The sequence below is a fragment of the Coturnix japonica genome, chromosome 1 (assembly GCF_054131305.1).
Source record: "Coturnix japonica strain WE chromosome 1, WE-NBRP24, whole genome shotgun sequence".
NCBI lineage: Eukaryota > Metazoa > Chordata > Aves > Galliformes > Phasianidae > Coturnix > Coturnix japonica.
In genome coordinates, this window is record NC_140663.1 from 6,649,800 (window position 1) to 6,793,978 (window position 144,179).

Genomic DNA, 144,179 nt, shown 5'->3' on the forward strand with positions numbered 1-144,179 from the left:
AAATCAGAGAAACTCAAATGATAGTGTGAAAGGGCAGAAGTAATAATTAAAAGAAATAATGAATATGATGTTTCTCCCAAGATTTTTTTTTGTTAGTCCAGTGTGCAAAGCCTTTGCCAGACTGTGTTATTTTCCTTTTTGTTTTGATTTGTTCTAAAACTGGATTACTTGATGTATCGGGCAGTATCCGATAACCTGCATCCATCAGAAAGCAGTGAAAACCTTTCAAAAAAGACATCTAAGTAAAATATAAGGAAGTCCAGAACATTCAGTGGGGATGAATGTTCATTGTGGGTTGTTTTGATTCCTGTATGTGTTAAAAACCCACAAGCAAATGGCTTTCAAACCGCCTTTGTTAGAATTCAAAACATGTTCTAACACAGACATTGGGTCATTTTCTCAGTAGTGCTATCAGAATGAATGAAACCTCTGGGACAGTGAGATCCTCACCTGCTATAAATTGATGCCAATTTAGATTCTAGGGATGCAGTTGGTCTGACACAATGCCTGTCATTTCAGTGTAAACTTAGTGATCTGCGCAAGCTTGTTTAGGGATATTTATCTTGCTTAGGGATGTTTATCTCAGTCTCAAGTAGCAGTCCAAGTTAAGTCAGGGGACTCTCCACCAAGTACAAAGGGAGTAGAGCTTGACTATCTCATAAGTAGCTCTATATTGCAGATAGTGAATGTCAGGTGATGTAGATCTGATCCTGCTTGTTGCTCTCCATACAGATTGAGAAGTAATTCTTTCTGGTTTGGGCATTTTTAAGATATCATAAAGATAATGCTGATGCAATGACATTAATATTATGATCAGATACTCTGACCTTTTGGCATACCATAAACAGTTTCTTAGCACACAAAAGAGCTTCCAAGAGTCACATGAACATCACTGCCCAATCTGAGATGCTTTAAGGGGTCTTCATTGAGAAAACAAGACTCCCAGTTTGTCAAACCACGACCCCTGTGTATTGAGGTAGGAACCAAGCCTGAAGCACTTGACACTGAGGAGCTTGTGGAGAAACTGACTCTGTGGGCTGTGCAATGTCTGTTTTGGGCAGTTCACAGAGATTTTGATACTGACCAACTCTGAGATGCAGAGTCTGTGTAGCCAGCTGAGGGACTGTGGACATCAAAAGATCTTCACTGGTCAACACATGGATCTACAAAAAAAAAAACAAAAAACCAACAATATTCATCTATCTATGAGTAGGAATTTTAAGAACTTATGTCTTTCATTTTTTGCATTCAAAATAACAGCTGCTTTCTTTGGCAGTTCAGCCCTAAAAAGCGTGTAAAAACATCTTGAGATTGGGCTAGAGAGAACGTGTACATCCAACAGCATGTATCTCTAGTATCTGCCTTTCAAGCCCCAGTGGTGTTGCCTTTGAAGTCAATGAGAATTTTGCTATTGACCTCAGCAGGAATGAGATCAACAGGAACAAGCCCTTAGGTAAATATGCCCAGGCACATTAATCAAAGGTGTATTTGTTTCCTTTATGTCTTATTGGACTGGGAAAATGGAGGATTTCAGATTGTTCCAACAGACTGAGAGGTGGCTCTCAGAGAGCGGTTATAAAATCAGGTATTTTGCAATGGTCTGAGTGGCCGCTATGTGTGTATTGAATTGTTTGCTTTGAATGCAAAGGTCACCCCAGAGACAGGTGTAAATGTCTCCTGGATTGCTCCTTTGTTACTATTTTAGCCTCTGCGTCTCTGTGATGCTCCAATTACCTCCTATAGCACTGGTGATACGGAACCAGCTTTGTTTTGGCTGGAGGTATAAAACAGTCTAGGCTAATTTTCTGACACATCTTCTTCTACCTCTTTGCCAACATAATTTAAAATGTCTTTGATTTTTATATGCTACCAGTCTACAGTGTACGCGACAGATTTAAATCATGCCAAATGGGTGAACCAGTGATCAAAGTTTCGTTGCTAATGTCTCATTGAGATGCAATTAGGCATTTTCATGTTTGGAAATTATCCTGCATTTTATTAACAAGAGAAGCACTTAAGATGCTTTAATAATGTGCTTATAGTTTTTCAAGGAGAGGGGACATTATACGTGGCCGTGACAAAGCATTCATCATAATCACCTGTTTTGTGATGTGGATTTTGTAACACAGACACACTCCCATACACATGTGTGTGTATACATGCACACTATTCATGCAGGCTTTTTACCCTGGTGTAAAGGTTAGAGGAAAACGCAAGGAGATAATGACCTGGAAGGAGGAAGAAACAAAAATGAAACCATGCTGAAAAACTTTTATCTTTTTATTATTGGTGCCTTTACATTAATACTGTTGTTTTGTGCTGAGAAAACCAGTCTGTTACATGTAAGGTAACTGTAATATACAACATAGAAATGCAGTCTAAGTTAATTACAACAAGGAACTACAAAAAATATCGTAGGAAAGAAGTCACCTAACATTGCAACTGTGCTTGCAACAAATCACTCCCTTACTTTAGGACTATGCACATTGTGAACCATGGTTATTTACATGTCCCTTATGACCATTAACAACAGAAGAGCTAAAATCAGTCTAAAAAGTTCCAGAACGTCACTATATACTGTACAATCCTCAAAAATAATTTATTACACTATTTCTAAAAAAAGGTACTAGTTTTCTTTTGTTTTCTTTTGTTTTCTGGTGTTTTCCAAAGTGCACAACATGTGCAAAGTTTTGCCTAACAGTCTAAAAACTCAAGAACTGAACTGCAAGTCACAATCACAGAGATGAGGTGGTGGAGTCCAGGACTTCCCTTCCATTGCAGACCGTCGGTACGTACATACTGGCAGATGCTGAAAGAGAAAGAGGGGAAAATGAACTGATGTCACGAGGGACAAAAAGTCACAGCAACACACAGGATTAGAATTTGAATGATCTCAACCATGTCACCCAATTTAACCAAGATGCCCTATGGAAAAGTGAGTGCAGGTGACAACAGCAGTGGAGCTGGTGGAGGTGTGCTCTTACCTCTACAGGTCAATGCAGATCTGAAGCTGCAACCTCCTGGAGGAACCTGTATTCTTTTTGCTGAGTGTTAAGAGGGCTTGGGATGAGTGAGCTTGTCTAAGAAGTGCTTGAATAAAATGCATTTTGGTGAGGATTTTGGACCACTGGGCCTAACATAGTAGCATTTTGCATGTTAGTGTCTGCCAGTGCCGCTAGAGTGGTACAAAGATGCCTTTACAGGGTAAAAATTGAACCTTTGGGTCTTTCATTCATTATTGGCAGGAAATTGTAATGTCTGATCCTACAGGCTCCCAAGGATTTGGAATGGCCATTCCTGAAATAAAACATATATGTTTTTAAATCCAGGAGATAATCTACCTCTGCACATTAGGACTGTGTGTTAATCTAATTGTTAATTAAAAAAAAATAATAATAAAAAATGATGTGCATAGTGGATGGAATGATGAAACATTCAAATAACTGAATTTTAAAGCAAAATTTATCCCAATTTATTTCCTGGTCATAATCCCCTGGATTTCTGGAAGCTCTGGGTCAGGATTCAAATAGGTAGGCCCAAATTCTGTTACCCTTACCTTCATCACCTAATATTTTATTCAACAAGTTTTCATTGCTTCAGTGATGTGACAATTGAACATTAATATCACAGTTTGCTTTTGAACATGTTTGTGTTTTCACTGTAAGAGATATTAATGGTCTGCCAAAGCCTTGTGGTTTTTAATTTAAAAGCAAGCTAGTTTATCCATCTTTGTAAAAATTATCCACTGGGCATCAGCAGTGTGTTTTTCAATACTCCGTGACATCTCTGCTTACAGCACCATAATGCAGCTTTTTGAAAGACACATTAGGTTAATGATAACTGTGACCCAGAGAAATGTGATGCCTTCATCAAAGAAAACACATAGCAAGCAATGACTTGGTAAACCCAATCATCCACTGTAAAAAGCAATTTATGCAGCTGACAAGGGCATGCTCAGTCTTCCAAAACCGGTGCTGGCTGCAGTCCCTGTTGCAAGCTGGTTCTCTAAATACTCTCAGCATCATGTTCAAAATTGATCATTATTTCTTCAGATCAGTTCCTATTTGTATTTTTTATTTTTCTTTCATTGACTGAATAAATATTTCATATGGAAAATACAACTGTTGTAACAAGATAAATTTAGAGGCACTCCTGGACTAACTTGTTACTCCAGGCAGGGCGTAATGCTGGTAAGCAGAAGAATCAAGAGTGAACTCTTACCCTGATTTAGGTAGATGGAGTTTCATCTTTCACAACCTATATGCATGCTGGAATCTGATATTGGTCTATGGTTTAATGAAGATTAACTATCATGTTCTACATTCAGTTTTCAGCTGGATAATATACTGGCATTACATTGAGCTGAAGGTTTTATTATTGTTCTTTGTATTACCACTTACTGCTGGCAAACAGAAAAATCGATACTGCTTAGGAGACTAGTTTTGAATCCTCATTCTTCTGTAGTATGTCTACGGGCAAAAGCATTTTGCTTCTGTGAGCATCACTCGCACACCCAGAACATTTTAGCGTCAGGGGTTCTTTGAAGCCCAGCCCACTGAAGGGTATGAATAACTTGAATACTGCAGGAACTGGATCAGGAGGATGCCACAGTTGGACAAGAGGAATCTGGTGGTAGGTGAGGAGTGAGTGGCTTTGCCTTTGGAGTTCCCAGGCTTCCTCCTCAGCACTTAACTCTTTTGTAGTGCTGGGAGGCAGTTTTCACACTGAGAATCCAGCTCTCAGTTCTCTCAGAACAAAAGCACTGATTTCTTCCTACAAAGCTTAGCAATGTTCAGCACTCGCACTACACAGCTCTGAGTTTCTCTGTGTGTCGTAAAGCAGCAGCCTGAAAGATTGCTGGACCTCCTGGAGACACTTCAGCTCCATTTTGCTATGCACACCTACATAGGCAGGCAGACTCAAACTTTTGTGCGCAACTTTCTCTACTCATGCTCACAGCAAGACAGATGTGAGTTAATGATGTATAAAAGCTGTAGTTTGGAGCTAGAGCTGGGCAACAAAGTACTGAGAGAGGAAATTTACCAGCATGGCTGTAAACATTAACTTCAGTTCTTTTTCTGACCCCAGTAGAGGATACCTGGAGGAGCTCACATCTGTGTGCAGCTCTCTACGTGGACATCACTTGAATGAATGACACTCGGTAAAAATAAGCTAAAAGGGTGTAAAAACTCTGCCCAAGTCACACAGAAGCTTAAATCAGTCCTGAGCAACCCAGGAAGTTTTGTAAGTGCTTGTCTCTTGCCTTATGGGAACATCTCTGCCATGCCCATAAAACACTCATGGAAAATGGGGCAAACATCTCAATAGGTGAAGCAGCGCTCTGCCAAAGGTGAATTTTTAGACCCTAACAAATACATATAGATACAAGAATGTCATCTGCCAAGGTATATGTATATCCTGCCTCTCTTCAGCTTTGATATGCTTTCTTCTATAGTCCAAACTTCAGCTGTTCTGTGATCAAAGCTTGGTACTTTTAAATCACGTTCCCTCACTCAGCAGCATTCACCTCTACTGCATTCTGCAGAGCTTGCAGCAGGACAAGAAGCTGAATTCAGGTAACCACATTTGGAGGTGCAATTAGCAATAAATGGGACCACACTGAGGCTTATGTGACTCACTAGCATCAGGCCCTCCCTCCATGTTATTGTGATACACATTTAGATCTTACAATTAATGATCTCCAAGAGTGTTGTGAGATATTTTTGCTTTCCTCTCAGTGCTTGCCCAGTTTTCGAGGCTGATGAAAACACCATTGAAACCAAAGGAAAAATAAGCTGACAGCCTTGGGACTGGTGAAAGGAGTATTTTCTATTCCATTTATTTATTTTTTTTAATAGATGCAGTATGTTAATTGATATTCTCTCCCAGTCCTGCTGCCACTGAGGGAATGTGCCACATGGTGAACTGTGTGCTGATAGAAGTGAGCTTGTAGCAGGCATGGAGAAGGCCATGAAATGGATTAGAATCAATTTGGATGTCAGTCCTTTCAGAGACTTATGAATAAATAAACAGTTTAGCAAGAAGAAGATGTAAACAGTTTACAAATAATTTGAAGGGTGTGAGTGAAGTTTTTCCATCTCAAAAATATAGCTGCAGTGATAGACAGTGAGTTCTCAGTGTTATTTTCCTAAAATAATCTTCATAAATGGAAACAGTGCTTTTGTTCCATTGTACTACATGGGACTTTTAGTCTTTCTTCTATGTCCTTTCTGTGGTCCAGAAAGTTCCCAGAGATCAGTATATTCACTTTGGTGTAAGCAGGAAAAGTAAATGACTGAGGTCACTTTTCTGAACAATGAAGTAAGTTGCAGGAGGATGTAAGGGTTGATTTCTGTGCTTCCCTTAATGTCTTGAAGATATTCATAAATTTGAAGAGGTAGACTTTTAATCAAAAGGTGTGCACTGAGGATGTATTTCAGTTGCATACAGGCACACACTCAATATGTATATCATCCAGCCATTACAATAAAAAAAAATCCAGTTCTGTATAAAAGTATCCATGAATCAACATGGTTTCTGAGTTAGCTGATTTAATAGTAAGAAGAAATTTTAAAAAAATATGCAAAGACTACCTTCACAAAATTCACAGGGGACAAATTAATCACATGAGACTTATTTTGTCCAAGAGCCAAGTTTCTTAAAGTTGTTCAGAAACCATAGATATTGGAAACACAGCCCCTTTGGGATTGCTCTTCACTTTGGACACTCATCTCTCTTTAACTAAGTGTTCCAAAATAGCAAACAATTTTGGTTTCTGGTGTGTGCTCTGCAGCTCCCTTTTTCTCTTGTATTCCTCGCCTCTCTCTGCCTGTGTTGTGCTTTTCAATTAGCTTCCAGGTTAGATGCTGTTGGCAGAGCTCCGTGAACAAGGTGCTGTGTGCTCCCGTCATTGCTTAGTTAAACTTGACAAACAAAACTCTACAGGTGACCTTTTTATTTTTCCCCTTTTAATTAAAAAAAAATCTCTGAACAGCTCACCCAGAAGATGAGCAGCAGCCACCTAACAAAATCACAGATGTGATTGTGCTTGGGATGAAGAGAATAACAATGCAGAGAAGGCAGAGCAGGTGAGCTGCGCTTGCCACACAGCACCGCATCTTCCCTGCTGTGGCTCTTACAAAGAGTATTGCTCACACTCTGCATACAGAAATGGTTTCTAGCATTCTCTGTGTGTGTTTGCTGTAGAACTGAGCTTTTTCTTTATAATTGGCATTGAGATAGAGCTGCATTCTGGCCCAGGTCTTTCCAGCGTGTCACTTTGACAGGAGTACTCCAGAGCAATCTGTTGCTGTGCTGCTGTCAGAGTGACAGCAAGTGGCGAGTCATCCTTGCTTTGTGCTGAACAGGCTGGAGCCCGCTGCAAGATTTCTGCTGGCTTAAATGAGCTTCAGAGCAGGCTCTGAACTCATTCCCATGGGAGGAGAATGAGTTTTTTTTCTCTAGTCATAAATGAAGCCATGCTTCCATATCAGCTCAGCCTACAAAAGGGTTTTTTGTTGCTGGTAAAAGAAATAAAAAAAAATAAAAAATAAAAAATAAAAGCTTTGCCTTTATTCATCCAAATCCACTGCATCCCCACACCCTTATAACAAGGCAGCAGTTTTGCTACTTACACTGGGAATATGTGGTCCCAGTCCCACTGACACTGAACCTGTTGAGATGGAGTCTGTGAGTGACCACGTTCTTCTGGGGCTGGAAGAGGATGATGTGCACCTTGGGTGCGAAGAGGCAGCCCAGCACCACGAAGCCGCTCAGACTCACGGAGATGCACATAGTGGTGGTCTGCACCTGGAAGAGAGCGGGTGCAAAGTGCTGTGTTTTTGGTATGGAATCTCTGAAATTCAGAATGTCAGAAGCATCATAATATAACAGTAGGAACCACAATCCTGCGCTGCTGATGCAAGTGGGCTTGAACATCTGTCTTATTCCTACCTTCCATGTGGTAATATGACAAATGCGTTATGTTGATGGTACTGTTTCTCTGTGTATCATAGAACCATAAAATCATAGAATGGCTTGGGTCAGAAGGGACTTCAAAGATAATCTATTTTCAGCCCCTCTGCCATGGGCAGGGTTGCTGACTGATCAAGCAAGAAATCGGGCTGCCCAAGATCCCATCCAACCTTGAACACTTCCAGGGATGGGACATCCGCAACATCTGTGGGCAGCCTATTCCAGCATGCCACCACCCTGTGAGTGAAAAATTTCCCTGACATCTAATCTAAATCCTCCCTCCTTTGATTTAAAACCATTCCACCTTGTTCTATCATTGTCTACTCATGCCAAAAGTATTGGAAAGCCATAATGAGGTCTCCCTGAAGCCATCTCTTCTCCAAGCTAAGCAAGCCCAGCTCCCTCAACCTTATCATAGAATCACAAGGTTGGAAAGGACCTACAAGACCATCTAGTCCAACCATCCTTCCATTACTGTAGCTACAGCAAACCACTAAACCATGTTTTGTAGCTCCTCATCCAGACGCCTCTTGAACACTGCCAGGGATGGCAACTCCGCCACCTCCCTGGGCAGGCTATTCCAGCACCTGATCACTCTCTGACCTTTCTTCATAGGAGAGGTGCTCCAGCTCTGATCATCTTCATGGCCCTCCTCTAGATCCCCTCCAAAAGCTCCACACCTTTCCTGAGCTGGGGGCCTCAGATCTGGATGCAGTGTTCCAGACAGAGCCTCATAAGTGCAGAGAAGAGAGGGACAATCCCCTCCCTCTCCCTGCTGGCCACCTCTCTTTTGATGCAGCCCAGGATACTGTTTGCCTTCTTGGTTGCAAAAGCAAACTGCTGGCTAACATTAGGTTTTTCATCTACCAGGATCCCTAAGCCCTTCTCAGCAGGGCTGCTCTCAAGAGGTCATTCTCCCAGTCTGTACACATACCTGGGATTGTCCCGATCCAGAGGCAACCTTGCACTTGGCCTCGTTAAATCTCATTGGGTTTACACTGTCTCACCTTTCAAGTTTGTCAAGGTCCCTCTGGATGGCATCCCATCCTTCTGACATATCAACTGCACTACTCAACTTGATGCTGTCAGCAGATACTTGACTGAACAGCTTTGCACAGGAGTGAGAATGCTCTGTTTCTCTCACCCCCATACACTTGATTCCTATATTGGTCAAGAAGTCCTCTGTAATGCAGCAACTGAGCAAAGCTGGCTACAGTGGAAACCAGGCTGCATGTAGTGTGCTTTACATTACAATTAATGCCTTAAAGCTTCCATTTGAAAACAAGTTTAGCCTCCAGCTTCAACTCTAATCAGAGTACTTTAGCAGTCTCTTGCTGAGGCATAGGTGTGATTTTGAGTAAACACAGCAGCTGGTGACATTTGTCAGATTGACCCTGAAAAGGGCCCTGACTTTGAGATAGAAGGACTGGGAAATGAATTGTGTGGAAGGTACAGGATTTTGGATTCACTGCTTTGGGCAATTTGTTAGTGCAGCTTTGCTGTCAATCTATCTTCCTCTTTGTTCGCTCATATAACTAGGCACCAGTTTACTGGCTCATTTTCCGTTTATATTCTTCAAGGCAGGTTCCTTAATTAAGACGTTGAATTAAACTGCCTTAAACTCTACTGCTTAATTGATATGATCATACATCCATGACTCGTTTTGCCTTAGATGCACTCCTGCAGTCCTTGGAGATCAGCCTTCTTCTGTGGAAATGCTCCTCACATCTCCTTGTCAGAAATACTTATTGCAAAATGAAAACCAGAATAAGAAATGGACTTTGTCACTTTACTTATCCACAGAGTATCAATTGCTTTGTCAACTCTAAGTATAATTAAGGTGATCATGTAACTGATGATCACTCTTTACCAAAGGTGGATGCCTGATTTTGCTATGACTGGTTTAACACCCAGACTTTTTCCATGTTTTCTGCATTTTTGGGGGTGATTGAGTGAAAAAAATAATCATAAAAATCCCTTAAATGTGCTAGATGTTAGAGCTGCTTATTTAGTCATAACAGGTTTCATTTTGTCTTTGATTCTGAAGAACACCTCAGTGAAATCAGTGTGGATCTCTGCGTGAAAATTAATAGCATCAGAGATGTCTGTATTATCCAGAAGCTCTGATTTAAATTTCTGACAGTGAAACTAAGAGATACAGCTACCAAACACAGCAGTTTCTGGGCTCTGCTTCAAGATTCAGACTGTCTGGGAACCAGTTCTCGGATTGCTGGAAGACTCAACGGGAGTCTCAGAGGAACATCAGGTTGCTTTGCTGCTGCTGGGAAAAGGATTGCTGCAGGAGGCTAACCTACATCATCAACCTGATTGCCTTGCAGGGGGAAATAACTGGCACTGTGCATGATGTGAGAGTAGCTGATATTTGACACTGTCACCCATAACTTCCCTGTTGACAAGCTGATGAAGTAAGAATAAGTTAAGTGTATGATAAAGGTGAACTGAGGATTGACTGGACTACTTATCCATATTCATTATAGATAATCTTTCAGTTTTGTGCTTTTCACTACAAGAAAGATACTGAGGTCCTGGAGTGTGACTAGAGAAGGGCAATGAAGCAGAAGTCTTACTGGGAGTGACTGAGGGAACTGGGACTGTTCAATCTGGAGGAGGTTCAGGGGAGACCTTATAGCTCTTTACAGTCACCTGAAGGGTGGTAGTGGTGAAGCGGGAATCAGCCTCCTTTCCTGTGTAACTACTGATAGGATGAGAGGGAATGGCCACAGGTTATGCTAGGGGAGGTTCAGGTTGGATATTAGGAAGAATTTGTTCTCAAAAAGAGTGGTGAAGTACTAAAACAGGCTGCCCACGATGGTGGTGGAGTCACTGTCCCTGAGGGTGTTCAAGAAGAAGGTAGGTGTCACACTGAGTGACATGATTTAGTGGACATGTTGGTGATGGGTTGATTTGGGTTGGACTAGATGATCCTAGTGGTCTTTCCAACCTTAATGATTCCATGACTCTATGCAAAGGCCATAAAGAAAAAGGTCTGGAGGAAATGTCATGTGAGTCTGAAAGAAATGGGGTTGCTCAGGGCAGAGAAAAAAAGGCCAAAATGGATCTTACCAGTGTGTACATGTATCTTGTGGTGGGAGAAAGGAAGAGGCAGCCAGACCCTTCCTGCTAGAACCCAGTGACAGGACACTGGCAGAAAATGGTACACAGGATATTGTTTAACTATATGGAAACCATGAAGATAGTCACCCTGGTACAGATTCCCCAGAGAGACTGTGGAGAATCTATCTTTGGAAATATTAAACACCCCACAAGACACAGTCTTGAGAATCTTCTGCAGTCAGCATTGCCTAAAGCATAGTTGAGTTAGGCAATCCACAGAGGTAACCTTCCAACACTGGGACCTATGGAAAGATGTGGGTAGAAAAATCCTACAGCTGACTTAATGACTGAATTGCCAAATTTCTGCATCATGATTGGTAGGGATGAATACTATTTTGCATACATTTCCAGGAGGTCTCATTTTCCATTTTTCTTTTCCTTTTCCCTTTCCAGGACCTACTCTTATTAGGACCAGAGGGAATGTTTTCAAGCTATCGCAGGGGAGATTCAAGCTGGACATTAGAAAGTATTATTTCTCAGAAAGGGTGGTCAGGCACTGGAATGGACTGCCCAGGGAGGTGGTGGAGTCACCGACACTGGGGGTATTCAAGGAACAACTGGATGTTGTGTTGAGGGACATGGTTTAGTGGGAGCTATCGGTAATAGGTGAACGGTTGGACTGGATGATCTTTTAGGTGTTTTCTAGCCTTGGTGATTCTATGATTCCCTTTCTTTTTACTTTTCTTTTTCTTTTCCTTTCCTTTTCCCTTCATTTTCCTTTTTCCTCTCCTCTCCTCTCCTCTCCTCTCCTCTCCTCTCCTCTCCTCTCCTCTCCTCTCCTCTCCTCTCCTCTCCTCTCCTCTCCTCTCCTCTCCTCTCCTCTCCTCTCCTCTCCTCTCCTCTCCTCTCCTCTCCTCTCCTCTCCTCTCCTCTCCTCTCCTCTCCTCTCCTCTCCTCTCCTCTCCTCTCCTCTCCTCTCCTCTCCTCTCCTCCCCTCTCCAACCCTAGAAATAAGCCCCCTAATAATAAAATCTCAAGCTGATCAGCACTTTTTTTTTTTTTTTCATTGCTACTTTTATGTTTCTTGGATAGGTCATTAGTGATGCCACCAGTGTTGGAATACATGAGGATGGCACAAGTTGATGTCACAGTGACATCATGACACATGTTTGTGTGACACTGCATGGAAACTAAATTTAGGCTTTTCAAAAGAACACCAAAAGTGTAGACATAAATGATAGGATTTTCAAAAACCCGCTAACATGTTATGAAAGTGTCAAAAAAGTGTCAAAATCTTTTTCTGTCCACTGAATAGGACTCAAATTGGCTCATACGGAACTTTTTGTTCAAATTAAATGCTCACAGTTGCTCCTGAAAATCTCCCTCAGGAAATGAGGCTTAAAATGTTACTTGAGCAATCAAGTCATGTCCCTCTGGGCCATTATTGCCTGCGCTGCCCAGTGGTGTGACAGTATGAACCAATATCACCCTCCTTTGTGTATGGCTTCCTGATTACTCTGAGTGTCAGGAATTTTTCCCAAGTGCCTACCTTAAGCTTTTCCTTCATTAGCTTCAAGCCATTACTAGCCATTCTAACTTCTCCTGAGACTGAATAATTCTTTTCTTTTCATTGCCTTGGAATTATTTGTAGTCTGTGATCATGTCTCCTTGGGTTTGCACTTGTCTAGACTAAATATATTTAGCTCTTTCACTGTCACTCTGCATGTCTTACTGTGTCATTTGTGATCTATCCTTGTTTTCTCAAGGTTTTCAGAACCATTCCTTTGCTGAGAAAACTGGTCCAGGGTGGTCACACTAGAAGCATGTTAAATGGTATGATTAGATGTCCAGTTTTCCATGCTATATCTTAGCATACTACTGCTGATAATACCACCCTAAGTTTCATATCTTTTTTTTCTGGGCAGAAAGTTGAACTAATTCAGTACAATTTACTGTAAGGGCCAACTCCAGCAATCTCTTCTCACGTCATAACAACTGTGAGATTTCCAGTTGAGTAGATCAGAGTCTTTTTCTGAGATAATTTTCTTCGGTCCAGAAATACAATTTTATTTAATCTGAATCTTTTCCAAATTGTGTGACAATTAAAACAATTTTATATTTTTAAAATTATTTACTAATGTTGACCAGTATTTTCTGCTCAGTGATGTCCTTCTACAAAATGGAGAGAACAGATTGTTCTATATTAAAGCATAATATCTGTTGGAATGAAAAAAAATAAAACAAAATCAGGAGACTAATTGCTTCAGTTTTTAAGGCCTACCTCCACCAAATAACTCTGCAATTCATGTATGCTCATGATCTACTATTTTTTTTTTTTTGTTAGGTCTATAGCTCCACGTACTGATGTACTAGTGTGAATATACCTCTGTCCTGGGGGAGATCACAGAGCAGACTCTCCTGGAAGCTATGCTAGAGCATGTGGAAGAGACAGAGGTGATACAAGACAAGCAGCATGACTTCAGCAAGGGCTGGTCCCACCTGAACAACCTGGTGGCCTTCTGTGATGGCAAAACTGCATTAATGGAAGAGCCATTAATATAATCTATCTATCTGGACTTCAGTAGAGTTTTTAACACAGTACACCATAATATTTTTATCTCTAACTTGGGATAATATGGGTTTGGTGGGTGGACTGGGTGGATGTGGATGGGTGGATTTATGAATAACTGGCTGCAAGACTGTATCCAGAGAGAAATCATCAATACATAAATGTCTGGATGTAGATCACTGATGACTGGTTTCCCTTTGGGGTCAGTACTAGGACTGATGTTCTTGATCTATGTGCTTTGCCTCTATCACAGTGAGGTTGACAAGTACTAATACATTACACCTCCAGATATACATTCACAGTTCAAACTGAGAACATCTTTCTTAGAAATAAACTAAAATTTGCTAGAATGCTTAGTTGGATATTAATACCGAAACAGTTTGTGAGGTATCCAGGTGGCAAAGTGAGAGAAGCGTTTAAGTGAATGATGACAGGGTTCTTTAACGTGATGCACATGATTTATGGAAACATATATCCAAAGACTTACTCTGTAGTCACTGGATGTCACATAAAATATGGGGAGAAAGGCCAGCCAAATGATGCACGTTGTGTACATTGTGAAACCGATAAACTTGGCCTCGTTGAAGTTCTCTGGGCATTTCCTTGTTTTGAAGGCATACACAGTACATAAGACTACGAGGATTACATCATATGTTAAGGAGATTAACATACTGGAATCTTTAACATTGCATTTCAATATGACAGTCTCTCTCTTCTCAGGAAGAGTGTACCTCCTGGTGCCAGGGGCCTCCAAGATGAGCCACACAGACACCATCACAATCTGTACCAAAATGAGACTCAGGCATATGAAGACCTGAGAGCTGGGGCTGATGAACTTAGGCCTTTGAGCACCGTTCTTTACGCCATCAAATATTCTAGCTATGCAGTTTGTTTTTGTCAGGAGGGCAGAATAGCAGACAGCAAAGGAACTTCCTAGCCCCAAACGACGCAGGGTGCAGATAGCTGGAGAAGGCTTGGCTATGAAGAAGAATGTCATGCTGTAAGAAAGGAAGACGCCAAAGAGCAAAATGTAGCATAGTTCACGGCCAGAGGCTTTAACTAGGGGAGTGTTGTTGTGCTTGATAAACACTGCAATGACCAAAAAAGTACAAATAAAGCCCAGGCATGCAATCGTAACAGGACCTATTGCCCAAGCATCTTCCCACTTGATGTAGTCTTCTGGTAGGTCATAGCAGCCAGTCAGGTCAGCTGTAGGCCATTTTCCTGGCCCACAGTCTGCACAAGTAAATTCATCAGCCAGGTACTCGTATGTTTCACAGGGAATACAAATCCAACAGCAGACATCTCCTGGTTGCATATTCTTCATCTCGTTAGGAGCACAGGGGTCACTGCACTGGGAGACAGGGACCGAGCTCTTCGACCAGTGGATGGAGTCTGCCTCAAGTGACAGGCTTTCTGCCCAGTGACCAACCTTCACATAGGAGTATCTGTCTCCAGTGTATTGGAAATTAAACACGTTGTAACGACCTATCCCATCTCCGTAGGCATCAAACTTGACTGTGCTGTCTGCGGCATTAGGAGGATTGAATGGAGCTGTGAAAAAAACAGAAATAGAGAATATTATCAGAACAGAAGATGACCTTTTTTAACTGTTTGGGAAACACAGCCTCCTGACAGCTTACATAGTCCAACTCAAGTGTCAACAGGTAAGTCAAGATGTCTGTGTCTGTCTGTCAGATATTTTTGCCTTGTTCAGATGAGGAAGAAAAAAAGGGTTAAAATAATTGAACTTTATTTCACTTTACTGAATGAGAGATAGTTGTAAATGTGGAGAGCTGTGTTATCAGTATCCTTATCTTTTTACTCCGGGTACTAACAAATTCTTACATGTTTTCTCACAATGTGCATAATTGTGAATCTTCAGATTATTATTTTCTTGGAAGAAAGAGTTCCACTATTAACTCAGAGTTTTTTTATGAAATTAAACTATTGTGAAATAAGAAAAAAAAACAACTAATCATCAGATTCATACACATCAGTGTTTAGTCCATCAGTCTGGAATGAAGGTGAATACAGGATCTGTTTTTATGATGATGAAGTAAGTCTGAGGTTCTCAACAATTTCCTATCACATCTTCTTAATATCTTCCAGTTTTTTAGGAGTTTAAGAAACCCTCCTATTTTGCTTCAGTTTTCCCATTTTTTTTTTGGTCATTTTTAAAATCTGGTCTGATCTTCCTAGAATGTGCTGCTTTGGTCTTACATCTTGTTTGGGGAATAGATGAAAAAACCACAAGCTGGATCTGTGACCTTCTCTGAGAAATCAATACTGTAACACTTCCAAATGGTAAGCACTAGAGAATTTTTGTTTTTCCTCTACACGAGGTTCATGCAAGGAATGAAGAATTATTAAAAATGTGGGGGGAAACTGCATTTACCATGTGATTTATTGGTCATTTGCTGTTGCATCAAAGGTGAATGTCTTTACAGGTGGAGAGAAAAAGTGTTTTTTTGTTTTGTTTTGTTTTGTTTTGTTTGTTTGTTTGTTTTAACTTTTGAAGAGCAATAAAGATGATTTAATTCCCAGTGTCTTTGGTTACAGAAGTGGTTCCATTGTCATTGCTGGAATAAATCTTTTCCCCTGCATCTGTGCCCATGCTGTGCTTGAGCACCAGCAATATTGTATAAGGATGTAATATCTTCCTCCACTTCAACTTCCAGATACTCTGGATTTGTTGCAGTAGATTTATTTAGCTTCTATAAAGCACAGAGGCCAAAATTCTCTCACCTTTAAAATTTTTTTTTATTTTTTTATTTTTATTTTTTTTTCTTCCTGCAGAGCACATTGCAGCGCTTACTCTAAGGTCGGCAAAAGGGACAGTGATTTTGGCACAGAAGCACTGGTTGGAGGGCTGATGCACAACCTGAAGCTCTGCAGGAACTAGATGTGAAAGTACATTTCTTCCTCAATCTTTTTTTTTTTTTTTACCTTAGGGCAAAGTAAGAAGATAATTTAGTTCTACGTATGGTTTATCCTGGTTTTGAGCCAAGACTCTCTGTTCTTATCCCTGCCCTCAGCTGTGTTTTGCCCCCTCACCTGTATCAATTACAGTGATAGACAGTCTTGGTTTGCAGGATTACAAGTTAAGTCTGTGTAGACAAGGAATAAACATTCACACTTCGCATCTAGTTGTATTACAGTCTCATCCAACAAAACCTCTGAGTGCACAGAAATTAAGGGTAATGTAAGCCTCCCAAATGGCCAGTTCTCCTGGATGTAGAATGCTCTAAATTAAACAAGTAGATAGATTAAAAATATAGGTCAACAAGAAGAATACCAAGCAGCTCGCTTTCACTCCCTCCTCCTCCTCATACGTAGGCACGCAAGCTATCTCAGCCAGAAATAGCATTAAAATGAAATCATAATGTAGCACTTAACAGTTCTTCAATAATGTGTTGTCATCACCAGTGTCTTATTTCATTATTCATAACACTTGCGTAGATTGTAGAAGTTGTTAACACAGAAGCCCAGTTTGAAGAGCCAATTTATTCACTTCAGTGTTATACAGCCAAGTCCTGGGGTGTGATGAGAACTTGTGACATCTACTGGGACCAGTGGTAAACAAGACAACCTGCAAACTAGTTGCAAGGCTTAATCTTCTGTCACGTACAGGACTCCAAGTACATAAATACCCCAGTGGAAATAAGACTCAGAAATATCACAATTTTCCATGAAAAAAATCCTTCTATGTAGCATGAGTAGCAACTTCATAGTTCTAATAGAGTATTTATCATTTATACAAAACAAAGTATTTGCCTTGGACTTTACAGCTAAGTCCAGATGTTGAAGAAGGTAATCTCACATATAGTTAACTCAAAACTCAAGTGTATGTTACCATCCATGAGTCTGTTCCCACACTACAAATATGACAGAAAGGTTTTTGTCAATTTGTTTTAAATCAACCACAGCTTGTAGTTGGAAACATTCATTTTTAGTGGTTGCTGATGGAGGAAAATAAATGGCACCCTTTCAGATGGGGAGGATGAAGTCATTTAGACAAACAACGATGTATTAAATTACACTGTGGTGAGCCAAAGCATACAAATGAGCCCACTGGGTGGCAGCAATTAATATAAATACTGATCACATACAAAATCTTCAATGCATTTTAACACATATCTGTCAATATACTTTAGACTCTGTAGCACCACTCCCAAAAATCATGTTTTCAGAAAAGATGATCTAATGATAATAACTGTAAGATTCTTACAGGCAAGAATGCAGAATCATAAGAAAATAAGGTATTATTTTCTAGAATAAAAAGAATATTTTTTGCCTATTGGCAGATGATTTTCCCAGAGATTAAACGTCAAATCCATGTCAAAAAATTATGAGAATTTTGTCGCAGTTAAATTTCGGTTTTGTGAGTACACATATTCACATTGGGTATTAGGAAGAATTTATTCTCAGGAAGAGTGGTGAGGCATTGGCATAGGCTTCCCAGGGAGGTGGTGGAGTCTCCAGATTTAGTGGGCAATGGTTGGTGGATAGTTGGAGTAGATAATCTAAGAGGACTTTTCCAACCTTAATAATTATTCTCTGATTCTATGATTCTATGATTCTGTGATATCTTTGAAACAGGTATTTCTGGCAGGCCTTTTACAGAGTTATGGCTAAGCTGTTTTGTATTCTTCCCTTAGGAGATGAGAGACAAGACTCTCTGGGTTTACCTGTGCTATGTGAATAGCTATGTGAATGACAATGCATTCATCTCCTTCATCTCCTTCATCTCCTCTGAGCTGTGTCATAGAGTCTTTTCCTCTCCTTGCACTTCGTGAACTGTCCTTATGCAAAACAGTTATCTGAGAGAAATTCCATATAAGAAATTACTGAGGAAAAGAAAGTTACTTAAATATAAACCAGCAATGATTTGCACTCCAGCTTGCAGCAGTTTAGCAAGGAAGACACAAGAGCAGTGCCATCTAAAAGTGGAGGACAAACTTCTCTTTGTTCAAATAACAAAAGAAAGACTGCAGATTTATGACCATTTTTGTACTAGGAATAGATAAAAAGATAGCATAGTTTTCATGTAGTGAGTTATGTAATTTTGTTTCTGTCTTCCTACAGTGGGATCATCTTTTCCAACAATCAAATAAATCACTAGTATAAAGCTATTATGTTTTCGCTTATGTGCAGTTAGAGATAGGAGAATTGTTTTATCATTTGTTGTATCAGTGCTATGCAACTCTTGGTGACATGAAAGCATTCAGAAGGAAATTTCTGAAAGGAGGATTAGTTTAATTACTGAGCAAAAACATTATTTTAAGCAGTTGTACTGGAAATGCTTTTTGAAATCGTTTGAAACCACACATTATAGAATCATGCAGTCACTAAGGTTGGAAAAGACCACTGAGATCATCCAGTCCAATCATCATCATGTACCCACCACACCCACTAACCATGTCCCTCAGTGCAATATCTACACATTTCTTGAACACCTCCAGGGATGGTGAGTCCACCACACCCCTGGGCAGCCTGTTCTACTGCCTCACTACTCTTTCTGAGGAGAAATTCTTCCAAATATGCAACCTGAACCTCCCCTAGCACAACTTGAGGCCATTCTCTCTCATCCTATTACTGTTACCTGGAAGCAGAAGCTAACCCCACCTTGACACAGCCTCCTTTTAGGTAGTTGTAGAGAGTGAAAAGGACTCCCCTGAGCCTCCTCTTCTCCTGACTGAACAATCCCAGTTCCCTCAGCTGCTCTTCATAAAACTTGTGCTCCAGACCCATCACAGCTTTCTTGCTCTTCTCTAAACACACTCCAGGGCCTCCATGTCTCTCATGGAGTAGTGAGGAGCCCCACACTGAGCTGTATGTGTAGCCTCATCACATCAGGATCTTGTAGACAGAGATGAGTAGATGTAGAAAACATAGTGGTTTAAACCCTATTTAGGCAGAAGGAAAACTTCAAAAGACAGGGAGAAAATGAGCATCATCTTACCAGGCTAAGAATCAGACAGTTTTGTTTGACAGCCGTGTCTTTCAGCCTGTTTCACATACAGAGCCTTGTATGTGTTTGGCACAGAGATGAGTGCATAGGTGTTCTCTTATAGAAAACAACATCTGTAACACTTCCTGGAAGCAATGATGACAGGCAGCCCACATCTGAGAACATCATCTTTCATACTCCATGAAACATGCATCTGTGCTGTGCTAGCAGCATGCATTCTTTCAAAACAAGGTACAGATCAGAGGCATTGTTCACTAGCTAGGAGGCAATTCATTAATACCAAGTCTCGATGAATGCTCAGCAGCTAGTGAAGCTGTGGGATTTCATGAGGTAAAGAAAGGAATGTGAAAAGGAATATTGTGTGCCATGTTTCAACAGTGTTGGCCTCAAAGATTTTCAGCCAATAGCCTGTAAGGAGATAATTGGGTTTTAAAAGAAACACAAGAGGGAAGGATGAGAGTTACTGCAAAGTTCAGTAAAATCTCCTTGGTCACACTAGATGGTGCTGCAAAAACTCTGAACTTCTGATTTAAGAAAAACAAGCTATTTGTTTATGGAATGGAAAAATATTGTGTTTTTTCAATGCTCCCCACTCCTTCCTGTTACATATCCTGGGCAATGCCTTACTACATCTCTGTAAGGAAGGGCTGTGTTAATAATATAAGAACAGGATATTGTGTATTTGCCCAACAGACTCATCCACACATATGATGCCTTGTTTTGAAAATTATCACAAAGAACCCTGAGAAATCACGTCTTTTTCTTTTCATTCTGTTTTTTAGTGAGATGCTCCTTGCTGAGGTCCAAGTGACTTATTTCTGCTTGGCTGAACATTCGGACCAAGTTGCGGAGACCTGATCCACCCACTCTTGCTTCTCTCTCAGTATAACACAGATGGTTTCACACCTGATTGGCAGGAAGGACACTGAAATTTGGCAATTTGAAAGTTAGCATAAGGGATGCTTGGAGTGAAGAGTTTCTGGATTGCACCTCTCCACAGTTAATAATTAGTGAATGGACTTCTTAAATTATCATTTTCCACACAGACAAATAATCACTAATAAGCTCTGTGCCATCACTTCTGGATATGTTTGTGTCGTATGTAACACTGATTCTTCTCTTTCAAAAAATATGCACAAACATTTGAATAACTTATCTGTTGGCTCAGTTTTACTTGGAAACATCTTAGACAGGATGGAGAAGTGTACTACATGAAAATGTATAGATGCATGGGCAATGTAAGGACATTTTGTGTGAGAGGGCTGTGGGATTGCATCTTGTTACAACCATCTCTGATTTGTTAGGTATCCAACACATCCATCCTACAAAACAGTGACATTTCTAGGGGTCATCTTAAAGTAAGATAGACCAGCTGAATTGTACCTCTGTGTGGTTTTCTTTTTTCTTTTTTTTTTTTTTTTTTTTTGGCAACCATAATGAGAGTGATTAGCTTAGATACATCTAATAAAATAAACTAAGTGTATAAAAGATTAGAGAATTTTATTCATCATGTCATTCTTCTCAGTTTGCCTGAGTGAAAAATTCCCTAAATACTTACCTGCCTTACAAAACACTTGCTCTGAACATAAAGTCTTACAATTTTAGGTGTGTGCTGTTCCCTTGCTTGTGTAGCTCTTGGACATGTGTGGAGTCATTAAGGTTTGGGGAAAATTAGTTAGATTTTAAGCTACAAACCTTCATCGCGGAGATGTAATTTTTATTAAAAATTCACTATTTCTTTTAGGTAAATGTAGAGAATTAAAAGGGGATTTCTGATTTATCAAAGGCTTTGGATTTAGCAAAGCAAAAACATGTGCCTATTTTCTAACCATTATATTTTACTCTTAAAAATTACAAAAAAGAATCCCGTGCGATTAAGAAAATTCCTTGAAGTTTTTTGGTAAAATTGCACTAGAAAAAAAAAAAACAAACTAACCATTTATGCAAAAGCATTCAAACTGTTTATTCCTTTTTTTTTTTTTTTTCTTTTTTCTTTTTTCTTTTTCTTGTGTCTATTTGGTTGATAATTGAAATGAATGAACTGTGAGATTCCAACATAGCAATGCCTGTCAATTGATACCACTCTTTTAATTTAAGATTACCCACTTTAGGAAACGGCTGGCACAAGACACAAAATGCATACAAGGTAATTTATACCAGCAATCAACTTGCAATTACAAAGGAAATTAAACTGTAACTTTAAACTGCCTAACTCCTCCCGCAGGCCAACTAGTTATTTTGTAGACGTAAGCAAAGATAAGGCAAATCCCATTATGAAGAATTATGGCCATTGTTATGGTGACAATACAAAAGCTTGGGAGCTGGAACTGTAAATTCAGGGCTGGCCTTTGGTATTTTTTGAAATGCCTTGATCTGAAGAATAAATAAGTTTCCTGGTGAGTTATCTGGCACATGTAAGACCGTTAACACTGGTTTCTGAACTTGAGACCTTTTGCCTTTTGGGGTTTTGGATTTCCCTGCTCCTGAACTGAATGAAGGACATTCTTATTTAACCTTGGCAACGGAAACCTGTGCTGTGCCTTAAACATCAATTCATCTCTGAGATAGCTAAAACTAGATTTTTTTTCAGTTTTATTTTTTAAATTCACTTACTTTTATACTAAGAGAGGGACCACATTAAGTCATAGGGGCTTAAATCTATCTCATTTTGTAGGCACCATTTCATGACGTGTTGCATCCCCCAGACTGCATATAGTAGCTGATGGCTAAGGAAATGTTGAATAGATAACAAATTCTTTTGTCATTCTTCCTATTAGCCTAAAGGAAACATGAATAGATTAAGTTTTTTTAAAGATATTAAAGGATGTTGGTTAAAACATCCCCTCCTCTGTGGGGATTTGAGGATTAGAGAGGTGTTTCTAGACAGTGCTCTGAATAATTCAGTGAGATAGTTTGCCCTTAGACATCAGAACCAAATGAACCTTGAAATAGACCCTCTAGCAGTTATTTCCTAATTGGCATGATATGAAGACAGTCCCAGATCAGGTGAGCTAAGACAGATTTAACTACTTGTAATGTTAGCATTTAGTAGTAGAAACACTGTAGATGTGATGGTCTAAGATTAAACAAATTCCAAGCTTGTAGAAAATTACAAGCTTGTACTTTTTATTAGACCAGTCTATAGATGGAAGAAGTGCACAAGCTTTCAGGTATGAGGCCATTTCATTAGGTCATTGGGAAATTTGCTCAATAATTTTGACCTTCACTTTTTTTGAAGGAACAGCTCTGCTTGGTCTTCAGTATATCAGATTTTTATTTCTTTCTGGAAACACAATTTCACTTTGCAAAAAGCTTCATTACTATCCATTTGCAGAGTGATTGCTGAGAGTTGTTTTTTTTTCCTTCTTTAGAGATATGAAGTTCGGAAACAGAAGGCCCTGATGAAGATGTAAGACAAGATACACAAAAGATGTATTATGCCAAAACTTTTTTTTTTTTTTTTTTTTTTTTTTTTTTTCCTGAGCTATGTGGGCAGTGTAATAAAAATATTGACTTTTCCTATGAATCCTATGACTCTATGCTATTATTTTTGTTAAGAAACTGCTGCAAACTCTCAGCAATCACCCTAACAATTACTAATCATGGGGCAATTTGACAAGTGAAATTGTATTTCCAGTAGGAGAAGAAAACTATGAAGTAGTAAATTCTAAGGAGAGCGTCTTTTTTAAATAACCAGAGCTTAAATTTATTGAACGCTTTGTGGAAATAAAGGCATCATAGGATTTTCTGAAGTTTGAATAAAGAAATAATGCTGTAATGAAACTCACATAGCAATCTTTAGCTCAGGCGTATTATGCAACTCAGTTATAGCATTTGGCACATTTCGTATAATGTTGATGGATGACAAAGAAAACTTGGAGTTCAGCTGAAGGCTTAAATGTACAATGCATTTTATGTTATAAGATTCTACAGAGGAACATTTTTCTCTGTGAATACAATTGCATACGATATTTATTTAACTTAAATTTTGCCAGGGTGTCTATCCCAGGCTTGTACATTTCTTACAGAGCTCCTGTACAGTGGGAAGAAATTGGCTAAAGAAGCTGGCAGGGTTGAATTTTGGCTAGTGATGGAGAAGTCATCAAAGTAGTACTTTCAGTTAGTCCCCTGCATATATTAAGTGTGACAACCTTTGTAAAAGGTCGAGTCTGGATTTTTCTATTTTCTCATTTCCATACAATAATATAACAGCTAGAAATGTGTATCTAATAAAATGGCAGGTTAAGTCAATATTCAATAGGGTATATCTCATGAATAACTAAATACTGAGTCAATCAATCTAGATATGAAAGTGGGTTCTCCCAACAACAAATTTCAGTGAGGAGATAGATAGATAGATAGACGAAGGGAAAGAACACCTGTCTTTTTAGGTTTTTCACACATATCACACACCAGCTACAAATGCAGCACATCACCTCTCCCAGCATCATCACTGTTCACTGGAGTGTATTATTCTGCAACATGCAAGCTGCATGTCCTATTAATGCTTGCAAATTCTTCTGCTTTCAGGAGCAAAAGATAAAGCTGGGAGCAAAAAATAATAATTTTGCTCATGTTTTGCTCCAATGAATCAGTTCAGCAACAGCAGCAGCTATTGCTGGACCTCAGGGAAAAATGTGAAAAGAAATGCTGATTTGTTTGCCTGTTTAATGGTTGAAACAGAGATTCATTGATAGGCTCAGACTGATAAAGTATTTCAGAGAGGGTATTTCAGAGAGTATTTCTACAGGGGACACTAGCAACACTGCCTCATATCCTCTTCCAACTTTTCTAAAGTGCCTTTAGGATGATTTAAAAAAGTATTCTTTCTGTTACTGGATCATTTATTAACCTTGATCTATTTATTCATATACATGTACAAATGCTATAGGAGTTTAACATACTTATTTCAGAACTTTTTATTTTTAAAAATCCTGACAGCATCATACCTGTCTTAATTGACACCATCTGGTGGAGGTCTGTCATTGCCCAATGGACCAATCTACTCAACTGACTTCAAGATCTCAGTGCAGAGATCAGATGCTCCATCCTTCAGGGCCATGCACAAACATTACAGAAAAAAACCAACAACTTTTGGAGACTCTATAACTAGAATTTACTTGGTGACATGTTATTTTGTTTTCAAGAGCATTAGGGTCACAGGATGTATAGGTACTTATATCGCTGCTGCTGAGACTGGCAGAGGCCAGCAAGTCCACCTAATACACTTCCGCATGTGATCATATATTTTCTCATGTTTTGTAGTAAATTTGAGACCAACTGTGAAAGCTAAAGAATCACAAAGAAAGTATTCCCAAAGGAAGAGAGTGGGAGAGATCTGTAGCTGAAGCAGAGAAAGATGCTTGAGGCTCCAGATGGTACAAGCATGCACACAAAGAGTCAGCTACTGATCAGTAAATAAATTCAACCTTGGAAACAAGAGAAGATTGAGTCTAAGGCACAATCAAGGGAGAGAAGTACATGTACATAGCATATGCAAAACATCCTGTGTATGGTGAAATGATAAAGGAGATAACAAGTAGTTAAAAGGACTTCAATGGCTTCTGTAAGAAAGGGAACAAAAGAGCAATGGAGAGAAGAAATACTCTCTCCTGGGGCTGTCTGCTGCCCATGGATGCTGTAACTGATCAGTGCTGCTACCAAAACACTATGAAATTCTCCTTCATTTCTGTAGAAAAATGATTACTGTTTTTTGATTTATTGTTCATCACATTCTGCTAATGTGAAATCAACAATCATTCATCAAGTGATATAATTAGGCGTGAAAACAGTGAGTGTTTTTGAGTGTGTGCACGTGTGTGTATTTTCTGATCCAACCTTCCCAAACAAGAGTGTGGTTGGTGATGTGGCACATTGTTGAAGAAACATCAGATGCCTCTGTTACAAATCACAGTCCATCCTGAAAATCCATACACTCTCAGTGATGGCATTACACAGGATTTCTGTGACAGATACTTTCAGTGTGAGGACTTTGTTCAAGGCTGTGTTTCAGCCAGGTTTCTCATTCTGATAGTTTCCATGTTTCCACTCAGAGCTTTTCCTCTTCTGACTAAAATTAATATATTTTCTTAATCAAGTCTCATATATCAGCCACAGAAACGGTAACTATTTGATATGTACAAAGGAGTTTCTGCATTAGCTTATTCTGTTGTCTGCCAAATGGTCAGGAATCTGTGTAACAGAAAATAGGAAAGTGTTCTGTATGAAAGTGAGCAGGAAAAGGATTGCACATCCACATTTAGTGAGCATCTCAGCCTTCGGAAGTACATTTGAATTACTACTGTAGTTAAAACAATACATTTATGTGTGCCATTAGGGTAGAAGAGGTATGACAATTAATCTATTGGCAAGTAGAAAGATGGACTTTTAATGACAAAAGTAAAGCTGTAGGAGATGAAAAGTGAATGCAAGACTGAGGGTCTTGGCACTTTGGAACAGGAGGTATGTGAACCTCTGCTTTCTTTCTATTGTGTATTGGCAGCCATCATTCTCAATACTCAGCTCTGAGTTGTTCTTGGGGGCTAAAGAGAAAGGGAGTTTTGCTGCACAGAACCTATGAGCCAACTTAATGATTTTAGTAATACTTTATGATTCATATACCTTAATTTTAAAGACTTATATTTGGAGAATTCTTGCTCCTGAACCTCTTTATATCCCAGTGGTGGGCAGCTGAATGGCTTCTGACTGCTGCTGTATGGAACAAGAAGTGAGAAAGCAAATCAAAGGATATCTCCTGCGACTGAGCCATGCTCTAGGCAGGGTTTAGTGGACAGTTTTTTTATAAGTTTCTCTGATTCTGATATCTCTGTACATGAATGTGTGTGCTCATCCTGCTGCCTTGGAGAATTTTAACATTCTTTGTATTCATTTTGTATTCATCCTCAGACAAAATATGTTTTCATGGCAGGAAGAAAGGAACACAAGGAAATGACTCACTCAGATAACAGCATTGAAATATCTTTTTACATTATATCCTGTATCGGCTAACAAAATAGCCATAAATATTGCAGTGGTGCCAAAGCAGAAATGTTTTTAGAGGTGTTTAGAAATGTGGATCTAATAGATGAGGAAGGGAAAGTCACCCTTGAACACATCTCTCTGCCAAGTCCATCCAGCTTGCAGTTGATGGGAATTATGTAGAAGGTCAGTTTGTGAAGGGTGCTCTTAAAGAGTTTTTTTTGGTAAAAACATCTGAAAGGTATACTTATGTTCAGATCTGCAAATCCTTGGCTCAGCCATTGTTTCTGCACTGGGAGTTAGAAATAGGCAGCAACAGATTTGAAAGCAATAGAAAACTGAAATGTATTCACATGCTCATCTGGACTGCAGTTTAACAGGGACAAATACAGCAGTTGGCTTGTGGCAGGTTTGCCTGGAAATGTGTTATGCAGTGATATAGGGTTTGGGTGGGCTGAAGGCTGTGTCTTGTTAGTGCAGCTACACTGGTTTGGTATGAGATCCCATTAAGTCATTATTAGCCTGGGAATATCTTTGCAATGTGCTTTATTGGGTAAAGTAAATGTCTTCCAGGAATGAAATGATATGAAGAAGAAAAAATATTTTTCTATGCAAGACGCTTTCAATTTTACCTTTCTAGCATAACTATTAGCTGCCAAGAGAAAGAGAGTTTTGGTAAAAAATAATGTAGCATTCTGTTATTATTGGAACTCACTGTTTGAGTGTATGATTTTTGTTTCTGTTTTTTGTTTTGTTTTGCATTTCCTTTTGAAAAAATCATTTTCTCTGGGACACAGTGAATGTCCCAGACACACCTGAATTGCTTAGAAGAGTGTTAATTTTCCCAGTGTGTCACGCTGTCCTGTTACATCCCTACGCAAAGTACTACCTGTGTCCTTGTCCTCATCCTTCTTAATACTGAGTGCAGCCTGAGCTTCTTACCACGAGTGAGACTAACTGAGAATACTTCTGGAACTGCTGAAGTACTGTTCTATAGAAGTTAACAGAACAGAACATGGTCATTCTTTTGGATTTTCAGAGCTAAATTAGATAATAAAATATAAGAATTAGGAATCCTGAACAAGACTTTGATATGATATCTTGCCCTTCAAGGTCACAAGAAATAGCAGCTTTCCAGTTGCATGCATATTTTTGCACAAGTCAAGCTGTATGAAGAATAAGAATGGAATTCTATGGTATTTCCAGATCTGCTGTAGAGACCTAAGGGACAGGAAAAGTGAGTGTGCTTGGCCGGGGGACAAAAAACTGCCTGCATCCTCCTGCACCTCCAAGCACCTTGACTGTATCCAGGTGCTTGGGATTCACATGACATTTGCCAGTAGAACAAAAGATGAAATAGTAACTATTATAAAGCTAACAGCAGGCATACACAGAAAGTCTGTGATTTAGAGAAATTAGGTTACCGAGCCTTCTGTCTCTCAAATATGTGATCTGAATGAAAATCATCCCTCAGATTTTAAATCATGTGTTGTTCCATAAACATAATGTCTAATCTCATCCTTGTTTACACACCCCCATGACACTGTGTGATATATAGATTAGTGAGAGGTCTAGAGGCTGCTTCATTAATATGAATGAAGCTGAGTAGAAGTCAGATGCAAGGCAGTACAAGTTGCCCAAAGAAGTTATGGATGCCCCATTCCTGGAGGTGAACAAAACAGGTTGAGTGGGGCTCTGGGCAGCCTGATGTGATGGGCAGCAACCAGCCCATATCAGGGGAATTGGGACCAGATGGGCCTTAAGGTCCCTTCCAACCCAAGCCATTATACGATTCTAGTATTCTATGATTTGGTGCCTGTTTATGTTCAGTTTTTCATAGTGAAACTGAAGTGATTGTATAAATAACAGATTAGAAGAAACAGAAATGAAGAACTGGTTGTTATTTTAAGGATATGAAGGCACTTTCACCTAAGTATGCTGTTGCAATGATTTAGATTTTACTGTGGCTTCTGTAGGTTTTCCAGAAATTGCACCAAGCTGGGTGAAGGCCAAATGTAACATCCTTCCAGAGTCTTCCTGGTCTATGGAATGTTATTTCTTCTTTGTGTCTTGCTAATGCTGCATTTCACTTCTTCTTGTTCTTGGAAGCTCAGTGCCCAGAATGGCGGAAATGGGAAGAAGTCCTTTGTGCTTGAATCAGCAGGGAAGTAATAGTCAGCAGAATTGAGCCTCTGCTGTTGGAGCTTATCTGAGCTCATCTCAGAAGGTAAGAATGGTATTCAACCTCTGCTCCTGCACACTCAGGCCAATTAGTGTAATTATTAGTACCAAATAAAAGCATGAAAAGGAAGTGTTTTATGATGATCTCTGACTAGATAGTAGCTCCCATTAATAGGTAGGTCACTGGCTTACCATCATGGCAAGAGAAATTGCAAATAAAAATCTTATTTGGATCAGAGAGCGGATCCCATTATTTGCCACTACAATACCATATAAAAATTATTTATTTATTTATCTATTTATTTATTTATTTTAATTTCAACCTGTTTACATCTCTTGAGCTGTGAGCCCTGATCTTGCAAGTTACCCTGCTTTGAATGGGAATCTGGACTAAAGACCTCCAGAGATCCGTCCTGGCTTGATTTACTGTTCAACTATATGACTCTAAAAATTATGGCTCCATAATATACACTCATAATTACATATGCATGTATCATAGAATCATAGAATTGTAGAATCATAGAATTTCAGAATCATTAAGGCAGAAAAGACCAGTAAGATCATCTAGTCCAAACACTGATTCATAGAACAGCTTAGGTTGGATTCTTAAAGATCATCTAGATTCAACACCCCTGTTTTGGGCAGAGTTACCAGATTAGGCTACCCATCACTACTCATCCCCATCTACTCCATTCATATGTACCAATATAACTCTAATGTAGAGAATAGTATGGGAAAATACTCTATACTCAACTGCTCTTCTGCTCTGAAGCAGCACATCTCAAACGTGCTTTCAGAGACCTCCCTTGGATGCTTTCAAGTTTTTAAATGCTATGACACTTCTGTGATCCCACAAGGTGGGAGAAAAGGCAGTATTTTTTCTTACAAATTGTAGGCAACATTTTCACATATATTTTTAATGAGTATCTTGGGGAATTCACATTATTTTTGCGTTGATTTATTGACCACAAATCTGTCATGTATTATACTTTGAAAACTTTTATGATTCAGAAGGAATTGGATGCTTTTTCCCATGAACAATTCATCTTCAAGTTAAAGTGTTGATTTGGTTTATATTACATATGAGCATCACAGGGAAGTTCAGCAGGACCTTACAGTTGACTGCATGTGGGATGCAAAGAGGATCTGACCTGATGAGCAGGAGCTCCCTGTGGAAAAGGACAGCAGGGCAGTCTGCTGCACAGCCTAGGATATCAGATCTAGCTTTATACTGCATATCTACCGATGGACATTCTGTGCTGTAAAATTATGTCTAGCCTTTGAAATTACTGCATCTGTACTCTGCTGGTGACAGCACTCCTATCATTTGTTCATGCCAGCCTTATAGGACACTGAGCCTTAGAGTGGACCGTTTACAGGAAATATTTATGACTAAATGCCTGAGCAGGGACCTTGCAGTGCCCTTGTTCTCAGAACTGAGGTGACATCAGCCTGTTGCAGAACATAATTTTTTTAAGCTCTTTCCTACATAGGTGGGATGGATACTACCTAAATGGTTTGTGAATGTATTTTCCCACTGCAGCAGTGTGCAAGAGAACATGTGAAGGTAAGTTCACGTTTTAATTTCATACTATTTGAATGCTGACTGAGGCAGAGAAAGAAAAATTAACCACACAAAGAAATGTAGGGCCAGACAGCAATAAAAATGGTGTCATAAAATCCAGGGGGTGAAAAGGGACAAATCAGACCTGAATTTTTCAACCTCTTTTTCATATCAAATGATCAATCTATTCACCCACAGGGAAGAATTTTGCCCAATATGTGCAAGGTCTGATGATGTAGACTTTACGACAGCAGAGCAGCGTGATGAATGTAATACAGGGAGGCACACAGAGTAGTACAATCATTAAGATTGGAAATGATCTCTAAGATCATCTAGTCCAACCACCATCTCATCCCCACCATGCCCACTAACCATGTTCCTTTGTGTCACATCTACACATTTCTTGAATGCCTCCAGGGATGGTAACTCCACCACCTCCCTGGGCCTGTGCCAATGCCTCACCACTCTTTTTGAAAAGAAATCCTTCCTAATATGCAACCTGAACCTCCCCTGGCACAACTTGAGGCCATTGCCTCTCATCCTATTACTAGAAAAAGAAGCTGATGGACTCTCCTTTAGCTGTGGAAGATGAAATAAGTAGGACAAGACACTGAATGCTGTAAATGTGTGTGTACCAAACTTGTACCAATCTGTTGTTATATTTCTTTTTGGTTTCATCCTAGTGGCTTAAAGGAGTTTAAACATTTAGCACTGATTGCTGTACTGACATCTCCATCCATCAGAGAAGGGAGGCTTCTGGGTGTGTGGAACTTTGCCTCCTGCTGGGGCCAATAATCAGATTTACGCCTTCCTTGAGAGTGCCCTCTGAGTTTATTCCTCACTCTCTTCTATGGAGCCCTTTGCTTTAGTTTGACACTTTTTTTGTTGCTGTGGCAATACCAGCTAACAGCCTCTTGAACCATTGTCCCCTTATCAGCAGAATAGCATCACAATTCATAATGTCAAATGCTGCACTTGTGCTCTCAGGAAGGAACAAAGAGCACAAGAAAGTCAAATAGATGAACCAGCATATAACTCCTTGAAAGCCCAAACAAGCACTGAGATCCTGTGGGTATGTTTACTTGTTGGCTGGTCTTTGTATTCTCAGGTCCTGCTGCTAGAACTGGGAATAAGCAGCTTTCCCTTAGAGAAAAGAATCAGGATAACACATTTGTCATATATATCTTATTGTCTTGCAAGAAAAAATATGAGCTCAGTGTAGTTCACAGAAAATAAGGAAGGAAATTTCAACTTGCCTTCATGACATGCTGCATTTCTATTCAGTTATTTCAGTTTAAGGGACAGGGAGAAATAAGTAGCACCCCAGAGGTGTTCATGAAATACATGTCACACAGCATGTTAGTAGCAGAAGTGGCATGGCAGTGCACAAATCCTGACCAGTTCTTTTATCCAGCCACGCTATCAGCTGATGCCTGAGTATTTCCCTACAGATCCCATTACTGCTGTGCCTGGGAGGCTTACCTCAGGCTTTTAGCCAAACAGCAGGTGAGTATCTCAGTTGCTCAGCTCCTTCTGTTGTCAACTGAAAGAGATATAGGGGCAAATCATAACTCATGTGGGCTGAATCACACTTTGTGAGTGCTGATCCCCTCCATTAACTATAATTGGTGAATGACTAGAATTAATTAACATGTGTAATGTAAATGTCCAAAATTGCACAATGTCACACTAATCACATAATTGAACCCTGTCATTTGCCCAAACTGGTGTGTTTGAATATACTGGGAAGATGAGAGAACACATTCTGGCTCATTTGTCAGTTGTTTTCATTGTATGTTGCGAGATGTTTATGCATGCAAAGCTCAGCTGCCTATGCCTTTCAGAACCGAAGGCATCTCTTAAATAACCATTTGTGTGTGAGCAAACATGGTTGTCACTTCTGTTTATTGACTAATTCAGTCACTGAGTATGCATCACTATCTCATTCTAAAGAAGGGATAGGGTCACAGGGGAATGTTTTCAAACCAAAAGTGGACAGATTTGCATTGGATAGAAGGAAAAGATTCTTTATGATAAGGGTGGTGAGGCACTGGAAAAGGGTTCTGAGAAGTGGTTGTTAACCTGTCCCTGGAGACACTCAAGATCAGGCTGGACGGAGCTCTGAGCAACCTGATTTAGCTGTTGTACCCCTGTTCATTTCAGGGGAGTTAGGCAAGATGATCTTTAAAGATCCCTTTCAACTCAAACAATTCTATGATTCTAAGTGAGAAAAATCAGTTTGACTTGACTGTAGGTTAGCTGATGGGCTAGTAGCATTCATGCTGTCCTCACACTAGACTGAGTATGTGTTCTCAGTTTTGGAGCTGGAAATATGAGGACATGGTTGATCAAATGTTTGTTGCATTAGCAACATACACAGAGAATTTCTTCAAGCAGAAAATAGCAAGAATGAATCCTTGGTCCTGTGGAAATCAATGACAAAATTTGTATGTATTAAAATTTCACACATTATTGAAAAGAAGCCATAGGAGACTTGCTGATTCTTTCACTACTTAAAAATCACTCATCTGGTTCCAAAGATTGCAGACAGTAAGAGCATGAATTAACATCATAATGAGAGAACTGATAACAAGGCAATGGGGGACGAGCAAATCATGCTGCAAACTAGCAATAATAATACATATGGAACAAAGCCCTTGGAAATGAACTCTCCATGATTTCTAAGAGTTTAAATTGGAAATCAACTGAAAACAGGGTTCTTGTTTGAGTTGGAAAGACTTCCACATTGACTTTTAAAGCAATTCATTCGATTCTAAAATGCTTTCCATTTTAAAAGTTGCAAAATGACAGGCTTCGAATGATATTTTTATTTTTTCAGCTTGGCAACTTCAATTTCTGATTCTTAAGAAGTATAAAATACATTTAAGTCAACATGATAGTGAAATTTTCTGTCTGTATCTAAATGATTTCTATTCCTGGAGTTTTGGTCAAAGAAATAAGCAGATATCTTGGTTTTACATCTAAATTCTGAGTAGGAAAATGTTTGTGTGCTTAAAAAACTCTTAATGACAGAAAAATTATTGGGAATCAAGCAATGGAGCCAAGAATATTTAACAATGGTCTGAAGAATGTATGTGCTTAAATCCAGAAAAATCAGATAATGTTTCAAAATTATTGATGCAAGTTAGTGAATTGAATGAATGCACTGGGTGAGTACATTGGGGTAGGTTGTTACTGTCCTAAGTAACCTCAAGATAGTCAAATATCTTTGGGGATGAATGTAAGGAAAATATTTTCTACATTCTAAGTGTGATACGGAGAGGAAGGAGTCATGGTGATTATTTCTAATTTTCCACGGCTCTAACAATGAAAAGGCTTTTATGCTGTTTTCTCTGAGACAAAAAATTAATAGATAAACCACATGCAGTTACAGCACTTCATGTGATATATGTACATTGACTACACCTCCGTTTATGAGATGGTATGTGACTGTTCTTACTGATGTAGCAGCCTTTAGGAGAAGACAAAAACACATAACATACACAAACATCATGTAGCTCTGGTCACATGTGATGTTTCATCTGAATTGCATGCAACGCTGAAATGAGAGTTTTGAAACATTTTAAATTCCAGCTGCTCTCTCTGAGAACATTATTATTTCTTATGATTGCACTTATATTACCAGAGCATGTCTAAGCTCTTGCCTTTTCCTGAATCACCTTCTGTGGAATAAGGAAAAATGCAGAAAATGACCAGTTACTACTGCCCTTCCTAGATTTCTGTGGTAAAGAAATCAAGGCATATGGGATTCAGGAAGCCCTGGAGTACTCTGAACAAGTCAGCTAGTAAGATGCTGGGAGGCCATAGCATTTTAGAGTGAGTCTGAATGAAATGCTGTTCCGATCTGCCAGTTTCACATAATTTCTAATGATGTTAATGTTGTACTTTTACTGAGGGTCTCTTGAGATTGAACGTGTTGTATTATGTGTATTTGCCCTTCTATACCTCTTGGAGCTAGTTCTCATAGAAAGCACAGTGTGATGTTCCCTTATTAGCAGCTTGGTCAGCTAGGCGTACATCAGTTTAATAATACATAGAAATGCAAGCTAAAAGAAAATGCTTCAGAGGAAAATTAGGCACATAACAACTAGACGGCAAGATGCTTGTGACCTACTTAGCCTTGCTATGGTACAGTATTAAATGCAAACGTAAACTAAGTCATTTGTGATAGCAAAAACACAGACCTGCCTAGTGCTACACAATCAGTCCTTGTGAAATTTGCTTATATCATTACCAGATCACCCACTCTGTCTATGAGCATTTTGTTCACATTTAATCTAAATTTTTGTACTTGGTCATAAAGTTTAAAGAACTTTAACACAGATTATGATTCTGTCCCACAAATTTAGATTTTTTTTTTACCTATCTGATCTTATGGCAGGAATCATTGTTTTACTATTTCAAGGGCATTCGCCATTGTTTAGGGTCCAAATACTATGTAAATTCTCATAACAGAACAAGGAAAAGAAGGCCAACTCTTGGCATAGTCACAGTAGGCAACTGCCTAGTGTAGCACATGGTGAAATGACCACTGAACCCAGGACATTCCCAACAAAAGCCAAACTGGCTATGACTGAAAGGGAGACTGGTGTCCAGAAGTGTAGAGGATGGATGGTAACATTTCCAAGACACACTGCTACCACCTCCATCTCTTCCTACTGCTGAAAACAACACCAACCTGATTTATATTCTTAGTGTTCTCGTCGTGTGAGTCTGTGATTGTTCTCTCTTCCTGTGACAGGAGTAGCCTTTCTTGGATGTGACCCTAGTTTGAACCTATTAGTGGCTATAGCTTGCTGTTTAGCTTGCTGTTACAATGACAAATGAATATTTCATTAATTTCAGTGATAATCTGTTCACACTGAAATCAAAGTTATTACCTGTAAAGTTTACTTTCAGGAGATAATCTTTGTACAGCTTCTTGCCATCCAGATGTTTCATGGCATCACACAGTTTGGTGGTGTTTGGACACAGAGTCCGCTGCATTTTATGCAAGGCATGGGCCATCGCATACACAGCATTCACAACAAACATGATCTTGGATTCTTGCTCATAATTAGAACTGTTGATGGTGAAGTGTTTGTCACAAGCTTTTTTGTGTGGTTTCCTATTCTGGAGATTACACTGGAATTTTTGCTCCCAGAAGTCCTTGAACCAGGGGTTACGTCTGTTATTGTATGGACTGAGGCTTTGGAAATACCTGTCAAACTCTTTAACTGGATGGGAAGCAAGCTCCAAAGTTATTGCCCCAGAGGCTATATGCTCATTGCCTTTGACAATACTCTCTTGTGCTCCCCATCCATCACTGGCAATCCAGGTGAAGGAAACATTAAAGCGATTGGCAGCTGCAATGAGCTCCCGAGAGTCATCACCTCGCATGAACAGCACCACCACCCTGGCATTGGGTTTCTGCAGCAACTCTCTGATCACGCCATCATAGGACTTTCTGATGTTGGACCGTCCCACTTTCTCAGAGGTGGCAATGCAGATGTTGCGGAGACGAGCTTCCTGCTCAAAAGCTTCAATCCCCGTCTCCCCGTAGTCTCCTTCTGAAGCAACCGTTGACACATAAGTCCAGTTGAAGAACCGTAAGATTTCGGCCATGGCTTTTGCTTGGTAGAAGTCAGGGGGCACTGTCCTTGCAAAATAGTCGTAACGGGATTTGTCACTCAGCTTGGCACTGGTAGAGGCATAGCTTATTTGGGGGATCTGGAAGAGTCTGAGCAAATTTGCCACCTGCAATAAAGGGGAATAAAACATTTTTAAAGGGTGATATTTATAAAAATGAAGAGGATAATCTAGGGGGAAGTAATAAGGAGGGATTTTTAATAAGAGGTGTTTGGACAATCAAAGGCTAAGGATGTTGATAGAGGATACTGGTAATATTCCCTTGTGACTGCAGTATACTGCACATGTGCTAAATATCTGTTCTGTTGTCCAGCTGTCTCTCAAAAATCCTTCTTGGGCTACAACAGATACTCTATTTCTGTCAAGCTGAGTCTGTTTAAACCAACAGAGAATTAAATAAAAAAAAAAAGCCTGATAAACTTCTGTCTCAACTTACACTCCTTACTAAAGGTCTGGAGATTTGCATGTCTTTCCTTTTCAGAGGCGTGATTCCGCTTCTCCAAGAGTCAAGGTAGTTGATAAACAGATGCACTTAAACAGATGCAAATTTCTGATTTATGAAAATATCATGGATGCATATGTACAGACCTTTTCTTTCACAACACTTTCTGACCTCACTTATTTATATACTGAATCACTGCCTCTTCTACTTTTTACTTTTTAAACAGTCTTCTGTGCTGTTCTGACTGTAGTCCTCATGAGATGGCAAATTTATTGTGTGCTAGTTCTCCTCTTGTGCTCCACTATGTAATATTGAAAGTAGCATTTCCAATTTTATTATGCTAGCCCACCATGACAGAGGCAGATGGTGGTGGTATGGAAGTAGAGGTTGAACCTTCTCACCAAAATTGCATTGCATTTTGTTGTGTATGACAAATGATGGCAGAGGGGCAGTCTCACAGAATGGAATCTGACATGGAAGCGTGGATGAAGCAAAGGTGTGTCACAGAATTCCTCCACGTGGAAAAAACTGTACCCACTGACATTCATTGACACTGAATATTTATGGAGTCCAAGCAGTAGATGTGAACACAGTGAGGTGGTGGGTTGTTTGTTTCAGCACTGGTGACAGCGACACAAAAGACAACTCATGTTCTGGAAGGCCATGCATGGCTGTCATACCATGAAATGAAGAGCATCTTGATCAGTTCATCTATGCAAATCAATGGAATATGACCATGCAGCTGTGTACAGAGTTGAATATTGGCTTCAGTGCACTGGGGATGGTGGTGGCAACATTGGAATATCACAAAGTTTGTGCGAGGTGGGTCCCATGAATGCTCACACAGGAACAAGAAGAATATTGTACACAGCTTTGTCGGGACTTAGTGGAACAGTATGGAGCTGAAAGGTACAGTTTCATTACTGATGATGAGGTGTAGTGTCACCACTATGAGCCAGACTAAAGATGGCAGTCCAAAGAATGATCACATGACAGTTCCTCCACAAAGAAAAAGTTAAAGATGCAGCCCTCCATGGCTAAAGTGATCTGCACTGCCTTTTGGAATAGGAAGGGAGTGATCCTTCTGCATTTCTTGGAACCTGAATGAACCATCCACTCTGACCACTACATTGCAAAGCTGACTAAGATGAAGTCTCAACATTCCAGAGTCAGGCCAGAGAAGAAGACAGTCTTTCTATTGCAATACGATAACTCCAGATCCCATACCAGTTTCAAGACCGTGGAGCACGTTGCCAGTCTTGTCTCAAATGTCCTACCACACCCACTGTATAGTCTGGATTTGATGCCTTCTAGTTTCCATCTGTTTGGACCAACGATAGATGGGCTGGATGGGCAACATTTTCCTAGCAACAGTGGGTCACCTTTACTGGTGTAGATTTTTGTGAGTGTGGCATGTGGTCTCTTGTTCATCACAGGAGAAAATGCATTGCTAATGGTGGCAACTAAGTTAAAAAATAATTTTTTTATAGCTGAGAATTTGCTCTACTGGATAGTGTTATTGTGCTCTTTGTAGATGTTGTCATTCCCATGGAAATAAATAGGAGACATTACTTTTGGAACGACCTACATGGAACAAGGCAAATTTTAAAGAATAAGTTATCAGTAGCAAAACAGACAGCTCAGTAAAAATAGCCTAAATAATTTTATTGCTTTTTGCTGTCCCTTATCTCTTGAGATTTTGTAGATGTGGATTATGTTTTAAGATAACATTGCAGCAGTCAATCTCCTGCTGTAGCTTAGACTCCCACTGCAAACTGGTGTTTTCCAGATCAGAATCTGCTGCCTAACTGTATGTGCACAGTGGCTTTCACAGCCCCCTGAGCTGTCTGTAACATGGGACCTAGGGAGACCTTGTCCTTGCTCCTCCTTGGGTAGTAGCAAGAAGCAGGCTCATGTCTGTTGATCTCTATGCCTGGGTTGCTGATCCATGCCATAGTAAAATAGATATCTGAGAAAGGTTTTCTTTAGATTAAACTAATACAAAGTCTTGTTGATACTGCTTGGATGGTTTATTCTCAAGGGAAGCATGGGATAGTGCCCTGTGGTGTTGCCTAAGGGTGTAGGCACATGTGGGAAATGCTGTGGCTGAACAAGTTATTGCCCTTCAGGTAACATCTGACACAGTCTTAACCTTGCTGGACGGTAACATGCAATTCACAGCCTTATACTAGAACAAAAGGATTTAATTTTCATTGTGGACATTTAAAATAGAAGATATGGGGTGGGCTGAGAGACTTGTCTTTTTCACCAGAGTGCAATGGATGATCTGAATATTGTTTAGCCGATGTGAGTCGTAACTTTAGATTATATGCCCATATATTCAGATGTTCATATGTCCTCACTCAAAAGGAGCACTTTGATTTGGTGATAAGAATGTCCTCTGTGCAGCTGTTCAGGAGCATTTATTGCAGAACTGTGTGGTCTGGCATTGCTGTTCTTAGTTTGTTCTAGCAGGAATTATTTTGTTTTAACTAAACCATAATAAGAATATATACACATATCGTTCTGCAATTTCCCCCTCCCCCCCAGTTGGGCAATTCTGTACATAAAGCAATGTTATTCAGCATGTAGTCAAGCCTTCACAGAAAGATAGTCATAAGAAATACAGCATGTCATTTATTTATTTATTTATTTCTATTAGTTTAAGAACCAAAGGTATTTACGTACAGGAAAACAGAACTACTGCCTCATTTCATAAGCAGTCTTGTGCCCTAGAGATCATTTTTTCTTGCAATTATGCTTCCTGTGTTACAGGGATAGGAAGACTTCCCTAATGCAATGCTCTTTGCTGTAAAGCTCTTCAGTGATGTCCAGATGGTAGATTTTTTCATGGAAGAAAATAAACAACCCAAAAAATAGAAAAGAAAGTCTGATTGTTCATAGAAGATGGTGACCCACTGATTTCCAAGAGCTGTGACTGATGATGAAGCTCAAGGAAGCCGTATCTGTTATTAATCCAGATCAAGAAACTCCTCAGGAAATTTTGAAGTTGCAATATTCTGATGTTTTGACTTTAAGGACTTATTTTTCAAAAGTGCTCTGGTTTCAGGCTAGTTCCAGAATGGTCCTGATTTTTAAAGCCATTTCTGTGCTGACCTGAACGTCTGATTCTGAAAACCAGCTCTTGACAAAATGAACAGCAAGATCAAAGTTCAGGCAAAAGATTCAGGAGGAAGCTGATATTCTAAGTCTATGTTATGTTCTACAGTGTTTCAGTATTGTACTGTGCTGTGTTTCAGTGCAGTACAGGGCAGTGTAATATGAACTTGGTTATGTGTACTATAGTACCAAGGCTGCACCACCTGAGGCTGCCTTGGGATGTGCACTATAGCTTGGAACTGCAGTGTAGATATAACTTTTGCTAAGTGAAATAATCTGTTTTGGCAAAGCTCCAGGCAGCAATTTAATCAAGACATAGGGCATGCAATTAGAGACTGAAATCCATATGTCGGCACTTAAATAGTGGTAGTAGCCTGCTTTTTTGTTTTTGTTTGTTGAAAATGATGAGTTTTGCACCTTTGAAAATGAAGCTGGATGCAACTGCTTTGCACTGTTTGCTGTGAACAAAGCATGCCAGTATAGTCAGCTTTCAGAGCGATGGGAAACCTTTATCTGCCATCATGCTGCTGGATTTATTAACATGGAGACTGTCCTGTGCTGAAGTGTCCACCAGTGAAAAACTGATTGCTCACCCTTTTGTCATAAGAATCTGCCCAACATGAGCAGGGCTTGAAGTCCCATGTGTGCCATGTCTCTTAGTAGGATCAGACAGCTATGAAGCCACAACTGTAAGGACCCAACTCTGCCCTTGTTTCATCTCTGTATTGCTACTACTCCGTTCTGTGATCCTGTACACCAAGGAACATACAAAAACTTATGGGAAATGGGAAGTAGAGTTTCTAACAGTGAAAATAGCTTTGTGATAACTACATGCAGGGAGCAGTGAATTAGGTACAGCTCTCAGTCACACGAATCTGTCTTCCCAGTGTGTTTCTGGACAGTCACTAGTCCTGACAATAGACAAGATCAGGCAGTTAAGACCTGTGTGTATCAGATACCCTGGTTTCATTTGTTGAAGGAGATTAACGAACTTCCATCAAACATTTTGTCTATCCCATGTAGGATTTTTTCCCCCCCACTGGTAATAGGATTTATTTAATTTATTTTTTTTTTTAGCTAAAATTTCCCTTTTTCATGGACTGTTGTAATGTGTACATGGTTGGGGAACACAGGAAATGCTCTGGAAAAAGAAAAATCTCTGAAGTGCTAGAACTGAAAATGTTTCTTCACAAGCGTGTATCACATGGTGGTTGGACAGAGGAGGTCACTTGTTAGATCACAGTACTCTGTAGCCACCTAACTCAAAAAATGTGTAACTCCAGATTTGGATATTTTTCAATAGTAAATTAAGAGATTAGGTACTATACTGACAGTTGACTTGAAATGCCTCTGTCAGTCTAGAACATTCTCCATTTAAAACTGTGGGTATTACAGTGGGCTGGAATAGTATAAAAGGCACTAAGAAATTCAGTCTTTACATGGGGTCGTGTTACAACCTACAGAAGAAAATATTTAGATTCATCAGTAGTGCTGGTATCCCTGTCCTTTTAATCATTAAGAGTGAACAGCCAGAAACTGAGCCAGAAATATTCAACTTATTTAGAAGCACCATCCCAACTTATATTGTTTGTAATCTGTTACATTACAGGACAGAAGCAGTAGTTCTCTTCAGATTTCTCTCTTTTTGATACTAAAAGATCTGTTTTCTAGTGTTAGTTTTTGTTGTTTTCTTACAAAATTCCTTCCAAAAAAGAGATAACACAGGAAAAAAACAAACATGAAATGCATTTTTTCTTTTTTTCCAGTTAACAAGAGGCAGGAAAACTTTTCAGTCTAGTTCTTCTGAATATATTGGCAACAAAGATAGAGAATTATAACTAAATATTTGCAGTGGACTCAATAGCTGTCACATCTAGAGAATCAGTGTCTGAACAGTGAAATAATTGCATCTATGGGAAGAACACTAGATATAGGGAACAGTGACAGAATAATGTGTAGGACTTTTACGGACAACCCAGGAATATCTTTCTATATGCTTTTCCTGTGTAATAAAAAATAAGTAAGAAGGACGTGCAGAGAGATGATGTTCTCTGAGAAAAGAATTGCTTGGAAATTATTGTTCTTTCAGGACAATGAGCTTTCATGTATGCACTCTGTGAAGCATTAGCTGTTGAAGTGATGTTAGCTTAGCACTAAGCAGCCAATCTGAGAAGAGACACTTGCAGAAGACCTTGATCTGTGCAAGATGGGTATGATTCTACTTAGAGACCATGTAAACCTGACTATGAGTGACTCATGTCACATTTACAGATGATGACTGCCTTTGAGAAAAGCCTGATAGTTCAAAAAAACACTAAAGCTGGTGGTTCAAAAAGGATAAATGAGATCCCGGAGTTAGAAGTGAATACCATTATTTGAGACTCATCAGCTGCTGAATAAGTCCTACTTAGAAGGGGCAGAATGAGAGTTGATGATGCCAAGATGTCCTTAACACATTCCTATTCAGTTTCTCCTATAGTTACAACCTTCCTCACACTGAACACTGAATGGCTCCTTTCTTACCTGAAAGCTCAGGGTTTACATACACATTTCCACTTGCAGTAGGAAAAAATGCTCACATGGAAGGAAAAGAAACAAAAACAAATGAAAAACCAACCATCAGACCAACCAAGACTACAGAGGAATTAATTAGCTTATGATTTTCTAGGAAGCCAAGGAGAGGAAGGTACCTATGTTTATTTGGGATCTTTAGGAACACAAATCCGATGTTGTCTAGGAACTTTGAAAATCCCAAACTAGTGGATACTCATTTTTTGAATGTGGAACAGAAACACAGAATGGAACAAACAAGAAGAATCTCACTGAGGGACAGAGGAGGGAGAGAAAGAACCAAGATAAAAGAGGGAAGTTGTTTGAAGCAGACACCAAAAAGTTAGAAAGTGCATATATAGCTTAAGTATTAGTGGCAGGTGGCCCATCTCACAGAACTGATCTTTTAGTAAGGATTTAGTAAGCCTTACAAGCACAAAATCACCTCAGACTGTTGCACAGTTCAATGCAAAGCTGTTCTACAAAGCACAAATGACATACATGCAGTGTAGTTCTTCATGTCCCTAGCAGCCTCTAGCACACGTCCTGCCTGTATCCCTACTGAATCCACATGCAGGGAGACAGAACTCCTTACATTATAAGATTTTTTTTTTTCCTGCATGTAGTCTTTCTAATGCATTATTTTCCATGTTGTGGAAATCACATACTGTTCTCTCGGTTCTCTGGATGGAAGATGGTTTATTCCTGAAGAAAGAAAATGGAGGTGGTTTGTTTCATGCTCCAGGACGCCCTGGCAGAACAGTGTGGCTAAAGAGAAATGAATGCCAGGGAGATAGCCAGTAAATGAGTACGTACTCTGAATTTCCCACCAGATGGTCACTCACTTCAGAGAAAGACTTCAGCTGTTTTTATAACAGTAATTTAACTTTAAATCTTCCCTTCTGGTTGTTGCTAGTCTACTTGAGACACAGCAAGAATTCACAGGAAGACAGCTGTGCAATAGTTTGTACTCTGACATTCTTTTTCTAGATGAATCTTTAAATTGGAAATAACCTCCATGACTGTGATTTGGAGATCTTGTTTGTCCGCAGCATAAAGGAAACTTTGCAAAAGGGCTGAAGCCCTCTATAAATATGAAGGCAGTGGATACACAGATACAAAGCCCATCCTACCTAAAGCAATGCCATAAGGATTTTAAGAGAGCTGGCTATAAGGAGTGCATCCTGATCTTCACTTTCAGAAGACAAGGCTGGGTTGCAGAGACAGTATTATGTGTGGCCAAATTCAGCACCTGAGTACTCATATTGCTGCTTACACATTCATATTCCCTACAGAGCTGACCTGAGTATTTTAAACATGGCATATGGATTATCTGTGCAGGTGCTACCCTATGCAAATGAACAATGCTTTTTTCTCATCCTTTTTACAATGTCATTGAACATCCCTAAGGAAAATAACTAAGAAATTTCTGTTGTCAGATAAGGAGAGATGTTGGATAATCGGACTTGATTAAAAAACTATTTTAAAGCAAAATTAAGTCTCCGAACTTTAGAGAATACACCTTCTGATCCCAGAATCAGCTTAGCTTAGAAATTTTTACTGTGAAAAAAGCTTTTTTACAGGAGCCTTTTCACCAACTGAGAAGCCTGGCTTGGGTTTTGAGGGATCAAATGCTGCGCAGATTGGGCCCAGCGCTAATTTAAACACATCATCTAAAAACTAATTATCCAGATCGTCATTAACGATAATAGCCTAGTCTGACCAGAAAATAATTAAGCATTCTGCATTCTCTTGTTTTTCTCTCTGCAAAAAGTGCCTATTGCGCATACCGACTCAGTGGGGAAGGTGTTTGTTGCTGATTTACCAATAAATTCTTTTTTCCTTGGTGGAAGGATAATGAAAGAAACAGAAATCTGACAGCAGGAGCATCATGAAGTGATTTTGCAGACAGCTGTCCAGACAAATCTGGTGAGGGAAGGTGAAAGGAGCTGAAGAGAAGGTTTTGAAATACAATGACAAATTCACGTGAGGAAAAAAGAAAACAAACAAAAAAAATAACAGAAATAATTTCTTGTCTGAATTGCTCAGCATGGTATGTTTTCAGGCTGAGGAGATATGCTGTGGACTCTGTGATGCTCTTGAGCAAATGAGAAATACTTGAGAGGGCTACAATGGAAAGCACTCAGCACCCTGAGGACAGTTTGGAAGCATGGGAGCAGGGGGGGCTCAGTCTCATGCTGCACCTTCTGGATGGAGGGTTCTCACGTTTGGTAGGGGAGAGATGGCAGCTGCTGCTGGAGCTACGGTGTAGAGGTGACAGTCAGAAAATGTGGTAGTCTTCTGGCATGCCACCAAGAGATTTGTTTTTAGTGCTCTGAAGTTCTTACATCTTCAGGTTTGAGTCTGCAGTGCCTGCTCTTTTTGATGGAGTTTTTTTGTTTTTTTGTTTTTTTTTAAGCAGAAGTCATGACTGGCTATCCTAATAAGATGAACAGCATTATTAAATCTTCTCTAGATAGTTTGAATTCTAGAGGAAAGCTAGAAGAAATGGACTAGAGAGAAGCCAACCTAATTATGTCAAGGGGAAGTAATCTACTAAATAGTTCTTTTCTAGCTGGAAACTTTGGCATACTGAGTGATTTGTGGATCTACTTATTTTTCTGAAAAGATGTGCAAGAAAGATATTATGTTTGAATAACTGTTGGCAACTATGCAAAGCTATGTGTAGCGTAGATGTTACTGTTGGATATTGCTTTTGTTTCACCCTTCTTAATAATTTTCAAAAATTGGGTGATGTATAGATATGCATTGCTATTTTTCATACGTACTGAATGAGACAGTCTCTTATCAGGACTTCTGATTTACGTGTGACAGCTGCTCCAAACCCAAGCTTTTGGAATATGAGACATTGGTATATATATAACATATTCAATGTGTATTGCATCCAATCTGCCGCTTCAGATACGGATTTAATCTTACATCAGTGAGCACCAGAGACTGGCTTCAAAGAGACAGACTGACAGATGTTGTGTAAGAAGCCCCAGGACATTTCAGGAGTATGGTGTGACTGCCTCAGGGCTTCTGGGAGGGAAGAAAATGTCTCTTCCATTCCCTTAATGATAAATACTTCTATAGATATGCCTTTTAGAATACTTTGTGTCCTTTTGACACTGTTGAATTTGGGGTAGACTGAGAAATACAGTCAGATGAAAGGTACAGTAAAGCCACTGCCACCTCTCTGCCAGTGGGATCATGCAAGTTTATAATGTTTCTTCCTCAGAATATTCAACCAGCCTTGAGATACTTGCATTCCTGGGAACTGATAAGCCAAGAATTATAATTATACAGAATTTCTTGATTTTTTCCTACTAACTTCTTCTCTTAGTTCAATTTTTAGCATCCACAACAGCCTGCAATTTGCTGTTTCAACATACAATTGACATTGTCTGATTGTGAGAGACAATGAATAATGACGAACTCTTTGTTACTCGAAATTTTGCAGCTACCATTCCTCTTCTTCAGATATCTTTCTTCCAATCCTGGCTCTTGGTACTTGAAGTGATTGTACCTATGTAACTGCTGACATAAATTCCTGCCACCCAAGCTGACCCACAGTGGGATAAAAAAACTCCTACTGAAAAGTGGCTGATCTTTTTCTCTGCAAAAATGATTCCCCTGTGGTGTGGGTAACCACCTTCCTACTTATTCCCTATTGCCTACGGATACATAGACAAGCTATGTACTGGATCAAAAAAAGGGAAAAAAGGTGATATTTGTTGAAACACTCCTTTTGAAATTATGCATACCTATGGAAACAGGATATACTCTCAGACTGATGGGAATGAATGCCTTGAAAACAGAAGCAGCCAATTACTTAATGTAATCTAATTAAAATGAAAACTGAAAGAAACATTGTCCTGGTTATGAAAGAAGTGAATCCATGAGCTTTCTGTCACTGCTGAGATGGTCTGTAGCACAGAAGAATGTTTTTTCTTCTTTGACACTGATATGGTAATTAGGTCTTGTACACAGGCTGTGAAATCACACTGCTCATAGTAGTCCAGTGGTCTACTTCAGTTGTGCCCTTCTGTCATAAGGTTTTTGCCTTTTGAAACTATAGGTGACACTGAGAAAAACAACAGCTGCAGGGCTTAGCCTATATGAATCTGAGCTTAAGCCGTCATTCAAGATGGTTATGAGTGATATGGTCTGGCTTATTTAATTTAATCAAAAATAATCAGCTGTATGTTGATTTGACATAGTCAGTGAAACTAGAAGATGTTTTTACTTGTGACTAGCAATCACTGGCAGGGGTAAGGAACTTTAGAATATCCATGGCTTCACTGCCATAGGAATTCCTGGGCTGGAGCGCAGAGATGCAGAATAAAAGGGGACATATGTATTCTTTGTGTTTATTCAGTGTAACAAAACGCCAGAGAGTTTAAGCTTTATCATAGGTTTCTAAACAACTGAAAGAACAGGAGTAAAAGGAATCAACACTCACTGTGGTTAGTTTCTGGAGACTGAGGGAAAACATGAAAGGGAAGCACAGTTTGAAGGACAAGTGGATCATTTATTCCACTTGCAACCTTATACCATTCCAAGACATTAAATACCCTCCAATACCCTACTAAGAATCTATTTGAGACAAATATTATAAAACCAAAAGCTGAAGGTGCAGTGTGCCAGAAGAAAGGAGCAAGAGGTACTGAGGATATCTGTCTTCTGTTCTGGTCTTCTGAAGTGCTTGCACTGCATTCTGTCAGGTAACATTTCCTGGTAAAATCTATCTTAATATGAACAGTATATGAAAACAAAAGCAAAGAGAATAAATTTGGAAGCCATTCAGAAACTGCTGTCTGTAAGCGATATTTGAGAATTCGTTCATTGAAGTCAGCAGAATAATTTTTACCGGCTTCAGCGTGCTTAATTAGATGCTAAATTCTTGTAATCCTTTGGGTCAGGTGTAATTCTAGTTTCTGGCAATATGTCATGTTCACTTTATTTCAGCCTGGAAGTAAGACAAGGATTTCTTCTTTTATTTTATATCTCTATTGTTTACATAACAAAAAGCACATAAACTTGGCATGATGAGCATATATATATATATATGAGTATATATATATACTCAGAAATATAGGTGGCATAATTTATTATTAATGTGAAAGTAGAGATCTGAACAAAGTTTTATAAAAATCTCATGAAATCCACAGTTCAAAATAAACACTAAGACTTTCGGAAACTTCTGCTACCCTCAGGATACAAAATGACTAGAGGAAGTGAGCAGCTGGCAAAGATTAGAACTAAAGCAAGTGTTTTAAAGAATGAATAAAACTAATACAAAAAAGACTACACACTTGATCCACCCCTAGGATAAACTGATTAATCTAAGTCTTGAATTTTGTCCATCCCATATAAGCAGAATTTGATTCACAGGAATTGCAGACCAATGATTCTCACCTGATGGAGCTACAGTGACTTACCTGTATGGAGACGCTGCTATAGGAACCACCTATAACTCCTGCGATGAGTAATGGTAAATTCTCTTGAATGGCATATGAGCCATCTGGGCACATATATTCTGTTTCATCCACTTTAGTCAAAGATGCCCTGACAAACTCCAAAGACTGTTCTAAGGCATATGTATCCCTGGAACACGTGTCCAAGATGTGAACTCCAAGTTTAATTCCTGGCAGCAAATAATTGTCTCTGTTGATTTCATCGATGGCAAACAACATGGCCTCCAAGCGCTGGATGCCTCGATCCTCATTGATTCTCCCACATTCTTCTATCCCAGTGCCTTTTTCATTGACTGGGAATAAGCCACCTAAGACCAGGTCTCCTTCTATCTTAATTTCTTTCCTTACAAAGCTGTGATCACTTAGGGAAAGGAAAACTCCTTTGGAAAACAAAGCTAGTGCAAGGACTTGGAGTCTGGTGAACATCTTCATTGGTCCTGTTTTCGCAGCTCTAAGAAACATGGGTGGGAGCAAAAGTGCTCTTCATTTCTTCTGAGCCATTACCAAAACTGAAGCGTTGACCCACAAGTCAGTGAAGAGCGAGCCAGTAAGACTTTCCACTGGATTTCTAAAGAAGAGATGAAAATAATTAGAAAAGGCAAAAGGAGAAGTGAGTTGTTACAAAGCTTTATCAACAAAACATTTGAGCGGTGTTCATGGAATACAGATAGTATGGGTAATAAGGAATGTATTTGTCTTGTGCTATCATAAAGTTATTCTATTTGCTCCATAGCTGATTACAGACTAAGCATTTGCTATGACAGTTATGCAAAGGCCACAGACATGCAGGGTGATATACCTTATGTTGACTACTGTTCAGCAACGTTTTACGTTTTACAAAGAGAGAGATCAGTCTGTGTTTTGTTTTGCTTTGTTTTGTTTTGTTATGTTTTTATTTCTCATAGCATCCTGTCTTATTCCATGATCTCTTTATTCTGGACTCAGAGTCTTAGATGTTAGCATTCACTGCATCTCCAGCTGCTTCCAGCCTTCCCTTAGTAAGTTTTGTTCTTTCTGTTGACTGCACCCTACTTAAAATGCCTTCATCTGTGGCTCTACCACTGTGTTTTCTCCTTGCTGGTAGCTATTGCTGAATCCACCACTTGGTCTTCACTCGATCTTCATGTCCAAAGTTTCTTGCTAAAGTCCACCTGCCCTGACTTCTTTTATTGGACTGCTCTGTTGTGGTTTCACATCTATTTTTATGTTTCACAAGTTATTTGAAACACAGAAATGCCTACTTAAGCAGGTGGGAAACAAGGGCTGTGTCTGTACTAAAAAAGTAAACAAGGCCATATCATACCAGCTAACATATCCTTGGCACAGATTAGACTCAGATCAACTAACACTCTTCTAAAGAATGCCTGGGCAAGCAATGACCAGAAACTTTTCTCAGTAAATTATTTAGCTGTGTACACAGAGGCTTGGTCATTTTGTACTGGTTTGTCTCATCAACAGAGAATGGCTTGTGGTCCATTTTAGTTATTAGCATTGCAGCTCTGCATGGCACTTTACTAAGTGACCTACCAAGTGTATTTATTATGTGGAAGGTCCTGGAATAGAACCTGAATCTCCTTATGCCTTAATCACAAAATCATCCCTCCTTGAGGCACAAAAGGTTCGCTTCCAAGCAAATTAAGTCAAAAAAAAAAAAGGGGGGGGAGGTGGGAGCGTGGGGTGGGGGGGGGGAAGGAGATGAAAGAGAAAAAGAAGAGACATGACAAGGAAGAATCTTGTACTTGATGCCTGCTTAGGGCATGGAAATGCCTACAGCTGGACTTGCTCTCTTTATTATTAAGCACAGTTCAGTGCTCAGATCACAGAGAGAGCAGAGCAATGATGTATTTACTTGGGATATGATTTTACTCTCTCTAGGGTCAAAATATTCTGCCAGTGACCTTAAAAAGAGAAAAATAAGACTTTTGAATGATAATTAAGATAATTCTGTGACCCATACACAAAGTCTATCTATGCAGTACAAATACATGATTTATCTGTGGGCTCGCTGTCAGTATCTCTTCAAATATGTCAAAGCTTCTGCTTTGATCTCCAGCTTCTCATATAAATCAAGTGTGATCATATTCAAATGGATCAGTTTAATAATTTATTTCTGTAGTTACCTTTTTCTTAACAGAATATATATTATTATAAGACTTGCAGGGTTATTAATAATTTGGAAATACTTACCACAAAGGAATTGAAATAAGCAGCAACTAAGGTTTAACCGTGAATGATGGATGAGCAAGCTTATTTCAAGGCAGTTGTTTATCATGATGCAATATCAATTTTGCTTCACCAAACTGTGTAAAATGATAGCATTTTATTCATATTTACATCAACTTTGTTCTCTCATAAATCAGAAATGTGACATAAGAACAGTTAAAGATCTTTCACTCCAAACCTAGGAATATATGTGTAAACTGAGCTGCAGGCTGTCTCAGAAGAACTTTGCATTCAGAGATAAGTGATATATTAATGGAAAACAAGCTTCATCATTCCTCAGTGATCTATATGCAGGCGAGTTTGTTGATCGCTTATGGCCTATCAACCAGTTCCTGAAAAGACTTTTTATGCGTAATGTTAGGAGGAGTAACAAAGTAATTGTTCAGCAATCATTTCTATTCCAGACCTGATACTATAATTTGCCAAATAATACTCAAATGTATGCAGGACATAAAATATCGAAAACATCCAATTGAAAATAATTATCAGACAAAAGGGCAGCATTTTTCACATACATTTTTTTGTATGATTAATAATTCAATTGGACTGTCTTCCACTGTCATTGTTACACTGCATGGGTAAAAACAGACCTTTGGAGTCTGTTTGTTAGTTTGATTTCATGCAGTATCCATTCTTGCTGCTTCTGTAACTTCTGTCATCACTGTGTCATGGAAACTATTCCTATATTTACTCTTATAACACACCAGGGACTTTCATCTTTGTTTCTTTAATTTGAAAGAATCTCTGATAGCAAAACAAAATTTTCCATCTTGAAACCGAATTTTTCTCTGGAGACATTTGTGGCCAGGTTGGGTGGGGGTTTGGGCAATCTGATCCAGGGCCTGATTTAGTGGTTGGCAACACTGCCCACAGCAGTGGTGTGGGAAACAGACGATCATTGAGGTCCCTTCCAACTCAAGCTATGACAGTGTGAAACCGTAGGAAGACCAGCATTTCTTTGACCAGCATATGCAGCATTTTGCTTTCTAGGAAAACACAATCATCCCATCTTATGTGTTCAGATTCTTAATTTATAAATAGGAAACAGTTACAAAAACTCTAATCTGGTCATCAGATATAATTCTGTCTCAGAAAACTGTGCCCTGCTGCCTATTTAGCTGTGTTGCCAAAGAGCCGGTTGGTGAGTGGAAGCTGTAGTGTGAAAGCTGGTTAGACTGGAGAGCTTCCCACTGGGGCTCTAATGGAGTGATGCTTCCAGGATGAAAGCAGTTTGTAAAGTAGTTCAGGGTGACCAGTGAGTAGCATCACTATGGTGACACCAAACAGACAGCTTGATGTGAAGAAGGGAGGATATTTTAAAGCAGCTTGCAAAGACGGTCTAGCATCACAGTTTCTCTCCTGTTCTTGCTGGTGTGCTCCTCCTACATGCTTTCTATGCAACTTGCATAATTCACAAATATCTATAGGGACATTTATTACTTCTTCCGGGCCAATACAGAACATATTTCTCCCCTGAACCATTGTGAAGGCAGCACCCTGGGTCAACCTTTGCCATTTTCTAACAGAAGAGATTTCACCATGCTGACCATTGCATTTTGTCTTTGCAATAATCCTCTCCTAAAGTCTGGAAAAGACCACTATGATCACTCAGTCCAGTCATCAACCCAGTCCCTCCATGCCTACTAACCATGTTCCTCTGTGCCACATCTGCCCTTTCTTTGAACACCTCTGGGGACGGTGACTCTACCACTCTTCCTGAGAGGAAATTTTTCCTAATATCCAACCACATATCTAGGAAGTTAAATGAACATTTCAGAAAGAAGCATTTGTTGATCAAACTACAATTTCCTCATTTTTCATTTATGTTTAATATTTTAACTCTGGCCATAGACAGGATTGTATTTTTTTAGGGGTTCTGTTAATATAAAAAATATTAAAACCATATACAGCCATATAGAGTTTGGATCCCGGGTGGAAATAGATGTAAAGACTAGGCATAGAAGTGATCCAAATATCAAACTGAAAAATAAACAGGAACAGGCACAAAGAGAACAGTTTCCATGTCTGGATCAGATAGCTTCTGCCAGCACTTCCCTGTGTGAATTTAGCCAGCAGCACTCTGCTTGTGAACTACCTTTCCTGGGCAGGCTGCCTTCATTTTTCACCATCAAAGGTCCACAGGGGAGAGTGACATCTGCTCTTGGAGGACCCTGTCAGAACTACCTTCAGAAAAAAGCACTTTTAAAATTATTATTATTATTATTATTATTATTATTATTATTATTATTACTACTTTACACAACATTTCTGTGCTTATAAAAGGTTGACTGCACAAATTCACTTGTACACATTCGCTTATTTACTATGGATGTGCACATTCTTTTCCCCAAAACATCAAGAATCAGGAAAAAAAGAAAGATATCTGGGTTTTCCATATTCAGTATTCTACTGATATCATCTGCAAAACAAAATCTCTTTCATGGCTTTCTTCCAGGGGTGTATGCACATAACAGCTCTGGTCTTCAGCAGCCTTTTTGCTTTCAGCTCACAGAATAGAACCACCTGTGCTATTGGTTCAGAAGTGAATTCTTGTTAGGCTTGAGGTGTCATTGCAATCTCTTTCTGAGTATCAAACTCTGAAAAGAAGTGCAATTGCATGTTCCATTTAGCCCGATGACTTGTAAGTAGAGTATGATTGTTCACAGATCAATGAGAAATTTGCTGACACCTTCCACCATATCAACACCGATGTCTGGCATTAGCAGTCTGTCTAACAGCGGTAGACTTTCCAATTTTCCACTTACGAGGTTAAGGATGGAATGAGAATCTTCATTGACTGCTGAGGCAACCTGAGATCTCCTAGTAGGTTCCAAAGCCAGTATCTAACTAGCAAATGGGACAGTGTTCATGAATAAGCTAAAACTACAAAGGATTTTTTTTTCATTTCCTTATTCTCTACCCCTTGCTATCCTAATTTTCCTTACATTCCCCCCTTCATCCCCTCCTCCCTGCAGCATTTTGCAAGGCTTATCTGTTTATCCATCTTCCTGTGAAAAGATGCAACAGGAGCTGACGTGGGTGCTGGAGAAGATTATGTTTAGCTTTATTGTGGGTGGCTCCCTCTTGGCAGTCATAGATTTTTACTGCATTATTCAGGACTATAATGTGATATTGTGGTGCTGGAGCCATATTTCAACTCACTATCACCTACCATCCTTAATAAACTTTCTTTGGAGGCAGACTGCTCTCAGTGGAAAGTCACAGGGGAAGTTCCCATGCTTGTGCTCTTGTTCCACATTATAACATTGAAGCTAGTGATTCCTTCAATATATCTGTCTCCAAGGGCACACCAACAGAGATATATCTTTCCCTGAGCCCTTGCTGTGCCTTATAAATTTTGTCTAGAGAAGTGTATTTCTAAGACAATTCCAATTTTGACTCAGAATTCTTGCTCATTTTAAAGACTGACACAAGATAAATGCCAAGATGTCTTTCTCTCAGAGATCATGGATAACTTACACAGCAGCACTGCTCATCCAAAATGTTTGGCACATTTATATGTGCTCTACCAGAACTTGACCTTAATGCCTGATGAGAACTGCACTGAAAGATGTCTCACATCATCAGAAAAGAGTGATGGACAATCTTGAGACTCCTTACCAATTATAATTAGATGTGCCATTACATCTGGAAATGAAATATTTCTAAGGGAATCCAAGCCTTACATTGACAGGTATTTACCAGGTACACAAATTGAATCAGGAAGTCAAAAGAAGAGGAAAAAAGTTGTGGACGGCAAGGTGAGGTAGAGAAAACAAGTAAATTTCCTCTATGAAAGTAGAGATATTTCCTTCATGAAATGTTAATCAGGTGCTGATGCATACATTTCTGAAAATAAATCAAAGTGCTTTAAATTTCAGTTTCTTGCTGTTCTTTCTGTCTCTTTTTTTTTTTTCCCATCTTCTTTATTTTATCTCCCTGGGAAAAAAAAAAATTAAAAATGGCTACATAGCTTGGTGACTTTTTGCCTTTTATTTCAAATTGGGGATCCATACCAGAAAAACATGAATTAATACTCCCATGCTACACATCCTTTGCATGGGAGCATAAGCAACACAATTTTATCCTATGCATGATATGTTGTAGAAGTGTTGCCATTCTATTGGAAAAGCCATGAACGTCCTGGGGTTGATTTCAATATTAAGGGTGACATACAATGCAACACGTAAAATGTTGGTATAGAGGAAAACCATTCCTCTTAAAATACAAACTTAAATGCCATTATGTTGGAGGAGAAGGAAAAAAAAAGAAATCAGAACAGTGTATTACTGTTTATAGTCTGTTAACATCAACGAGAGATGCTTTATGTTTTCTACAATGTCAACATAAAACAGATGCCCAGACTTTGCCTTAGAGATACGTGGCATATTCATCCTGTTTCAAAAATAGAACTTAAAATATTCAGTGCACAGGAAAACAAATGTCTCTGATATGATATTCTTGAAGTTTCTAGATATTAAAGGATTCTGTAGATTGCAGCAGGACCTATTAATTTAGCCCAGCAAAGAACAAGGAGACATCGATAATTACAATACATTATTGTAATGTGAAAATATGATTCTTTGCTTCTTGTTAAATCAAATGAATGTATTCAGCACTGGCTGAGTCTTCAATAACAAATTTGGTCTTAGAAGTTGGAGCTGTAATGAGCAGACCACCAGAGCTGAAGATCCAGATCAGACAGTGCAGTCTCTTAACTTATCTGAGTTTGTTCAGTACTTTGACAATCAGTATATTCATGAATATTGGGAAGGCTGGCCATGAGCCTGAGGCTTTGCACCATCTGGACAATTTGTGGTGTAATGATCTTGGTGTAATGCAGGGTTAGACCTTTGCAAGTCCTACCATCCTCCCGTCTGTCTCTTTTTTGGATTGAGCTGAATCCTACTGCTTTTTATCCTTCTGCTTATTTCTTCCAGGCATTGGTGACAGCTGAAAGCACATCAGCAAAGACTGCAATGAACAGATGAGTGCTATCTGCTTATTGATTGTATGCTATTCATCTTTAGTATCACTGCATTCTGTGTGGTCCTGGACAGACACTGAATAGGTAAAGAGGGAATAATACAACGGCTTTGTGGACAAAGGAGCAGCTGGTTTATGTGACCTGTGGATGTCACAGCATTGCTCCTGTCAGGTGGTCCAGGGACACCATTGCCATATAAAGGTCAACAATGCCAAAGGCTGGATAAGAGATCTCAGGGCATAAATGTAGAGTTTTTCTCAGACAAAGCTAATAATGAAATATTCAGTATCATGTCCTTACATGTAGCTTTTAGCCAAGTGGATCTTTAACACCTGTGCTTAATGCAAATGAATCTTAACTCAGTGAAGCTGGTTTCTGCCTAAGTGCAGTCCCTAAGGGATATCTGTGCATTTAGGCTTCAGACAACTGCTTAGCTTTTCCTTCTTTCTTGATTCTTAAGCATCAGATTTTCTACCTTCACATAGCTCTGTGTAGTGCTTTAACCCTCTTCAGGTCTCTGTAACATCTGCAGGGTTTTTCCAAAACTTGGATCAGTCCACGACCCCATGCTCTAGCTGAGGTTCTCTGCCTTGGCATCCTTGGCTCCTGCCAAAGGGTATTGGCACTGGCTACCAAATTCACTCTTATTGCTCCTGTGCTAAGACATTTCCATCACGTGGCAATGGGGCAAAAACATGGCTGAACCTCACCATACGTGGAGGGCAGAGAGTCCTTTCTCATTATAGCTGGTGTTGAGATTCAGTTTGGCTGCTAACACAGCCAGTGTTAGTCATTCAGGCCTTGTAGAGAAGTTGTGCATACCCTTTCTCTTTGTCTATATAAAGGATGACTTTTGCTGTCACCTAAGCTGTTCCAGCGGGAATCAATCTTGGCTGAAAGCCCCAGGTAACTGCATTCAAGTATAGTCCAGTACCCCTCCATATCACCAGCTATTATAGAAGAAACTTTCCAGGAACAGCAAAGGGGAAGGCCAGAAATAGGCCAAACCTCCTCCTTGTATCCTTCTCACCCAGTCATGGCTTGTTTAAAAGCCAACTAAAAGCCTTCCAAGATTGGTGGCCTCACTTCTTCCTGATCTGAGATGTATCTCCTTGCTTACCACAGGAGAGCTAAGCACTCAGCTGGGAATTTTCCAAGATGAGATGGTTTCTCTCATTTTCAAATGAGGCATCATTTCTCCTTCTGATGTTTACACCAGAAGCTTTTTGGAGAGAGAGCTGTTGCCTTACCCCTGGCTGTTCAGTGCTGCACTCTGTCTCATAACAACCAGCCATTTATTGATGAGATTCAATCTGCCAAACTTGCATACTTAGCAGATGGCAACCTTTGACCTCCCTCAAGAGAATCTCCTGATTATTCTGACCCAGGGATCTAGTAAGAAATGCATGGTATGTCAATGGCCATGAAAATCCTTCTAATGAAAACTCAGGTACTTGCTTTAGGAGTATTAACTTGTGTGGCATCTACAGAATGAGAGCAAGATAGGGGCTCAATTACATGAGTAGGATCTGACTGGTCATATATGTTTTGTTATATGTTGTATTTTTTATGTCTCATTATATTCTTGATAATAACAGAGACTACCAGCAGAAGATCAAAATAGGAAAATATTCTATTTAGGTTTGTAAAGAAATGATAGAACTGAAGTGTTTAACTGTGGATTGTAGCATTTCATTGATGACTTTTTTTTTTTTTTTTTTTTTTTTTTAACAACATAAAAGGATTAAAATTCTAACAACAGTAGTGTCTCTCTAAACGATCCCTTCCCCCTCATATGGAGACACCAGAGCCCAGACTGGTAACTCTTCCATCTCAGGAATGTTGCCTCCAGGCTACAGCATTCATTGAAGTGTGAAATCACAATTAACGGAGCAAGTGTTTTGTAAGTGAGCAGAGACTGCTGCAAATTACATCCTGCTATTAGCTGATTTTAGAACAACATTGTTGAACAGCTTCATGATTACTGGGCTGTGGCGTGTATTAAAAAACCATTAATAAAACGTAATTGATTGTGAATTGTTCTTGCTGCGTTTATAGTTTTAATCGTAAATGTCACAGAAGTTTACTGGAAACAAAAGCTGCCTTCAGTTGTCGACAGGAACTGGATTGTTCTAAAAATTTAGAGAACCTGATCTGCAGCTGCTGTAGATCAGTAAACTGCTACAACCCATGTGTTCTGCTGACTTCAGAGTTCCTCTTCATGTTTTTATTCCCCAGTCAGCAAAGAAAGGTGTGAGACTGCCTCATCTCTGCCAGAAAGTACCTCTGGGAGCTTGATGGAAACAATATCCTCAGTCCCTTGAACCTGCCATTCACTTAGCTTACCCTTAGAAGCAGGTAATGCCACTAACGGGGAACAGGGTCTGTCAGTTTTTATTTACTGAGAAACAAGCAACAGTACAGATGTATACTTAGAAAATATTCACTTTTCGTTCTCTCTTTTGCGCCCGAATTATTTTCAGATCTCAAACCGTGTTCTCTTTCATTAAGACAGTATTTAATTCTGATCCATGACCTCGTCTTGGTTCATGTGTGCCACTGTAGGTTTATGGCTGTATTTTCAAAGTTGGGTGCCCTGGTATGAATATAAGGAATATAAGACCATTCACATCTAATCCGGGACTCTGACAGAATTTGGGTCACAGCCAGTGATGCAAACTGTCTGCTCTCCTACACCATTTAATGCTGCTCACTCTCAGGATGAGAGCCCCTAACCACACAACTCCAGATATTACCTGCACTTGCTGATCAAGTAAGAGTGAAACCTAGGTCCACTTATTAGCCAGCTTTAGTTAGGAGATAGAACTGAGCCAAAATCCCCAGAGAAGCCTTCTTAGATATGCGTACTGCACTTTGCCTTAGCTGTTTTCTATAGATATTTAAACTAAATGAATTTCATGAGTTTTCTCACCTCGCAGAGAGGTGGGATAAAGAGAGAAATAAAAGCTTAGAATTCTGTTTGTAACCACCAGAAAAGCTAGATGGAGGAGCACAGAAAAATCTTAGAAGATAACCTAAAATGCAATAACAAAATATCTGTATTATTTATTGACTTTTTGGCAGCCTCTGCCTTGGCAAATATTCTAATATAAACAAGGAGTGGATTGCTGAAAAGCATTTCCTGCAAAAGAGCTAGCAGTAAGAGTGTTTTATATATATGTATATATACATATACAGAAATAATTCTATGAAGGCCAATATTTCATGTTTCTGGAAAGTTGTATCTTTCAAAGACAGCAACAAATGTGCCTCATGCTGACAGAGGGAGTGACTTGTACAAGCATAGATCTAAATATAAATACCACACAGTTAATTTCTTTTTGTGACACAACTCTTTGTAGGCAAAGGTGAATCCTGGAGCAAACACCTCCAGACTGCTCCTCTTTTCATCTCCTCCATCCGTCCCTCAGATCTTGTGTAATCTGTTTGTTTGATTCTTTTCATGTGGTTCTGCAGCAGTGTATGTACATGCACATATATTTTTATGTGAAAAGCCAGAACCTCATATCCTCAACATACCCACTGCTTTCTCTCATTGTAAATGGCCATCACTATGGTAACAACTGTTTAACACAAAATGTAGGGAGACAATTAGAAGAGATCATAATACATGAGATACAAACGTGTTCCCTGTAAAACCACAGATTGATTCCCACCATGGCTCTTGTTGCTAACTGCTCCAGGACAGCATGGGGCCCTTGGCACCTGTGATCTGGCATATTCAGCTCAGTGCAGTACAGGCAATAGTTTTTTCTGATCCTGTCTTTGTCTTTATTCTTCTCTGCATTTCAATCATCCAATCAGCCTCAGTATTGAATTCAGTGGTTGACCAGCCTGAAAATTCATTTCTTTGGAATTAGTGTTCTGCAACAGTTTGCCTGGTGGCAGATCAAGGGACTGACTGCATCACAGGACAAAGTACACCACAGGGTTGTGACACTTCTCCTTGTGAGGAGCCTCTCTGTGGTGCCAAATTTCAGAGTTCAAAATTAAATGGATGCTAAAGCAGAGAAAGAGCAACTATGAATAATCTGAAGAATTACAGAATCACAGAATTGTAGGGTTTGGAAGGGACCTCTAGAGATCACTGAGACCAACCCCTCTGCAGGCCCTCTTGCATCATGCTGCACAGGTAGGCATTCAGATGGGCCTTGAATGTCTTCAGAAAAGGGGAATCCACAACCTCTCTGGGCAGCCTGTTCCGTGCTCCATCACCCTCACTGTGAAGTTCTTACACATGTTGGTGTGGAACTTCCTATGCTCCAGTTTATGGCCATTTTCCCTTGTCCTGTCCTCACAGACTGCTGAAAAGAGGTTGGAAAATAAATTTCTAGCAACGTTACGTGATAGCTGGTAATTCAGTCTTTGACCAACTTCTTTCAAAACCTGTACAAACTTTGTTTTTTGTTTCTTTGTTTAACCACCTTAGTAAAAAGCAGGTGAATGTATCCTTATTCATTCTTTACTCTTTCAATGAATCACCTTATTCTTATAAACAATTCAGATGGATAAATTGTGGCCACTGTGGTCCACCTTCATAAAAAGTCCTTGGGAAATCCTTTTCTGAACTCCAGACAGAAAAGAAAGTCAAGCAATTAAGAATACTGTGTAAGGTTCTGTTCTCAGCTGAGCACTGTAGAAGTGGATCTATCTTCAGAAAGTGGACACTATACACCATTAGTGGTATGGGAAAATGCCATCTGGGGATGAGTAAACCCACTGCGAAGAGGAGACTAGTGAGGCTGGTCCTCTAACACCAGGGTAACATATAGAATGACAAGAAGGCAAACATATAAATGTGAAGCATTCATTGCTGGCTGGAAAGAACTGAAAGTGACTCTGATACTGCCATGATGGAAATGAGTAGGTTGTGGGTGATGGCTGTTCACTGGCTTCTCTGCTACAAGAGTGACTGGGCACATAGGAAGGCTGTGGGTTGCATGCTCAGAACTGATGAGGGCAAGGGATTGTCCTGCCAAGACACTTTTGGATTTTACTCTGTGCTTCAGCTAGGGATAAACAGGGACACAGGAGGTTCTGTCTGAATGTCAGGAACAACTTCACTGTGCAGGTGACAAAGCACTGGCACAGGTTTCCCAGAGAGGCTTTGGAATCTCCTTGGAGATATTCAGAAGTCATCTGAATGTGATCCTGGTCAGTCTGCTCTGGGTGTCCCTGCTTGAGCAGATGATGGACAGAATGACCTCCACGAGATTGCTTCCAACCTCAACCAAATATCCCCTCTTTTAGTTTGGGAACATTTCCCCTTGTCCTGTCACAACAGACCCTGTAAATAGTATGTCCCCTTCTTTCTTACATTCACCCTTTAGATCCTGAAAGGCTGCTATCAGCTGACCGCAGAGCCTTCTCTCCCCCTGGATGAACAGCCCCAACTCTCTCAGCCTGTCCTTGAAGTAGAGGTGTTCATCCCTTGGATCATTTATTTCCAGACTGGGTTGAAATACACTCTTCAGGTGCTGCCACCACTACAGAAATCCACAGGGTGAGTATTAGTCGAGGCTAAAACTGTTTTGAATAGCTTTTTGAGTAGAGGTTTATTATTTCTTGAAAGGTACAATCCATATTAGGGATGTACTCTGTTTTCACTCCAAGAGGGGTTAGAACTGATTTATTTGGGGAGGTCAAGTGCTGAGTGTCTTTCTGTGTGGCCTGTGTGCCTTGTAATAACAAGCTCTCTTGTTAATACAGTTCTTATTGCAACTTAAAATTATTACTTACATCCTGAATTTCACTGAGGTCGGCATGAATGAAAAATAATCCCATAAAGAATTCAGGAGCTTGCCAAGAGTCACTACATGTGTTTATTAACAAAACTGAACCAGAGGTGAGGATTTCTTTTCTTTCCTTGCACTTCCTTGCTTTGATCAGGCAGAAGCTCCAAATCTGCCAAAAATTCTCCTGTCCACAGGAACGTCAGTAGAACAGTCCATGCTGCAGGAGGAGTGAAAATGCTCTGCTGTGATAACTGCCCCAGATTCTTCTGTTGAACACTGACTGAAAAATGGAAGCTGGAAAACCACAAACTGACAAAATCCTAGACTTTAGCAATGTGATGGTTTTGCTGGGAAAAAAAGAACCATGGTTTAAGTTAGACAACATTATGTGCTTCTAGAACTATCTGTCTCAGTTTGGCAACAAACCAAACTCTCCCTTCAGGGCTCAGACCCAACTGCTGGGCTATGGAGTACGCTGGGACACTTTTCCCTAGGAAAGAATAAGTGTGAACAAAATCCTCTGCCTTTTCCTATTACATACAGGAATGAAAAACTTTCATGCAAGACCAATGAGTGCTGTGCAAGCGGGTGACAATACTCAAATGATGAGTCCTATCAAACAATTACATGAGAAACAGCCCACACTTGCTCCATCACAGGCTGCAGTTTTCAGTACATCGTAGTGGCTCAGAGAACCGACACCTTTCTCTACAGTACAAAGTTATCTCAAGCAGAAGTAGCAGCTGTCACAGATAGTCAGTTGCTTGAATGTAAGGATTTCTCACTGGTTTGAATACACCACCAAACTGTTAAGTGTGCCTACCTGTAGGCTTTCCTCTCTAAAACACAGTTACAAGGTGTGAAATCAAGGTTCACTGAATTCAGAGCCAAGGTTTCTCTGACTTCACATGAACCCTCAGCTTACGTATTTTCTTTCTGTTAAAATGCTATATTTTATTTTTCTCTGAGACAGATTCATTGTCTGACATTTTCCAGCTGATGTCAGATAAATTACAACACTGATATACCCCACCCATGCAAAGGAGGTTTATGGAAAGTCTGTTTTCCTGTAAATTTCTCTGTATTCTCAGGTGTCTGCTGTTGTGGCTAAACTGACCCTTCACCCTTCTTTTTCAGTGGGATTTTAATCATGTTCTCATTCCCTTATTCAGACTCCTTACATTCCTCTAAAGGATAACTGTAAAAAATTAATATCCTTGAGGTTTGCATTTCATGCAGTTTTGTTGAAACTGGCTAGTATTCAAACTTTGCTGGTATTGACAGCTGTTGTAATTGCATAGGCTATATTTCCTTAGGAAACCAGCCTGCAAAAGGCCGGATTACCCCATGGGGACTGTTCTATCCTTGCAGTGTCCCAAGCTCTAACATTTAAATCTAATCTATTGCTCAGCAAGTCCATTGCACAGTGTTACTCCAGGAGTTAGTTAATTGTAGCATGCAATTTAACTAAATATATTTTAGACACTGAAATACGATGAAATAAATTACACCCAACTGTATTTGTTTCTCTCCTCTGATAGCAAGAGGGCCTGTGGAGATGGACAATGGAGTTTTCTGCATCGATTGAGCTCTTTAGATTCCTATTTAGTCAGCGAGATCAGAGTAGGTAAAAGAATTTGGATTGTGATTCATTTCATCAAAAGCTCACATGTATTTTAGGCTGAATCACACCCTCAGCAATATTGACTAGATTGATGAAACCCACATTAAGCCAAGACAGCTAGTTCACATGCAAACATCTACAACAGAGATGTCCGGATAAGATGGATTTCCTCTTTATGCACTTTTAGCCTTTTCTGATACAGCTAAAGACCTGCCCCTTCGTCATATTACTTGTATACTGTCAGACTCCTGAGTCTTAATAGTAAAACTGCCCTCTTTTTGAGTAGAAGAAATATAATATGAAATAGGAAGAACTCACATTCTGCAAATCTATTTTCTCTGTGCGTAGTGTTTTAACTGCACTGTGAAATCATTGATTTGCTGGCTCTGAGCTGTTTTTTTCATCAAGCCCAGAGGATAAGCTTTTTTTTTGCACACCACGTTTCTCTCTGGTACTGCTAATGCTAGCTCATTCTCCTTCAAATCTTATATAAAGCTTTTACAGGAGAATGCATTTGTGATACGCTTTTCAAGGTTTTTTATTTTATTTTTTATTTTTTTTTATTTTTTTAAGAAAAATATGAATAAAACAGTAAACTGGAAGACTGTCAGTGGCTGCTGTAGTTTATCTGCATTCTAACGCAACTCACAGGAAAATGCAAAGTCGATTAAAACCAACCAAGCGTAATAAATATGTTTTTTTGATTCTGTCAGTATGGCTAAAGATGAAAGCTAATGGCAAATCCAGATACAGTCACATAGATCAAATGATCTATCAGTCTGTAAGCTTGCATTCATGACAGATAAATGCTCTTATTATCTTCACAGCATGCCCAAGTCGATCCAGCATAACTTGGTGAGTTAACTTGGTACTCTGTAACTAGGATGCTTTTATGTGTAATGCTTGCTTTTTACAATTTTGCAGATGCTAACAGTTTTGTTTCCTCAGTCTGTCAGTGGCTCCCTTCATTGATTACAGTTCATTTCTGTCTCTCAGCAACTCTCAGTCTTTTCCCACTCCTTATTCCTAGTCAGAATCTTCTTGGGCTCTTCATAGAATCATAGAATAGTTTATGCTGGAAGGGAGCATAGAGTTCATCCAGCTCCAACCCCCTGCCCTGGGCCAATTGCCCCCCACCAGCTTAAGCTACTTCAGATCTGATCCAATCTGGTCTTGAACACCTCCAGGGATGGGGCATCAACAGCTTCTTTGGGTGACCTGTGCCAGTGCCTCATCACTTTCTAGGTGAAGAATTCTTTCCAACATCTAACCTAAATCTCCCCTCTTTTAGTTTAAAGCCATTCTCCCTTGTCCTATCACAAACAGACAGAGGAAAATCTTGGTCCCCCTTCTGCTTGTAAGCTCCATCCAAATACTTGAAAGCTGCAATGAGGTCTCCCCAGAGCCTTTTCTTCTCCAGACTAAACAGGCTTATCTCTCTCAGCCTTTCTTCATAGGAGAGGTGATCCATCCCTCTGAGCGTCTTTGGGGCCCTGCCCTATGGCTGTACTCCAAGACCTTTATTGTGCTAGGGGTCCCTGGCCTGGACAAAGTGTTTCAGATTGGGCCTCTTGAAGGCAGAGCAGAAAAGAACAATCACCTCCCTCTTCCTGCTGGTCACCCCTCTTTTGATGCAACCCAGGATAACGTTGGCTTTTCTGGCTGAAAGAGCACTCTGCTGGCTCATATTCAACTTTTCATATACTAGAAACCCCCAATCTTTCTTTACAGGGCTGTTCTCGGTGAGTTCTTCTCCCATTTTGTACATATAGCTGAGATTGCTCTGATCCAAGTGCAATACCCTGCACTTGACCTTGTTAAACCTCGTTGGGTTCACAGAGCCTCACTTTTTGAGTCTGTCCAGGTGCCTTTGAATGTCAAGTCTTCCAGCTCTTCATGGTAGCAGTCTTTTTATCTCAAGCTATTTATCCATGCTAAGATACGTTGGCTGCCTTTAGCATTTCGGTGGCATGTTTTTTGCTTTTACTTTACTGGACTGCATTGACAACAGATATAAGACTCTACTGGTGTTCACCTTAATTATGACTGGTAGATAAGAACAACAATTGCAGTGAAATCCTGGCTTTGCCTTTGTGCTCTTGTCATTCCTTGATTCTTCAGTCCCAAGCAGAAACTATGAAGCATTTCAGGTTCATTTTCTGGACGGCACTAGAATAGCTGAGGGATTCAAGTGTTTTGAATGAGGACAGTCTCTTCAAAGGCTTTAGCTGCTGGACTTTTACGAGGGTTTTCCTGAGTATATGTAAGCAGTGATTATTTTGAAGGGCTGGTAAGAGAGCAGCCCTAGGATATTCTCAAAGGTTTAGTAAAAGTCTTGACCAGTGACTCTTGTCCTTACTCTCAGTGCACTGTTTTAAAGTATAAACAACTGAAAGTGCTACTCAAAGGAAAGCTTGCTATATATATATACGTATTTTAAGCAGCCAAGCAACAGTCTTTTCATCTAGATTTGTTCCTCTTAGAGAATTCCTGTCTTGAACTTTCTCACCCTCGGTCTACTCTCAGCTCACCCTAAACTGAACCTCAAGTAGACCATTTCCTACACTTCCATTCAACTCATGCTATACAGACAGTCACATGGTGGGAAATGTTTGATAAATTTAGAGGCGGTAGTACTGGAAAGGTTTCTTATATTGGGATACAACTCACAGTTTTTTTCAAGTTAAATTTAATAATGTATATGCATTGCTGATTCAGCATTCATTAAATTCAAAATGAAACCTTAGACTGACTTCTAGATCACAGATTCAGAAACATAATGAACTCAAATTATGAGTTCTGTTGTACCTACTACTTGCTTTAAGCTAAGAACATAGTAATGGGGAATAAAAACTAGTGCAACCCAAATAAAGTTCAGGTGAAACAGTCAATTTGTGTGAATGTAGTTATCTTATTATGCAGTTAGCCCACTGTTAACATTTAAATTATTTTGTTTTCTTTCTTCTTATGCAGAATTATTCATGCATTCTGAATGAATAACAATATTTAGTACTTTAACTTAATCTCAGAATGTTATTTAGGACCACTCAGATCTTAAATTAAATATCAAAGTCATGTGGGAGGACACACAAAAGTAATATAAAAATCTGTGAGTGGTGCAGTTGATACAATGGAAGGAAGGGAAGCCATCCAGAGGGACCTGGACAGGCTGGAGAAGTGGGCCCATGAAAACCTGTGAGGTTCAACAAAGACAAGAGCAGGGTTCTGCACTCAGGTTGGTGCAGTCCCAAGTATTTATACAAACTGGAGGAAGATCTCCTTGAGAGCAGCCCTGCAGAGAAAGACTTTGGGGTCCTGGTGGATGAGAAGCTGGATATGAGCCAGCAGCACACGCTTGCAGCCTGGAGGGCCAAACGTGTTTTGGATTGCATTAAAATAGGGGTTGCCAGCAGGGAGAGGGAGATGATTGTCCCCCTCTACTCATTCTTGAAGCCCCATCTGCAGTACTGCATACAGGCCTGGGGCACCCAGCACAGAAAGGTTGTGGAGCTCTTGTGGTGGATCCAGAGGTGGGTCACTAAGATGGTCAAAGGGTTGGAGCACCTCTCCTATGAGGAAAGGTTGAGGGAACTGGGCTTGTTTAGCTTGGAGAAGAGAAGGCTCCGGGGAGACCTCATTGTGGCCTTCTAGTAATTGAAAGAAGAATATGTTTGGTCATGTTTACATGTTGCATTACAGGAACAACAGAGAAGAGATTAAAAACTCATCAGCTGGTCAGCACGAAGGCTAGGAGCTTTGATGCTTTCAGCTGTTAAAGTCTGCTGTTTCAAAGGACCCATTTTCAGCTCCGAGATCTGCTGTTGAAATCAATGTATTGATGTTTGATCGGAAGCAGTACAGTTCTGGAGAGAGTAAGAAGGTTATACATTTTCCATTAGCCAGAGAGTATCAATGAACACAGATACTCATGCATGCCTGTGGGCTTTCTGGCTGCTTTCAATATTCAGGAAACAATTACAGCAGAGCATTAGCTGTTCTTCAGTGCATACTGTGAGTTTGAAGTAATTACATAATCTTTGTTCAGGGATGGCTTGTTTCCCAGGTGGCTTAGCAAGACAACGTGGAACTAAATTTACAACACATCTCAGTTTCCTTTGGTTTCTTCTGTCTTGAACACCTAATCTTTCCATTCATAAATATTCTTTTTCATGGAGCTGTGAACAGTTTCTTCCACTCCCCTACCTGAACACAAGAATATTTTAAATTTCTTCTCTACATAAAAATCTCTCTATAACTGAGATTAAGTACCATCCCTTTTGTTTTACCAGTGGGAGGCTGAAGAGGAAAAGCATGGCTGTGAATTAATGGCAGAAGAAACAAAGAAAAAGCTTCTCAGTGGCACTGAAGAACAATGAAGAGACCGAGAATCTAGAGACAGTAAGGTGCTGCTTCCAGTCTAGTCCAGTCCATATGTAATAAAGAGCTGTAGGAAGAAGTAGTTCCTGTATGGTTGGGAAAAGTAGGTAGTATTTTGGGTATGATCTTTTTTCAGGTCTTCATTATCTAAAGTTTCTCTGTTGTCTCACCAGAAACATTGATTTAACTCCTGTTGTTCTTTACAAATGTTGCTTTACTTAATCAGACTACTGTGGTCACTCTACCATCTCTTCATAAAACTTTTTCTGGATAGATGCTGAATTTCAGCAGGATAGTGATTATGTAGCCCATAGCAGAACCAAGACGAGAGAGTTCTACAACAGAACAAATGTGCCCTGAGTAACCATTTTATTTTATTTTTATGAGAAAGAGAAAATCCTGAAACTATCCATGAAGGTGCCCTTCAGTAGCTTTTTACTTTATGACAGCTTCCAATTTAAGGACTGACTTCTCCAAATCTCTTAGGAAAGCTCATGTGTACTCCATATTTTCTGCATTCAAGTCACCAACATCCATGAAAATCTGTCTATTGGCTTTGAGCTTTGGATCACACTGTGACATAAAAATCCCTCCTCCATTCTTTGGAAGGGCTCCAGCATAGTAAGTAAAGCAGAGCTCTGAAACTTGGTTCCAGTCTCATCTCTGCCTTTGGCTCACCTCTCTATGCCTGTATAAAATAGGGATACTATTACTTTCTGACCTTGTGGATGTGTCCTAAGAATTAATGTTTCTAATGTGCTATACACTTCTCCAGTGAATAGTAGTCTAGACCATGAATGCACTTTGTTCTTTGTCTGAAGGCAACTTAAGTAAGGCCCTGGGAGCAGCAGAAAGTTGGTCCCCTTGAATAGTAACATTAATCCCATCTTTTCCAGGCTTCAGCCCAATTTCATTCAGCTGGTGACATGCCTCAGACCTAATTTCAACACTGTGACATATTCTTCAAGGGAAGATATATTTTTCTGGGTTGTAAGAGAATATGTTGGTAGGTTGAGAATGAATGAAGAGCACGCATCATAGAAAAACAGGAGGAGATACCTACCCTCCAGAACATCACAGCTCCTCCATCCTCCAAATGGATTAAAGAAAGAGTAATTAAACAAGCCATGCAGAGTTGTTCTTGCTGCTAGCACACAGAAGCAAAAATCCTAACCCAGCTACCTTGCAAGGGATCCCTATCCCTTCTGGACATGGGCAGTTTCCTTCACAGGACTTTTAGAGCCCCTGAGTTTGGATCTTGTTCAGACTTTTTGAAGACTCTTGCTAATGACCGTGGGGGAGTGTAGGGTGGCTAGCTAAAATATGAAGATGTCGATAACTTCTATTGAGTTGAATTTAAATTACTCTGGGAGAAATTCACTGGCATAGACAGACAGCATTTAGGCAGTAATGCTTGGTAGGCTGACACTGCTTTCTGAAAACAGCCTTCACCTTGCAGCCATAAGCAGAGAATTGCTGGGAAGTCCTCCTAGCACACCGAAAATAGCCAGCTGAGAGCTATCTGTGCAAACCATAATATGTAGAGTCTAAAAGGACATCCAGGAAACCCTCTCTCCAAACAGCTCTTACCTATGACCCCAAATCATGACAAGCATCAGCAAAAACCTCAACACACACAACTCTGGCAAGCACCAGTTATGACAGGTATTCTTTATTCTCATATTTTACTTTTACTGAATAATCACCTTACAGTTATGTTCACATTTCCATCCCCTTCTCTGGCAGTTACATATACTCAAAGGGCAGACTATAAATACATGTAATAACTCTGAAAATGCAAGTGTTCTTGTTTGTTTTCTGATGTTTACTTGCTTGACTGAAGCATTCCATTGAAGCCTCATACCCTAGCTAGTTAGAACAGATTGTGAAGTGGGATTCATGCCTGGGTAAAGCTAGTTTGTTTGCTTTACAGCACCAAGACAAATGCTGATGTGAAGCACCGTCACGAGGTCAATCAGGTCTAAGAATTTAAACACCGAAAGATTTACAATTCCATTTTGACAGCTCCCTCTACTCTTCCTCCCCTTCCCCCAAGCAGTAAGGCTCATTTAAAGCTTTAAAATATGGGAAGCAGAAGAGGTGTCATTAATTTTACTTACACAACAGCATTTGCACTTGTAAGGTTTTGACAGCTTCACTAAACCCAGAGGAATTCAGATAGCTAGAGCAAATGAATGTACACCAATACTTGTATGGAAAGGAGGTACTTTTAGAACTGAACACATATTTTCTTCCTGCAGGAAGATGACAGTGATGAGAGCATGTAAGATGATTAACTACCACATCACGTGGTGTTTATTTAATGTTATTTTCCCTCTTGTTCAGCATATTCTCTTTGTGTTTCTGAAATTAATAGAGCTGCAGCAAGTGATTATTTCAGTATTTCTTAGGATGCTGTGCCCTTATCACTGTGCTTGGGACACACTGTTTTTGATATGGAAGACGGACTCTTTAAATGTTATGTTTGCTACTTAGAAAGTTCAGATGATGATTGTCTTTTTTGGGGGGTGAGAAATCCAATTGCAAATCGACAAATATATATGCATGCAACCAAATCCTTTTGGAAACACAAATGGGATTTATTTTTTTATCACTGTCATGATTTTGGATGGAAAATGGAAAACTTGCAAAGAATTCATAATAGGTCATTGCATTACCTTCTGAAACAGGAGCATGCTTACTTGTTCAGAAGGGAAGACAGATGAAGGCAAGCAAACAGCAGAATAAAACATGAATTAAATGATAGCCACTTGCTGATCATTGTTCTTCTACCTGTCCATTATCTGTCTGGATGTAGGTAGTAAATGCCACATGAATTTAAATAAAACAAATTAATCACACTCACTTACAGATGTGATAATAGGAGTTGCTTGAGAGATCTCACATTGGAAACTTGGATGTGGTTGAGCCCGTTGCTGTGTTGATTCTCCTTCAGCAAAATCCTCTACCTGTGCAAGAATATTTTAGGACCTCACTAAATTTGAAATGGTGACGGAGCATTAGGGGTTTTTGCTTATTTGTTGTTTTTTTTTCTCTCATTATTGGGTCTTTACAATAACAGATGGTGAAATCTCTCCTGAGTAAGCCAAATGCCAGTGCTTTTTTTACAGGATGTCATGCAAAGGCACCAACAGCTCAACTCCTACTAGTTCTAGAAATTGATGGGCTTGCTCTAGTGCCTTTTAAAGTTCCTGGGTGTCTTTAAAACATTTTGGATCACCTCCTTGAGACATGTGAATGAGGCAGGCAATCTGTTTTAAATACTTCCTTATTATTCCCACAGCTTCATTTGGACATGCTGGTAAACAAGGTAATAATCTCTGCTTTAACATTTCCTTTTTTATAACACTGAGCCCCCTTACACATGAGTGTAAGGTCAGGACATATTGCAGATAGATTTAAAACACTTTTTTTTTGCCATTCATTATTGAGTGGGGGGCTTTCTATTTCTGAAATGGCCACAGCTGGCAATAAACACCTGTACAGTTACAGCAGGCTGGTGTTTGATGAATGAAAATCATTTTGACCAAGCAGACAAACCCATTTCCTAGGTCATTTTGCTATGGTTTATTAAGGGAACATGGTCTAGTGGTTGCCAAGGGACATTGGGAGTTATTTCATGCTTCCAGAACAGTCCCATTTCACTCTTTTCTCCACATGGTTAATGAGCTGATGGCCAGCAAATCTCATCTGAATTCACATTTCTATGGCAGTGTGATGGTAGGGACTTTTCTTCATCCCTCTATGTCCCACATTCTCCATTGGTGATGTAAGACTATTCGGATGAACATGTGAGACATGTTGGGGTATATTTATAAAGGCAAAGAAAAGCCCAAAACTCAGATGTTGTTCTGTTTATATCTACTTTGTATTTCTTGCTTTCAGCCTATATATCAATCTATTACATTGCTTTTGTGACTTTTTATTCAAAAAATCCTAGAAGATGCATTGCTTAGTACAGAAAGACAAAATGAATGAGTTGAGTGTGTGGACATATCTCAAACCTGTAGAAGATAGCTGTGTTTGGCATCTGGGATTTGTAGGCTTGTGTGTTTCTAGCTACAAATAGTGGCTGAGGCTTGGGAAAAGAAGACTGACTATTTTTGCATTTTGTATGTTAATAGTTTCTTCTGTCTTGTTCTGATGGTTTGGGAATTCTTAGTGTGAGGATGAAAGGCTGGAAGAAACACTCCTGTTTCTCTGTACTCCGTGGCTTCAAATCTTCTCTATATGTGTCCTCTCCACCTCAAAATGTTTTTGCGTGCTTCACTTACTTCCTTCTTCTTAGACACCTTCAGAAGAGGAAGAACTGATGGTGGTATCCCTACTTTATGGTTTTGTATTGTAAAAACTTGATTCTGAATACATCCCAAACTGGGGACGAGGTCTGAGTCATTCCTTTGCAGTTAAATAAAGGACGTTCCACCCCCTTCCCTAACTCCATGGTTAAAATAGCTAAATTTGTCAGAAATATTGTGGTTTAAGTATCGTGTAAATATGAGCAGGACTCCTATCCTGGCAAAACACTATACTGGGCTTTAACCAAACCTGTTATGACCCTAGTTATGCACAGGCATTTGATACTTTCTTTTTTCATTATTTGAGGCTCCTTGCGTTTCATAGGGATAAGCCCTGAATTTATCTACTTTGGCACTTTCTTGAGACAGAAGACAGATAGCAGAGGGATAGAGGAAGGAGAGAAATTCATGTGAAAAGTCTTGAAGGACAGTAAATGTCTTTTGACTGCTGCCTGTGGAGCTTTCATATTTGTTGGGAAGGAAATCATGCTCAGCAATTGTCATTGCCTCCCAGAGAAGTAGTGCATCTGTTTGAAGGTACATATTGTACTTTCAAAGCTCACTGTCTCTCAGACAACATAGCCTGTGACAGCTGGAATCATTTGGGATGTTCCAGTTAAAGGGATACAGGACCAAATTCCCAGGGGCTAAGGATGGCTTCTGCACATAAAACTGTCATTGAGCATGAAGAGGAATTTTCAAAAGCATTCAAAATATTTTTGCCTTCTCTGATGAAATTGATTCTGCATTGTCTTGATCATCTATATAGCTCTTTTCTGCATCAAATCTGGTTTGACTGTGATTATTTTAGCAAATAGGATGGGTCAGGGACCACTCTGGCCAGGACGCTACTTGATACAGCTGTTTTGTGCCCATACAGCCAAAATCTCTGGCACTCAGAACTAAATGGTTAAAGCCCAGCAGTCTATAGTGAACAACATTAGGGCTGAGACAGTTTTCAGCTACTTCCCAAGAGCTGCTCTGGGAGACTTATCTTGGCCAAAAATCAAGAGCCAGGGAATGTGTTAGCAATTAAATGATATGGATGATCACATTCAGGTGGATGTTCTGTCTCTCTTGGCTTGAGAGCTGCAGATGCATTCCTCATGATCCTCTGATGTGAATACAGATGATCATAGAACAGAATTATAGAATCTTTTGAGTGAGAAGGGATGTTTAAAGGTCATGTATTCCAACTGCCCTGCAATGAACAGGGACACCTACGGCTAGATCAGGGCACACAGAGCCAGGTTCACAGGTCTACTCCAGAACTGTGAATAGTCCGTCAAATGAGAAGCTGTATGCCACCATCAGTGGCTATATCTAATCTCATAAATTAAAATTACCTGGGGACATTCGTGAGCAGTGGGATCAGTCGGTACATAATGTTGTATCCTCATACAGCTAAAGTCTTCCAACAGCTAAAACAGGGTACTCACATTGAGAATATTTATGATGAATGGTCCTGACCATGCGTGAAGTATAAAGCCATGTCTAGGAGTTATGTGGGACGGTACCATGTCTCTAAAGTCCTCAGTGACTCTTGTCAGAACCATTCCAGCAATCTTTTAATGTGGGTACTCAGTTTATACTGTATGTACCTTTTCATTGGCACTGATTGTCTTACTAGTAATACATGACAACAGACACTACTCCTCTGCTGGAAAAACCTTGTCTGATGCATTCTAGTACTGAAGACTAGTGCGGTAATCAAGAGACTAGTGAGCCCCTTTTAAGGAAGGAGGGCAATGTGGCTTTACTTATTTAAGTGAGTGAAAAGAAAACTGTAGAAGTTTTTGGTAGCTCTGAGTACTCAGCAGGGAGAAGAGACTTCAGATATTTTTGGCACAAAAACATGCACATATAACCTGGTACTGAATAGAGATTAGAAATTATGAAGATTTTCTAAATAGTAGAGGAATGTGGTCTTGGAAAAGCCTTCTGACAACAGGAATAAATGCCAAAATAATCTAAATTGAAGAGAAAGCTAAGAAATTATATGCCCTGATAGCACTGAACTCCGTGACTGAAGAAGTCCCTTCAAGTCCTATCTGTGATGATCTGTAAAGCATAGAACAAGATCATGTCCCATTGATCTGCAACGACAGAGAAGGTAAAAGCCAAGTCTCATTCCCTTCAGAGCTAAATGTGGAATGATGTCCTCCAGCCACTGCTCTGCCTTTCTATTTAATAGCAAAACAGCCCAGAACTATCTCCTGCAGAAGCAAACAAGGCAAGCTGATGTAAAACAACAGGGGAAGAATGTTCTGGAAGACTTACTGATCCTAATCTATGTTTCCAGTATCTTCTATCCTGCGTATGCTATAAAAAATGAAAAAAATAATTAAAAAAAAGGCATATATCTAGGTACTAACTATATATTCAACATATATTAAATTCAAGAGTATTTATATCTAAATGACTCCTCCATGTCCTAAATTCTCTCAGTTGTGCTTAATTCTTTGTGCACATAAGGGAAGTAAAAACCACCCACACACTACTTCAGAGCCATTTTTCTTCATCTAAATGAAATTTCTTTAGTTCCATTCATCTTTACAGCTCATTCAACAGGTCCCTCTGCAGCAGTGAAGGGAAGCGTGTTTCAATGTGCTAATCCAGCTCAGAGATGGATTAATTGACTCACAGGTCCCTCTGATCACTAGCCAGATGTCTCTCCCCAGCTGGCAAGCCTTACTGATTTTCTTGTTGTTGTTAATTCTGGGTATCCAGCCAACAGGGGCCCTTCTCTACTCAATCAAAGGCAACATGCCCTCTGCCGACATTTTGTATTCTTTGGCCTGCTTTCCCTTGGGCAAAGGTATTCAACTGTAAACCTCCTCTCCTGGCTCTCTTTCACCTGGCTGTTGGTCCCTCTAGAGAAATTTCTTGGGGCAATTGCACTGGTGCGTTTGCATATTGGGCCACCGTGGGGTGATTCTCTGCAGATGTAATGAATGTTTGAAAGACGGGATATATGAGGGGTCCAAGCTCCTCGACTAATTTTGTCACTGACCCTGATCTCCTGAGCACATCAGTTCTCTGGCACTTCTAGTTTCTCATATCTAGCAGAGATTTAATTATAATATATTTTAAAGATATCTGCTAATGAGCAAGACACTTAGTGAACATGTAGCCATGTATTTTCAGTGTGAAGTCTTCTCCAGTGACTTGCAGTGATTTGGTTAAAAATTTATTAATTTGAGTGTGTCAATTTTGGCCAGACAGTGAAACATTACTCGCTCCTTCCAACTGTTTTGATACAATATTGTGATCTCATTGAGTTGAAATTTAATCTACAACCTGCATTCATCTAGATTCATCTTTTTCCCTCTCTTCTCGATCTCCTCTCCCTCTTCTCCTACAATGAACTATAAAAAAGTTCCCCAGAATAGAAGAAAAACAAAAATATTTCTCCTTGTCTGCACAGCTGTTTTATTTTTTCATTAGAATTGAAGTTGCAAAATATTTTTATTTTTTATTTATTTTTTTATGACAAGATCAAGAAGAACACAGCTTGAAGAGAGAGAAGTAAGAAGTTCATCTAAGGTGTGAAAAAAAGAATTCAGCTTCATTTGCTATGTATCAAATGCATCCTATTCCATCTAAAATTAGGGAGGAGGTCATTCATTCAGTATCAGAGCTGCTGCTTGCAGTTCAGAGGGATATAAATAAGAAAAGAGTCTAATTTAGCATCGTCGCTCTGTTTCAGCATAGGCACATGTCTTGTATAAATCTTACCATTAATTTCTTCTCACATTAAGCGTAGCCCCGAGGAATTTGTTTTACAGGGAATTTAAGGCTTAGAACTTTGATCACTGTAACCTGACTTCTCACAACCCAGAAAACAAGTGTCTGAAAAAATGAAATGTGAACAACACACACCATCAATATCAATTACTGCATTGTTAGGTGGTGAATTTTCCCCTCAGAGAGTGAGCAATTCACTTGATGTGGTTGGTACAGGGCTCGATCCTCCTCCCCAGCAGCAGTGATGTGAAGCTGGCATCTCCCTATACTTCAGTGGTGGGCAGAGGAGTAACTGAGTGCAGCATCAGACCCAAAGCCTCTGTGAATGCAGGGAAAAGAGATCTCTGTCAAGAGAAGCTTTCTGCAGCTTGAACAGTGAGCTGCAGTCTTTGAAGAGAAGACTTCAAAGGAAACAGGAGAAAAGAAACAATGTCTAATCTTCATATAAATGTGCTCAAGGGTCTCTGAAACTCAGACGCTTCCAAGATTTAAGAATTAATTATCGCTTGCTAGAAACAAGCTTTATTCACAGGTAACTGGTACATCAGTCTGAGCCCTTTAGGTGCAAAATTCATGGTATTATATTGAACTGATTAAAACTTGACAAATCACCATATTTCCCTGCACTGTACTTGCAAATTTTCCAAATGTTTGATGTTATCTTTCACATTGTTTGTGTGAAATATCTGACAGCAGCTCCCCAAATTTTGTCTGTCAAAGGCGGCACTCACAGAAATAGTTTGGTACAGTTGTGAATTGCAGGTTTTTATGCAGCATAGTGAGATGGATGGGTTCTTGGCTTCTGTAGAGCAGTGCAGTTCAGTTGACTTCTACTTACTGTAGCAAAAAAGAAGAATCTAAACCATTTGTCATCTTCACAAATGTATAGATAATGTGGAGCACTGTGAATTACTAAAAGCAAAGCAATGCCATTCTGATTTCTCCTAGCAGAAAGGTGTGTGTAAGATATCCTCCAAGCCAGCTGAGGTACTCAGGATCGTAGAATCATTAAGGTTGGAAAAGAGCAGTAAGATCACCTAGTCTAACCATCAACCCATTTCTACCATGCCCACTAACGATGGCCCTCAGTGCCACAGTTAGCTTTTTCTTGAACACTTCTAGAGAAGGTGACTCCGTCACCTCCCTTTGCAGCCTGTGCCAATGAATGCCTCACAAGCTTTTTTGCACTTGTCCTATTGCATAGGTATTCCTGTTACATTCATTTTACACCCAGTGTTTGAAACCTGAGAAGGTGGTATGGCCCTGGGTTGTGGGGCAAGCTTGTGGTGGAATAAAGAATTAAACATTTAAGTATCTGGAGGACTCGTGTGATGGAATTACTGTGCTCGACAAAGTGAATGATTTATTGTGAAAATCTGACAAAAAATTTTGCTAGTCCATGGTAGCACATGAAGCTGAATTTCTGTGCTTATAAGCTAAAGGTGTGAGCCCAGCTGGCTGCTGTGGCTCAGCTGCTGCACAGAAGCACATTCAACCCCAGTAACTTGATTGTGAGTCCCAACCCTCACATCCGTAAAGCACTGTCTGCCTCTTGCCTTTAAACCTTCAATGAGAACAGTTGCTGCAGAGCCTCCTGAGAGCTGCACCACTGAAAGGAAGCAGATTTCTGTCATGAGCAAAGGTTCTCAGACCCACAGCAGCTCTGTTGGGTATACAATAAGAAAATTTTTCTTTTCTCATAATGTCAGTGAACCAAGGTAACTGTTCAGCAGAGAAAAAGAATGAAAGGCAGAGATCAGGTCAAATGCAGCCACTTTGAGAGAATGAATCTCACAGGCAGGATTGCAATTGCTTCATTTTCTGTTTATAGCAGTATGACTTTTGAGGCTAGATGGAATTTGTCTTGATATTTGCCTGGTGGCAATCAGGAGGCATCAGAGACTGTTATCTCCCCATACATATGAATGCTTTGCATCTTGATAACAAACAGATCCAGGCACTGCACACCACCAGCACCTCCAGATTTGCTACTGATAGGAGACACTGGGGATCACAGAAAAACCAAATAACTCAGGGGCGTTGCAGTATCCCTTATTAGCATCCAGGGGGATGCAAAGGGCAGAGCTTGACCCTGGTACTGCTTTATAACAGGGCTGTGGGTGTTTGTTTTGCAAGGAAATATTCTCCTGCAAATATTCAGAAAAAACTCAGACAGTTTCCTCTTACCGACTGTTGCAGCTCCCAAGACAACAAAACCTAATGTAACGGGTGCTGCCTCTCCCTCCCAGAATGGGAAATATTGAGATTTCAACTATTTGTTTAACTGCAGTTAGTTGACACAGCTTGTGAGAAATTATGCTGGGAGGAAAGGAAACCACCCAGATTCCTCTCCTTCCTTTGCATTCCTGCTGAGTGTTCTGAGTGACCCCACCAGGAATGTCCCTGCCCCACAGCCTTCCTTGGGGCTGGCACTGTCTTGCAGACCTCCAGAGCAGGATACACACAGTGATGGGACTAGCGGTGGCTCTAAATGGTTTCAGCTCAGGATTTAAGTGGTGTCTTCTAGGGGTGCGTCTTGATATTAGTGCTTTTCAGTGTCTTAATCAATGACATAGACAGTGGGATTGAGTGCACCCTCAGCAAGTTTGCTGATGACACCAAGCTGAGTGGTGCAGCTGACACAATGGAAGGAACGGATTCCAACCAGAAGGACCTTGGACAGGGTCTAAACACGGGCACACAAAAACCTAATGAGGTTTAACTGGGACAAGTACAAGGAGTTGTACTTGTGTTGGGGCAATCTCAAATACAAGTACAGAATGGGAGAAGTACTCAATGGGAACAGATCTGTGGAGAAGAACTTGGGGATTCTGGTGAATGAAAAGATGGAGATGAGCCAGCAGAGAGCTCTTGCAGCTCGAAAGGCCAACTGTATCCTGGCCTGCATCAATGGAGGGGTGGCCAGTGGGTAGAGGCCATCTCTGCTCTGCCCTTAGGAGGACTCATCTGGAGTACTGTGTCCAGGTCTGTGTCCAGACTGCCTCTCCTCTGAAGAAGGGTTGAGGGAGTTGAGCTTGTTCAACCTGGGGAATAGAGGGCTTCAGGCAGTTCTCATTTCAGCCTTTCAGTTCTTGAAGGAAGATTATAAGCAGAAGAGGGACAGACTTTTTACATGGTCTGATAGTGATAGGGCAGGGAAGAATGCTTTAAACTAAAAGAGGAGAGATTTATGTTAGATATTGGGAAGAAATTATTTACTCAGAGAGTGGTGAGGCACCGGCACAGGCTACACAGAAAAACTGTGAATGTCCCATCCCTGGAAAACGTTACCCAGAAATCTGTGGATGTACTATTCCTATAGACACTCAAGGCCATATTGGATGGGGCACTGGACAGCCTGATCTGGTGCGGGGCAACCAGCCCACAACACGGGGTTGGACCTGGGTGATCTTTAAGGTCCCCTCCAACTTAAGCCATTTTATGATTTTATGATTCTATGATTCTCACTTGGCATCAGTGGGCTGGGTGGGGTAAAGCAGGCAGATGCTGTTACAAAAAGAAGCAACCCAACACTGAATTATTTTTTCCCTCTAGGATATATTTTCTGTGTTTCTTGTAAGATTTTGGTGTCACTTACTGCATGCCTTGCTATAATGCATCGCCTGAGGCATAATTAAATTCAAAGGGCATGTCTGTGTTGAAAGGGAGGGTTGCAATTTGTTGGTGTTCAGGTTTTTCATTAAAAACCAAGCAGATTTTCTGACTGGCAGGAACAATGGTTACAGAACAAAAATGCTATTAAAAAAGGAGGAAGGCAAAGGCTTTTTTTCTTTCTTTCTCTCTCTCTTTTTTAACAGCTACCTACCTGACAGTCCCACACTGAATTGGAAGAAAGCCCAGCATTTAAAAATAATGCGAATGTAACAGAAAAATAAGGCAAAGAGAAAAGCCTTGATGTGGAGAAAGGTGTGGCAGGTGTTGTAAATTCATATATATCTATCTGTCTCTGTGCTCACAAATATCTACAGCTATACACAAGTGGATGTGTGTGCACGTATGTTTCATTATCAGATGAGAAATTTGCCTTTCTGCTGAAGTTACCCTGAAAGCTCAGCTAATTAGTTCTCATAACACCCATGGAGGCAGACGTTAGTAGCATCCTTATCCGCAGATGAGGAGATAGCAAAGAGCACAGAGAGGAGGGAGCACAGAGAGATTAAGGGATTTCTACTACTGCAAATTCAGGGTGGAGTTGGAAATTCAGTTCAGCAAGCAAAATCCTAACCCCATTAAAAGCAATGGGAGCTTTGCATAAGAGATGCCTGGATTTGGCAGTTTTGCTGCTTTATTCAAACTGATTCATTCTGTACAGCTACGTGTATCTTGATGATGCTTTCTGATGGAAACTGCACCTCTGCCTGTCTCTAGGTCTTGCTTAATCCCAGCTGAGTTCCTTTGTCCTAGAAGTTCAAAACAGGGGCTGAATATGTCTATGAAGAACTCTGCACCATACACTTACGTAGCTAGAAAAATAGTCTGGAGTGAAAAGCGGAGTAATTTAAAATCTCCCTAAATTGAGTGCTATATTTTCCGAGGTCACCAGGGTCACAGGAACTGAAATTTTACATTTTAAGTTGCTATGTTCCACAGCTTGGTACTATAAAAAAAAAATTAAAAAATGGCTGGAGGGTTTCAGCTAGCAGATGAACTGGATTTAAAATAGATTGGACAAAGCCAGCTCATTAAAGAAAAAAAAAGGGTCCTCATTTATAATGGTATTTTTGCCTTTTTGTTTATATTCTCATTCCAGGGCAACTCTTCCATGTTATTAGGGCATTTTCAGCTCTTATTTTTGAGCTTGCTTTATTAATATTGGTAGAACACTTTGAAGTTGAAAATGTAAGTGCTAAGTGGTATCACTGACACACTTTCCAGCAGACGCTTTTTCCTTCCCAGAGGTCATGTGAAGCAAATGTGTCACACCTGCAAATGTGCATAAATTGCTGCTGGCAACAGAGGGACAGATTTCCCTCAAAACTGCTGTAGCAGCTGAGTGCAGGCTGAAAATGCCTTGAAGAGAATTCCTCTTTTTGTCAGGGAGATAGTTTGCTGAGTAGGGGTTCACTACTAGAGACCGAGTCCCAAACCTGGCAGTGAAGCATCTGGAGGGCACAGTTTGACTGCAGGATAGAAATCCCTAGAAATCACCCGATGACTTCCTATTTGCTTTGAAGTTTCTTATTTACAAGTGAATGCTATGGTTTGAGAAGGGCTGGGAGGAGTGCAACATGCTGGGCTATGTAGGGTGGGAAGCAAATGGACCCACTATTGTGCCTTGAATTTGGGGACTGCTTCATGATGCTATCCACTGCTGCAGTACACTGAACTTCTAGCTTTGCTGCTTGTTTGCCTTCATCCTGCAGGATCTCAGGCAGGAGAAGGGTCACCAAAAAGCTTATCCATGGAGGATGGTGCCTACAGAGTTTTATGGCCTGTTTGGGAAGTCAGTGACATCCAGGTTAATTTTGAAAATCTGCAGCTGCATCTGTGTCCCTGACACCTGCAAGATTTCCCCATCACCCCTGGGGCTTGTAAACACAGGAAGGATCCTGCCTAGTAACCTCACGATATGTACCACAACTGCCTGTGCAGAGCGAGGTGGAAGGCTGTCATCGCACTGTATGGCAGCCTTCCTGCTGAACCACAGCAATACAACCACCCCACTCAACCCCTGCTGTGATTTATTACCTTGTCATATTTTAAAAGCTAAAGCAGGTTGAGCTCAGTCAGTGTTTAGATGGAGAAGCCTCCAAGGAAAACTCAAGAGCTAAAGGAAATGTTTCCTGAGTCAGAGCTGGGGCAATAATACAGCATGGTGTTAAAAATATTGCCTTTGGACTGATTGTAAAATCAACGTATTAACCACTGGTGGGTTGTGCGGGCGGAGTGTAATACCTAACATGACTGGACAATAGCTGACAAGTATTTCTCTTCCTACAAGGGTCAGCCCTACAGCAGGAGCAAACTGGGTGGATAGAAGAGGATGAATCTAGCTGATTGCTTTCTCTGCTGTGTCTTGTTATAGGGACTTAGAGGCTTGGTTATTTTCCTTTGTTCTCTTCCTTTGTATGTTACATAGTTCTTCAAGTTGTACAATAACATACAACAGCATTCAAAATACAAGAAGGGGGAAACATTTCGTGGTATGTATATATTTTTTCAAATATATCTCCCAGCTCCTGGAAATCCACAGCTTGCTTATTCCATTAAATCTGTTTCTGCTTAACACTGTGGGTTATACAGATTTCTCCCTCATCCTTCCCACAGTATTACCTGGAACGATTATGCTGCTCAAAGCTATCTGCAAGGCTGGATCTATGGTCTACAAGCTTCTTACATTATACAACAGCTCCATGTCCATCCCTCAAAGGACAGTCAACCACATCTGTTTCCATTAGATCTGTAGATGTTGTGGTTAAAGTCCTGGATTCTGGGCACTGGAGCTGTGGGACGACACATTTTCTTTTTTACCAGTAAAGTGCATTTGCTGATCGTTCATTACATAGTTCACGTGAAACAATTTCAGTCAAAGAAAGTAAATGTTTCTCTTCTGCCATGTGATCTATATGTATGTAATAAAAGAAATGATGCATATTCTAAATATGAAAAGTAGATTGAAAAAGCACTGATCTGAATTCAAAGAAATAATATAAAACAAACAACTTCATCCATGCACCATTCTAACCCATCTGGTTCCTAAACAAATACTTCTTTATTCCCATGAGACTGTGGAATGTTTGTTTTCTGTTTTTGTGCCCTCGGTTTAACAAGCTGCTGATTGAAGTAGGAAAGGTGATAAATAATCCCATAATAAAAACGGAAAAGCAACCGGATTATTTCTAACAACTGTTATTTTAGGTGGCCATTTGAAGAGTGAACTAATTGGACAGCAGGTTGAGTAGGAGGCACTGCTGCAAATGCTCTGTGTCTGTAATAATTAACTGTTCCTCTTAGCTAGGAAAGGCCAAGATAAGTACTTTACAAACCATTGTTGAGAATACAAGTGCTATGAAGAGAGCACTGGAAGGAATCTTCTTTAGAATACAAGGAAGTATGTAATCTCAGATTCCTTGAAGGAAAAGATTATGATTTATTTGGACTTCTCTAGACAGAAGCAGAATGTGGTATTAGTTCACAACTTAAGGACATAGGCATTTGTAGGCTGGATGGCACCCAAGCCTGAACCCATCCAGCGCCTTGTTTCAGAGGATGGCCAGCACCAGCTGGTGCAGGAGATGTTACAAGAGAATTTGTGGGCTGTTATGTTTTCACAAGTGGCACAAACATTGTCCTAATTTCTGTTTCTCGTTGTTATTGCTGTTATGGATAGATCTGGTTTCTATCATAAGCACAAAAAAAATGAGCAAAGATGTATTTAGTTCAGACTCTGGATATCCTTGTCCAAAACATAAAATGCTTCCTCCTAATCATATCCTGAATGACAATAACCAAGAAAAAATCTGAATTCCACCCATGCTGTTAGTTATTCCAGTCCAACATTGTCTGCCTCAGCTTATTGTTGTAAAAATGACCACCTTTTTTCTGGCCACACAGCATGCAAGGGATGTGGGAATCTGCCTGGTGGTTGTGAATGCAGTGCAGACCTTTTTCTGTCTATCATGCCATCAGGCAGCACCAAAGCCCTCAGCAGGTTGTTTTGCCTTTGTGCAGTGATGCTGCCTCTACAGAACAGAGATACTGACACTTACCTTCTCTGAAAAGCAATTTGACTGATAGCAGTGGCTAAAAAATAACCTTAGAAATAACAGGAATGACTGTTTAGTAGGATTATCAGTTACACCACTGAAATTGTGTGAAACCACCCACAAATCTCTTCCTTAGACAGAGAATAAATTCACCTTCATGAAAAGCTTCTCCTTATGTTCTGCCTGCAGAATTAGGTTGAGCATTTTATTTTTATTTCTTGGCACTTGCATTTTCTTTATTGTTAAAAATAAAAGACATCTTCTAAAACAAAAAGGAAAACATAGTCACCTAAACATAACTGTGGTCAGATCCCTCTCTGAGCTGCGCTGGGGACAGGTCTTTTGCCCTAGAAATTACTATGGCTGGCATGTTTGCCTTGGTTTAAAGGAGAGTGTTTTCATGCTCTTTTCCTTTCTTCATCAGCTTTCTTCTCTTTTGTGTCTGCCTGCCTCTTTCCCATTCCTTTCACAGTTGCTATTTTTGCTCTGAGCAAAGAACTGAGCCATGCTCTCACCCTCTCATGGGCTCTGTGTACCCTTCTCAGGCTAGCAAACCTGACCATCTCTAGAGCCAAACTTTACATCCTCCCTGTGCTTTTCTAATACCCTCAGCTTCATCACACTTAGCTCTCTTCCACTTCTCAGATATTCTCTACTCTTTCCCCTGCTTTGTCATGCTCCTAGCAGTACCCAGCACTAACACATCTGGCTGGTGTTACCTTGGGTGCTGTTTGTGTCTCTGATGCAGAGATCTTGATGGACTCTATGTCAGTCAGTCCTCTCCCCTCTGATTTATTTTATTCATTTTAACCACAAGATTTTCAGGGAAAGGGACAGTCCACTCTGTGTCATTACCCACTGTAGCACAGCATAGGTCCCCCATGGCTCAAGGCACCATATTCTTCTTTAATATACACAGTCATTCTGATGTATCCTTACATTTCTCTGAACTTAATTCATTTTTCTGCCTCTCTTCCTCCTCTGTCTATTGTTCTTTTAATGCTATCTTTCTTTTAGGCTCTGTGGTTCTCCCTTTTCCCCACGCTCTCCCTGCCCTCCTCCAGAGCTGTGCTGCCAAGACTTGGGCTGTTGTACAGAGGCAGGAATGGGACTGGGGGCCAGCAAGGAGCTGCCAGGAGGGGTCAAGACACTTTGAACCCTCTGCCTTTGTAGGCTTTTCTATGCCTGATCTGAAGTGGGCAGAGAAATAAAAAGAAGAGGTGGAGCTGACTAAAGAGCTCAACAGAAATGATGTTTTGTAGAAAAAGCTGCATGAGCAATAGGGAGAAAACCTTGCTGGAAGGAGCATTTAACATCTGGCTTGCACAACCTCTTTCCTTGGAGATCCAGTTACTTTGTCAGTTTTCCTGGCTTCCATTTTCATATCTTCCTGTTTACTTGTTTGTCATTTTCTCAGTTTCTGCTCAGCTCTTCTTCCTACCAATCTCATATGTGTGGCCTATGGGCTGCTTCAGTTCAAACAGTGCTCCCAAAATCCCTTGATTAGGGTGCTCCAATGAGGCAACAATTAATTTATGTATCTGTAATTTGTTTATCTTCTTTTATAGAGTCTCAGAACAAGCCTCAGGAGAGAGATATAAATGATGAATGCAAGTTAATAGTACAGAAGTCTGAGAAAAATTACATTAGGATGGCACAGCAATAGTGGGTATAAAAACAAATGAAGCATGTGGTGAAGTCCCTCCTATATCATAATATTTTCACTAGTAATATGCATGGTAGTTTGTGCTAAAAAATCTGAAACTGGAACCTGGTGACATATACTAACGGAGCTCCCTCTCTCACTAATGCAGAGATGCAGAGCTCCCAAGAGAAAGACATTTCTCTCTTTCAATAAGAACATTTAATAAGGGAGGAGCTAAGAATCTGCCTCTCCTGAAGCGGAGAACGGTTTATCAAGATTCATCTAGGCAAGATGCATAACCCTCCCAAAAGCTACACTTTGGAGCATACTCCTTCAAGACATATTTTAAAACTTGGCCTAGAGCTGTCATAACATGACTAGGAAGGAGTAGCAACTGTATTTTCTGATACAATGAAATGCAGATGAGACCATTTTTAATTGTTTAACAGAAACAACTGATAGGTATCACTATATACACTACAAAGTTTCTGCCAAATGTGAGCTGTTTACCATATTTATAACATTTTGTGTACCTGTGTGAGCCTAAGAAGTTACCCACGTGAGCTATTATCACGCAAGGGGCTTGAGAACAGCTGATACAAGCCTTCCAGCATACAAACAAATAGGAGAAGCCTTAGCCTCTCATGATCATCTTATTGATCTGTTTTAATATGCCAGAAAGAACTGTGAAGAAATGAAGTAGAAAGTGGTCATACTGATACAAAAAGTGAGATTTGCTTCAATTTGTTCACTAACAAGCCAAAACAATGAGAGCTGAATATCATCTTTGGATCATAAACTGCACAAGTCCATAGGATATCACACCCAGCAGTCATAAAACAGAGTAGCCCCTGTGTCAGAATGTAAGTGTTTTGGAAATACAGGGTGTATTATCATCATGGGATATGTTTCTACTAAAGTATTTTAGCATAAATTGTGCTAATATTGAATTTGGGAAAGATCATGCAAATAGAAATTGTATAAATTCTTGGGTGAGTGGTGCATTCCCAGGAAGTCAAGAGTACAAAATCCCACTTCTATGAGCATGAGCATAACATAAAAGAAAGCTTTTATGTTATTTACACATAATCAAAGAACAGTTTGGGTTGGAAGGGGCCTTTAAGTCTATCTAGTTCCAGACAACTGCTATAGGCAGGGATACCTCCCAGTAAAGAAGATTGATCAAAGCCCCATCCAGCCTAGTCTTAAACGTTTCCAGGTTGGAGGCATCTACAGCCTCTCTGGCTCTGGCTTCAGAGTCTTACCACCCTCACAGTAAAGAATTTCTTCCTAGTATCTTGTCTAAATCTACCCTCATCCAGTTTAAAACAATTTCCCCTTGTTCTATTACTATAAAACAATAAAAAATCCCTCCCTGTCTTTCCTATAGGCCCCCCTGAGGACTCTCCAGCACTACTGGAAGGCTGCTATAATGTCCCCCGTAGTCTTCTCTTATCCAAGCTGAAAAGCCCCAGCTCTCTTAGCCTGTCCCCATAGGAAAGGTCTTCAAGCCCTCTGACCATATTCTTCCTTCTTCCTTCTTCTTTCTTCCTTCTTCTTTCTTCCTCCTTCCTTCTTCTTTCTTCCTTCTTCCTTCTTCCTTCTTCCTTCTCCCTTCTTCCTTCTTCCCTCCTTCTTTCTTTCTTTTTCCTTCCTCCTGTTTTCTTCCCTCCTTCCTAATTCTCAACAGCAGTAAAATTTGAGTTTTCAACCTGCCTTCTCTAAACCCACACGGGTCTGAGGACTAATTTAGTGACAGTTATGTTTTTCTACTTTTCTGACAAAAGCAACTGTAAAGCCAATGCACTTACAGAAGAATCTGCATTCACACTGGTCATTATGAAAGGTTTAGAGAAAAAATAGTGAAAACCACTGATACAGAAGGAATATATTTAACTCAGGAAAAGAGAAAAAAGAATCAAGATTCTCATGCCTTAAACAACTAAGAAGCAATAAAAAACAGAAGCACCCTGGTAAATGGAGGACCACCTACACATATGTCAAGAAAGACTGAAAGGCAGAGAAACTGGTTGACAACAGGCTGACACTGTCATTGCCCAGAGAAAGTAGCACAGAAAGTGCTGAACTGAAGTCAAACTTGCTGAATTGATCGCTGGGAATTGGATATTTTGACTGTGGCCTAAATCTCTAACCTGGTGCATGAGTCATGGCCCTTTGCTCTGAGAAATGGGAGACCTGAAATTCTATCATCACCCCTGATGACAGGGAGAAGAGCCTGGGGGCTGGAGGGAGATAGTTAGATGGTGAAACTGCTGAAGAAGCTGGGGGCTGGAGAAGGGCAGCTAGAATGGGAAAGTGCTGATTTTATCTTATATTACAAGAGAAATGAGCCTAGTAATAAGAATGGAAATAGCAAGAATCTCTGCAAATTGCTAGCCGGCTGTTTTCACATTACCACAGTACCTATTTTTGGATAATGTAAAATTTGGGGATATTTTATTATACAGCAAGATGACTGGTCCATAGAAGTTGAATTTGCTACAGCAATATGTCAGATACGACATCATCAGCCAAGTATTAAAAATATGAGAGCATTAAAAGTATTGAGAATTCTGATTGATCCAGTGTTCTATGCAGATAAGACTGCAAAGTGCATTTTCTTTTACCTGACTTGAGTTTACTCACTGGAATAACAGCCTGTGAGCTAAAAATAGCCTGTCAACAGCAAACAACAGCCAGCTTTCTGCTCAGCATTGTCTGTTCCCCTACTTGCTCTGCACATTGAGCTACTCTTTGTTTCTGTGTTAAATATCCAATGGAGAGTTATCAGGTGGATTGGAGATCAAAGGTTGTCTGCAGATCTTAATATCTGTGGCATTTCTCAGCTCACAGATCTGAACCAAATAAACTAAAATCTTTCAGGAAAAAGATGTTGACAGAAGAAAACCATGACCTGCAGGAAAAACTTGGGATTTTGGAGGGGGGCACTGAAACAGCAGAGCTCAGATATATGGTACAAGACAAAGACAAAACTTTACAAAATGACAGTCTTTGGCATTGTCTTGATAATATTTAGCTGCTTGTTCATTTCTATATTATAAAAAATATGGTTTTAACACTTTAAAATCTTCTGTTTCTTAAAAATATCAGTAAAATCCTCAGTATTTTCCCTAGGCTGATTTTTTTAAAATATGACATAATTATTTACCAAAAACAGATGTCCATCATAACAAAATGTCTAATTACACATCTTTTTAAACACAGCTTGATATTAGAACTGGATGATTTTTAGGCCTGACTTCTGTACCTTCACTGACAGTTGGGTTTTATTTAACTCTGAACTGGAACATTTAAGAAATGTTTGGACGTAGTAATACATGTGTCATAAAAAGATTTGTATCCTTGGAGTGTAAAGTATTTTTGATGGATTTAAGCCATAGATGTTCAGTATTATGAGACTTAAATGTTTATATAAGGAAACAACCCCTTTGGCCTATTTAGATATATCTGTGACCATGAGACGATTAATGCAGATGGATCTGAGAATCTGAAGTATGCAAAAAGGTATGCTGAACTGCTTTCTTGCTGTTTAAGGTGCTACAACTCAGAAGTTATTCAGTGATAATCAGTGGAAATTCTTCAAGTTTATGTTGGAGAGATCATTTTGGATGTAATGACATTAACAAAAATGAACTTTCTGTAACACAGCAGAAATCTGCAAATACTAAATTCCAGTTTTAGTAATTATGTCCTAGAGGAGGAAAACTAAACTATCAAACCCACCAGTGCAATAGAATCATCCACAAAGGTCAGTATTGTGAACCAGAACAAGCAATGGGGCTGTGTGCATTCCCAGTTGTAAGTCTAGTAATGTCATCAGTTTTCTGCCTCCTTATATGTTGGCTGAAAAGTGTGTTATTGTGTGTCTTACATACCCTTATGTGTATTCGTGTGCATGTGTGTGTATTACAGACCCTCTGTACAAGAATAGAATATAGCTTAGTGTAGTGAAAAGAAGAAAAAGTTCCCAAAATCTTAAACCTTAAAGTGGAGCTACAACCTAGTTTACAAGAACTGAGTGGCTACCCATCCTCTTATAGTTCAGCAGGTGATTCACATTCAAATGTTGCTAATGGCTGGTTAAGCCAAAGTGAAAAGAAACATGTGGAACTAAAAAAAGTGGCATTTTTTGAACATATAAGTTAATGAACCTTATTGACCCAAACCATGCAAAAGAAGTGATTCTATTCTTGACTCTGATGAAGTCACAGGTGATGGAATGACACAGTTCTGATTCTGCTTGTAATCTTGTCCTTGTGGTCTTAAAGTCAGTTTGCTTAGTTAGAGAGGAGAAAATCAAGTGGGTGGGGAAATCTCTGCAGGATTACAGTATGTGAGAATCCCCAAGAAGCCTCAAGAATCCCCAGAAAGACTTTTGCTAGCTCTATACGAGCCAACATCAAAATGAGAGACACAGAGAAGTGCAGCAGGGGAGCAAGAATAAAAGGTCGCTTTGAGTAGAAAAAGGTGTACACAAGGGAAATCACAAGAATTCACTCTTGGGGCCAATAAGACTCAGATTCAGCCTGCTTTATGCAGGAGGGGCAAAGCACAGTGTTTTATCAGAGAGTTTCAAATACACGACAGCTTTTAAAAGAGAAGACAGCAAAGGCTTAAGTTAAAAATGGAAAGAATTCAACCCACCAGTCACTGAATTTAAACTAAGCTAAACTCTCATGAACCCTGTCAGGGAATTTGTGTTCAAAAATGAAAACAGGAGACCTGAGGTCTCTGGATCTTCTGACACAGGGAGGAAGAATATGTATATATGATACCACAAACGCCTCTACAAGAAAACCTTGAGTCTAGCAGAAGCCACTTTCTGACAGCATTACTTGGAAGGAAATGTATTTGCTTTAATTTGTGCAGGGTAGCCTCCTCCACACTCAAATCACAGAAACTCTGAGCCTAAATCAGCATTATGAACAGGAAACAGTGTTTTAGTTTAAAAGTATTAAGCTTTTGTCTTAGTGAATCACTGGTTTAGTCTTTATCATAACTAAAATGAAGGTTATCACCTAAGCATTGTACATAAACTGAGAATAGATTTCAGATTTGCATACTTTAATATTGGAGCAAAATGTTGACAGCATTAGATTTTTTGAAAAATAACTTAATAATTTCAGAAAATGCTGTAATGAAATCCTTTCAAATTAACAAGATTGAGATGAACAGTGTGCATAGGCTTGAATACTTGCCAGGTTTTCTAATAATACCTCACTTCAACACAGTATTAATTTGGAAGCCCTGAAGATTATGAATATCTAATTCAGAGATCTAATGATTCTGAAGGCACGCAGGCAATAATGACCTTCCAGCTGGCTCACTTGTATAAAGCAAGCAAAAGGACTTGCCTGTATTAATTCCTACTCTGAATCTAAAAGATTAGCACAAAGAATTTAACCTTTGAATGGGGTTAAAGCAAAGGTCTATGTAGCCCATGTCTGACAGTATTCAATCTCTGACAGAGGTCACCGTTGTACACATAGAGAAGCACGAGTTTAACAAGGGACACAGAGAGTGTGCCTTTTGGTAACATCCTTTTGATGATGCTTTAGGAAGGCATCACATCTCTATTTAGAAGTTTCAGAAGGTAGAAAATCCTCATGATTTAGCTGTAGCTTACACATGTAGAAAAGTTAAATCTCAGTGCACAGGCAAACTGAATTCAAGAATAGAAAGTTCATTTTGCAAGACAAACATGTCTCCAAACAATAAAGATAATATCTTAGGGTATCAGGTACATTTTTGCCCTTGTTCTACTGAAGGTATTGCACTTCAGAGAGATCTGCTCTTTGGCAGAGATGTAGAGCAGTCTCTTGTGGAACTAAATGAGGAAGGACAACTTAGCAAAGATCACAGGAAGAAAGAGCACACCAGGTTCTCCTCTCTCACTGACATGGCACTTTGTTTAAGGTCAGTCATAGAGCAGACTGACCAAAGTCCTGACTAAAGTTTAAAGCATGTAAGAAATGTGGATAAAACTAAACTTGATCTGCCGGAGTCCCACACTAAACATTTAGGTTAGATTCTTTTAACCACACAGTCACATCATATATTTCTACAGCTGATTATTCAGATGTCCCTTGATAGTCAGTTTATAGACAAAAAAACCCACAATTTTGGACATGACTCCTGTCTTCCTACAGTAGGTGTCTAAAGTGGGTCAGTTGAGTCACTCCATAAAATGTTATTTTCCTTCTTATCATAGAATCATATAAACATAGAATGGCGTGGGTTGAAAAGGATCTCAAAGGTCATCTAGTTTCAACCCCATACCGTTACAAAGTGTGATTATTTACAGATATAGGTACCTCTGTCTTCATTCTGTGTCTACTGAGAAAAATCCCACTCTTAGGTGCTTCCTTTCACAAGATGAGGTTGTGTAGTAAAATGACTAATGGGAACCTGATTCCCAGATAGCCATGGAAGTAGTGAGGAGCAAGTGCAACAAATGACTAAAGATATTCATGTCCATAAGGAGTACAGAAATACAGATATTTATTTACTTTTCCCCACTTAGTCCAAAAGATATCTGGGAACAGAATTCCCAACACTACTGACAGTGGGAGGGTTGTGGGCAAAAATGAGGAGACAGCTGCCTACATGCAGATCCAGATCATTTTGTACTCTCTGCAGGCCTAAATGTGCTCCAGTGCGGGGTAATTTCACTCTAGAGGAATGTTTTCAAGCTGAGAAAATAAGCCTGTTTTGTAATTTTACGTAGTCTCTGATGACCTGCTGAAAGAAATTGTAAACTAGAGAGGATCAGCTCCTGACAATGAAGGAGACTGAAATCTGTGTATAGACTAAAGGCCTACTTCAAAATTTCAGGGAGGCAAGTGCTTTAGAAGCATCTGATAGATGTCAGTAAGCCATGTGCCTGAGTTCTGCAGTAATGTAAGTATTAGATAGAGTTTCAAGCCCTAAAACATGGCTGACAGCCAGAAATGAGGGCCAGAGGTATGGAAAAGTTTGCACAAGTCTTTGTCAATCAAGCAGTGCAAAGTCTTTCCCTTCCTCTCAACAAAGTGAAGTGAACCAATGGGAGTCTGAACATGGGCCAGGAAACTAATATATACATTAGTGAGGAAGTATCCAATGGCCTGAGGTTTAGTCAAGGCTTCTGCCTCCAACTTCTGAAGCATCATAGATGGAACGGACTAGTGGTTCCATTTGGTCCAATATTTTGCTCAGGCAGGGACACTCAGAGCAGGGTGCCCTGAACCAAGGCCAAGCCTTAGTGAGGAACAATGAAAAAGGAGGATGAATTGTTACCAGTAACTGTGTCCTCATGAAAGAGCGAGCTGATTCATTTTCTTTTCAAATAATCAACTTAAGGAAAAGCTGTGACTCTTAAACCATGAGTCAATCTTGGAGTTTTAACTACTATTCTTCTTCAGATATTGACCGTAGCAGAATAATCCATTCATGGAGAAAAGAGTATCTGAAAAATTAGATGTTTTTGTCATTTGCAAGACATTTTTAACACCCCCTTTTTACCAGTAATAACTTTTACTTCCACTCTATTTTCTTTTCAGATCAGTGTTATTTCTTCCACTAAGCATAGAGTTCTTTAATAAATCACAGAATCACAGAATCACAAAATGACCTGGGTTGGAAGGGACCTCAAGGATCATGTAGTTGCAACCCCCCTGCCTGGCAGGGCCACCAAACATACACATTTACTAGAACAAGTTGCCTAGGGCCCCGTCCAACCTGGCCTTGAACACCTCCAAGGACGGGGCATCCACAACCTCCCTGGGCAGCCTGTTCCAGGGCCTAACCACTCTCCTAGTAAAGAACTTCCCCCTAACTTCCAACCTAAATCTTCCCCCCTTCAACTTGGAATCTAAGTGTTTTATTTAATGATCATAAAAGACAACAATGAATCATACTAATTATTTGTTGGAACCATCATGCAACTAGTATTTTGTGCCATGCAAAAAGCGTGGTCTTAAGCATGTCTTACTCTCAGATTTTAATTTCTTATGATAAAAGGCATAACAAAATAACCCTAATATAGGTGTAAAGGAAAAAATATCTTTGGACCCTATTGTTCCACAGTCATTGCTTTGAGCCTTTTCAGAATCCAGTGGGAATGTATTTTTCATGGTTTAATGGACAATTCCGGAATTCGAGCCTACTTCAGAAAACTGCCTGAAACTCACAGTTTTCCAGAACACATCAGCAGTTTCAGATTCATCACAGATGTGGCCAGGCCAGATTGTAAGCTAAACTGTTATCAAGCTCAGGAGGTGAGAAATTAATTGGGGTGAAAAGAGAACATTGGTTGCAGTCATTAGAGAAAGAAGCAATGAACTTCAACTGAAAAAGAAAAGTATAGGGCAGATGTTACTGAAAACTTCCTGGTCCTAAAAGTAAAATGGCACTGGGACAGAGAATATTAATTAAACTTCTTGTCAGAAATCACATGACAATTCTGAATTTAGACTGGGGCAGGAGACAGATATCTGACTTTCTCTTGTCACTTTCAGCATTATTTATGTTACACACCTCCTGTATTTCCCATATTTAAAATCTCTGTTCATGGAGCTTGTAGCAGTGCAGTTGCAGCGATTTACACCACTATGGCGACTGGTGCTGGTGACTCATGTTCTTACACCATTAACTTCTCAGCAGTTTCCCAGTGGTGATGACCAAGCTCAAGCCAGAATGTACTATCCAGTCTCAATCCAGCAAGATAGTGAACACTGCTGCAAGTAATGCTTTATTGCAATGCAAGGATTTTGCTGTGAAGTGCCACTACTGCTGGAGTAAGCGTATGGAACGTGAGTAAGCTGACATTTGAAAACCTGAAACTACAGACCTTATTGATCTCTTGAAGCTATTAAATGATTGAAGCACAGTACACTTGACAAATTGAACAGCATTGCCAGTTGGTGTAACACGGAGCAGCTGTACTGTCTTTGTTGCTAATTCATCACAGTCTAGGATCTGACCCACTGAATTCTGAATTAAATTTTTTATGTATTCATGAACTATTTATACTGCATGACAAATCAATATTTTTTTATTGTTCACCTGACTTAGGCTAGATACAAGCAGTATCTTGGGAATATCTCAGTCTTCTCTGGGGTCAATACAGAAAGGACTTAAATGGTGAAAGATATGGTATTTTTTGAATGGAAGAAAAATTACAGGGCAGGAAAAGGAGAGTGTAATTTAGGCAAAGTATCAAAGATATGAATAATACATTTTTTTCACAAACTGATGAAAAAAAAATAATGTCCTTTTAGGAGAAGACATGCTATTCTTTATCTCTCTTTATGAAGGAGTATTTTTAATTTCAAAGAATCTTCTCTTTCTGAATTTCATTGCATTTTGTATGAGCCATAGAATCTCCAAGGAGTTATTTGAATTTCAATACTGTCTCATGATTTTATTAAAATATACTCTAACCCTGCTTCAATAATTAACATGAGCATTGGGCCCTTATTCCTAACAACTAAAATCTTTCACTAATTTCAAGTTTTCCTTAAGTGTATTTTTGATTGAATAATTGCTGAGTTACAGTATTAACAATTTATTAATTATAGGGAATACATAAAAATTCTTTAACTATATTTTTGCAGTTTATGCTTTTGCCAGTGTGTTTACTGTCTATTTACTACAGATGATGCCTTGAATTAATAATATAAAATACCTACTAGTTTCATAATCATCACTGCAGTGCAGGAAGCATTAGAGTTCCAGTAGTTCTGCACTGATGGTGTCAACAGATTTACTGCATTCATTTAGTTATGCAAACATTCCAAAACCATACATTTCTTTATAAACTTATATAGAGTATTTCTTACTCATGGGGGTAGCAAAACCTTTGAAAATGCATATCTAGGCTTTAAAGTTTAGACTGCAAGTCGGCAAAGCATGCTGTTGCTCCCTTGCTTGCTTGACTGTTGTCCTAATATTAGAACTCATTTCATGCTGGATTTTGTAGACATGTACACTTCTATACAGTTCATATAGAAAGAAGAAGGACTGCTCATGAACTTTACCTAATAGGCTAGATTGTCATCTATAATGTATATAATATATTAAGCTGCTGTTTCTGGTGTTGATCAAAACTAAAGAAACACCCATTATGAATTATGAGTTTATGTACAAATCAAACAGAGATTTATTCTCTCTACAAACATGCTACAAACATGTGCTCTTCCTCTGCATGACAGAGCTTACTTCTCTTCTCCAAAACAACATATTTTTTTTTAATTTTTTAAATTTTTTTATTTTTTTGCTGCTAAAGTATCTCCATTTTTCCTCTCTTCCCCAAGACAAAACTGTCACTCTTTGCTCTTGGGTTATCAACTAGGTAGGAGATTTTTGCCATATAGAAAGTTGTAATGTAAGATCCTGGAATAGGATCCTGGGGTAGTGTTCTGGTCACCATCACAAGAAGTCTGGAAAGGACCCTGAAAGATCAACCCAATTTACCATTATCCAGACGTGGACCAACTTACATATTTTTTAAAGACATATCTTGGCTAGCTTGTTTTTAAAAACTCCTTGGGGATGCACTTTCTAGACATCCCAGCAATTAGTTCCGGGATTGCATCCTGCTGTTTACCAATGAGAAATAAATATATCCACACCTCTTTTTCTTGCAATTCTCTGTATCCTGACTCAGTGCTTTGTGTTTCTTCATGAAACTAAATGGTCAAAACTAGGCTACATACTCCAAATGTATCCCTGGCATTGAAGAGTAGAGAGTGATGCTTACACTCCAAATCTTACAGACAATATTCTTGTTTATTCAGTACCAATATGAAAATCGTGTTGGTAAATGGTCAGTTGAACACCAAAATAAACAAAAAATATTGTGTAGTAGTATCCAGCAATCAATTTAAAACAATTCTTTTGGGTCAGGTACAAACAGGACTACTTTCACAGGACAATACATAGAACTTTGCATAATTTTGCAGAAGGATCTTAATTAATCATGGTGAGTATCTGGAATCAATACAGATGGATAATGCATTCACATTAATCTTATTGAAAGAGCTTAAATTTTATTTTAGGAAAAGATCAGTACAGAAAGTTCCAGTCACATCTTGAATTCCTTCTGCTACTGCAGTCATGAAAGTTTTGCTTGAGAATGGACTTAAGGATTCAAGACCTGCATTTCAAGCAAATACCTTTATTAATAAATAAAACTTAGATGATTCAATACACGCAAAAGGATTTTGGAAGGGATAATAATGAAGAAAACTAGAAAAAAATATTAAATGGATTAACACATTTTATCAGTCTTAGGTTGGCTAATGAACAATTAGCTTAGTATTTAATCCCCCTCGATCCATTTATTTTTGCAGCTTTTACTCTCTAAAGATAAACATGGATGATTCTAAATGTACTTTTGTTTTTGAAACTACTCATATTAGCATTACATTGTAATCATTGGCATGGAAATGTTGTTACAAATGGAAATGGACAAAAATGGGACATCTTAAAGCGCTTGGAGCTTTAAAAACGTTGTGTAAAAACTTGCAACACTCTAAGATAGGACTGAAATGGCTACTGTTGATTAAATATGGATGACTCTTCAAATGGAAACTGTTTTTTAAGGCCTTGGAAATGCACTTGACCATCTAATTAATGGCGCTACAATGCCAGGATCACAATCAGAAAATGAATTTTAGGTACTTAATGAATATAATCTGTGTTCAAGAGACAACAAACCAGAAAAGTATCCAGGATTGCCAAACACTAAACTCTTAAGCCATGTATTTTCAATGGAGGGAAAGGGTATTAGGGCATGTCCTGGAGGTTGTTCCTGTATTCCCCCCAATGACTTAGTTTTCCAGATAGTAAAAAGTTCCCTCTTATGGAGATGAAAAACTTTCTCTTAAGTCAGTACACCCATGTAGCATTTATTTAGCATCCCCAGTGTGACCTGGTTAGATAAAGAGTGTAGGAAAACGTCTGCTCTCGCATGTAATGGCTTGTACTCTGATATAAAGTTATGCCAGTTAAACCTTCAGAGCAGCTGCTTACATGTTCAATGAGAATTCAAAGTTTGGTGCTAATAGACAGGAACTAATGAAACAGACAGAATGTATTTTAGTTTATTGAGATGTATTAAAATATCATGTTGATTGGTTTGAAGGCTAGACGGGATATTTTTGCGGCACTGTTAAGTTGCTCCATGAATTGCTGCAGAAACTTGAGGTTTTCTTGGTAGTAATAACCATGAGTTGTTTCATACGCATGAATGTTGCAGTTGCAAAGGGCTCTCTGAGGAGCTGTTAGGGCATGTACTTGTGGCACCTTCATCAAAATCCATGTGATGCTATTTGTGACTTATTTGGTTTGAGATATGTTCGAAGTTGGCTAGGGTAAAATCTGAATCTTAATAACAGAAGAGAATTTAAAGAAAATAGGTATAAACTGTGCCTAGGGGGCATGAAGATCTGGATTCTTACCTAATACCACACTCATTAGGCTTAATGTAGAAGAACTCTGTGTGTGTTTGCCAGAAGCAAAGTTGAACTGCTCACATGAGGCTTCCTGACACACTGCTCTGTAGGATCTGGAAAACATGAGCAGTTTCTGCCTTTTCATGGGTGTATAGCTGGAATATCTAAATTATCACTGGTCCCATGTTTCTATCCACCACTCAACTCTGCTGCATTCATTGGTATATTTTATGCTTGGAGAAGGGTTGGAGGCTTCCCTGCTACTAATGGTGGCAAAGGACATGAGTACTATGTCACCACTGAACCTCTGATATTTCACAGTGCAGAAGCCCTGATGGAATCTCTGACTTGTAGACAATCAGGCCAATCTCAAGTCAGTGACTATGACAGCCACTTTGTGCTAAACATCATTCATGCTAGGTAATGCAACAGTTAAAAATCCTGCCTGGTAACGATTGCATCAACATCACCCATATAGAGCCCTCTGGCAAAGATAAAAGAAGAAGTAGTTCAAACTACCCAAGAAGTTTTCTTCTGAAATACGTACGCAGTTGTGAGGGCTGACAATTGCTTTGTTGCATGTGTTTGTGAACTAGAAATGACTAGAAGCAGTCAAGAAAAAATGTTGTAATTTGGGAGATGACAAAACAAGGACATCATTAAAGCCTGATACACTGATTGGACTAAATGTCAGTTGGAGCGAGGCTTGGAACATGGAACAAAGAAATATCAGAAAGATTCTAAAAAAGTGAGTGATACCAAAAGAAAAGTAATTATTTCATGGAGTCAAGAGGTAAGAAGACTGAGAGGAACATGGTTTAAATGAAAGTTAAAAAGCCAAAACCCCAACATTTTGCTATGTAAAAAGCAGGAGTGGAAGGTAATCAATTGGTTCTAATTTCCATGGTAGAAAGGAGAGAAGTGTCAGACAGCTGCAGAAAGTAGAATTTAGTTTAATTTTGCAGACTTTCATTTCATAAGAACAGAGAAGCAGTGGCATGTGCTGGTGCAGAAGTCTGTGAAATCTCTGTTGTTGCAGATTTGAAGGTTCAACAAATACCTGTTAGGAAGGACTTGGAGTTTTATGCTGCCTTTGTAGGGGGAGATGGATTAGATGAATTCCCTACCAATATCTTTATCTGTGAAAGTATATTCAGGAAAATAAAATGTTGTATAAGTCTTTGAAAATGAAGAATCTTATATCAGAAAGGCCTTTTCCTACCATTTCTACTGTAATGGATAGAGCTCCTGTTCAGGATAGTTTCTAATTGGGACCTTGCCAGGAAATTGTAAGAACTAAGAAGCATCGCCATTCTCTGCAGTTAGTTCCTGAATGTTGATATAAGTTATCTCAGTCTAATTGAAGATGTTTTTATACTTCCTTCCTTAAAACCTATGAATGTAAAATAGGCAAATTGAAAGGAGTATGTGGAGTGTTGGCTTTACCTCTTTACCTACTGCCTGAAACACCAGGATCAGTGAAATTTTAAGGAGCAGAAATATGCCCCACAGAAAAGCAGGGAAGAGGACATTGCTGGGTCACACCACTTCCTGCTGTTACATCTGGATGCTGTAAATAACATTTCACCCTTTGGTCTAGAATTCTAGGCTGGTTTTCCCCTAGTTCCCAGGAGCCGGTGTTATTTCTAGACTAAGATTCTTATACTGAATAATGACACTAGAAATGTGCTTGTCTGAGATTGATACTGAAAGGATTAAATCTCCACCTCTAAGCTTTGTGTTGGATATCTGTTTTTGGGAGAGATCTTGATCAGATTGAGCTACATTATTGAGAAATTCATAGTGTTTAGAAATCTTGAAAATGTCAGTGAAATGATGAAAAGAAATCAATTTTCCCCTGTTCCTCAGAGGATTTATTACTGACGAAGTGCTGATATTTCAAATAAAGACACCTTTCCCACATTTTCCTTCTCTGCTTTTCACAAATGATGGTTCTTTTAACATCCTTCTCTCCTCTTTGTTTGCTTAGAGGATCAAAGCTTTTTTCTTTTTTTTTTCTTCTTCTTCTTCTTCTTTTCTTCCAAACAGTTTCTGGAGTGTTAAAAAGCTCCACCAGTATACTGAGTTTACATTACAAACAAGTTAACATTCCCAGTCTGTCAGAGCTTTTCTCCTAGGATACCAAGGAAAGCAAAGTTCAGCTAAAAGGCACAATTAATCTGAGATCACTTCTGAACGAAGAAAAAAAGGTTGTTTTAAGCAGGGCTGTTCTCTTCTTGAAGATTTAAAGTTCACTTCAGAAAGGAAAATTATTATTCTCTGAAAGTTATCTTGCTTTATTTGTATTCCTAAAGCTATCCCATTAGATCATCTTCTCTTTTCACTCATAATATCATCTTAATGAATCAACTGTGGGATTAGCTGTATGTAAATAGATCCTTATCGACAGCCCCATTGACAAGCAATCAGATGGGAAAGGGCACAGACCGCATGTTGCTTTGCTAAAACATTCATTTCTCTGCTGCCATGTAGACCCTGAGGCAGGCAGCTTATTTTTGGGATACAAAGAAAGCACTCTTCTTCGAAGTAAATGTACCCTGTAACAATGGTGAGATAAAGAAGTGGAATTTTTGTTGACATATCATTCCCACAGAGGCAATTTCCACCCTGTTCTCAGCTTTTGAGAGCAAAGAGCATAACCAGATCACTCATCATCATGCATCAATCCTATGTAGGAGGGGCTTGCATCTTCTTAGGAAAATGTCTCTAGCTCTCATTACCTGTTATTGCCAGGGCTCTTCTGAAGCCCTGGAGTTTTCAAGGAAGAAAGTGAACAAACATAAGTATAAGAGCACAGGAGAATACACAGAAAAGAGTTGGAGGGTAGATTTAACAGATGCATTCTTACAGTGTATAGAAAAACATACTAAAAATATTCCTATTATACATTGTAAATGTTCTATGTAAATGCTGTTTTCTGGTAATGAATTGCTATTAAATGTTTCAAATTGAGGAAAATCAGCCCATTATTACTATTTATGCAAATTATGTGCTGTATAGATTGGAATTATATTATTTTTTTTCACCATTTTGGTAAATTTTATTCCAGTATTGCTACATTGATGTCACAAGAAGTTTTTGTTGTTGTTTGTAGATATGTTCAGTTTTTCTTATTGCTTCTTAAAAGGAAAAAGTTAAAACACTTGCAAAATAACCAGAACACCTGTTGGAAAGTAAAAGCATCCATCTGTTTTACACTGAAATGTCCCAATTATTTTACAGTGGATCAAATTTAGTGTCAGGTGACATACAGTGAAGATGTCTTTTTGACTGACTGCACATTAGTAAAAATGCAATTATAAGTTTATGACAAAAGCCAGAAAGCTGATGATTATATTCCTAGATTGTGGCATTCAAAACTCAGGCAATGACATATTTTCATAAAAATTTATAATGTGTTTTTTTTGGAACCTGTCTCATCATGGCAAAACAAATGATATTTTTGCATAAAAGAACAACTTTAAAATACACAGATTTTTTTATTTTTATTTTTTTTATTTTTATTTTTATTTTTTGCATTCTTCAGCCATACCAGCTGATCCAAGCAAACAAGCGTGTTAACAAATCAGAACTGAACCCTCTGTGTCTCACTACACAAAATATAGTTTTCTCTTTACTCCCACTATTTTGTCTATCTGCCTTCTCAAGAAAATACATGGAAGCAGTGAGAAATTGGGAAAAAACGTAAAAATCATTGTACGGCTTCTGGAAACGTCTATAAATTTGCTCTCCTTTCATTTATTTATTTATTTTTAAATCAGATCTTTTGCATTATGTGATCCTAACAGCAGGACACTCAATTTCTGCTAAGCATCGCTACAGATTTAACTCGCACTTACGGAATTTTCAGTAGCAATTTATATAAATGCATAATTTGCAGAAGTTAATAATTCTTGGCTTTTGAAGTAGGGGAGTTTTATGATTTCCAAGTCCTTTTCAAATTATGTATAGCCCCATAATTCATAGGTCCCTGTAGAGGTCATTGTTTTGATCTGATCACAGAGTATTTGGTGACAGGCACGTAGCGCCAACCTCTCTGAATTCTAGATTTGGCATCAGACACTTCAGTTTTGCTGGAAGAAGTATATGGGGTTGCTCCATACAATCAGATAGACTCTTGTTGCTCACATATCTCTAGACTCTGCACAAAGCTAACTCTGGGGAAATGTCTCAGCATTGCCAGATCCCACACTCAGTAAACTGCCTGCAGCATACTCCTTCGCAGACTGCAGAAGTAAACTTTCAGTCCGCCTAACAACATGTGCTTCCGAGGACAAACAAGTCACAAAAGCAGAGAGACTGAGACTGATTATGCAGTTTATGAAATAGCTGTTAATTTCCCCAAATGCAACATATGGGTAGAAAGTATTGTCCCCAGTTTGAGTATTGACTAGTTAGTGGAGATTTCCATGGGAATGGAAGTTAATGTGTAAGTCTTACTATATTTCTCAGATGAGTTCTCTGCACTCAGTCACCACATCCTGCACAACATCTTCTTGCTTTGCTTTCCACCAACATGTCATCTTCTAAGGAAAGGCTTTTCAGTTTTTAGGTTCCATTCAGTTCCTTCCTCCTCTCAGCTAGCCTGCCACCTCGTCCTCCCTTCTGTACCAGTTGTAGGTCAGTTCCCTGTATCATCCAGTGCCCCTGCTGCTCTTTTCTTTCTTATTTGTGTAATCTCTGCTTTCCATGTTTGTCTGTGCTTTTCTTCTGTTTTCACCTCATTCCCCACTCTTTCACATTCCTTTCCCATTTTGTTCGTCCCCGTCTCCTCTCTTCAAACACTTTCTCATTTTCATGAGGGAAATACTGCATCTCACCTGCAAACCCTGCCTACTTTTCTCAGCCTGGTTCTCTGCTTGCTCTTCAAGGAGGTAGTCTAAGATAATTAGTATAGTTCAGTTTGAAGGGACCTACAAAGATCATCAAGTTAAAATGCTGTTCATCATTCTGCCCATGAATACGTTACTTTTATCACACTAATTCTTTTTATATAGTCTGATCCATGAATTGACTGACCTTGTGGTTGCCCACTGAACTTTTGTCTTCATTCTCCCTAATGTGTGCTTGCTGTGTTTGTCTCAAGACTCTATTTCTCCCTTGACTTCCTAAGTGACCCAATCCACCTGCTTCAACTTTCTTTGTTCTTATAACACTATCTTTGGATTTAACCCTGAGCCCATATACAGCTACAAATTTCCCCTCCTTCCTTTTCTCAAGGATATACTGATTTGTTGATGTGCATTCACCTACAATCACTGCATGCTGACATCTTGTAAGACTTCTTGGTTACCACGGACTCTAAAATTATTTTACCTTGCTCCTCTTTACCTTGCTTCTTTATCTTGTCTTCATACTTCTGATTACTGTGGGAAAAAAGTCACCTCCACAACATTTTCTTGATGAGCCTACCCTACCCCTACTGCAGTGCTGTCACCTTCCTTAATCAATATGCTTGAATGCAATCCTCTGCCATACTAATTTTGCAATTCACTTCCATAAAATGTGCAATATGTATGCCCTCCTAGTTGGGTCACAAGATGCTCTCTAGACTTATAAGCATGAGTTTCTTCTTTATCACCTTTACCTACTTTCAAATCTCCTTAGCCCACAGTTGACTTACCAGTCCATTTACTTTTCTCCCAGCTTGAATAGTCCTCTGAATAACTTTACTGCTCTTTCCTATCTTTACTCTTCTTTCCTTTCATATCAAGCTATTTTACTCTCTTGATTTTTTCCCATTTTGCCTCTTTGTCTCCTACAGCTCTTTCTATTTGTTTTCTTCTCTACCCACCTTCCCATTGGAGCATTTAAGATCTAACAACATCCACCAAAATCTGACCCAAGTTCCCTTTTCATCTCTGAAATGTTCCTAATCCATTCTCTCTGTACTCTCCATCCTTGATGCATATTTGATATCTTTCATATACTTGGTCATGATCCTGTATTCCTTTGGAATTACCATGAAAATGACCTTCAAGTTCCAGGTCTTAAGCACTATCAAGGTCAAGCCACATACTAGACTTTAAAGTTCTCTGAGACAAGGCTGCTTCAGAAATGGAGGTTAAAACTGTACCATTGCATGTGGTTAAGCTGAGTCTTAGAACTTTTGGAAAAGCTACTATGCTACTGCATAGTTTTTTGATGCAACCTATTGATTTACACAAGGAGCCCGTAAGAAGCAATACAATCACTGACTACATAAATGCTCCTATAATCTCAGCAGAACTGCGAACAGTAGCATGATAATAGCCCCAGATACATCATTTTATATTTAAGAAGATATTACATATACAAGACAAAAGCAATACGCAGCCATTTTTTACCCTCTTTTTTTCTGCGTATAATTTTGTATATCTCTTCTTTTTCACTTTGACAGTTTCATACTGATTTACACCCATATGAACATTTGTTGCATTGCTTAGAAAAGCAGCTAGATAGCATATTCCTTGGAGTACAATTTAAAAAATGAACATTTCTGAAATAAAATGCTAGAAAACCTTGTAGGACAATAGATAATCCAGAAAATTCATTTAGGTCACCCGCTGGATTCTGGGCTTACTTGAAAAAAGAACCAATTGCACTAATCTGTAGCGGTTAAAATACATCTAACAAAGAACCGTGTTTTTGTCTCAGTGGAAGTATTTGACAGGTCCACTGAGGCTGTTCCCAGGCATCATTGTATGAAGGAGAAATTCCTATTTTTTTGTCATTTCACTCCTATTACTAAGATAAACTCGTGATTTTCAAGCCAATTTGAATCTTCATAAAAAGAAATGTGTCCCAGATCTTTCTGCCAGCTCAGGGCTAGGTTACTGCATTGAAAGTTGGCCTTAATGAGTTCAAAGAGCCAGCAATGGCCAAAGCCAGAGATATGGGGAGACGCTACCAGCTGAATACTACGCTTCTTCCCTTCCAGTTTTGGAGCCCACGTCCACAACTGCTGAGTGCAGAGACAGAATGGATGTTCATTCTCCTCCCCACCCCTTGGATCTGGTTGTGGTACCATTTCTTTGTAAATGCAACCCACACAGGTGTGAAGTACAACCTTATTCTGCGTACTAAAGTGGGGAGCAAGAAGACAATCTTCTCTTTAACTCTTTGACCTGAACCAAGTTCCTGATTGCTTAAAAACAGCTGTCAGCTGCATTAACAAGCAGAAAGAAAAGCTGGTCAAGATTGTAAGATCTTTATGGAAGCGAATGTATCTTACTGTAGGTTATACATATTCAAACATGAAAATAATACTTTCTGATCCTGTAGCGTGTCAGTCATCTCTGTTTTGTTCTGTGGCACCCAGAGACTGACAGGACACCTAGTATTTTACCTAATAGGAAAATGTCTACTAATTGATCAATAAGTATGGAACAAGTTACAAGAAACAAATGGCAGAAATACTAATAAACATTCCATATGGCTTGGGCAAAAGCTTTCAAAAACTGAACTGAGTGAAGTCTGTTCTATATGAGGCTATTGGCAGGTTCAGCATCCTCATAGAGAAGATTCTGTGCCCCATAAAATCTTTAGGCTTGATTCTCCAATCACACTACTAACCTAAACTCTATCTAATATAAAATTTTGCCCACCGTGTTTAAAGGAAAGATTATGGAATAACCCCACCAGTAGAACCAGGTCCCAGTACTCTTCATGGGATTCTGCAAGCTTCAGAATAATTTATCTCCTGTGGGACACTTCCATGAGACAATTATATTTTCACAGAGCGGCTGTTTAGCTCTGTTAAATGTCAGCATGTCTCCTTACACCTTCTTCATTTCCAAATTCAGCTCTACTTGTGTAATTCAGATCTCTGAGCTGAATGATGCCACTATTTCTAGTGCATTTCTTTCCTTTGTCTCTCCGGTCTGATTTACTACCTTTCTTCCTTACACTTTAAATAAGAACAAAAACATTAAGTGAATCCAGAAGGAAATGTTACTCCTGTATCTTGCCTTAGGTTCAATTTCTAAATGGCAAAATTAGAAACTTACTCTTAGATGAGATGCCTAACTTTATTCATAGAAGCTTATAAGTAGGTCATCAGCACAAGTAACCAAAGATCAACAGCAATTGCCAAAGTGTCTCAGCTCAGGGATGAAATTCTTGTTGTAATGTACTTGATAGCATTGCAATTTTGCTTATTTTAAAGCTACTGAATGGTAGAACATTTGATGCGTTTTCCATTTTAAAGCAGTTTTTATATTTTATATGTAATGCAAGACTTTGGAAATACAGAGAGCAACAGTGCACAGCCCCATTCTTAAATGAAAACAACAAGCTAAAGAGCTACAGAAAATAAGATACGAATTATTCTAACATAGGACAAATCAACTTGCATTCCTTAAGTAACTAATGTATTAAGAAGGATTAAAAGGGACTGCTAATAATTTCACCCATAGGGTGAACAGGAACATCACAATTTTCCTGTTACCCTAAGTGTGAATAGAAGTGGCTTAATGTGTGATTTTTTCCCAGTATACCCAAGGAAGTTCAGTTCTTGTAATGGCTTGTATTTATCAACATAAAGAACAGCATAAGAAGTCATGAGGATTTAGATGTGTTTGAAGAAAACAAAAAAAAAAAAGTATCCTAAAATATGCATTTAATCAGGTGGACTATGTGCTTTTCAAATTGTTTTTGTGCATATTTAATCAACCTGAGACATATACTTATGCAAGATGAAATAGGTACCAGTCTGTATCCCAGCCTGTTCTGATTCACAATTTTCCAACAGAGTTTTTTTTCTTTTTTACTTGAAATAATTATTTTAAAAGTTCTCTAAAACCATTTTCAGCAGGTGGCATGAACAAAGAACTCAAAAACTATCAGCAAATCCTTAGCCCTGTTCGACACAATATCAATAGCACATATTGATACCCAGTTTTTCATGACACTCTTTCTCACACCCACTCGTGTATATCACAGTAGCTATGTATGTCTGACACACATACAGGTGAAATATATGTACTCACACACCTACAGGTTCTACACACAGATAAACATCACCTAGGAATAAGCATACATTCCTATGAATCCATACATGTATACACCATTGTGCACCTAAGCACACACAAGCATGGATACACACAAACAGAAGCCCGGAGACACAGAAATATAGGCAGTGCACACACACAAGCACAATCAACTCCAGAAGCAGATATATATATCCATACAGCTGGATGCATACTCACATGGACAGATGGATATACAGGCATATATATATATATATATAGGAGAGTTTATACTGGCACAATAATCCTTGCTTTCTCCTTTCTTTTTGAAGCCTTCCAATTTTAGGATTCAGGAGTGAGCCAGGTTCCTGCTGTGGACACACCTCTGGAGAAGCAAAGCCTTTCCAGTTTCTTTAAGGTCCCCACCTCTCTCCCAGCATCAGATCTGGGAGATCAGCTGGGAACCAGCACAGCTCTCCCAGCTGCTGGCTTGGCACTTTCCACCAAAGCTTAAGAAAGGGTAGAGGACAGCAAGATATCTTCCCTTCACTCCCAAATCCTGCCTCCCTGTGAGCAGAAACCTTTGAGCAACATCTGGACACAGCTGCTTTACCCTGGGCAAGCCAACCCCTTAATGCTCCCCTCCCTCTATCCGTTTTTTGGAGTACTGGGATCCCCCTGCACCCTACATCCCCTTCACAGCATGACAGCCATAAGTACCCCTCACACCTTCTCCTGTTCCCCAGATACCATTATCAAACCTCTTTTCAAAATGCCACTCTAAACTTTTTTTCCCTGGCTGCACAGCCTGCAGTCTCCTGGTCAGAGGCTGCATCTCCTTGGGAGGGCAGGGACTGGGATGCAGGGGCTAGGATACAGGGACTCGAAGTGCAGGGACTGAGAAGCAGAGATCTGGGATGAAGGACATGGGATGCAGGGACCCAGGATGAAGGGACTGGGATGCAGCTATTCAGAACGCAGGGACAATGGATGCAGGGATTGGGATGCAGGATGTGAGTGATGGGATGCAGGGATCTGAGGCATGGGATGCAGGGGTCAGGATGTAAGATGCAGGGAGCAGGACGTGGGATGACAGTACCTAGCTCCTTACCGTGCAGTGAAGGTAGGTCCCCGCGAAGGTCTACAGCTGCTCCCAGTCATCACGAGCCTCCCGATGTGCTTGTTCAACATCCACCGGGGAGTTTCACCCCCCGAAACTTGTGTGAGCTGCTTCCTTTGGGAACAGTCACCGTTCGTCCCCCCCTACTTTGGATCGGATCCCGATGGAAACTCATCAAGGCCTCCTGGGCGGTCGGGGGTAAGGCTGGGAGGGGGGAGGAGGAGAGAGGGACAACGGGAGGGAAACACTGCGATCACCAAGTAATCGTCCCCTTCCCTTCTCCTCTCTGGAGCACCTCCTTCCCGTTCCTCCGGGAAACTTTGCCTCTCCTCGGCCGGGCAGCACCCGGCACCAGCGCTGCTAATTGGGGTCCCTTTTTGCAGCCTGACATCTTTCTAGAGCTCCTTTCCTTTCTGGGCAAAGGGGGGTTGGTGCAAAGCTCTAAATTAGAAGGAGACCTAGTGTTGCACAGACACGGAGGGAGAGCCGGCTGGCATTTGCCGACTGCCTCTCCCGGCACTCGGGGCGTGCGCGGAGGGGTTGGCTGAACCCTGTTCCTATCATTTATTCATACGCTGCCTTTTCAGTTCTAACTTTGAAGCTGCCTAATCGCTCACGGCGCTACCGGGAGCGGGGCGGTGGCACGCAGCCCTTGGAAGGGCCGATGTCCCCGTGCTGCGGAGATGCGCTGCCCGCGGCTGTTTAACGGCGGGCGGGAGCGCAGCCCTGTCTCGGGGGGATGACTCGGAGTAAGGGGGTGGGGGGAACGGGGGAAGTAAAGGGGGGGGACACGGGGACGCTGCTGTCGCCTGGCAACCCCGCATCCCTGCCCCGAGCATCCCTCCCCCAGCTCCCGGATTGGTCGGGGCTGGGGGTGACGCCCCTCCGAAGATGCTGCGTTGTGGCGCTGCGAATGTCGCATCCTCAGAGCTGGGAGCGGGCAGGGGGCTGCGAGCTGACGGCTGAGAGCCTGGGCGGTCCGGGGGCTGTAGCATCGTCCTCCTGCCTTCTGCCTTCCAGCTGGCTTCATAGCTTGTCTTCTGCTCTACACCTCCTAGAAAAAATGCTTGTATGCATATAGATGGAGATATAAATATGCAAATGTATGCGTTGAGATATAGTTTATATAAGAAAACATATTCTATGTATTCTATCTGCATTATCTGTCTTCCGTCTGTTATCTCTATATTCCCTCCCTATATTTTAGCTGTTTTACAAGGAAAGCAAAAAGAAAGATAGTTACTGGGGAAAGAACACTCCAGCGTGCAGCAAAGCCGGATGGAAAATGAGAACAAAAATCACATTTTGTGGTTTATACATTTGAAAAACCACCTGGTGTGTTAATGGGAGGTCATGATCCAAAAGAGAGTGTTGAATGCCATGAAGTGAGTGTGCTGTAACAGTCAGGGAGGGTGAACTGACTTCAGAGAGAGAGTTTAAGCTGTGCTGCACGGGGCACTGCTAGTAGTACTACATGTGGCTTCAGTGCTTTCTGCTTTGGGGAACAGTGAGCAGCTGCTTCCTGCTGCTTGGGTGGAGTATGGAAATGGTGTCTGTAAAATCCCAATACCTCCCTCCTCATCTCAGTTTCAGTAAGGACACCACTCGTTTCTCACCTCCAACTCTTTCAGCAGGGAGAAAATCACCTCTCCCTGAATGCTTCCCTGTGCTGGGATGTGACCCCAGCCTAATTCCCTGCTGGTGCACTATCAGTTCTCAGGTAGAGCAAAAAAAGAGGCACTGCAGTCAGGAGCTGCAATCCCAGAGCTCACGTGGGGCCACTAGTGTTCCAGCAGCCCTGGTTCCAGTGAGGAACTGAGCCAATTTAAAAGAAAATGAAATAATGCAACAAATCTGATCCAGCCTTTTAATATTTTTGTGTTGTTATTTCACATCTGTTTATTTTGTGCTCTGCCCACTGCATTTCAGCCACATGGCTAATTTTATGAGTGTTTCTCTTGGAAGCCAAGGACATTTTCTAAGACTTGCAGGTTAAACAGTTTCATTAAGGACTTCAAAGTTAAGCAGGGAGCATAATGAAAAAGCCCAGCTCCTCTCAGGGTTAGCTTACTATATTAGAAGCACATGAGGCATTGAAGTAACATCAGGGTAAGCTGAAATGGATAAGAAATTGGTCTTGTATCTTTTAAATCACAGCACAATGTAACAAGCAAGTCTGAAATACTATTATTCTTTACCCACATTCTTGAAGGCTGATTGTCAGGAAAGTCAAGTGGCAAGGAAGGTCTGATTTTGCATTGTCTTGTACACATTAGCTAGGGCTTAAAGTGAGTTGGAAGGTAACTTTTTGGTTGAATAGGAAATAAACCCCCCTGTGTATGAAATTGGTCACCATAGGCACCAAGTAGAATTTGGCTTAAAGGTATTGTATGATGTGCAGCAGGCATTGTTTCTAGGGGCAAGACAACCTGTTTATTCATGCCTGTGCTTTGAGAAGCATCTCTGGCACTGCTGGTTTATTCTTTTTCCATACCTGCAGCTGTGCAATGTCTGATAAAGGTCCTTGATGCTGCTGCCCTTTGCATTTACACCTGGCTACTGAGAAGCAAGGAAATAAACAGACTCAGCTAAGTGAACTGTAATTGACAACATATGGGTCACAGTCCTACTTTCTGCCAGCGCTCTTCCTTTGTTCGATCTCCTGGCATAATAGGGTCACTTTTCAACCATGAGAGCGCCTATCCCAGTCATCCCCCTGATGGATTCTGGAAATCTTATTTCAATGTATGACTGGCAGAAATACTTTTTATTATTTTATTTTATTTTATTTTATTTTATTTTATTTTATTTTATTTTATTTTATTTTATTTTATTTTATTTTATTTTATTTTTGTAGAGAAAATACGTGTGCTGCAGTTCTCTTCTGGGAAAGCATGTGCTGTATGCAGGTGTTGTGAAGATTCAGTCCCATAGTAAGCATCTCATACTAAGCATGTGTTATTAGTCAGTCACACACTGAGACTTACGAGTACACACAGCGATACAACATAAGACAATTCAGAGCTCTCAGAAAAGCTCTGTAATAAGCTGTGTTTTGGTGTTACTGGGTAAATTGCTCACTTGAGGCTAAATTGTGCACCCTACAGTACACTTGAATGTAGATATACCCACAGTTAGACACAATGACTGGGCAGTGCAAAGCTTACCAGGAGACAGCTTTGTGAAAACAATCAAGAGATAGCAATGCCTTTGACCTGGATGCAAAGAACGAGTCTTAATATGAAATGTATTTATGATTTGCCACATCTTGTTATATTGAGTTGAATGAAAGGTGTGAGTAGTATAATCTGTTTTTATAACATTCACGAACATATTTAATTAACAAACTCACCACCACAAATAAATAGGTGAATACCTTTTCTCTTACAAGGAATTACAGGATGAGCTTCAAGACTGCACACTTGGGAACTTTCCAATTTCACATTTGATAGCAAGGTACTGTTGCAGAAGAACACTTTGTAGAGTTCTCTAACTTGGTATAAGCAGCTGCTTTCAGACACGATCAAGTTATTTGCAGATTAAAGCCTAAAGCTGTGCTTTAAGAAAATGGCAAGTATGCATGTGTAGTCACTGAGTGATCTATGGATTGGACCCAGCCTACCTGAATAATTCATGAGACCTGTGATCTTTCCTTCTTTTCCTGGGGACCTTACAGAAATAGACAGGGAATATGGCCACGGATCAATGAGCTACTCTGGCAAATTTCCCCCACTAGCAGGTTTCCAGGAGCTCTGCAGCTGCTTTATTTCTGTATGACTGGACATAATCCCATCCTTTGGCCAGTCACCCTGAGCTGAAAGTGGTGGTCTTCATTACAATACAAAGACTGGCAAATATCAATTTCTTGTGGCACACATCAACAGCATCTTGATAAGACATGGTGTTCTCCTGATATTTTGTTAATCTTGGGGTATAAAACAGCAGTTTGATGGAGAAGAAATGTACTCTTCCATTTGTGCGTAGCTGTAAGTGTGCAAATGTATCTCTGCAGCAGCGTGGCCCAGCTGGAGTCTGTTTCAGGAGATACAAAGGCAACAAGCTTGTGGTGGCTGATGTGAGTATCTACAAAGTCTCACACTTTGGTTTATCGCCACCTGCCAGTCTCAGGTTACACTGACAAAGCGTAAAGGAGCAGATCAACAGCACAGGGCTTTCAAAGGGGCATATATTTGCATCTAGTAGTTTCAGTGGGAGATCTGCAGTTATGGAAAATGTGAGAGGTGCCACTCTGTCATACCTAAGGGCCTCGTGGATAATCAAGTACAGTTCTGCACTGTACCAAGAAGTGGCAATCTAAAATCCCAAGTTTTTCCCAGGACAAATATGCATTTTCTTCTTGCTTAAAAATACATGGTTAATTAACCATGCATCATTAAGCTCATCCTCAAAATGTAATGCCTTCTTGTATTGCTAAGTGATTCTGAAGAAATTTTAGGTCAATACACACACTGCTGAATGTACTCATGTACATTACAGCTAAAAACACTTCTCCTCCCACTGCTGATTAGCATGGGACCCATAGGGACTTTAGTGACACTGTTACTTCCTGTTGTTTCCTGGGATACTGGCTGGATGACAGCTTCATCAAGAATATGCTATGACGTGCTCAGGCACTTTTTGAGCAGTATAAGCATTTTTTAGCTGAAAGGACAAGGAAAACTTTGAGTATAAGGCTAAACCCAGCAACTATCTGGGCTTCAAGTGGCATGACACATGAATGAAAGCTGTATTCCATGTCACCCGTGTAAATGCATCAGTATCATCTTTTCTTTCTCTATTTTCCGGGATCATGGATGTCTCTACCAACTGCTTTCCACAGCTTCTCATTATCCAGCCAAATTTTCTGTAGTTTTCAAAGAGTTTTCTTCTGTTTTTCTTACCTTCTTCCTTTCACTCTGCAGAGCATTGGCCTATTTTATCAGCTACCAGTGACGACCCTTCATGCCAGACACAGAAGTGCACATCTCTCACTTGCATCACACTACCCTTCCATAGCCAACATCCTACAGCAGACTGCAAGTGCAGGGATGAGAAGAATTCAAGTGTATGCTTGGTATATGCAGTACACATTGAATCACTTCTGATGTCCATTTCCTATCGATCTGAAGTCAGATTCCACTGTCGATCTGCATCTCCTCCCCCAGGTTTTCTCTGAAATCTGTGGTATATGTGGTAGTATTTGTATTCTGACAACACAGGAACAGGCTGAACAGGGAGGTGAAGGAGTCACCATCCATGGAGGTGTTCGAGATATGTGTATGTGTGGCACTGAGGGCCATGGTTAGTGGGCATGGTGGGGATGGGTGGATAGTTGGACTGCATGAACTTAGTATTCTCTTCCAACCTTAATGATTCCTTTCCATGACTCTATGACACAAGCCTTTTAGAAAAAGAGTGGAGATCTTCCTCAAAAGGGTACAGGGCATGGTGCGGTAGCGGATGCCAGTTTCTGCCATATGTATTATTAAATTACTTCAGGCAGCCTGCCCCATTCTACAAAATCCTGCCTAAAATCTGTTTTCCTGCCATGTGTGTGTAACAGGATACCAAATCCTAGAATTGCCTAACATATTTTGCTTTTGACACAAATCACCTTTACTCTCCTGTGCCTATTTTTATTTTCCTTTTTGATTTGTGAGTTGTTTGCAGTCAGATTTCTTCATACTATTTCTTCATACTATTTCTTCCTTCCCCCCCCCCCCCTTCCCCCCTCAAGATCCCCTAACTGCATCTCCTTTCTTTGGAAGTATTGTCCCTTCCCCCATCTCTGTTCTTTATAGGAATTACTGCATTTGCATATTTTGTTTAAGGTGCTTAGGAATTATTGACAAGTTTGCTTTCCCCTGGGGGGCTGTGAGACACAGTCAAGCTGTGAGCCACTTAAAGCATCAACGGGCTGATAGAAAGGATTGCTTGTGCTTCTGAATTAGGGCACCGGCCAAGAAATGCAACACAGTGCTGTCAGGGACTGTGGCACACAGATCTATTTCCTTTATAATCCTACCGTATCTATGACCTACCACATACAGAGCAAGGCAAAAGATCTACATTTTCCCATTAGCTCAAGAAATCAGCTTCTTGTGAAATAAATTTACTCACAGTCCCTATGCCACTGCACTGCAAGCCTGAAACCCTGGTTTTATTATGTTGGTGTGTGTATTTCAGACTCCCTTCACACTGAGAATCCATCTGGATATACTACTGTCTAAATGTCCTGCTGAGATTCTACTTTGCCACTGGTTAAAAAAGGATTGTTAAATTTATAAATAGGAAGTTTATTGTGTTTGCCTGTTAAAAGATATTCTGGGCTTCACTGTGGCTGGGATAATTGTTGGTAGTGGGTTTTCTCTGAATTATCCATTTATTCCCCCCTGCTACAATTTAATTTTATTAGCACTCCTGAAAGGAACAAATGTGTCCATAGTTAGAAAGACAAAATAAAAGAACATAAGTTCCTGGAAATGAGATGGGGGAAAAGAATCATGGGCTAAGGACCTTGACTATCCCTTAGTAAAGACAATCATTTCCAAACAAAGAATGAATAACTGTACCTGGAAATCTGCTGCCACCGTAAAGACATGATTGTGCAAGTGGTGACTGAAGTAGAGTTTGGGCTGTTTTAAAACATTTTGAATACTTTTTTGATTTTTTGTTGAAACACTGTTAACCTCTTCAATTTAATAATAACAATAATAAAAAAGAGAAATACTGCAGACAGACTGAGAGAGCTGTGTGTTTTTATTCAGCTTGTTCTATTTAAATTGAACATCAGTAAACGTGGTTAGGGAACAACTTAAGGTTGCAAAGCAATCCAAATTTAGGAAATATGAGAATTAACATTGACAGTAGAAAGTTAATTCGGCTCCCTTGTGCATAAGCATGTTGATACACTCTTTAATTGGTTTAATAGTCTTTCTTCTTTTGCAGAGAATTCAGACACATACAGCACCCTGAAGAAATAGGACTTTGTCAGTAGTTTGATTTCTCTGCATTACTCAGTGACTGTCTCTTGTATACTCAGTACTATCTACACACTGAACTACAGAAAGAATCATATATTCTCCAGCAAAACATTGAAGTTTTTTCATATTTTGTTACTTTTATTCCATTCCCGATGTAAGGTTAAGGGGGAGCAGGTTAGGTGACTTTCATTGCTCTCTTAGAAGCTCTTTTCCAAATACATGTTATTTCCTAACAGAAGGACTTGTATCCAATTTTGTTTCCTCCTTGCTCTCCATATAAAGGGAAGGCTGAGATCACCTCCAGATAGGGGCTGGAGATGCTGGTCTTTGCTCAGATTTTCTATCTGAGGAGCTTGCCGGAGTTGGCTCCTACGTAACCATAAGGCTCATGATGTGCAGCAACATTACATGGTCTGACTGCAGATATATAACATTAATTCCACTTATGCAACTTAATTTTCCATGCAAAGGGTAAAGGAAGGAAAAACAAAAAACCCTTAGTTTTCCATCTAACAAATGATAACAAATCATATCAGTCCCCTTCATTGTAGGATGTCCTTATGACACCCAGCTAAACTTTAGAGCTTGCTCTAAAACGTCTAAAATTCAGGCTATCAAGTTTGGGGAAAGAGGGAAGAAAGAATAAGTAGATCACCAAAGTGCATGTCCTAGATGGATAATGATATTGGTTTTGTTGGAACACTGTAGGAAACTCATCTCAGGTGGTAATGATTATTGGAGATTTGCCTCAGAATAGAGATAACTTCCTAAGAACTCTGTTACGGGCTCACACCAAATATCCATCCAGTACATTATTTCATCTCTATTCATGGTCAGTAGCAGATGCTGAGAATGATATGGAGACTGGACAAAGAAGCAAAAAAATGATCTCGACATGCTACTGATGGCTTGAGTAACCCGTGCTTTAAGGAATTTCATCTTCTGTTTGACTTTCCAAAACCCTGCTGCATAGAATTCCCTTACTGAATTAGGTGGTGTGTGAATAGCATTTCCAATTTGTGTTTTAAGCTTGCCTCAGCAAGAATATCGAATTCCTGTATTCTGAGAAACCATGAATGGTTTTCCTTCACATCCTCTTCACATTACTCATGGCTTTAGACATTTGCCATATCCCTCCTCCTTTGCCTGATCACATTTCTGCCAGTTTCTATTATCCTTTTGATTCGCAACATCTTCTAAAAGATGAAGGTTACCATTTGTAGCCCTCAAAGTGTGGGAGAAATATCTGTTATTACAGTGTCATAATAATGATATTGGTTTTCTTTTTTTTTTTTTCTTCTGTTCCCTCCTAATGACTCCTAACATTTTCTTTGTCATTTTGACAGCTAAGTTGGCTGTTTCAGAGAACTATCCTAAGCAATAACAGTTAATTTAGAGTTCACTGTATCATCTGCATAGCTGGAATTACTTTTCTTCTCTGAATGCTTTACGTTCATTGATAACGACTTTCATCTGCAATTTTGTAGTCCAGCCAGTCAATACTGTGAAATCATTTTGTGTTTTGTAGCTATTAGCTTTGCTTTTTACTATTCTGAATACCCCTATGTGAACAATATTGTCATCTCTCTTTAGTCAGTCTCTTTCAGGATCTTTTCAGACTATGCTAGTGTTGATCCTAGAACAGACATTTGGGGTATTCACTGGGAGTCTTGCTTCATGACAAAAACTGAGCACAAATCCCTACCCTTTAGTTCCTCATTTTCAGCTACTTCCTACCCACTCATTTCATTGCTAAGTCTTTAGTGAGAATATTTGTCAAAAATGTTGCAAAAATTCAAATAATTTTTCTCTTTCCTAATGGGCTCCAAATTGCAATTACAACATGGCTGTCTCTGTATCAAGAACTTATTCCCAAAAGATTTTTCAGTGCTTTAGTTAATATCATTCCTTGCCATAGTTTCCTTAGCAATTTTCTGGTCTGATAGACAGATATATTGGTCTGTATTTCTCCAGATCACCCCCTAAATGCTTTTAAACAACATCTGATGGATTCTATTCCTTGGGTAACAGAGTCGATCTATGAAATAGGTTACAGACCACAGGCAGTAGGTCAGCAGTTTCATATCTGAATTGCTTTATCACTTCAGTCTGACAATTTTTTTTATAGCTCATTTTATGTTTGTATTTTTTTAAAAAATATCTCCTCTTGACAACTAGAATAGACAATTCTTCAGACTTGTCACCTGTAAAGTAAGGCTTTGGCAAATACTGATGCAAAGCATTCATTTAGGTTTTCTGTTACAGCCTTGAGTGCTTCTTCAATGCCTAGACTATTTGTAGACCTCATAAGTCTGACAGCTTTCTCCTGATGTAGTAAAGAAAGAAAATGCTGTTATCCTTTATGATTTCTTTTCTTTTTTTTTTCTTTTTTTTTTTTTAAATTTATTTACCTTGCCCCTCAAAGCACTTCTTGGCTTAACACACGGCACTGAAGATTTTATAGATTAGAAAGCAATTGCTTCAGTCCTATCTGCAAGATTGATAGACACCCCCTGCAGAAGAAGGAAGATGTAAATAAGCTATGGTAAAGATATTCACAGTGATTCATGAAGACAAGCAGACTTTTGGCCATGTGTATGATAGCTTAAGCAACTTGTAAAAGTGTGAGGTCAGTTTGGAAGAATCAAAAAGTATGCTTCCATCTGCTTCTTCCACTGGTCCAACAATGCAGGTTTACTCTATGAACTCTTTTTCAGACTGTCAAAGATGATTTTAGAAAGCTCTGCAGAGCAATATATGGGAAATACTTTGCTGACCCTGCTCTAACTAATGCTTATTATTTGGATGGGCTATTTCAATTTTGACACCCTGAATTTTCTGGTCACACTTATAAACATAAAGAGCATCAGAGATCATATACTGGCAGTATGAAAGAAGAGTTTTTGTTTATTCTTCATATTTCCTGAATTGTTTTTATGAGAGCAGAAAAGAGAGTATGAAGCAAAGTGGTCAGCTTATTACATGAAGTGAATCAATATATATATATTTTGTTCTACAGTAGAAAGATGGCTTAGTTGGGTTCACAGCTTGCAACTAACTTTACCTGGGGCTAGGCAGACCCAAAGAAAAACTGTATATGTTATTGAATAAAAAGGCTTGAAGATACCTTAAGAGAAAAGGCATTTCCCTCTGATTCCAGTACAACATGGATCTTGTTGATGTTTAAACAGAGGAAGAAGAATTGGTATCAGATGCTTACAAAAGGCCTGGCAGGATTTACTGCAAACAGTAACTTACAACTACCTATACATGTACATACAAGAACATCCTCCTAAGTGCTTGAGATGGTCTTGTGTTGAGAGATAACTGTTGGGATAGCTCCAACTTTCTAGAAAAATAGTTAGTCTAACAAATAAGGTGCTTTTCAAACATATAAATGCAAATAAATACAAGGACACTTAGAAAAATAATTTCTGAAGCATAAACTGATACTCCTATAGCAGACAGGAATATCTCCAGGTAGAAATTCATGTCAAAGAGTTGACATTACCTTCAAACAAAAGCACATGGAACGACAAAGTTGAAGTTAGACCTTCAGCTGATGTAATCCTGGATAAGGTCCATGATAGTTCCCAAGCTTATCATATTACAAATGTTGCCATACATTTTATATATATATATATATATATATATATACATAATACTTATAACTGGAGTGCACAGCAGCCTTACCTGAAATGTGCCCATGAAACACTTTATGTGCTACTGGGCTTTGTCCTTTCTACATTTATTGTCAACCAAAGAATATCAGTACTATTTCTTGAAAGCATTAGTATTTGTTTTTCAGTTCTGATAGCTCCAAAGAGGGACAGACTTCAAAACATGAATGCAACTCCATACATGGTTTCACAGCTTCTCAATATACATAGGCACTGGCTTGTACTGCTGAAGCAAGTCAAGAAAGTCAAGGAATCTCAAGTTCCATTACAAGGTTACCTTCTGCTGTTCCTAAAAAATGCATTGCAAAGCTCATAAACCATACAGCAATGCAATGAGAAGCAGGGCTTTTGGCTCTCAAAATGAATAGTGCACACACCAGGAAAAACAATGTGAAAATGTATCAGGTCATGTGTGGCATCCCCGACCTAAGTGGGGCACAAGAAAGGTGCAGTTGCATCAGGTCAGTGCTGCAGACACCATGGCAGTGCATCCATGCCACTGTCACTGGTGAAGCAGATAGACAAGCAGAAGATTTAATTGATTTACTATAGACTATAATCTGAGGAGCAGAGAACAGAGATGGAAACAAAAAGGTCAGAATCTCAGCAGATGTCGGCGCTCTGAATTATAGTCGCTAGACTATAGTGACTATAGATCTCAAGACTATGAAATACCTACGTCACAAATAGGTACTGTGGACAAGTCACTTTTGGATCACTGGATAACAAGTAAAGAGAAATAACAAGTAATATTTAAAATTTTAAGGAGTAAAACTGATTCTATTTATTTTAGGAATATCATTATTATTTATTTATTTTTGTGTATGATGTTATGATTGTGTGCCGGTGGCGCAAGCGGTAGGAATGCCTCATTGCAACACCGGAGGCCCTGGGTTCGAATCCCCCTGTGGCGCAAGTGGTAGAAGTGCCGCTCTGCTACACAGAGGCTCGAATCCTGGGGGTTGGACTCGATGATCTCTAAGGTCCCTTCCAACCTGCACAAGACTATGATACTATGATACTATGATGATTCACATCTTTCAACTGCTTTTTACCCTAAGATAATTGTACAATAAGTCTTAGGGCCAACTCAAATAGAATTACACTCTGGGTATTTCGTCGGGTGAATATTTCTTTAAATGCTGTAGTTGATGTGCTGTCTGTGTCTTAACCATTAAGAAAGCCCTGAAAGAGGTGATAATGAATGCAGTGAGGTAGCTGTAGAAGTCTTTAGCCTCCTTGCTGCAATGCTCATCCTCTTTTCACATCATGCAGTCACATTGTAGATGGGTTCAGAGGCACAACCACAGCATAGCCATAAAACCATCCCTTTCCTCTGCAGTGCTGCTAACACTAACACTGATATTTAGAGGATTAGAAAAAATTAAAAAAAAAAAAAAAAGAATGAAAGAACACCCTTAGTGCTTTTTTACCTTGGGGCAGCAGAGGACCACAGTAACAGGCATGAAAGGGTCACCTGATTCATAGAGTGGCATCGTAGTCAGTCTTAAATATTTTATTGCTTTGTGCCAGCAGGAAGTTGAAAAGTCTGGATGGCAAACAAGTTTAATTACACATTTATAAGAATAATTAAAAGAAGAAATGGCAAAAAGCAACAACAAAAAGCATTTTTAGGATTTATAAAACCTTAGCAAATGTAAAAATCATTCCTGTGCAGCTAAGGGCATTCCTTTAGGAAATGCGAGGCAATAACATCAAAGGGAGAAATAAAAAAAAAGATAAAATTCAGAAAATGCATTTTTTTTTATTTTACATTTTATTTTACATTTTATTTTACATTTATATGCTATTTGCCTTAGAGACAGAGCAGCAAATATTTTTTTTAGTAGGCAAGAACACTGTTTTGCTCTGAATGATGCATTCATGTTTTTCAAATTTTAATGATGCTAACAGCTACTCTAACAGTGAAGACTTATTATTTATTTATTTTTGTAAATAAATTCTGATCACCTCATGCTATTTCTTACAGTTCTAAAACTTCTGTGTATATACCTTCATTAAATACAAACCTGTGATATGATAGGGTATGAATGGCATGCAATACATTGCAAGGCCATTTGGTAACTAAATATAAAATGAACTTCACAGTCTTTCATTTGCACTGTTTCCTAATCCATTTCTCTCAGGCACTCTATTACCATAAATCACTGAGATGCTTCTAATGAAATCATAACAAACAGAGCAACTTAAAAGCAATAAACATTGTAGTTCAGTTGGGTTTTTTCATATATGTTTCTCTTCCCACATCATTCTGTTTTCATAGTCAGTGTCTCTTTTTTTTGTGGAAGGGAAATTTATATCATGTGGAGGCTTTCAGCTTTTTTGAGATGTCTTAACACTCATTTTAGTATAGTAGATTTCTAAGTGTTTCAGTTTTTAATGCCTTGTTTATTCAGACAGAGAATTCACTTTACATGCTCTAGGGGCTCGGGGATCAGATTCTCAAATGGAAATTAAGAGTCTGAAGACATACTGAGATGCCATATAATGTTGATTCCTCTGGTATTAATAGAATATCTGTCATGCTACACCTATAGAGCTCTTATATCTGCTATATAAGATATCTTATATCTTATATCTGTCAGTGAGACAGTTATTTGTTTTCGAAGCATTCCTTCCCTTAGCAATGAAGCATAATCCAAGACTACTTTGCGTGTGACCTTTTGCAAATCCATTTCTCCAGAGACTCTCAGACCTGTAACTCACAACAAGCTTGTGATGTGCTTGTTCTGAACCTCAGTTTCCTTCCTTCCTTCCTTCCTTCCTTCCTTCCTTCCTTCCTTCCTTCCTTCCTTCCTTCCTTCCTTCCTTCCTTCCTTCCTTCCTTCCTTCCTTCCTTCCTTCCTTCCTTCCTTCCTTCCTTCCTTCCTTCCTTCCTTCCTTCCTTCCTTCCTTCCTTCCTTCCTTCCTTCCTTCCTTCCTTCCTTCCTTCCTTCCTTCCTTCCTTCCTTCCTTCCTTCCTTCCTTCCTTCCTTCCTTCCTTCCTTCCTTCCTTCCTTCCTTCCTTCCTTCCTTCCTTCCTTCCTTCCTTCCTTCCTTCCTTCCTTCCTTCCTTCCTTCCTTCCTTCCTTCCTTCCTTCCTTCCTTCCTTCCTTCCTTCCTTCCCTCCTTCCCTCCTTCCCTCCTTCCCTCCTTCCCTCCTTCCCTCCTTCCCTCCTTCCCTCCTTCCCTCCTTCCCTCCTTCCCTCTTTCCCTCCTTCCCTCCTTCCCTCCTTCCCTCCTTCCCTCCTTCCCTCCTTCCCTCCTTCCCTCCTTCCCTCCTTCCCTCCTTCCCTCCTTCCTTCCCTCTGTCTTTTCTTCTCCTTCCCTCCCTCTTTCCTCCTTTCCTCTCTTTCTTTCTCTTTTCCTCAAGAAACGGCATATCAGTTCTCTGGATCACTCTTCAGTTTTAGCTATTTTTTTGCTCCAAGTGACAGCATAGAAAGTGTGTGGTTATTGTTTCAGGTTTGTTTTGTTTTGTTTTCCCCTTCTTCCTTTTCCTCTTGCCCTAAGTTCCTTTATCTCACTTTCACAGAGACTACTCTGTAGCAATTCACTCTGTCCAAACATTGTTTAAAATCACTCATCTTCTGGGATACTTTTATTTGTAGATAAAAGGAGGTAGAAGAACAGGACTTAGTAAAGGATCTCAGAAGCTTGTTTTGATTCTGGGAACAGTCATTCTTTCTTATGCTTCTGTAGGGGAAAAGCTTTTTTCTTCTCAGACTTTTTTATCGTTCCATGCTTTTGTTTGGTCGGATTTTCAATAGCATCACAGACAGACACTTAAAAATAGGTCTGCTTTTGAGGTGACACTTCATTTCCTTTTGATTAACGAGCTAGTGCAATTAATCAATCCTCAAACACCCCAAGTTTTGTTTAGTGATTTAAATATACATATATATATATATAAATCATTGGAAGTAAGGTTCTGCTTTGTTGCTTTGTTAACAGCAGGAAGATGACCAGAAATAACGTTACTTTGTATGTGGTGAAGATGATCATCTCTAAAATAGGGATATCTGTAGAACAGAGTCATGTAATGCCTTCTCTGGCTGTGTTGGACCTCAGTGATACCCAGAAATTTTCATTGACAGTGAGACCTCGGGAGTCCTGATAGGTAGGACCATGGCAAGGTTGTTCACCTAGCTGACCAAAGAAAGCCAACTGATATAATCTTTTTGGATTTCAACAAATACTTGTTAATGTTTTGTGCAGCATCCTTCTGGGTAATGTGCCCTGCATACTGCTAGACAAATGTATAACGTGATGAGTAAACAACTGGCAGATAGATTGAGCTCAAAGTTGATGATCAGTCATATGTGGAGTTCCACAGGGCAGGACTGGTAGGACTCATGCATACTAAGTAAGTTTCCAGGTGATAGTTAGGAGGAGCTGTTTACTGCCTTGAGAGCAGAGAGGACTTGTAGAGATACCTTGAGAAGTTAGAGGGCTGGGCAATCACCAACCACATGAAGATTTAAAAAGAGAAAGCAGCCCTGTGAAAAAGCATTTGGGGTTCTGATTCATGACAAGCTGAATGTGAGTCCGTAGTGTGTCCTGGAGCCAAAAGGGCCAACTGTACTTTATGATTCTACAATTTGTTTTGATGTATGAACCACTGTAATTATTCAGTCCTCAGATACCCTTACCTTTTTGTAATGGTATCTGGTAATCCCTGTTGTAGTATAACCTCCTTTGAAGAGTAATACAAAGTCATACACATAAAGTGTATTTACAGGCTACCTTCCCAAATAATTGTGTTTTCACCAGAAGGAAGTTCATCTAGTTTATTTTCTTTGCTGTGCAAGCTTACACTGGTAATCGGCAAAACTACTAACAACAAGAACAGCAAACAGAGTAGAATTGTAATATCTTATTATTTGCATTTTGGTAGGATGTAGAGAAGTTACATTAAAGTGACAGCTCTAGCTGGGTGAAGCATTAAAATACAACCCTGTAGAAAAACAATTGCAGATGGCAAATACCTTACAAAACTACCTGGGGCAAATTTTCCTTTCTTTTCTTTCCCAAGATGATCCACCTTAACCTAGAAGAGTGACTAGTGCTTTCAAGCTCTATTACTTTACACTTATACTTTGGAGGTTTGTGATTCAGTTCTCAGAGGACTGTCTGAGAATTAAGCATCAAGTCAGGCTTCTTGAAATTAGTTCTAATATATAAATAAGACAAGGATGAGGTTATTGCTATCTGTCTTGTTTTAGCACCTTTATTTAGTCCAAATGCTAGAATGGAAAGTTTGTGCCACCTATTCTTACACTGTGGTGACAAGCCTTGCTACTGCAAAATACAGAATATTTCTGTGCTGTTTTCTGCTTCTTTTGTAGTTAATTGCTTTCAGAGGCATCCATCCATCTCACTAACCAGAAAAAAAGGAGGGGGGAGGGCTATATGCAAAAACCAGCATATCAGTTTAACTGTAGAATTGTTCACTGACACTTTTGACTCCAAACTTCTGTATATGAATAGTCCTCTAATCTGTTATAAGAGATTGCATGAGAAGCCAGAGACCTGCGTGGAGCCAGGACCTTAATGCATATTTCCTAATGTTCATTCCAAAACCTGAACTATTATTTGTCTAAGAAATGAGCAGTGTGATGCTCCATCATCTTCTTAACTCTTGAGATGAAGGGTAGGATCTTACAGTGTTCACAGCATGGATGGATACATCTGACTGTGTAGTCTATTTAAAGGGAGGAGATAAGCACTTGAAATTTATATATATATACATATATATTTACCTGTTGCAGAACTTAGATTGAAGACTTATACCATAGACTTCATAGACTACTTTGACATCTTTTGACTGATATGGGTATTTAGATAAATAGTCTGAATGTAGGCGCCTGGCCTATTTCAGCTACCAAACCACGGGCAGAGTCAGTTGAATTATCTTGGAATATCTAACCTACCTGCATGCCTGTAAGAAAAAGGACATATGAGAGACCAGTGACTTTTTGAAGCAACAGCTAGAGGTCAGTCAGAATAATACAGAAACTTGTCTTCAGACAGTTTGTTTGCACCACTATAATGTAGACTCCCCTTGTCTTGCATTTGTTCAAGAGAAAACCTACCAACCACTCTGCAAGATACCACTGAGATGAAAATAATTGCAGATAATTACAAAAATTTTCTTTTGGAGTCCTGTCACTGATGGAAGAGGTTTGTTTTCTTTCTGAATGGAACTGAAATTTTGTTTGCAAAACCCCAAGAAAACCCAGACAGAAAAGATGTTCCCATTTTCTTCAACCCAAGGCTTCTACTGAATTCATCTTCAGGTGTATAAAGTGTTACACCCTTGTTCAAAACCAGATGCTAGATGTATAGGCATGAACATGTCCAAAAGCATAACCAGATCACATAAAATGTAAGAAAATAGGTTTCACCTAGATCCTTAAACCTTAAGTTTCCCAACTGCTTATTTAGTGCCTATAGTGGCCAGGAAATGTAGTGCCCTTAAAACTGATCAGAGATAGTTAAAACCCCAACTGCTACTGACCTTTAAATTTATATGAAATTACAGTACAATGCTTTTGATTGCACCCTCCCAATCTCTTGTGGAAAAACAATAGAGTCTTGAGTAACTGTCGGACTACTTTAGTTTCTACTGCTCTGAAGTCAAAAGTAACTGTTAAGAATATGAATGGAATTACACAGGAAAGTTACATTCACGTGGAAGTATGTCCTAGGAAGAACTGCTTCCTAATTCACACCTGGACAGTGTTATTGAGGGTGAAAGTACTCACAGTTTTAACAAGGGGGAATCTGGCTTAATAATTCACAATAAAAAGTGTATGATAGACACACTAGTGGATTCTTTATAAAATCAAACCACAAACAAGAATCCCTTATTCTTTTCTCAAGGGGAAAACTTGTGGCACTTAATCTATATTATTTTAAATCTACCATGTAAACATCTTTTTAAAAGCCTTTAAATTTGGAATGTAATTTCAACTAGCTCTTGATTACACACAGGCTACAAGATCTATCACTGAATCAAATAATTGCTATTGCTGTTGGGAAACTGGGAATTATGCAAGAGCCTAAAGGAGAATGCTTCATAGCATGCATGAAACAAACAAATCAGTGTAGGGCAATCAATCTCTGTACCGTAAAATGCTAATGGTGTCCTAAGAAATAAAAATTTCACTCCGTTGTTTGATATGCTCCCTGCCAAGTATGTCACTTAGCCTGTGTTAGGCTTCAGTTTAGTTTAAAGTGGCACAACCATCAGTGCTTTAGCAAAATAATAATAGTTTCCTTTCATTTTCATGAAAGTAATTAAACTTATCAGTTTTCTTGTTAATGCAACAAGTCAACCAATAAATGGGCAAAAGAAGTTTCATTCATGGTGTTTTCAAATTAGCATCCACTGCACCAGGGATTATTCAGATATGAGGTTATGAATTAATGATTTTATATTAAAAGAAAAAAAGAGGAATTAGAATTAACATCGAAGGAAAACCATTCTTGTCAACTCCTACACCAAGGAAGTTGTATTAATTATAGTATACCCACTAACACTTCATTGCAAGCTCACAATTTCTTCAGATACAGTTAACCTGTCAGCATCAAAATTATACAGAAATTGAAATTCCACTTAAATAACTATAAAAGCTTCCCATGGCAAATTTCATGTTAGGAAGGACTTTGACTTTTCGAGGTAAATTGAACCTAGAGGATGTGGTGGATGGAGGGTTGCACTCTGCTTATGGAATGCAAATTAAAGAGCTATGAAAGCAATTGTGCCATGAAATCTGCTCAGAGATATACTGTAGAGTAAGAAGAGGAAATAACATTCCTGGAGGATTTACAATTTACATTGACTGAATTTCAGTCCCTTATAAAAAACAACACTCAATATATTTTAAAATAGATCTTAACATATTACTCAGACAGGAGTAGAAGGCTGTGTTTGATTTACAAATTCAGATAGGAGGCTGAAAGATTGGCAGTCCTCAGGGCTCTTTCTGATCATGTGATAAACTCCCTGGTCTTACTTATAATGTTTTATATGATGAGATTCCCCATGCCTTTGAAGGCCACTTGTGCCAGAACAAAGCTCCAGCAGGGACTTTCAGCTGATATTCTAGTCAGAAGCTAGTACACAAAGGGAGATATTTACAAAGACAGCTGCCTGACTACGAAGTCAAGAGGAGAAAAAAAAACAGAGATGTGTGCTTGACTCACTTGATTTCAGTTCATTTCACTACACTTTCAGAAAGGGTGGTGTCTCTGGTATGTTATCCTACCCATTGGCTGGCAGATTGCAAATAGAAACAAGAAAGCTGTCAAAAGGAAATCTATTTCTGATCTCCAGTTGTTGAGAGATAGGAAGGCTCACGTGGATGTTGCCAGATTTTATTAGTAGCTTCTTCACTGGAGCAAGTTGCCCAAGGAGGAAATGGAGGAATTCAAGGCCAGGTTGGATGTGGCTCTGGGAAGCCAGGCCTGGTGGTTGGTGACCCTGCACACAGCAGGGGGATTGAAACTGGTTGATCATTATGGTCCCTTTCAACCCAGGCCATTCTACGATTCTATGATATGATTCTTTTTTCTTCTTCCTTTTGATCCAGAAAAGTGTATAGGGAGGATTTGTTTTGTAACAAGAGCTTTCCTTTTCTCTTTCCTCCAAAGAACCTTCCATAGGATGCACATATACATACAGGCTTGGCTCTGCTGCAGACCTGGTCTTGGCCATATCCTCTAAGGTGACCAGACCTCTAGAGGAAAGTATATGTATATTCAAGCAAGATTTTCAAATCCACTTGCATAAAGAACTTTTTTGTCTCTTTGATTTCACTCAGACTTTGTACTTAGGGTGCCTATACATAAGCACAGTTGAAAAATCTCACAAGATGTCTGTCTTTAGCAGCCTGCTTTTCCCTTAATTTCTTTGCATAACAGCTGCCTTTAGCTGATCCCAATCTCTAGAAAATTAGCAGGGTAGATACTATCTTTCTCTTTTTGCATACAGATATAGCCAGCACAGCACGAGCAGGCAACAGGGCTTCTGTAATAACAGTGAATGGTGTTTCTATGCTTAATTGGGTGACCATTAGATTTTGGATCAAGATTGTCTCCAATCAACACAATTTCCAAACAAATGTTTCCAATTGCACTTTCAGCCTTCACGAACTGGAAATGAACAGAAGCTTCTCATCTGGAGACCTGTGACTTTAGCAAACAGTGGAACCAGAATGCATCGGCCCTTAACTTTTGAAAACATGCCCAAATAGAGATTTGTTTTCACTATCTATCTGGCCCCATCTGACAGCAAACTTGCATTTTTACTCTTTTATGTTCTTTAAAATTGTGGACAGAAAGACAAAGTAATAGTCTTGGTAACTGATCTCTTCACTGAGAATTAAGATGAACAGATTTCACACCCAGAAGTTTTCATCATGATCATCTAATTTGCCCTCTTATTTAAGGGATGAAATACAACTTCAGTCAGTAAAAGATGCTGACTTTTCAAAATCTGAAGATAACTCTCAAAGTTATGTGTTAAGCTATGCTGGAAAGCTGTGGGGCAAAGTTCGAAAATTAGAGTCTCTAAAATTATTTTAACTGGACCTTCAGATCTTGTTCAAAGTAACACACAGGAATCACAACTGGATTTTGGAGTCCTCATACAGTGCCCTCTATGAAAAGGATCTTGATTTCTTGAGTTGGATTTTCTCTGTGGGCCTCTGATACCTTCCAGACCAGCTAGACAGATGCTAATGTTTGCCAACACACTAATTCATAACAACAGTGGGCTGTTAACACTGTTATATGTGTCAAAGAAACATTAAAACATTTTCCCGAATTTTAAGAGAGTGAACAAAATCTGTTTCCCAACAGCTGAGGTGATTATTCCCCCCAGTGCATGTTTTAAGGTCTATTTAAGTGATAATCTCTGCTGCCTTGAAATACACAAAATAACAAACAGATGCTCTGGCTGATCAAATGCAGAAGCAAAGTTAAGGTACTAATCTCTCACAAAAGGACTGTATTGCATCTGAATGCAAAGTCAATAGGGGGTTATTGTTGATGCAGAACAAACCATAATAAAGATGAGAAGAAATGTAGTTTCATATTCTTCCATTCAGAAATCTGACAGTGCTACCTCTGTAGCAGTCATTTTGAGGATGTGCATGTCTCCATGTCTCTTGAAGGGGACAATTTGTATTCACTTTCCAGACTTTACCATTCTGTATCATTTAAAAGAGTGGTTATATATTAGTTATGGTTTTGAGTGACAAGTTTTGCTTTTTTTTTTTTTTTTTTTTTTTTCATGCATTATTTTTATTCCAGTTAAGTCTTGCTAAACCAGGAGGGGGAGAGTGCACAAGGAACATTAAAGGAAATGATTTGGAAAAGGAGAGAAATACTTAGGAGCAAAAAGAACCTATGGACTTATCCTGGCTGGACTCCACACTTAAGCAAGTGTAATAAACCAGCCTTTATTCTGACCTTATCCATCCCATTCCTTGTGTTGGGAGCTGCTCTATTTGAAATGGCAAAATAAGATCTGTGGAAATTTATCATTAATCAACTGCAGTATTTCATAGCACTTAAACCACAGCATTTGATGAAGAGAGTTAGTAAAAGGGGAGCCGCCTCCTCTCCTAAATCTTCAAATATTGGATGTCTGCTCTGGAGATTGTTTGTTTCAGGTCTCTTCCTTAGAAGTAGTCAATCTTAGTCTAGGCATCCATGTATTATGAGAATTATTTATAACAGCCTTGACTGTCCCACGATTTTTCCCCTTTGTTGCATGGAGAAGAAGCTGGTTATGGAAAGGAATCTGTTCTGAGTACCAAGTGCAGTGGAAGTGAATTAAAAAGGGATGATTGCTTTTATTCCAGAATTAAGAGCATTTACTTTCTTTTTTTTTTATTTTTTTATTTTAATTTTATTATTTTTTTTTTTTTTTTATTTTTTAAGGAAAATATTTCACTTATACATCTTTAAAAAATCTGTTATATCTACAGAGTACATTATATGCATTACACAGAGAAACAGATACTTTCTTTTAGGTTTAAAGTGAAAGTTTCATTTAAAAAAGCTCTGTGTGACCACTTTATACTCCTATTGCTAATTATTTCATTGAAAATAATTAAAACAGTGTAAGAAAGAAAACAAAATAAAAGCCTGTTTTCTTACAACTGTCACTGAATACAAAAGACTGAGTAAGTGTCACACTGTAAGATTAATCAGGAATACAAACATTACTTAATATAATGGCTCAAATAGTTGGGCCAGAATCATAGATGCTGCAAATCTGCAAGACGCAGTGGAGATTTGCAGGGTTACAGAAACAAGGGATCCAGCTATCAGTACTTGAAATATTTTAATATATGGATGCAAATGATAGAAGTGCTAAAAGCAGAATGCCCGATTTTCTTCTCGCTTATGTCAGTGTTAAAGAAGAGTAACCTCACTGAATTTATTTAACACTCTTCTTTCTGACCTCTGACTTGCTTGTCGTTCTACCTAATAAGAAATGTGCAAGTGGTTGTCTGGGTAGGACAGCAAAACATAAGATAAGGCAGAAAAATACAAACATGGAGTTTTAGTTTGAGTAAGGGAATTAGATGTCATCCTTGTGCTGAAAGAGTTTTGTCTTTGCTTGTAATAGGGAGTATGTTTATCCAAGAAGCAAAGACATGCATTTCATTGAGGCTTGAGCTGTATAAACTGAGATCAAGGGAGGTCCTGTCCATACTCCAAGTCAGGTACAAAGGTCCTGAAACCTGGACCTGGGCTTTCCACATTTTCCAGTACCTGAGGAATGCACAAAAATTGTAAGAACAGGCTCCACTGCTGCTACTAGTATCTATTTTTATAAATCTTACTTTCCAGATAATAATGTGTTACTGTGGAAATGCCAAATGAAAATATTTCACTGCTCTGAACATGATTTATTTATATTTTCTCAGACAGAAGATGTGAATGTTGAAAAACTGATGATTCAGCTGAAACATAAAGATGCCTTTCAGGTAGAACAAATAAGTTATCTGCTGGTTTTTGGGTTTGAATTTGTTTGTTTGTTTGTTTGTTTTATTTTTTGTTTGTTTTATTTTTTGTTTCTGTTTTCTAGTAACTGCCTGGTGCAAGCAAGAAGCAAAACAGGAACTGGTGCGTCTAATGGAAACAATCTGCTCATCTCAGCTCAAGTGAGAGGAAGTCTATTATTCCAGGGCTGCAACATCAGCAAAGCAATTAAATTAAAGAGTTCTACAGATTTACAACATAGATAAAATGAATTAAAATAGATTGAATTTAGAGCTTTAATCACCAAGGGAGAAAAAATAAGGAGGGTGGGGTTTGAAGATGAAAATCCCAGAGTTCAAAATAAAGAGAAGCAGAATACACAGCCATAGAGACTGATGGTTATGCTAGTGTAAAAGAAATGTATTACTTCTTGCAGGATTTTTGGTTCCTGTTTTCTATTTATGACCTTTTGACATCTCTGTTGAGATAACCTTGCTCAATTCTCCATGTGTCATGAAGTGTTTTATTAGACCATCTGCACTTATCCTGATTGAATCTGATACAAGTTTCTAGAGAGGAGATGCAGAAATACCTAGCTGCTCAACAAATAAATACTGTAAGTACCATCTATGAGCTCTGACCACCATCAGCTTTTGTCTTATAGCTGTGGAGCTGCTAGCATATGCCTTGAAGTCGCATGGCTCCTGAGACGTCTCTGAATCCAAGTAATCTCCCTGAGCTATGGATTCACTGACATTTTGCTGTATTGCTGCCAAGAAGAGATTTGTCATATCTTTAGACTAAGAGGACAAATTCTGCAGTACTAGCTAGCTCCTCTCCACAGGGGAAATCAACATACACTTCTGGATACGCCGCAGTGTTATGATCAATATATTTGCTCAAATTTAACACTACACGTGGAAAACAACATTAGCATTTGGACAAACAGTTGCAAGCAAATATCTACATATATATGGGATTTGTATTCTTTACAACTTAAATGTTTAGAGAATATATCTGAAATTAATTGGACAGAGCTAGATTTTAAGATATCTTGATTTTTGTGGAGAAAAGTTGACATTCAAATTTTATTCTACCTAATAATAGTGTTCTTAGTTTCTGAAACATGAACAGATTTATAGCTTCAGCATAATCTTCAACACTGCCATTTTAAAATATGCATCCGATACTTTATAGTGCTCCTCAGCAATTTTTTAACTGAAGTGATTTAGAAGTCTAGAGTATTTTTTGATGTAATAGTAGCATTTAAGAAAACCAACAACAAAAACAAAACCAGTGACTTTCAGTATGACTTAGGGCATCCAGAAGATAATTTCTAAAATAACACAAGTGTCTACATGAAAAATTACTTGATGCTTTCATGTCTATGACCAAAAGATTCACCAAAGAATCCCATTTTCTTGAATCAGTGGATTTTTCAAGTCACTGTTAGCTCAGCACAATACCAGAAGTGTCAGGCGCATATAAGTCAGACTGTTCAAATTCAGTAAAACCCAGACAGTGCTGAGGTTACTGTATTCCATGCTGGAGCACAGTCTACAGCAAGAAAAGCTTCCAGACTCACCAAGCCTGGTGTGGCAATGATCCTCACATATGCTAAATATGCAGATAAACAGCAAGAGGTGAAGCATTTCAGCTTATCCAATAACTCAATTATATTCACATGAGACATAGAAAGTTTTTTTAGTTTCAAATTGCATTGCTCTCCTTAAGAGAGATGAACGAACATCTGTCATATGAGGAATATATGCAACAATTGAGCTTTCTACTTTTGGAGGAAAATATGAGAGAAATATCAGGAAAGAGGTTTCTGAATTCTCCCTTCAGAAAACACTTCTCTTCTTGCAAAAACACTAAAGAACACTGAGACGGAGATAGAAAGTTGGGAAAAGTCTTTGTCCTCTGTGTATATTGTCTTCTCATCCCTATTTGCCTTGGAACTGACATTCAGTCAAAGTTTAATTTGAGGGTGGGGATCAGTATCTATTAATGAAATAGAAGGATTCATGTTCAGATGTCAATCTGATATCCATACACTCTTTCTAGACTGCTGGGTAACAGTTCGTTTCACAGTGGTCACATTCAGCCCATCAGTCCCAGTAGGAACTGCTGTATATAGTGAAATTTGGATTCTGAAGAAGTAATTTTTTCCTTCTTTCTTCTATTATTTATTTATTTTATTTTCTTGTTTAGGACTCTATCAGACTCAAGGCAAAACAAAGTACCTGATAATTTTGTCAGTTACAAACCAGTAGAAGGAGATGCAAAATGATAATGTCAAAATTTTCCCATCTCCACAATGGCTCCCAAGGCATGCAGCTTTCAAATACTTCCAAGGACCTTTGGTGCTGATTCTGGAGATCCTGAAAATACTTGAATGGAGTTGGCTTTTTTTTTTGGTCATATTCAGGCCTACAGACTTAATTTTTACAGCAGGATACTTTAGGCAAAATTTCTCATCATTAGTGAACACTTAAACCTATTACTGTGCAGGGCCCACATTTTTTGTGGTGAAATAAGACTACAGGTTAATAAGTTACAGTCGTATTTCAATATGTTGCCCAATATCTTTTTATGGATTTGCAATGCCACTTACCCTAAAGGAAGTGAGAAGAGCTGTCATCTGTACAATGAGGGATGAAACTACTATAAACATTAGGTCAACACATCCCCTCCACCTGCCCATGTCATATATACTTAGTGCTAATTAGGTCTAACTCTTCCAACTCCCATATTTTTAGTTGAGATTTTTAGGAGTTGTCCTATCCTGTAGACACTTGGATTGGATGAGTGCTTGAAGTATACCACATGTAATTCTCTGAATAACTGTGACTTAATATGTGTATATGGCCAAACTCTTCACTGTCAAGCTTTTGCTCCAAGTTCATTTTTATGGGTTTTATCTTCCTGAGTTCTTTGCACAGTTTAGCTTTTATGATCACATAACTGATATTATCTAAGAAAGCTGAACTGCCTGATTACTATTTTATGAAGCTTTAGGATAACCAAACAGATATTAGCGTTTTTATTACTAGCATACTGGATTTTATTGAGAACAAGATGCTGAGAAAAAAAAAGAAAAAAAAGAAGAAGCAAGCTGCTTCATAGTCTGATTCACTAATAACTCAGTTGTATTAACCTATATTGACTAGACTGCAGCCTCATAGTCTCATTCTGCAGTGGAACAACATATGTAGGGAGGGTTTTGACTTATGCTGATCCAAAGAACATGAGAATTCATTCAACTGAAAGGAGCAATGTAACAACAGAAAATGTTAATTTTTCATTTCAAGAAATTAATGTCTATCATCATTTTGGTATTAAAACTTCATAAAGTAGAGAGAAATAAAATTGAGGTTCTAAGAGTTTCAAGGATCTCAGGTGAATACCTTTTATCATCCAGTATTTCCTTATTTTGAATCACTGGCAATTCCCAAATTACTTTTTAGAAATGCAGATTTCCATTCAGCTGTTGAATATTAGTATAAGCTGGTGACATTGAGACTTAGGCTGGATTTTCTCTATCAAATGTATTCAGTGAGCTAATAAATACTACTTTTTATTTTATTTTTTTTAATCTATGAAGTGAAGAGCTACACAAATTCTATTTAGATATCTAATATATGTCTCACAGTTTTCATGATGTAGGTGAAGTCTTAGATGACCGAGTGCCAGCATCAGTCTCCAAATTGAGTTAGTAAAGTACTTCCTCATGGCTATAAACTCATTTTTTTCTGCGTTGACAGTTGTCATGGTTTGGTGGTGTTGCTGTCAGTTTGACAACAGTTAATTCTTCCTAGGAATTATCAGAAGAAAATGCTAATTTTTAATAAGAAAATACTGATCTGAAAAACGCTTCATAACATTTTGTGTGGCAGGATAATTTTGCATAGTGGTGCTCCAAGGAGACTAGCTCTCCAGAAGGAAAAATCACTGTGCAGATCTGTCTCATAATCTAAAATCTAAAGACCATTTACATAAGGATAATAAGGAGAAAGAACAGACTGAGCAAGGCTGTAAATGTCTGAAAAGAAAGATAAGGCCAGATATGCTGGTATAAGCTTTCTGCATGGTGCATCTCAGATGATGGAAAGCAGCTGTAAACTAGTCTAAGCTGCACTTGTGATTCTCTGCATCAGTGGAGCAATGCCAAAGGTTTATCAACAAATCCATTGCAAGTGGCAGCTGCATCTTTCCAGACAGACAAAGCTTTTTCTACTGAATGTAGTTTAAAGAAAATATTTGCATATATATAGTAGTGTATTTGTTTGCGTGCGTGCATACATGTGTATTTACACGTACACACATAACTCTGTGAGTATGCGGTAGGCCTGGTAATACTATTTGGTATTCAGTTTTACCACAGTAAGTTGAGGATCTGCACAAGGGAAGGAGAGACTGGAAGTGATTGAATATGAGTGGCTGCTGGTAATTGTAAGGTTTGTAAAATGGACAAAGAGCTGTGAAGGGATGGATGTTAGGGTAGTAAGCCAGTAAGGAAATCACTGCAAGCTAATTTGCTGGAGCATAGCATGGGTAAGTGTGAGAATCTGGGATATGGACCATGTGCATGGATAAGGACTGCAGATCAAAGTGAGGAGTTAGCATCAAAGTATAAATGAAAAAGACTTTAGGACTCCAGAAGAGTAGTGGAAACTGTCCATGAAAACAGGCTGCCCCAAAAGACTAAGATGAGATAGTTCAGTACTAAATGCATTTATAGCCTGAGAATAGGCTTGAGCTAGGACTTGGAGATGGGAGGAGTTAAAGAAAGAGTAGGCCAAAGACATGGGAACCATCCGGGGCATACTCATTTGTTATATTGTAAACAACTAATATTGAACAGGAGTATTCTTGGCAGTTTTGGTTCAAACCAAAAATGCCTGTGTCAGCCTGGATAAAGCTAGAATGAAAAATATCCTAGTGATTAGGAGAGCTATGAGAAACTAATGAAAGATCCTAAAACAACAAGTATCAAGCAACATTAATTACAGGAAATGTTGTAGTATTTATAGACACACACACATACACACATGTATTTGCAGAACAACTTTTACTCTTTCAACTTTCATGGATTAATCTCAGTGGAGGGACCCTTTCAAGCAGTAAACAAAATATTTTTATTCAGTATATTTGTGAGCAACCCATAGATTTCCTTTAAAAAAATTTTAAAAAAAGTAATCGAATGGAGTCTGCAGATAGTTGAGGTTATGGCTGACTGGGTATCTTATTTATCAGATGGTATATTTTGTTCTAAATTCATTCTCTGTTTGTTTTGAAGAAACTGCATTTTAACTTTATGGTTTCTATAAGATAAGACTAATGCTAGTGTTTACAGTCACATTTTATTGTCTGCTAGCACTTTAACTAGTGAATAATCCAGTGACTACTGAATGCTCTTTTGGGTCAGGACAAGTTTACTTTCTCGTATTATTAACAGTGTGGCAATTTGGTGAGTTCCTTAGTGGCAGAACTCAGGGGAAACTCCATTAGAGTGAAGTGTTCTTGAGCACTGGAATACTTCATACTGTCCAAACAATTATCCAGGGTAGTGTGTATCAATGAACAAAGTCAAAACACATTCAAAATATCTGTAGTTCAAGTTCAGCCACAAAAATTGCACCAACAGCTTGGTGTATTACATGGAAACACAAATCACTAGGTATGGAAATTCAGTGAGACTTGCAATATTGAAAAGCCATTCATAAGCATAGCTTTTATTTACAGGAATTACCTGTATTTTTCCAATTATAATACAACTGGAAAACTCTAGTCCTGAACATTAAAGTTTATTATACATTCCTGGGTTATAGAGAAAATATCTTCTGTTTTTCCTCCACATTCCCTTTGTCATTTGGAGATAAATGAAATAATGTTACTCACAAACACATAAAACTTGATTATTGTGACCAGCCCCCAAAATTCAACTCAAACACAGGCAGAAACAAACATGTTGTGTTGCATATATCATCAGGCTGAAAGCAAGGGCTATGTTCCCTGCTCCTGTATTGTGTTAGAGGGCATCATTTCTGCTGCACATCAGTTTTTACCCTGAGAACAAGCACTGCAGCATAAGCACATCTTTGGGCAAGTACTCAAGAATATGACATTTACTGCTCTGCTACCAGAAAATGAGTATTTGGGACATGAAACCTAAGGATAGGAAAAAATATCCAAAAGAAAAATGCCAGATTCTTGAAAGGTCTTAAACACTCCACTGAACATTAAGGAAATGCTCTTTTACTGCAGCTGAAATCTTGGACAGGGATCTTTTAGAATATACATCAGTTTTTCTAAATTACTTGTCAAGAGGAAACACATCACTATATTCACTGTTACTTGGAGAGAAACTTTGTATTTATCAAGATAGTCTACTTCAGCTACCCTGTTAGCTGTCATCTTAATGCTTCTCCTTAGTTAAGAAAAATAAGATTATGTCATCTCTGAGATTCACTTCTGAGTCAAGTTGATAGGAGAAAAGAATATACTTTGAGAGCAAGCTTTCTAAAAACAAATGAAAGTACAACCTCAAAGCAACACAAAACAAAGTAAACAAGCAAGCAAACTAATAAAAATCTCTCCAGAATTGGAGCTTCAGAAGAAATTTATTAGAGTGGTTAAAATAATAACTATAAAAATATTATATCTTGAGTATGCTGCATGTCTCTCACTAGTCTTTAATTCAAACATATATAAGAAAGAAGTAGGCATTGGTGCCTCTTTTAGAGTCTGCATGAGCAATAAAATAAACAGTGTGGAAAATACTGGTATTTAATGACAAATGCTGTAATATGGAGCACAAATAATGTTTTATTTATCAGCAGTGAAATTATACAGCCCAGCACTTTCAACTTCTGTATCAATCTGCCGTTTTCCCCCCCGAACGATGGCTTTGGAGTAAATAGGATAATAAAATATTACCTTAAAAAACACTCAAATAATTTGCTTCAAGGCTCATAAAAAATCTCTTATGAACTACAGTCTGATAATATCTAGTGTTAAGTAATAGCAGAGGTGCTGGAAAAATTCTGGTCTACTAAATTCTACTAAAGAAATAGTGCTTACAAGGCTTTACTAGTCTGAAATAATTGAAGTACTTCATCAACTTTGGGACACAGAAATCCTGTGAAGCCTGTCTATTTTCCCAATTGATGTGATATTATTACTGCATATAACTCTTCGGGAGGCACACAAACACTGAAGGCATGCAAAAAGTCTTTAGATCTTTTGAGGCTTAACTCTTGATTATTCGGTGTTTAGAAAGAATGATGTTCAGCTAAAAAACACAAAAATGCCCTTTGATAGAGAAATTAGGGATCACTGTGTGGTTGATATGGAACTCTGGAGGTCCTCTTATCCAACTCACTTGCTCAAACAGGGTGACCTAGAGCAAATTGCCTAGGACCAAGTCCATTTAGTATTTAGATGTATTTGTATTTAGTGAGGTTTGAATATCTGCAAAGCCATTTTATGAGATCTCACGACACTACTTGTATTGCTCTTGTATTGTGATAGCATGTCATAATATTAATTAATAGTGTATTTTGCTACTTTGCATTCTCCTGTCCATCACTGATTCATGCATTACATTTTGTACTGTGCATTTGCAAGTATCTTTATAGCCCTATCACACTAAGATAATGTCCATGACTAGGTTTCCTATTTCTATAATAAGAAAGAGATCTAGCATTGATATCAAAGCTATTTTGGTGGCTCAGATGACTTAACATACTGGAAAGCCTGACAAAGAGAAATATCCATGCTATGAAGTCAGACAGACTGCTTACTTTGGGGATAGGATTCAGCTCACATCCTAAGACAGACATTTACAGTCCAGAAAAGTCTCAGAATAGTCTTTTATTTTTCTCTTCTGAATCTAAAATTTATCTAGATGTTTAAGGTGATAGATGTATGCTAGCTATGCTAGCTATTCTACATGCTTCTAGTACCTGGTTGTGTCTTCTCATTTACTACAGAAAAAGCCAAATCTGCCAGCTTCAGAAAAGCAGAGAAATAATAACAAAAAATGCCTATCACTCTTCTCTGAAACATACTAGTTTAAGTCAGACATTTATATTATTGGTTTGAATGGAATTGCTGTGCATTATAGCAACAGAAACTGTAAGTGATAGCAATAACACTGGAAAGCTTTTACCAAATTAAAGTGAGTGTTTTGGATCAGCTCCCAGCAGCTACAGATTCATTTCTCAGAAACTAGCAACTGGTCATCTGCAGCACCTTTGCTTGCAATTCCCATAGAGTCCTCATGACCTGAATAGCCTGCAGAAATTCCTTTCAAGCTATGGTTAGTTCCATAGGTCAAAACAGCTTCACATAGCTGTGCATGAGTAGTAATTATTCCTTTCATTGAAACACTGTGATTTAAGTAACAGTTGATAATGTTGGTTGACAGCATCTTGGCAGAGAGTAGACAGACAGATCCCTTCTCCTCCTTCAGTAGTTCTTATTTCTGCTGTTTTACTAAAACAGCTCATCATATTTGTAAGCTTCAGTGTGCAATTCTTCTTAACACACCCCCACTTAAGATCCACTGAGGAACTTCCATTGTCTCAGCTATTTTTGAGGATAAGCATTTCTGCAGGAGTGTTCAGAAACCTTATAATCACTAAAGCTTCAGAGACATTAAATATCATCTTCTTCAGCCATTAAAAGAGGTGATTTCTCTTCTTGAAACCATAAATGTACGAGAAATAACACTACTTTTAAGAATGACAAAGCACTACCATAGTATACTATGGCCTTTGCTCAGGAGTGTGGTAACAGCTGTGAGTTTATGGTTCGAAGAGAGAAACTGGAGCTAAATCCATGCTATATGAAACAAAAGAAACCTAATAATACTAGCAATCTTTAAAAGAAACACCTTTCTCTGACCTCTTTATAGAGAGTATTTCTTTGCATAGTCTAAACCAGACAAGATGGGTGAAGAATTTTAGTGAATAATATAGTAAGAATTTACTAACTAAAGATTGCATAGAGACCAATTTCCTGAAGTGACCCATTCCCTTAGAATCATCCCTACTTTAAAACAAAGTTCAGGGCTGACTTGGGCTTTTGAGTCTTGCATCTCTTATCATTTATGGCACTAAGGCTCTTCCATTCCTTACAGTATATTTCATTCAAGATGCCTTAGGTAGTTCTAAAGTAGTTTGCTTGGATACAAAAAGCAGTATGGTAGGTTTTCATGGCAGTTCGCCCAGACTAATATAGCTACATCTAGCTGTGTTAATTAGTCACAACGGAGCCCCACAATAAAGTTTGTTTGCTCAGTGCTTGCTCGGGTATCTTCATGCTCTACAGCTTTATGTCTTATAGGCATAGTTTTGCCTAAGGGAAAGTTAACATAGAATCATCACAGAATCTCTCAGGTCAGAAAAGACATAAAAATATCCATGTGAATTCCATGTTCTTTAGCTTCATGATGATCTTCGGGCAAAACCTTCACAGTTACACAGGGCAATGCCTGTATTCCATCATCAGAGAAGTTTCAGCATGTCTTTGCCATGCTGTTAAAATGTGAAACATAAAATCTGTTTCTCTTTTCTATGGCTCTGCTGAGGTTATACAACTAAAAAAAAGAAGCATATCTTAAATGTTTGTTTGAAGCAATAATACTTTGAGTAAATTATTTTAAAAATCTGAAGAAAAAGATATACCATGTCTCCTGTGTCTGTGTAATACTTTGAAGAACATCTACAGTTTGCCTTCAGGGATGTATTCACTGTCCAGCTTGGAAGCAGGATTTTGAGTACTCTGTGAAGCTGTAGATACCAGACAACTTGCAGTTTTATTCTGGTTACACTCTAATTAGAATGGGACTATTGGGAATTCAGCTTCTACTCCACTGGAGTTATGCTCAGTTACAAACTCAGAGAATAAATAAATGATCCACAGAGTCATGCCTTTTTGCAGCATTCTAAAGCTTCTTCTGCAACCTTTCCACCACTTATAAGCTAGGAATGATAACAGGAGAAATGATTAAGATATCAGTATGTTGAGAAAGAGAACACAATTTGCATTTGGCATCTTGTTGGATGAGAATTATAGTTCCACGTTTTTGTCTTTGTAGCAGTGGTGTCAGACGGGTATGCTTAGTGAATAACTTTCTCTTTTAATGTGCAATCTAAGCCATCAGAGGTCTTGAGCCAGTGAATCTCCATAATCCCAAGAGGTAAATTCTTAAAAGATACTGTTGGTAAATGTTAATTCTGTTCCCTGAGTTGGAGCTCAAAATCAGAGAGGAAGGAGATAAGGAAGCATACAGGCGTGCCTGATAATTCTGCACACATCACCACAAACAGCTTCTCTGTCAAGATGATAAGGGAATATCCTGCTCACTCATCTTGTTTTGCACATTCCTACCAATTTCATGTCAAATGTCAGAGCCTTTGACCACTCTGCAATTGGGCCACACAATATAAGCAAAAGACTACAAAGGCACAATTTTTAGTTTCCGTTGATTCATTTTCCTAAAGACAAAACATCTGTGACAGATTTTCCTGAAATATGAATTTTCTACTCACAAAAAGCAGCAGTTCAGACTTCTAAATATAACATGCATGCCTGAGTGCGGAGGTCTAAAGAAATGTGCCAATTAATTGACTAGGGAACTTAAAAATGGAAACCTGTCAGATGGATTTGTCTGGACAGTAGATGGGAATGAAATGAAGAAGGAAAGTAATGCGTGTGTTGGCACTGCTGCCCAATCAGGTGTCTTGGAGAAGGCACAAGCCAGGTGATACTAATGGGGAGGGAGTTATTTTTCCCCATCATCTCCTCATTGCCAATCTTAACTGACACTTTGTTTTGGAAATATTTGGATAACATATTCTTTCTGCTACAGTTACAGAAACTAGCAATAAAGCAGAAGATGTCTAGAAGTGATATCTCTATGAAGAACTCATGATGCATGACTTTGCATCTCTAAAATTTCAGAAAAGTGGAAGGAAGTTATAATTTATTCCCATGATGGTTTTACACTTGTAGCTAGCTAAGCTCTGTCTTGCTGCTCTCCTGCTTCTTCTGAACAGAACAGAGGGATAAAATATAATGGAAAAAGCTCACTAATTGAGGTAAGGAAAAGGAGATTATTAACCAGTTACCACCATGAGCAAAACAAACTCAGCATGTGCTGCTAATAGACTAGAACAGCGAGAACTAAAGGGAAACAAAAACCACTGCCTCCTGCCACTGAGAAGTGCAAGGGAAAAGTTATGTATTTGGTCCATAGCATTTCATCTCTGCTGATCCTTCATGGTCACTCTCTGCCTTTGCTGTATGTGGGATCCCACCTACAGGATGCCATCCTTCCCAATCTGATCCTGTGTGGACTTCCCACAGGCTGCAGCTCTTCAAGCACTGCTCCAACAAGGCTCCCATACCATGGGGCTGATCCTTTGGTAAGGCACAGCTCTAGCACGGGTACCTATGGCCAGCAGCTCCCTCCAGACATCCTGCTCCATTGTGGGTTCTTCTCCTTGGGCTGCAACTCCAGGCTGTGGTCTGTTGCTGCGGGAGCTCTCCATGGGCTGCAGCCTCCTTCAGGCCACATCTACTGCTTGTTTCATCTACAGGAGGCGTCATGCTTGCAGACTGTCATCTTGATGGGGGGTTTCGACCACCTGGGTGTCCTCTGGGAATGCAACACTGAAGGCTCAAAGCAATCCTGGAGACTGCTGTAGTGCATTGTGAAAAACTTCCTGATCCAGAAACTGATCAGAGGACAAACATTTTGGACCTGGACCTGCTCACCAATGCAGAGGAGCTCATTAAAGAGGTTAAGATTGGAGGCACTCCACCAACTCCTGGTAGAGTTTGTGACCTGAAGGAATAAGAGACTCACAAAGAGTGGACTCAAGACCCTGAAATTCAGGAGAGTGAACCTTAGGTTGTTAAAGAATTACTGGATTAAATCCCCTGTCCTTAGAGACAAAGGAATGGAAAAGAACTGATAACTCTATAAGGATGTCTTTCTGAAAAGACAAGAATTCTTTATCCCTCAGTATAGAAAAACAGTCAGAGGAGTCAGGAAATTGACATGGCTGAGCAAGAACCTGCTGGTCAAACCGGCATATAAAGGCAGTGGAAGCAAGACCCTGGTCAATCTGATCTAGTGACTGATTTAATGGTTGGCAACCCTGCCCACAGCCCTTCCGACCCAAGCCATTCTATGTTTGATCCACCTTCCTTCTGTTAAAATTAAGCTGTTTTTTCATGTAGAAGATATTTTGAGCAAATAAAAATTATATATTTTTTTTCATATTAAACACTCAGATTATGTTTGGTGCTGATACGTTGTCTTTCTGGCCAAAAAGTCTTCAGAAAAACTCTTTTTTCCTCTGAAAAAAAGTGTATTTAACAGAATTACTTACAAAATATGACTAAATTAGATGGATAATTCTCATACAGACTCTAAAACGAGCTCCCAGCCAAATGAAAATATTTTAATTTTGAAAATCCTTTAGGACAGCTGTGGTTGATGATGTCTGAGTGCAGTGTACCCATCTTCTCTTGGTCTTCTGAATGACTGCATTGCTGACTGTCAGCTCCCATAATGCAGAATCCTCAAGAGAACAGGTTTATGATGCCTCATGGGAGACACAGTTTTCTCAAAAGAGATTGTCTGCTGAGGAGAAACGAACCATGAAGAATCACAGAATCACCTGCCATAAGGCACCGTAGAAAAATTTCCAGAAACTTTTTTTTATTTTTTCACTTGGAAAAGTATTTTGAATTTTGGGGGTAGGTCCGAATCAGTCAAAATATTTTTGGAAGATTTTCTTATTAATTATTCAAGTTTCCAGTGCATCATTCTTGCCAATAAAACTCTTAGGATGGAGACAGATATCTGAGCACTCTTGCATGGACAGTCTGCTGTGACAGCATAGAGGAGATCAAGAAGTCAGCCAGCTCAACCAGCTGCCATAATACAGAGCTGTCCACAAACTTAGGTTTCAAAGATGGAATTATGACCACAGAGGTCTAAAAGTACATTGATTAATTTTTAAGGAGTAATGTATTTGATGCCATAGGTTGGAGCTAATATTGTTTATCAGTGCTTCCCCATTCATCTGGTTTGTAGTAGAGATTATCAGATAAACAGGTACTGCTGTCACTTTCTGCATAGCAGGAGGCTGGTGTGTGTACTGAAGAGAACTCAGGACAGTGACAGTCAGAGAATGAAACCACAGAATCACAGAATCGCAGAATGGACCAAGTTGGAAGGGACCTCGAGGATCATGAAGCTCCACACACAGGGACACCAACCTCCACATTTCACAGTAGACTGGGCTACCCAGGACCCCAGCCTTGAACATCTCCATGGACAGGGCATCCACAACCTCTCTGGGTATCCCATGCCAGCAGCTCACCACTGTCATAATAAAGAACTTCCCCCTGACATCCAACCTAAATCTTCCCTCCTTCAACTTAAAACTATTTCCCCTTGTCCTGCTGTTGTCTACCCTTTCAAAGAGTTTACTCCCCTCCTGATTATAGATTCCCTTTAGGTACTGAAAGGCTGCAATGAGGTCACACCTCAGCCTTCTTTTCTCCAGGCTGAACAAGCCCATCTCCCTCAGCCTGTCTTCATAGGGGAGGTGCTCTAACATCTTTGTGGCCCTCCTTTGGACCCTCTCCAACAGCTGTCTGTCTTTCTTGTACTGGGGGCTCCAGACTTGGACACAGTACTCCAGATGGGGTCTCACATAGGCAGAGTAGAGAGAGACAATCACATCCCTGTCCCTGCTGGCCATGCCTCTTCTGATGGAAGACAAAAAAGACAGATATAAAAGACAGATAGACAAGAAATGAGACAAGCTCAGCTCCAACAGAGATTTCTAGAAAACATTTTTATTTATTTTTAATTTCAACTCTAGATTTCCATATTACTGTGAAAAGACTCTATTACCAAAGAGTTATTTATAATGAATTTGTTGGTAAATCCCTATATATTTAAATACAGTGAGCCTGGTCTAATTCTCTAATAATTTCAGGGTTTCTCTTTATGCTATGTTCTTTTTGGAATTTAACAGAGAATTAACCTCACCTGTTACTGCAGTGGTTAATGCCTCTTCATTGTCAACTTAATATATCTGCATCTATGTAAATTCAGTCCTGAGATGACAGAAACTGAGGATTATAAACACAGTCTCTTAGTATAGAAGTTTTGTGTCTTGAACTACTGATCAACAGAATAGATTCTAGAATGGGTGTAGAAATAAGATACCTTTTCCATTGGCCTTTACAAACCTTTGAATATACTCGAAAGAGCCAAATATACATTTGCTATCAACCTGAGTTGTCAGCAGAGTTTCACTCTCTGCAATTTTGCTTTCTCCTCTTTATTCTGATATATATCAAGAGGTGTAGGATTGCTTCCAGAGTGAGATTTGCAACTCACTTGAATGAGGGCAGGCACTTACTTTCTGCATTCAGCACCTAACGGAGGAGCATGCTTGAAGAGGGATGCCAGCTATCAGCTAGATAAAGTGTACAGTGTTCTGGCAGGGACTGTATGTTATGGTAGCTAATTCACTGCTTTAAGTTCATGATCCTAATGGTTGAGCTTGTATTACGACTTCCTTTTCACATATCACCCTGAGACATGTTAGGACGGCTGCAGAGTGTCAGCTTTCAACTGTTTGTTCACACTTCTCAGTATATTAGTCATTCAAATCCACTTGCAGTCTTTCTTCTGTCCTATGTTTACTTATACATGAGCGGCTTAGCTCAAAGATAGAATTTCATCTTGAAATTGCTGTGTAAGGCATTTCTACACAAGCTTTGTATTAAAAGTCCTGATGCTCAATGATGAGTGTATCACTTCTATTTGTGGAATGTATCTCAAAGCAGGTGCTGTTTGTATGCCTGGGACATATTTTTAAGAGGTTTCCTTCTCATTCTTCTTGTACAAGAGAGTGGTTCTCTCTTTATTATCAGGAAAGAAGTGAAAAGTTCAGCCATTG

At 39.3% G+C, this 144,179-nt stretch overlaps 1 protein-coding gene across 6 annotated transcripts; it reads right to left on the bottom strand.

Moving 5' to 3' along the window:
- Positions 1-2,262: 2,262 nt before the first annotated feature.
- On the bottom strand, positions 2,263-107,341 carry GRM3 (glutamate metabotropic receptor 3). 6 transcript variants are annotated; one of them, XM_015875707.3, is made up of 7 exons: positions 106,500-107,235; positions 69,394-69,492; positions 47,521-48,124; positions 35,217-36,072; positions 14,106-15,172; positions 7,635-7,809; positions 2,263-2,809 (listed from the first exon to the last, which is right to left on the bottom strand). In XM_015875707.3, the coding sequence occupies exons 3-7, from the start codon at positions 48,016-48,018 to the stop codon at positions 2,736-2,738; spliced, it is 2,670 nt and encodes an 889-aa protein (XP_015731193.1). In that variant the 5' UTR covers positions 48,019-48,124; positions 69,394-69,492; positions 106,500-107,235; the 3' UTR covers positions 2,263-2,735. The 6 variants fall into 6 exon arrangements, with proteins under 6 accessions (XP_015731193.1, XP_085368844.1, XP_085368848.1 ...); XM_085512718.1 differs by having other exon boundaries at positions 69,390-69,492; positions 106,500-106,942; XM_085512722.1 differs by lacking the exon at positions 106,500-107,235 and adding an exon at positions 105,629-105,874 and having other exon boundaries at positions 69,390-69,492.
- Positions 107,342-144,179: the final 36,838 nt, after the last annotated feature.

Bases quoted from the DNA above. Each gene is read 5' to 3' on its own strand.
- GRM3 (XM_015875612.3), bottom strand. From the start codon at position 48,018: ATGTTTCTTAGAGCTGCGAAAACAGGACCAATGAAGATGTTCACCAGA. The intron at 7,810-14,105 runs GTAAGTCTTTGG...GCTCTCTTCCAG, and splicing joins TGACATCCAGTGACTACAGA to GTGCAGACCACCACTATGTG. The intron at 2,810-7,634 runs GTAAGTAGCAAA...TTTCTCTTTCAG, and splicing joins TGGGACCACATATTCCCAGT to CATCTGCCAGTATGTACGTA.